This window comes from Dendropsophus ebraccatus, chromosome 5 (genome assembly GCF_027789765.1).
Source record: "Dendropsophus ebraccatus isolate aDenEbr1 chromosome 5, aDenEbr1.pat, whole genome shotgun sequence".
Taxonomy (NCBI): Eukaryota; Metazoa; Chordata; class Amphibia; order Anura; family Hylidae; genus Dendropsophus; species Dendropsophus ebraccatus.
The window spans coordinates 127,453,634-127,575,529 of record NC_091458.1 but is presented as its reverse complement, the minus strand read 5'-3'; the positions used below and the strand labels follow the sequence as shown (position 1 = coordinate 127,575,529).

At 44.5% G+C, this 121,896-nt stretch overlaps 2 protein-coding genes and 1 pseudogene across 3 annotated transcripts in view; 1 reads left to right on the top strand and 2 right to left on the bottom strand.

Annotated features, from left to right (window-relative positions):
- Positions 1-288: 288 nt before the first annotated feature.
- On the bottom strand, positions 289-28,949 carry LOC138793801 (multidrug and toxin extrusion protein 2-like; annotated as a pseudogene).
- Positions 28,950-33,331: 4,382 nt separating this feature from the next.
- On the bottom strand, positions 33,332-70,030 carry LOC138793800 (multidrug and toxin extrusion protein 2-like). Of its 2 annotated transcripts, XM_069972496.1 has the most exons (17): positions 69,899-70,030; positions 67,256-67,357; positions 65,856-65,924; positions 62,977-63,125; positions 49,141-49,183; positions 48,116-48,160; positions 47,207-47,304; positions 46,483-46,580; positions 45,132-45,245; positions 42,593-42,660; positions 40,616-40,724; positions 39,578-39,653; positions 39,019-39,088; positions 37,998-38,130; positions 37,459-37,553; positions 35,358-35,445; positions 33,332-34,687 (listed from the first exon to the last, which is right to left on the bottom strand). In XM_069972496.1, the coding sequence occupies exons 1-17, from the start codon at positions 70,004-70,006 to the stop codon at positions 34,425-34,427; spliced, it is 1,728 nt and encodes a 575-aa protein (XP_069828597.1). In that variant the 5' UTR covers positions 70,007-70,030; the 3' UTR covers positions 33,332-34,424. The 2 variants fall into 2 exon arrangements, with proteins under 2 accessions (XP_069828597.1, XP_069828598.1); XM_069972497.1 differs by lacking the exon at positions 67,256-67,357.
- Positions 70,031-94,657: 24,627 nt separating this feature from the next.
- NXN (nucleoredoxin) overlaps positions 94,658-121,896 on the top strand; it is a 114,600-nt gene continuing 87,361 nt past the window's right edge. Inside the window, exon 1 of the mRNA XM_069971206.1 lies at positions 94,658-95,107. Coding sequence (XP_069827307.1) covers positions 94,778-95,107 — 330 coding nt within the window. The 5' untranslated portion in view covers positions 94,658-94,777. The remainder of the gene's footprint in view (positions 95,108-121,896) is intronic.

The window sequence follows — 121,896 nt, the reverse complement described above, 5'->3', positions numbered from 1 at the left end:
GCACCTGAGTTTTCAAGGAAAAATGCTATTTTATAACTCTGCAAATAACCATGGGGAAAGACAAAGGTATCATTTGTTTTATCTTCCTATCACCTATCTACCTGTGTTTGCAGCTTTCTACCTGGCACAGACCGGACAGATTCCCTTTTAACATGTCAAAGTGTAAAGTGTAATTTTGATAACAAGCTACTTTGTACAAAGTCTCATAGTCTTCATAATATCATATTCAGCAGCTGTTCTATCAAATGACACTGTCACTAGTTTCTAAGAGGTCTTCTGAGTCCTCCACTAGTAGGATATCCACACTTTAACCAGAACTCCAGTTAAGAGAACAGCAATAGCCAATGCCAGAGTGACTCCACGTATGACTAACACTTTGCTAGTCAGTAAAAGCTTCTCGGAGACCCCTTGTACTTCTTGGAACAGCTGCTGCGGTGGACCAGTCTTCTGAGCAGGAAGCTCTGATAATTTAATGCCCGATTCATTATGTCCCACCACTGCGAACACAAGCAAGACTTTCAGTAAGAGCTTAATATAATATACCAGTGATAATATAATATAATATACCAGCAATTATATAATATACCAGTAATAATATAATATACCAGCGATAATATAATATACCAGTGTGAATATAATATAACATACAAGCGATAATATAACATACCACAGATAATATAATATACCAGTGATAATATAACATACCATCGATAATATAATATACCAGTAATAATATAATATACCAGTGTTAATATAATATAATATACCAGTGATAATATAATATACCAGTGAAAAACACTTAGAGCCCTATTATGGTCCTTTTACGCAGAGCGATTATCGTTCGAACTTTCACGATAACTATCGCATTTGAGCGATAATTGGTTCGTGTAAACACAGCGAACGATCCAGCGATGAGCGAGTAATCGTTCATCTTGGTCTTTCAACATGTTCTCAAATCATTGTTGGTCGTTCGCTGAAAATTCTCAGATCGCTTGGTGTAAACAGTCTTTCACCGATTTACCCTATGTGTGAGATGGACCTAAGCCATCTTAGAACGATCGCAATAATGATTTTTTCAAACGATTATCTTTTCATCTAAACGCTGATCGTTATAAAAATAAAATCGTTGCCTCAAAATCGTTAAAAGATCAATTGGCCGAATTATCGCTCCGTGTAAAAGGACCATTACACAGAGCGATAATCTGCCGAATTCAGGCCGTTTAATAAAGACAACGATCAACGACAGATCGCGCATCACTACGTGTAACAGCAATGCTCGGCCAACAGCTAATAAATTTGTAAAGAAAATATACTAAATTCATACATACCTCTCCATGCTCCCTGATGTCCTGGTAGCTTCGGCCCGCTCCCCGCCATGTCTGAAGTGACAGGCTGCTCAGCCAATAACTGGCCACGGCACTATCCCAGTGATTGGCTTTGCAGCCTGTCACTTCAGACACTGCTGGTAGTCGGATGAAGCCAGCAGGACATCAAGTAGCGTGGAGAGGTATGTACGCTTATTATTTTACAAGGGCTGCACAGACATCGCTAACAATGTCCACACAGTTACCAGGCCATATATGGGCTCAGTAAGCGAGAACCAATCTAGCTGATCGGCGCTCGCTTACACCAAGTCATTGGGCCGAGAAAAATGGCCCTTACAGTTCTTAGTAGTTTTATTGGCTAACTAAAGATGATAATAAAATGTAGGTTTTCGGGGCTACAGTACTGGTCTCTTCCTAAGGACATCAAAACCATCGACTAGACCTCTGTCAGGACAATAAAACTTTCTTGGAAGGTTTACCTCCAAGATATGAAATTTCCAGAAGTAAGCACCAGGGCGCAGAAGGCTTCAGCCATCTTCTTTTCTGTGTCGCGCTTTTGCACTGGCATTGTGGGAGATCAGGTGTTGGTATGTACTGTGCTCTAACTCTCACTGTAATCTAACCCATTACATGCCAACTTCAAACCATGACCATGGCATGTAACAGGTTCCGGTATTCTACAGCATACTGTCAGAAGTCTAGCAACAAGGTCAGGCTTCTGCTTGGTCTCTCTGGCAATCCTAGGAGCCTTCTAAATATTAATGCAATCTACGGTGCCCTGCTTAGAACTATATGGCTACAATATGGTTTTGCTTCTACAATGGAGAAATTCACAAATTCATGTACATGAGGCCATAGTTTATATTACAATGAAACAGTCATTAATGGTTAAAAAAAAAAAAAAGGTAAAAAATATTACCTGAACTATTATTGCAAGTCATTCCTGCACGTTTCTGAGCCTGAAAAATACAATCAAACTATAATAAATATGTTTATATTAAAGGAGAACTTCAGCAAAAAATCCACTGAAAGAATGTAGAGCCATAGGCCATAACTGTACCGAGCATTGCAGTGGAACATGTGAATCTAGCTTAATATAATATATATATTTTTTCAAAGCAATCTGTTAAAATCCACAAGAAAAAAAAAACATAAATAATCCATGCTGTTGTCTATCAGTATATTTATCAGGTTTTCTTTTTTTTTTTAGTAATGGACACTTACTTCAACTGCAATATCTTTCCAGCTCACCCGGAAGAGGTAGATAGTAAAAAACGCAGACAGAAACACTCCACACAGGATCATTCCATACCAAAGACCTTTAGGTGAAATGACATAGTTATCTATCTACGTGTTTTTAGAGTTTTCACATTGTAGCCAGTCAGAGGGTGATTTTACACCTTCTGTTTTGATGCAGGTTTTTACATAGATTTTTAAAATCTAGTGACCTCCCCAACCTTCCCATTGTCCCTAAGAGGTGTCCGTCTCTGATTTCACAGTTCTCTATATGCATAGAGGGGTTAACCAGGCTTAGAAAAACATGGCTGCCTTCTTCCAGAAACATCATCTCTCTTATCCTCTTTTTTTGTGTGGTATTGCAGCTTTGTTCCATTGTAGTGAATTGAGCTAAATTGTAATACCACACACAGCCTGGGGGCAGGGGAGGTGCTATTCTTGCAAGAAAGCACTTGTGGTTTTTTTTTTCCTAATCCTGAAAAAGCCCTTTAAAGGGATTTTCTCAGCGAATATAAAAGTTAAACTTATGCCTCTGAGGCGGCAGTTCAGACAAAGAGCGAATCTTTCCTGCCGGACTGAAGGGCAGCTCTCTCTGCTACCCGGTAGCACGGACACTGGGAACGGGTCAGAATCTGGCTGATAGAGTTGGGTGGTGTTGCTGAAGGCAGCTGGTAGGAGGGATAGTCTACAGAGAACACATGGCCAACTTTTTGCTGGTGCTATAAGTTACACATTAAGGGGGGAGGTTATCATATTATCATCCTAGTAAATAAGGGAAAAGGGGCGGGGCTTTATTTAAGACTGGCGTATTCGTACACCATTCTTGATAAATGTCCCCCATCTTTTGCTGGGTTCATAAGAAATAAACTATGTTAGTAACTATCGTAGTAACAATCGTAACTAACCACTATTATTCTGTGTGTTATGGCGAATGATTTCAGGTCGTTCCCAAAAGCTCTAGTTGACAATCGTATATCATTAGTCGTCGAAAATTTTAAAAAAATCGCAAGTAGAGAAACTACAAAGTTGGGCAGATGTTGCTTCTGGTTCAAATAAGGGGCCGTTCACACTACGGAATTCTCGCGCAATTTCAAGCAGAGACCCTATGGGTCCATTTACACAGAAAGATTATCTGACAGATTATCTGCCAAAGATTTGAAGCCAAAACCATGAATGGATTTGAAAAGAGGAGAAATCTCAGGCTTTCCTTTATGACCTGATCTCTGTTTATAGTCTGTTCCTGGTTTTGGCTTCAAATCTTTGGCAGATAATCTTTCTGTGTAAATGGACCCTTATGCTGCGTTTACACGGAACGATTATCGTTCGAATTTGCACGATAACGATCAAATTCAAACGATAATCGTACGTGTAAACGCAGCGAACGATTAAACGACGAGCGAGAAATCGTTCATTTTGATCTTACAACATGTTCTTAAATCGTCGTTCGTAAAAAATTCGCAGATCGTTCCGTGTAAACAGCCGCTCACCGATTTTACTTATGTGCGAGATAGGCTTAAGCGATCGCAAAACGATTTTTCCGTACGATATATCGTTCCGTCTAAACACTGATCGTTCTAAAAAAACATTATTCTTTCGATATCGTTAATCGTACGATCGGGCGAATTATCGATCCATGTAAACACAGCATTAGTTAGATCAGCTATAACACCTTTAATGCCTTGATTGGCTGCAAACATAAGAGCAACAGCAACTGGTAGTCCAAGCATGTAATAGCCAATGACAAAGATAATGGCGCCGATCTTCTGTCGTCCTATCCCTCTTAGTACACCACTGGATACACACTGCAGAGAGAGACTGTGTTATTGTGAATTTAGCAACTCATTCACATTATAGCAATTTTATAAATAAGATTAATTTTATTGGGAATTCTGGATGATTCTGGATGTTTACATAAAATGCAGTCTCTTCTTTTTTACTTTATAAAGGGGCTACTTCTCCTTATTTCACCTTTTTTTTTTAATTTTACTATCTTGTGGCCTTGTGCTAACAAAAAAAAAACAGCAGCATTAGCTATATGTAGCTGCTTGTGCTGCCCTGCAGTTCCTGACACAGCTGTAGGTGGCAGCAGAAGGACCATGGCATCCCTTGCCACTCCCATGGCTGCCACTCGAAATAAAAATGTAAAAAAAAAAAAAAAAATTTTTTTTTCCTTAATTTAATTACTTAAAGCAAGTTAAAGGGAACCAATCACGCCGAAATTGCCCCCATTGATAAGGAAGCGTGCTGGTACATCAGCCAGCACGCTTCCCAAACATCCCCCTGTCCCCTCCGTCCCCTCTTTTGTTAGCCCGTAATCTTACTTTTGTGATGTCCCGCGCCGTATGCTAATCAGCCCCAAGTAGTCAAGGTGGGCTGAACTAGTCAAGGTGGGCTGTACTAGTCACGGTCCTGGGCGCTGTAATCACGCCCAGAGGGGCGTGATTCAAAGACCTTCGCTCCGCCGACGTCATCTCTGGCCCGCGCTCACGTCGTCGGCGCGCCGCGTCTTTCGCATGCGCAGTCTGGTGGGAGAAGACGCTGACGTACTGCGCGTGCGGAAGACGTCTGCGTTGGAACGCAAGCGCCGCCGACGTCTTCCGCACGCCGCGCACGCGCAGTACGTCAGCGTCTTCTCCCGCCGTAGTGCGCATGCGCGGCATGCGAAAGACGCGGCGGGCCGCCGACATGAACGCGGGCCAGAGATGACGTCGGCGGAGCGAAGGTCTTTGAATCACGCCCCTCTGGGCGTGATTACAGCGCCCAGGACCGTGACTAGTACAGCCCACCTTGACTAGTTCAGCCCACCTTGACTACTTGGGGCTGATTAGCATACGGCGCGGGACATCACAAAAGTAAGATTACGGGCTAACAAAAGAGGGGACGGAGGGGACAGGGGGATGTTTGGGAAGCGTGTTGGCTGATGTACCAGCACGCTTCCTTATCAATGGGGGCAATTTCGGCGTGATTGGTTCCCTTTAATGTCTTAAAAAACATAAAAACTTGCAGCCTTGTGTCAAGTTGGCGGGGCTTCGAGTGTACCCTAGGCCTGTGACGCCTTTCCGTCCTTCCTACCTACCCTCCTCATCATTAGGAATGCCCCTAGAAGGATTTCTCCTATTCATCACTTGTCTGAACACTGCCCATGTGTCTTAACGATCCAGCACATGTGCAGTGTTCCGACAAGTGATGATTAGGAGAAATCCTGCCACTCCTACTGAACGGACCCCAGGACAGATCTTGGATTAAAAGCAGCTATCTGAAGGTACAAACGGTTTGAAGGGGCAGATTGTGGGTACAGAGTCGCTTTAAACTCCATGAATGTGACGAAGGGAAAGGAGTACTTTAAAAAATACATGGCATAGCATTCTGCCAAACAAAGTGAGATACTTTGGTCTGTAGTTTTTGTAAGCACTCCCATCAGGATGGGAAAAGGAAGTAATATAATACCTTGGGAAGCCACCTAATGTTTACTGCATGTATCACTTGGCCTCATTATAAGTATTGGGGCGGTGCTGCAGTGACGTAACTCCTTCACTGGATGTATACTCATTAGGAGGGCAGGCCAGTCACGGCAAATTGGTGCACTAAGGGTGGTAGTCCTGTCCCCAATGCACCAAACTGCCTCATTTACATATCTAATAAACTACAAAGTCCCTGAAAACTGTGCTAAGGATCAAGGTAAGAAAGGGAGCTGAAGGCCCTGCAGAAGTGTCATGATATCACAGTCATGTGATCAGCCACATGACTGGGAGGGGTGCGTGTGTTTTGATGTAGCAGAGCTAGAGTGTATGATAAAGCAGAACTGTGTGTGTATTGTGCATGCTGCAGTACTATGTATGTGTGGGTATACTGTACTGTCATGGAGAGTCTTCAAATGACCCTGTTATTTCAATAAACTTTGAACCCTTTCGCTGACTTAGACCACCAGGGAAGTTTACTTAGCAAGAAATATTTTTTCAAATTTTTGTCTGAACCAAGGGTGCGTCTTATGGCCGGGTGCATTTATAAATCTGAAAAATACCGTCACGCTAACAGTAACTATGCCAAGTGATTAATTAAAAACAAAAAGTGCCAAAATCACAAATGCTTATTGCCAAAAAAATCATAATTTAAAGAAGAGTCTAAATTTTACTTACAGCAATACATTCAAATAGGTGAAACACGAGATATACAGGTATAACGTCAGATACTAGAGCAGCTATTTCTCTACAAGAAAAAAAAGGGGGGGGGGGTATTAAACATGACTGTTTTATTCCCACTGTAGGAGTATGTGCATAGGGTGGACATGCTATGGAGTTTCCACCATGGATGTGTGTTAGGAAAATCTACAGTGTGTTACAGTAGCAGCAAAGCACATGAGAGTTTTAGAGATCTTGTGGACACTTTTCTTCTCCTTTTGCACATATCTAGACCACAGAAGTTGCACTGTGGCCCCCCAGCTGTTGCAAAACTACAATTCCCATCATGCCTGGACAGCTGGAACTCTACACATGATGGGAATTTTAGTTGCACAACAGCTGGACGGCTGCGTGTGTGACACCGCTAATCTAGACCTTACTGATCAAGTCTTTATTTCCCAGCAAAACAACTTCTTATTTTGCTGATATTCATTGTAATCTAATAAAACAAGTTAATATGCTTCATAACAATCATGACCTTTCACACTTACTCATCACTGGTGAATATGTATGAAAACACATTCTTCATGGCAGCAAGCAGGATTATGTCTATAATGATGAAAACAGCTGTAAAGAAGAAAGATATGGACATATTAATAGTGGTCTAGCATGAAGGTCTGCAGCATAAACCAACACTACTTGGTGACACAATGCAAAGGTATTTAAAGGGGTAGTGCGGCGGTAAAGAATTCTTCACAGAATAACACACATTACAAAGTTATACAACTTTGTAATGTATGTTATGTCTGTGAATGGCCCCCTTCCCCGTGTCCCACCACCCCCACCCGTGTACCCAGAGGTGTGGTGCGCTATACATACCTGTCACGTGCCGACTCGTCTCCTATCTTCAGTCAGTGATGTCATCTTCGGACGGCCGGGCCGAATCCCTCCGACCGTCCTGAGTGCCGGCCGCCCTCTGCCGCGTCATCAGCTGCTCAGCCGCGATTGGCTGAGCCAAACTGTGCTCAGCCAATCGCGGCTGAGCATCTGATGACGCTGAAGAGGGCGGCCGGCACTCAGGACAGTCGGAGGGATCCGTCCGAAGATGACATCACTGACTGAAGATAGGAGACGAGTCGGCACGTGACAGGTATGTATAGCGCACCACACCTCTGGGTACACGGGTGGGGGTGGTGGGACACGGGGAAGGGGGCCATTCACAGACATAACATACATTACAAAGTTGTATAACTTTGTAATGTGTGTTATTCTGTGAATAATTCTTTACCGCCGCACTACCCCTTTAAGAGGCTTGATTTCACTTGGCAGATTTCTGAGACATTTTTTTCCTTATTTGGCTATGTTCACACAACGTTTAAAATGACGTCCGTCGTTTTGAGTCTAAAATAACGGACGTTATTTAGCAGCCTGGCCTCCCCTTAGTGCAATGACTGGTGTTTGTACATTAGTCTAGTCTGGTGTTACTAACTGGACTTTGGGTGTGGCTTAATTAAAAAGTACATTGAATTTAATAGTATTAAAAGAACGGTGAGAAAAGAAAAACTGTGTGTAAACGGATAATAAAAAACGTCCGCTGTTTGCAAAAGACGTCAGAAATTAATGATCATGATCATTATTTTGACTTCCACAGTAAAAACGTCCGTTATTCAATGCATTGTGTGCATTGGACGTCCGTCTTCCATTGACTTTAAAGCGTAACTGTCATTTCATGGTCATTTTTCTGAAAACTTTAAATATCAACAGTTCAAGCGATTTTAAGAAACTCTTATAGGTTTTATGTACTAAAAGAGTTTCCTTCTGTAGTGAAAAAGCAATCTCCCAGCCTCCCCCCTCACATCAAATGAAGCAGGATTTCTGTCTCCATTATGTGGCTATGGAGAGGGGAGGGGCTGTTAGGAGTGACTGAGCACGGAGCAGTCCTGCACAGCACAACACCCTGCAATCTTCTCTCAGTAAGTTCATAGATAAGCACTGACCTTTCTGACACCTGAATTTAGCGTTTTAGGTGCCCAGAGAGTCTACAAACCGCTGATCTTCATGTCACCTCTTCCTGCTCCCTCATCTCCCTCAGCCCCTCCCCCTTCCATAAGGATAGAATGGAGAGAACAGAGCCCGTCTTCACTGGCTTCTCTGTAATGAAGACGTGTTTGCCTGATAATGCACAGATAAGAAGTCAGGGGGGGAGGCTGGGAGATTGCTTCTTGAGTACAGAAGGAGGCTTTTTTGGCTGATGAAACCTATTACAGAGTTTCTTAAAATCGCTTCTACTACTGATTTCTGCAATAAAAAAAAACATGACAGTTACTCTTTAATGCATTGCCATTGCAGTCAGTTCAATCGCCGCAAAAACTGATGTTTTTTTAATATCAAAATCGGACGCCTTTTCTTTTTTTGACGTGTGAACATAGCCTTATAATGTAAAATAAAATAGTCATTGGATTGCTTCTTTCTGCTTACATGTGAATTCTAGGGTAATTTTATTCCCAACTGGGGACCCATAGTTGGTTGCTGTCAATACCATAGCTAGTACCATGGAGGCAGACCACACTTCACTGGGACAGACCCCGGGCCCCCCTGCCACATGGGCTCTATAGCAGTTTAGTGGTCTACAGCCATAGTAGATACAACACTGGTTTTAGCACTTACATCATTTGTCTACACTAATTTATTTTTATATAAAAATACCTGTGATGAGAAAAGCAAGCATCATGGACTTCTTTGCTTGTTCTATATTCCCCGAACCAAGAGCATTGCCTACACGCACACTGGTAGCCATACCTATGCCATATGGAATCTGTAAAAATGTTTACAAGTAGCTTCCCAAAATTTTACATATAAAGAGAAACATAATTATAAACCAGAAGCATAAAAAAACTGTATCTAAAAAAAAACAATTTCTAAAAAGACTGAGAATATATTGTTGTCTGTGCATGGTTCCTAAGTTGTCTTTGGACAACAGGCAAAATCCCTGCATTCTGGTGGGAGAGGAATATCACATTGCATTGCGATACATTGCACCCCAATGTCTCGTGTACACTCAGTAAAATAAAATATAAATACGGCTGTTATTTTGAGTTACAAATACAAGGGTCTCTGAGGGTCTTTGCACTGGGCCCACCAGTTTATTTAAATGGCCCTGAATAAGAATCTGAATCGGATATAAACATTGTAAGGTCACAGTCACTAATTTAATTTCTAATTTTCACATGATGGATTCAATATTTCTGTGCTTAGAAAATTACCATGTATGCTATGGTGACTACTTGGTAGATGACAGACTGAGCACCAAGCTCCACCACACTTATCAGACCTGTAAAAAGACAATAGAGAAACTATGTGAGAAGGAAGAAAAGTATGTAAAACATAGACAACAATGGAATGTTTGAAAGTTGCCAGGATGTCATACACCCCAAGGCTATCTTCCTACTAGGTAAAAATAAGGGCAAATAACGGTCATTGTTGCAAAACAACAGCCATTGCTAATTTTCATGATCATTAAAGGGGTACTCCAGCGGGGGGGGGGCACTTTTTTGCTGGGATTGGGGAGGAGGTGACAGGGAAAAGACGTCCACTCACCTCCTCGGTTCCAGCGGCAGGTCCCGCATCGCGGCGCTCCGGTGCCCGGTTCCCGTCCGCTTCCTGGTGTCTGACGCGGGCCCTAGACGTGACGTTTCAGGTCCGCTCAGCCAGTCAGTGAAGGAGGCGGGATCCGTTTCAAGCCTGCTCAGATCCCACCTCTGTCACTGACTGGCTGAGCGGACCTGAGGCGTATCGTCTCGGGCCCACGTCAGACACCAGGAAGCAACCGGGCACCGGAGCGCCACGATGTGGGACCCGCCGCTGGAACTGGGGAGGTGAGTGGACGTCTTTTCCCTCAGCCACCTCCCTCAGCGCAAAAAAGTACACCCCCCCCCCCCCCCCCCCCCCGCTGGAGTCAGGGCCGCCATCAGGAATTTCGGGGCCCCATACAACCAAAGTGTCTGGGCCCCCCACATTAATAAAAAAAAAATTGTGTTTTGACCCACGCCTTGCTGGGAGGTATAATTTGGTTCAGATCAATTCTAGAGAACTGGCTCATATACCCCATTTTCCCCAGTGGCTTAAAATGTAACCTCTGTTATACAGTTATAAAATTGTAGAAATTAAATGTGAACAAGGTGCAATTCAAACAGACACTTACTTGTATAGCTGTCTCTTGTGCTCTGTATGCAGTGCATTATATTCACCCCTGCAACGTACAATTTATAGCGTGTCTACAAGCCCAGCGGGGCTCATTATGATGGAGACTAAAACTTATACAAGAGTGGGGTAGGGGTTCCCCTGTATTCAGAATGCTGTTGAGTACTAGGCAATGCCCCGTTTGGGGTTATTGAATTTCGAGGGTCTGGGGGGCTGTTTGATTTGTATATGTTCACCAATATCCCCCCCCCCCCCCCCCCGGTATGCTCACTAACATAGAATATGTTGATAAGGCTAATATAATGAGGCTGTTCCATGTTAGTGAGCATATACAAATCCCCCCCCCCCCCCCAGGCAGACTAGTTTAGCTCACCCAAGCCAGTGATAGCGAATACATGGCAGTGAGAACGCTTTCTAGGAGATCCTGTTTGTGCAGCAGAGGTGTCTTTATCCTGCTCTGCATAGACCCTCGTAATTCAATAATCCCAGACGGGGCATTGCCTAGCACTCAACAGCATTCTGAATACAGGGGAACCCCTACCCCACTCTTGTATAAGTTTTAGTCTCCATCATAATGAGCCCCGCTGGGCTTGTAGACACGCTATAAATTGTACGTTGCAAGGGTGAATATAATGCACTGCATACAGAGCACAAGAGGCAGCTATACAAGTAAGTGTCTATTTGAATTGCACCTTGTTCACATTTAGGTTCTACAATTTTATAACTGTATAACAGAGGTTACATTTTAAGCCACTGGGGAAAATGGGATATATGAGCCAGTTCTCTAGAATTGATCTCACACACAGACACCAGCACACATGTATACAGACACCAGCACACATGTATACAGACATACAGACACCAGCACACATGTATACAGACACCAGCACACATGTATACAGACATACAGACACCAGCACACATGTATACAGACATACAGACACCAGCACACCAGGGCACGATGAAGTTTGAACTTCTGCAACCTGGAGAAATCACCTGATATCACCTGCAGTCCTATGTAACACCACATAACACAGTGGTATCTCTGAGTACAGATAATGTAGTAGATTTCACCTGCAGTCCTATGTAACAGCACAGATAACACAGTGATATATCTGAGTATAGATCATGTAGTAGATGTCACCTGCAGTCCTATGTAACAGCACAGATAACACAGTGATATCCCTCTGAGTACAGATAATGTAGATGTCACCTGCAGTCCTATGTAACACCACAGATAACACAGTGATATCTCTGAGTACAGATAATGTAGTAGTCACCTGCAGTCCTATGTAACACAACAGATAACACAGTGATATCTCTAAATACAGATAATGTAGTAGCTGTCACCTCGGGGCGCCCCTACTAAATGATGTTCTACAAAATAAGAAAAGTGTCATACAGGGACTCACAGGTGACGTCTTCTTTGATCTGAGGCGTCACTTTCCCTTTTCCTCTCCATCCGGCCCAGACCTCCATGATGAGTCCTTCCAGATACGTTTCATCCCCTTAGAACCTGCGAGACAAACAATTTAGGCTCCGAACATTTCTAGCAACTTCCTTTCCTTTCCCCCCCCCGTAGGCTCCCATAGTAACTGCGCTGTGTGGGATGCCCCCTGTATGTAGGATCCCCTGCTGTGCCCCCTGTATGTAGGATTCCCAGCTGTGCCTCCATGAGCAAATAATGCCCCTAGAGGTGGACCCCATGAACTAATAATGCCCCCAGAGGTACCCCTATGCACTAATAATGCCCCCAGAGATGCCCCCATGAGTTAATAATGCCCCCAGAGGTGCCCCCATGAACTAATAATGCCCCCAGAGGTGCCCCCATATACTAATAATTCCCCCAGAGGTGCCCCCATGAGCTAATAATGCCCCCAGAGGTGCCCCCATATACTAATAATGCCCCCAGAGGTGCCCCCATATACTAATAATGCCCCCAGAGGTGCCCCCATATACTAATAATGCTTCCAGAGGTGCCCCCATACACTAATAATGCCCCCAGAGGTGCCCCCATGAACTAATAATGCCCCCAGAGGTGCCCCCATATACTAATAATGCCCCCAGAGGTGCCCCCATGAGCTAATAATGCCCCCAGAGGTGCCCCCATGAACTAATAATGCCCCCTGAGGTGCCCCCCATATACTAATAATGCCCCCAGAGGTGCGCCCAAACACTAATAATGCCCCCAGAGGTGCCCCCATATACTAATAATGCCCCCAGAGGTGCCCCCATATACTAATAATGCCCCCAGAGGTGCCCCCATACACTAATAATGCCCCCAGAGGTTCCCCCATATGCTAATAATGCCCCCAGAGGTGCCCACATACACTAATAATGCCCCCAGAGGTGCCCCCCATATACTAATAATGCCCCCAGAGGTGCCCCCATATACTAATAATGCCCCCAGAGGTGCCCCCATATACTAATAATGCCCCCAGAGGTGCCCCCATACACTAATAATGCCCCCAGAGGTGCCCCCATATACTAATAATGCCCCCTGAGGTGCCCCCATATACTAATAATGCCCCCAGAGGTGCCCCCATACACTAATAATGCCCCCAGAGGTGCCCCCATACACTAATAACGCCCCCAGAGGTGCCCCTAAAAAAAAAAAAACATCCTACTCACCTAATCCGCGCTGTGCAGGCAGCAGCTCTTCCTCCTCCTCTTCGGGCTCCATCTTGCGAGCCGCAGGGACGGGACTTCCGGCAGACGTGATGAAGTCACATCATCACGCCTGCCGGAGGGGCACATGATCACGGCCCGGCCTCCCATAGGCTGCTGGTATGAAGTGCCGGCAGCCTATGGGAGAGAATACAGGAGGAGGACGCTGACAGGTCCTTCTCCTGTATTCTGATCGCTTTAATGTTCCGCCCGCAGTGCGGGCGGAACATTAAAGCAATCAGTGCATCCCGAGAAGCTGCGTGGCCGCAGCTTCTCGGGATGCTCAAAAACAGGTGGCAAGGGGGGCCGTGCGGACCCCCCTAGCGTAGCGGGCGGGGGGCGGCGGGCCCGCCGGGCCCCCCCCCCCTGTGTCTCTTAGGGTCTGGGCCCCATACGGCAGTACCACTTGTACTGCCCTATCGGCGGCCCTGGCTGGAGTACCCCTTTAATAATGGCTGTTGTTTTGCAACAATGGATGTTATTTGCCCTCAGGGGCGTTGCTAGGGTTTTAAGACATCCGGGGCACGGGCCCCCTGAGTTGATTTCTGCAGTGACGTTACACACACACACACACGCTATATATATATATATATATATATATATATATGTGTGTGTGTGTGTGACTTTTTTTTAAACAGATGATCACATAGGCTAGTATTTGAAATTGTGACTCACAGTTGACGTCTTCTCAACATAGTTGTAGCCCCCCCTTCCCTCTGTGTCTGCATAAATTATAGGCCTCAACTGTGCCTCCAAATAGTATAGCCCCCTGCTCAGCATCCTCCCTATATAGAATAACCCCCCCTGCTGTGCAGCATCCCCATATAGAATACCCCTGCTGTGCATTATTCCCGTATAGAATACCCCCGCTGTGCACCCAAATATAGTAATAATGCTCCCTGCTGTGCCATCCCACATTGTTAAATGCCCCTACTGTGCCTCCATATAGTAATAATGTCCCCTGCTATGATCTCATATAGTAATAATGTCCCCTGCTGGGCTCCCATATAATAATAATGTCTCCTGCTTTGCCCTCCATATAGTAATAATGCCTCCTGCTGTAACCCCATTTAGTAATAATGTCTCCTGCTTTGCCTCTATATAGTAATAATGTCTCCTGCTGTGCCTCAATATAGTAATAATGCTTCCTGCTGTGCCCTAATATAGTAGTAATACTTCCTGCTGTGCCCCAATATAGTAGTAATGCTTCCTGCTGTGCCCCAATATAGTAGTAATGCTTCCTGCTGTGCCCCAATATAGTAGTAATGCTTCCTGCTGTGCCCCAATATAGTAGTAATGCTTCCTGCTGTGCCCCAATATAGTAGTAATGCTTCCTGCTGTGCCCCAATATAGTAGTAATGCCACCTGCTGTGCCCCTCATATAGTAATAATGTCCCCTGCTATGCCTCCATATAGTAATAGTGTCCATGCTGTGCACCCAAATATAGTAATAATGCTCCTGCTGTGTTCCCCATAGTAATAAAGTTCCCTCCTCTGCCTACAATAAACCTGCCCCCTACACACACACACACACACACACACTACCCTCACTTGACCCCACCTACAGACTACTACCCCCATCTGAGCCCCCCATACACACACTACTACCCCCATCTGAGCCCCCATACACACACTACTACCCCCATCTGACCTCCCCATACACACACTACTACCCCCATCTGACCGCCCCATACACACACTACTACCCCTATCTGACCTCCCCATACACACACTACTACCCCCATCTGACCCCCCATACACACACTACTATCCCCATCTGATCTCCCATACACACACTACTACCCCCATCTCAGCCCCCATACACACACTACTACCCCCATCTGACCTCCCCATACACACTCTACTACCCCCATCTGACTGCCCCATACAGACACTACTACTACCCCCATCTGACCTCCCCATACACACACTACTACCCGCATCTGACCCCCCATACACACACTACTACCCCCATGTGATCTCCCATACACACACTACTACCCCCATCTCAGCCCACATACATACACTACTACCCCCATCTGACCTCCCCATACACACACACTACTACCCCATCTGACCCACCATACACACACTACTACCCCCATCTAACCCCCCCATACACACACTACTACCCCCATCTGACCCCCCATACACACACTACTACCCCCATCTACCCCCCCATACACACACTACTACCCTCATCTGACCCCCCATACACACACTACTACCCCCATCTAACCCCCATACACACACTACTACCCCCATCTAACCCCCCCATACACACACTACTACCCCTTATCTGAGCCCCCCATACACACACTACTACCCCCCATCTGAGCCCCCATACACACACTACTACCCCCATCTGACCTCCCCATACACACACTACTACCCCATCTGACCGCCCCATACACACACTACTACCCCCATCTGACCTCCCCATACACACACTACTACCCCCATCTGACCCCCCATACACACACTACTACCCCCATGTGATCTCCCATACACACACTACTACCCCCCATCTGAGCCCCCCATACACACACTACTACCCCCATCTAACCCCCCCCATACACACACTACTACCCCCTATCTGAGCCCCCCATACACACACTACTAACCCCCATCTGAGCCCCCCATACACACACACAAAGTACTACCTGGTCACCATCCCCACACACTGCCAGCCCCCCGCCCCCCCGGGTGCCAATACTATTCCCCACACACTCCCCCACCTGATATCACACACACACACACACACACACACACACACACACACTACACTGCCAGCCCCCCCCCTCCCAACACGCACAGTTACCCCCCCAGGGGTTACAATACTCACCCCGAGCTGCAGCCTGAGGTGGCGGAGCGCGGCGGGGGAGAAGCTTGGCCCCGCTACAGCCGTCTGTGACGTCCCTGGAGCGCAGGCGGGCCAGAGCGTGCAGCGTCCACTGCGGCCCTCCGTCCAATAAAGAGTGGGGTGACGTCACGAGGTGTCCGGAAGTGATGCCGGCCGATCCCGCTCCCGCGGACCGCCAGCGCTGAAATAACAGCAGCCTGGGGCCTCTGATAGTGATCTATCACAGACCCCGGCGGCTGTTATTTCGGGATCAAAAAGACTTTTGGGGCTAGGCTGAAATCATTCGGGGCTTGGGCCCCGAATGATTAAGCTTAGCGACGCCACTGTTTGCCCTTATTTTTACTTATTGAGACACAGCCCAATGGTGCACTCACAAGTGGGGTCTGGACCCCCTCCTTCCATGCCCTGAATATTTTTAAAGTTTTAAATAGACCATTTCTAAAGGCCCTATTACACGGATCAAACTGGAGGAGGAAACAAGCGTAGACCTGTTAGATCAGCGCTCGCTTGATTCTACATGGGCCGACAGCAAGCAGGTAAGAACAGTGGGGCCGCAGGGAGCTGCGGGGGGGGGGCTCCCTGGGCGATAGGAGATAGCATTGGTCTTCTGCCTCCGCTCCTATTACATGTAGTGACAGCCAACATTGTGCATGTCGACTGATCATTGCCTTTTAACAGGTTCTATTACACCAAGTGATTATACAGCCAATAATAGCTTGGTGTAATAAGGCCTTTGGTGAACTGTATTTGTATGATGCAAGTCCAATAAAATAAATTACACTAACAGCTCCTTGTCTTTAAGTTCTTTTAACTTTTCTTTTATATATTTCTATTACTCACCTACAAGGAAGCTGCCAATTTCATACGTCCACCACTCTATGCATACCATGAGCATACTTGGTACTGCCAGTACTACAAAGGAGTTCCAATCTTGTAGACACTCTTTAGACCAACCTTAAAATGTAACACATGATTATATAGAAGATACATCATCCCTGCCTTTATCCAACTCCTTTATGTGACTGTAACTTACGGTATTATGCATGCAATACTAGTCGTTGCCGAATTCTCACCATCATGTGTAAACAATATCACCTGGTGCCAGACATTAAAATGTCTCTACCAGACTTCTCTAAGGCATTTTTATAAGGGTACAGATACAGGGTGATTAAAAAGGTGGTGCAAAATTATAGCCTTAATATTCATAGCCGACAGAACAAAAATTCTAGGATCGACTAGCAGAGCACTGATCTGACTGAACAAAGCTATGCAATATCATAGCATTGATCAGTATAAGCAATCTAATTATTGCTTATAATAGTCCCCTAGGGGCTTCATTAAAGTAAAAAAAGTACTTACATTTTTTTTAAAGCCACTCCCACATTTTTCTAATTAAAATAAATGTATTTGATATAGTAGTGAGCAGAAATATTCGGAATATTAAAATATAATATTGGTGATCTGACCCGGTGAAAACAACATCAGAATTGCTGATTCTTTTCACATCATATAGCAGAAAAAAAAGGTTATATGTGTGTGTGTGTGTTTAACTGTTTTAGAACTAGTATAATAATTATGTAAACATGGGAATCTTTGTCAAAGGAATGGCCTAGGATCCTAGGAGAATAAAAATATCATGTCAGTTTTGGAAAATTTGGCCAAAACCAGTTGTGTTAACTGCAGGCCTTTACTTTTGCACCATATTTTTTGAATTACCCCGTACATCTAGTGGCCATGGCAGCCATAACTATACTTTTTATCCATGAGCATAACATTTACAGTGGCACCAAGTCCTGATGATTAAGAGGGCCCCAGGGGTCTTCTGTAACATGAGCGGGCTCTTTGGCTCCCTCTGATTCTTTAGGCCAACCCCGCCTCCTCCAGATTGATTGAAAGCTGGCTCATGTTGAAACCTTAAGAAGTTGAAGATGAGCTGGCTGTCAACCATTCTGGGGGAGGCAGGGGTGACTTGAAGACAGAGCGTCAGCCAGAGAGAGGGGCAAGTGCAGACAGCCTCACAGACCTGCCTCTGTGACACTGTCAGCCTGAAATCGTATTTACTGAAGACACCGGATCACACAGCATTACTAAGAGTATGTATGCGATGCGGTAATTGGCATCTGAAAACAGGCAGCATGGATATATGCATATACTGTAAGGGTTTAAAGCGAATATACCATCAGGTACATTGGCTTTAACATGACCCACGGATAGATCGGCGCCGGCGCAGGGAAGCCGGTGCCGCGGTCAATTTTTTGAACCGTGTTCCGACTCCCATGTACGCGGCTCCATTGATTCTAACGGAGCCGCGAGAGCACCTGTGGATAGAACAGCGCCATACACGGGAAACGGGCCTCGATTAAAAAAATGGAACGCGGCTCCGGCTTCCCTGCATCGGCGGCGATCTATCCGTGGGTCATGTTAAAGCGAATGTACCTGATTGTGATCAAGTCTCCTGTAGATCATAAGCACAGCTGCACAGGGATGTTTAGTTACCAAGCCTGACAAAACATTTCTGTGCTTACAGATAGGAATACCATAGTTTATTTCATATTTATTACATGAATTAGTACATAAGTAAGCTTTAAAAATCCATACTACCTCCCCAGGTATTTACATGTAATCTCTTGACTCGAATATATAGAAATAAGATTGTGGCTTGAGAAAACTGTGCAATAGTATTTGCCCATGCCGATCCTCTGTATAAAAAAAAAAAGTAAATTATATAAATGTAATCATGTAATGCAATTTTACTTTTTAATTTGTATTTTTATTATACTATATACTGATGTTTGGCTACTAAATGCCTTGAGGTCTTGTAGGGACTGGAAACTGTAACTTTTTTTTAATAGTAGTCAAGCAGACTCTACATGCAGTGCTCCAATAACACTGATCAATGCTATGCAGTGATACAGCAATGAAGAGTAAATGCAATCTAATGACTGAATATAAAAGTCACCTAGGACTTTAAAAGTGTAAGAAACAAAAAAAGTAAATGTTTTTTAAAAATACTACAAAGACCCTTCCCCACCAATAAGGTTGTTTTCAGACTGACCTAAAGATTAACATGTCAGTTTTACCATAAAGTAAATTGCATAACAACAGAACGCCCATAATTTTTTTCCCAATTTCACCCCATATATAATATATTTAGGGTTTCATCATTTTATTTAATGGTAGATTGATAGGAGTCATTAAAAAGTACACTTGTTCCTAAAAAAAGCCTTTTGGCTCCTATAAAAAAAACAACTAAATCCACTCTAAAAGACAGCGAATATGTAACCAGAAGGCCAAGCTGACTTCTTATGAATTACATGGCAAATAATAATACATGTACTTACATGACACCAAGTTCCAGTTCAAAGAGGAAGATATAATTCACTAGTATATTTATGACATTTGATGTAAAGCTGGTAATGATCTGTGTTTTAACAATTCCCTGCAAAATATCAACGTTAGAAATGCATCTCTGATAATTCTCTATGTCCCATAGTTATTACATACAATAGCCCAGATAAGGGGTAGGTGTGTTCTTCTGCTTAAAGGAGTTACAATCTAGGAAAGCATACCCATTAATGTGTACTATATACATGATACAGTAGTCTCTGATCTAGAATACTTACTTGATTTTGTAAATATCGTGCCTCTAATTGGTATAGAAATGCAGCCTATAAAGGAATAACACAGAGATATAGTTAGGATACGCATATTTATACACAGCGCTATGGCTAGTTTTAGCTTTTCATAAAATTTTTTACATATGGCAGGATGACATAAAATGCCTGTCTGCTAAAAAAAAACAAAAAAAAAACTGTCAAGACTTAAAGTGATATTGTCACTCCCTTACTCTATGTGCGGTTCTCTGCACCTTCCACAAGCTTAGATGCTGTGCATTCTATATATACCCGTATAAAACTTGTCTGTGGTTCGGGGAGAAAGGACGGAGAGGCAGTGCAGGCCTAGGGGACACTCTAGGCCACGGCAGTTTGACACAGGGCTGCAAGTTTAAAAGTTGTTTTTTAGGACAATAACTACATCACCTGCCAAACGGCCCCCAGGACAGATCTTGGATTAAAAGCAGCTATCCGAAGGTACAAGTGGTTGCTTTAATTTCATTGTTTGACAGTGTCATCTAGTTGGGGCTTCAAAGTAGTTGGGTCATCTATCTCTTGGGAGAGGAGGCCCAATTACCACAAACCTCTAGGTGACACTGTCCACTGATGAAATGAAGCAATAAACCTAATAGCAGTGTTCTCACGTCAGGAACATTGCAGGTAAAGGCGGCTGTCTCATAATATTGACAGCTGCTAATAATGATCCGTCAAAATTTAATGAGCCGTCATTATTACAAGATGGCCACCTTTCCCCACTATGTTTCCAAAATTGGGAACATAGCCTAAATAAAAATCATGTTGTTGCAGCTGTTCATGAACTATGGCAAAAAGTTTAGATATATTAAGTTGTTTCTGTTACTCATTTTTGTTATGTTACTTGGAGAAACCTGTAACAGGACATTTATTTTTTTAGGTGAATGTACAGAAAAAAATACTTACTGGAAGAGCAGGAATAAAAACCAGAACATATTCTTCTGCTAGACTGTAACAGATTTAAACAGGAAAACTCTTATTCATCGCAGATAAATATATTACTGTAGAAACCACAGACTAACTCCTGTTATATATATGTATATAAAGGCTCTTTATTTATATTCCGCTTTCAATCTAAAAATCTGCTTTCCTACATACAGGGGGATGCCTAATAAAACCTATTAAAGAGTTTTCTAATTGATTTCTGCACAAATATTTTAAATGGCAGTTACACTTTAATTGGAGATGTATGAATATATATGTAATGATATGATATGTATATGATCATCCCTGTGACCAGTACCACATTAAAGGGAACCTGTCACCACAAAAATGCTACCTAAGCTATCAACATCAAGTTATAGAGCAGGAAGAACTGAGAAGATTGATATATATCTTTATGGGAAAAGATTCAGTATAACTTGTAATTTATTTTCCATGCTAAGGAGTCCAGTCCATTGAGTGACACCGCCCACTGGACTCCTTAGCATAAAATGAGCAGGTATTTTAATCAACAAATTACAAGTTATACTGAATCTTTTCCCACCTAGATATATAATAATCTGCTCAGTTCATTCTGCTCTATAACATGATGCTGATAGATTAGATAGCATTGTCTTGGTGACAGGTTCCCTTTAAAAAGTAGAAGCAGCTCATTTCCCACCATCTCCCACAAAAGGTCCCATAGAAGTCAAGTGCCATCAATGGTTTCTATAATCTCCACACCTTATTGTATGCTTAGAACATATGCTAATACATAATGGGCAGAGTCTCTGTCAATAATGGGACCAAAGGGATACTAATTCTCCTTGAAGAAAGCATCATAAAGATGTGTGAAGACATAAAGGCCATTCCTGCTCTACTGGGAATTCTGGGAAAAAAGGATATGAAAAAAAAAAGCTCTCTAACACCCCCAAAAGAAGGTGACTATCACTCCAACTAGAAGTCTTGACTATGGATATATGCCAAGCCAACAATTTGATATAGCTCCACTCTGTCCCAGAATCTTCACAAGTATCATTGGCGTTACACGCCTTTTTGCTGGTTGCCAAATGTTGTATCTTACAAAAATGGTTGCAACCTGCGCTCCCATCAATGATGGAAGTGTTGCTTGGAATGCGAGAGACTAAAGAAATGTAAGACTTGATGACACCATTTGTTGGCACAAAATGGTACTTAACGTCTGAGCTGGCAGTGTCACTGGGACGCTTGAAAATCACAGGAAATTAGGTGCTAACATAGACACATAGCTAACTGTTTTTTTTTTATTATTTAACTCTTATTTCTGCATCTGTGGAGGCGGAGGGGGGAGGGGATAGGGGGATCTTGTAGCTGTACAATTTATTGTACAACTGTTAATCAACCATTGATTGTTTTACCAATTTGGACTTATGATGTGAATATGTCCAAATGCTATTTAGTACAAATTTCTATGAAAAAAAAACTAATAAAAAAAAAATTATATACCGGGCCACCTTTGGGTCTTGTCTAAAAAGTAGTAGAATATTCTCTGTATTTATAAAGAGTGCCCAACAGGGAAAGCAAGCCAGTAGTAGTATAAGGATCCCACGCTGTAGTACAATACCAATTAACTTGAGATTTGTACCTCCAAATATCTGGGAGAAAAAAAAAGACGCCATAAACCAACAGGCAAATTATTTTCATTGTAAAAATATTTAATGTAATCCAATTTTAATTGATTCTCCTCAGTGGTTTTAATAGTATTATACTGTTAACATTGAATAAGGTTACAAATTGCAGTTTATGTACTAAGAAGTTTGCAAAATGCATGGTTCATCTAGGGTACACAACTAATTTAAAAGTCATATTGTCCAATATTTAGGTATTAGATCAAACCACCACCGCCTATGGGGTCAGAATCAGATACAGGATAGCAGATCAGGAACACACACCTTCTCTATGATAAATCCACAGTATTGCTTATACTACTGGTGTGTGGATGAGGCAGCCTAAGGCTATGTTCACACTACGTGAACACCCAGCCGTTCCGTGTCCCCAGCCGGGTCACGGAACAGTCGGTCTCAGCCCGGATCATCCCGGCCAGTACCCGTTACCGGCCAGGTGATCTTTTCCATCAGCGTGCACCCGCATCAGAGCTACCCATAGCCCACAGTGAAGAAAGCGGACAGAGCTTCACTGTGTTAACTGACAGGTCTTTCTGTGGCCAGAATTCACTGAATTCTGGCCGCAGAAAACTGGCATGTCAGTTTTTTCCGGCGCCGCACGGGAACCCGGCCGGAGCGCATACGATGTGTGTACACTCCGTCCAAGATCCCATTGAAAATAAGGCTATGTTCCACCCCTCAAAACTATGGCCGTAGTTCTGCAGCGAGAACTACGCCCGTAGTTTTACGTAGTGTGAACATAGCCTAAATAGGTAATGTCAGGCAGGGATAGGTAGAACATGCTTTAGAAGTGCGCATACTTGCCCTTAAAGGGGTTATCCAGCATGGCCACATTATTACAGAGACAGCAACACTTGTCTCCAGTTTGGGTGGGGTTTTTAACTCAGTTCCATTGAAGTGAATGGAGCTTAATTGCATACCAGACCTGAACTAGAGACAACAGTGGTGTTTTTGTAGCGCTGGATAACCTCTTTAAAGGTGCAGCAAGAGAATGTGTGCATATCATATGGGCCAGACTAAGAAGTGCACCCATTGTGGAAGAAGCAGTAAAAAGATTGGAGAAGAGAGCAATGACAGATCATGAGTCGGCAGGTACCGACAGTCGGCATTGTAATAACATTCTTTTATGGTCAAAACGTTGCATCACATCTACCTGCAAGCACAAGAGGTGCAATGTTGCTGTGATATTACACCCTTGTTTCAATGTGTTATACATTTTATATATGTCAAGCTAATTCAATAGGCTTCTTGTGGAAGAATTGTTACTTATGCCGAAGTGATAAGAAGCCAGTGACAGATATCACTATGTAGACCTTGACTGAAAGCTTGTATATCACCACCACGCCTCTGGCCCATCCATTGACATACCTGTGAAATGAGAGTATCACATGCTGAAGATAAGCCAAGTCCTAATGAAAGGCCAGTGACTGAAATAACCTAAAATCAAGGAACAGTAAAAAGTATACTTGTATGAAATGACATATAAAAGCTTTTACACAAATTTAAAAAAAATACTGCTTAAACCGGGTGAACCCAGCTATATAATCAACAAAAGTATACCTGCCTCAGCCTGACCAGTGGAATGAGTGGGGAGGTGGCCTTGCTTCTGCACACTTCTACCCCTGCTGTGTGTCAATGAGACCTGGATGGTCCCATAGACTTGCATTGAGAGTCTGTCTAGGTCACATGACACAAAGCTGAAGTGAAAGTGTATGTGCCAAGCGCATACTTCCCCCGTCTCGTTCTCCTGATCTGTCACAGTCTGAAAACTCAAACCCCAACCAATCAAAACTATTGATATGTCTCTCTGACGTATCAAAAGGTTTTATTTGTAAGACAGGCATGCTTTTTAATGATGCTTCAGAATAATGTAGGAGCTGGACTGCAGAGTCAGGGTGCATTAGTCTCTGCTGAAGGAACACCTTAAATGACCTGGCACCGTAAGCCAGCAATGACCACATGGTATTTTTTTTAACTGTGGTGATTCTACAATTTGGCAGCAGTTGTAAATAAAAAGGAAATTGTGTTCATTTAAAGGAGAAGTCTGGTCAATTTTAAAATCTGGCAGCCGGCAGAACTTACTTTTTCCTGTGCCTGCAGTGACCGGCCCCGGGACCCCCACCAGGCTCCGGGATCTCCGGCGCTGACACATCATGACCTGGCTGATGGACTGGCCACTCAGCCTGTCAGTGACTAGGGCGGAACTCTGCTCCAGTCACTGATTGGCTGAGCGGCCAGTCCATCAGCTGAGACAGGTATTTTCCCCTGAGTTGGCCGCTCCCGCAGGCACAGGTAGAGGTAAGTTCCTACTTCTGATCGAATCCCCTTCTTCCCTTGCTGACTGCTGATCCAGTGCAGTTAGTCGTGTGCTCTACGGTCGAGTGAGACCGTTAGGTGCACTGCCAGCCCTAATAGCGCCCACCTGTCCCCAGACGGCCCGCCCCTTTTTAATAATAACGAATGGAACGGGCTGGCAAGAGACGTACCTTCCCCATCGGCGTCTCCTGTGCCATAGGGACATATTAGCAGGTTAGATTCGTATGACCTGCTGATAGCTCCCATTTAACATATAAATCCCATTTTGTCATGGTATACCTACAACTATGCCTGGTCCTAGCTATAAAACATACACATACTCCCAAAAATGGAGCAATATTAATAAACTTTATTGGGCACAATCAGCATTAAAAACAGCGCACCTCCGCCTCACCCCACAGGGGATTTTTACAGGGCTGGAAATAAACATTTACCGTACATTGTTGCACATGCTACTTGGCAGCTAGATATATATGCACTTTTCACTTATTTCTTATAGCTGTTAGGATGTATATGTAACATTGTAGCAGTTTACATCTGTGACTGTTTTTACCATTTCCTGTGTATTTTTTTACAATTTTTTTGTTTTGTATTGTAGGGCCTATTCACACTGCCATTTTTTCACACCATCCACATTCAGTCTTTTTTTTATGCCCAATAAAGTTCATTAGTTTTGCGCTATTTTTGGGAGTAGTGCATGTTTAATAGATAGGATCAGGCATAGTTGCAGGTGTGGTCTGTATCCAATATATTTCCTGGTTGTAATATAATGTTATAGATGTCCATGGAGATTTATAGGTGTTTATTATCCCATTTTGTCATGGTGTTTGCTGTGCAGGAGTGGTATGGTAGTCTGCTGCATTAACATGGTTACCGCTTATTAATTTATTTACTAAAGCCCTTTTGAGGAGCAAACGAGCGCTGTCAGGTGCCTGGGTGATCGCTGGATCGTCCGGGCAGCCCATAGAGGATAGCGGCGGTCTGCTGCCATGGCTCCTATTTAACGGAGCGACGGCAGCAGATCGTTGCTATATGAGTCGTGTGTCTTTCAACATGTTGAAAGACAAACGACTACAACGGTCAGCCGGCATCAGATACGGCCGATAATCATTCCGTGTAATAGGGCTTTTACTTACCTTCCACAACTTAATAACATAATATTCTTTCTCACGTCTGTCTTATTGTTTCATAGTCTGAACTTACTGCATTAGCAAGTGTCACTGCATCAAGCTCTTCTTTGCCCAAATGACCACAGTATATGGAACTGACAATATTGATCATAAAACACAGCATCTGTGAGATAATCTGTTCCAAAGAAAAAGGAGTACATTGTCTTTCAGTTACAGTAAAAGCTCTTTGACATCATAGCACTTGCATAAACAATGATCTTCTATGGACTATATCAAGTTAAACCCCAAGTTTAAAGTGTCACTGTATTGTATTTTTTTTTTTTTTTTGCAGAAATCAGTAGTACAGGCGATATAAATATATATACACACACCAACCAGACCACTGGTTTTAGGGCAGAGTGGTGTTCTTTAACCTATACAACAAACTGCCAACAAGGGGATGGATAGGGTCAATTTACATGGAAAGATTATCTGACAGATTATCTGTCAAAAATTTGAAGCCAAAGCCAGGAATGGATTTGAAAAGAGGAGACATCTCAGGCTTTTCTTTATGACCAGATCTCTGTTTATAGTCTGTTTCTGGCTTTGGCTTCAAATCTTTGGCAGATAATCTGTCAGATAATCTTTCTGTGTAAATGGACCCATAGAGCAGCATATCAGAAGAAGGCAAGTTTGCTAAATAAATGTATTTGCAACATATTTAACTTGAGGAACCCTCCAACTATAACTACAGTAGGTCAATTGAGATGAGAATACCCCTTTAAGCACCATACCCAGAGAGTGTTGTTCATTGATTTCTTCTCTTAATGGTCCTCGGTTATAAGTGTTGTCCCACAAGGGTCAGTACTTGGTCGCCTTCTGTTTAACTTGTTTGTTAATGATATGCATGGAATTACCAGCACTGTTTCTATCTTTGCAGATGACACCAAGCTCTGTAGTACAGTACAGTCTATGGAACATGTACATAACTAAGAAGTGGATTTGGACACATTGAGTGTTTGGGCATTTACTTGGCAAATGAGGTCCAATGTGGATAAATGTAAAGTTATGTATCTGGGTACTAATAACTCCCATGCATCATATTGTCTGTCAATCAGCTGCTTCTATGACCAGCAGGATATTGTCATGTATTACAACAGGCATGGACCCTCAGGACAGGGATATAATATTACCGCTTTATAAAGCTGTGGTAGGGCCTCTGGAGTATGCGGCTCAATTTTGGGCCCCGATTCATTGAAGGGACGTCCAGGAAAAAGTACAAAGACGGCAGCTAAACTAATAAGGGACATGGGACGTGGAACATCTTAGTTATGAGGAAATACTAAAATAATCAAATTTATTTAGTCTTGAGAAGAGACATTTAAGGGTAGATATGATCAACCTATTTAAGTATATAAATGGCCAGTGCAAAAAATATTGTAGGTTCCAGGTAAAACCCCCATAAAAGACAAGGGGGCACTGCCTCCACCTGGAGAAAAAAAGGTTCAATCTCTATAAACAACAAGTCTTCTTTACTGTCTTTACCATGAGAACTGTGAATCTTAGAGATGCCTTATCCATCCATCTATACCACTTCCATCAATCCACCCCCTCCCATGGTTGAAATTGATGAACACGTGTCTTTGAATGAAGTTTTATGATATTCATTCAACATTACAGAGACTGAGCAGAGATATAGCACATGTACTGTCTCATAGAAATGCTTCTATGCTATAGGACTGGTTTCTTATAAACTGTCAATACATTTGCACTATTCCATATATACGAAATAGGTAAAAAAGAAGCATGACAAGACCAGCTGCTTTATACATATGGCTTAGACATTTTCATGCCACTTATGCAATACCTACCTTTGGCTGAGTGCAAAGAGGGACATAGACACAACCCAACCACCTAAGACATGCCCCCTAACCAAGCCAAAAAAAACTTCTCCCACAATTATAGGGCAGTGCAACACTAATTTTCTTACAGCATTTTCTTCCCACTGTGCCAGCCCTTCCCTCGATGCCCCCTCTCTGTCAGTCCTCTCCTCTCTGTGCCAATCCTCCCCTTCTTTGTGCCCCTCTCTGTACCCGCCTTCAAATCTTTATGCCAGTCCTCCCTTCTCTGTGCTAGCTTTTCCCTCTGTGCCCCCTCTCTGTGCCAGCCCTCCCCGTTGACCTCCTTAAGCAGCCAGGAGTCCATGGCTACCATGCGATCACAGATCCCCGATGGTGAACAGAGGGAGAATTCTCTGTCTGTAGCCCTATAGATGCTGACTGCACAGTTGCACTGCGCCGATAGCACAGTTGCGGCGGCCCAGCTATCACTGACAGCCAGGACCCGCTGCGGTGACACAGCCAAGTCATCCAGAGAACATGAATTAACATTGCTGCAGCATCGGGCATAGGCTGCAGTGAAATTAATTAACACAGGGCGGGGGGGGTGGGGGTGTTATTGCCTTTTCAAAGCTGTGGAACAACATTCTAAAATTGTGTCCTTTTCACCAGATCCGGGACAGTTGGGAGCTATGCATGTGTTCCAAAAGCAGTTTATGGCTTGGTTTACACTATGTAAAAATGACGGCCATCTTTTATAACAACATTTGCATATTGACAGCCATTGTTATGAAAGATGGACGTCATTTTTACATAGTGTGAACCTAGCCTATAAGTGCGCATCAATAGGTAAAAGCCTATAAAATCTGAAGTGACTTACCAAAGGTCCCGCTAATCCACATAGCTGCTTTACTTCAGCTGTAGAATCACCTGGGATAGTCTGGCGGATTCTTTGCAGAAAAGCACTACAGTCTTTGTGTAGATGCAGAGGAAATCTTTGAGTAACACCATTCTGTTGATCCTTGATGGTAATATTATGCTCCATCTGTAGACCTAAACTAAGTTAGGTAGTTCCTGTAACATTCACTTGAAATCACCGCCTGTACTCATTAACAAAAATCCTTTATCTATTGAAAGAAGCTGTTTAATAACCCACCTGACTTGCTTCTTCATGTACCAGACCTGGCATGAACAAAGAACATTTAACCTTTTATTTTGTTACACACTGTACCACAGCGTTATGCCAATGGAAAAACAGGATGGCGGCCATTGAACGGCAAATAATGGCTGTAATTTTAAAGCAATGGCGGCTGTTTTAAAATAACGGCAATTATTTACCATTAAATGGCGGCCATCCACTCAATTTCAACAGTGTGTAAACATGGCCTTTCTGTGTGTTCAATCCACTTTTGGTTTTGGTTGCAAAATACTGAGCAAAAATACTGTGTGTGAACATAGCCTAGGAGAGGCTTTCTATAGGAATCCCCATAGAAAACTTCTGCTCTGGACAGTTTCTGACATGGACAGAGATGTCAGCAGAGAGCACTGTGCCTAATAAATATGGGAAGACTTGAGATTTTTAAATAGAAGTAAATTACAAATCTATATAACTTTCTAAAACCAGTTGATTTGAAAGAAAAAGATTTTCACTGGACAACCCCTTTAATGAATTCCAATTTGAAACAATATGGATACTTTGGCTGTCACACTTGTCTACCCTAACCTAGCAGTATCTCCCTGGGGGTGTGGGAATCAAAGTTTTGAGGCTATTTACTCCCCTTTGTCTTCATGGTCTGGAAGTGCTATTTGTGCCTTGTATACTGGTATTATTAGTGTAGCATTCAGCAGATGTGGACCCGTTGTGCTATCAAACCAGTGTGGCTTTGGATCACACCTGGGACCGGAGTCTAAGTGCCCTTTAAGTCTTCATTCTTTATCCTGCTCCTGGACGTGGAATCTGGACTTCTGTGGCTGGAGGACACCAGGTTGCTCCACAAGCGTGGTCCCGGTGTAGGTAGCCACTGGGCCCAAGAATGAGACTTCACCCAAATAAGTGGAATTGGCAAGCCAGGGCTTTAAAGATAGAAACAGCATAATACCAGGGATGAGGTAGCTGTGTAGTCAATAAGGCCTAGGATCAGGCAGCTCAAGGTTCAACAAGGTCAGACAGTCTGAGTGGGTAAAAGGAAAAGCAATTGGTACCGACAGGAGGTAGGCAGGCAATCATAATCTGGCAGTGCGATTTTAAGTTGGTCCAAGTAAAGAGGACTGGTGGAGTCAGAAATAGGCAGAGACATGCTGACTAGAGCTGAGCGTTTGGCATTTGATTAGCGGTGGCTGCTGAAGTTGGATAAAGTGCTAAGGCTAAGTGGAAAACATGGATATAGTCATTGGCTGTATCCATGTTTTCCAGACATGCTTTATCCAACTTCAGCAGCCACCGCTTATCAAATACCGAACGCTCGGGTTTGGATGGACTCGAGCATGCTCGAGGTTTGCTCATCTCTAATGCTGACCCTTAAAATGCTTGGCAAGTAACTGCGTGCACCCAAGTGGACAGAGGGAGGCATTGCAGCAGCATCAGGAAAGAAGCAGCAGAGGCCAGCAGAACTGAGGACGCCATAGGAGCCAGAACCAATGCGGAGAGCAGCTGAGGAGCGGTCAGGATTTGGGTGGCGAGCAGTGCAAACAGGCGTGGGACCAGGATGATGCCACAAGGGATACAAGTTACAATTGTAATGTTGGTCTTATATACTGATTAGATATCAGTATATAATTTACAGATTTTTGTTCATGGACAGTATGGTGGTAATATTCAGTCACTGTGTGGCTATGTTGGCCTGGTTATATTTTTTGGCCCCTTGTTTACTGGTATTATTGGTCTCAGTATAAAGGATTTAGTCAGTAACAGTATGGTGGTAATATGTATTGTGATAATATTCCTTCCTTGTATACGGGTATTGTATAGTAGATGTATAACTATTATTTAAAAAGGTATATGGTATTACTACTGTAACAACCCAGCAGCGTCCCAGCACTAACTGTCTGCCCTGAAGCCACTGCCCAAGGCTTTAGGCTTGGTCCTGCCCGCATCTTTGCCATACTTCTGCATGTGATCTCCCTCCTAAATTAAAAGGGCCAATGTGCTCCTAATAATTCTTTTTCCACCTAACCTGTTTTCCCTGCATCTATTTAAACCTCTTGTACCACCGATACATTGTTTTTTTTGTTTTTTACTTGAATAGACCGGCACGGGGATGCAGGTGCCGTGTTTCTTTTTTTTAACTGGGTCTATTACCGAGCACCAGCTGGGCATAAGGTACTGGAGGCGGGCCAGCCGGACCTCAGTGTGATGATCTGCCCTCCCCTCTGTGACGCAATTCCAATTGGCTACTTTCCGGCATGGACACCATCAGGAAAAAGCATGCAGAGAATCCGTGCCCCATAGAACCCTATGAGCTGGAAATTTACTTGGATTTCCTGATAAGAAATACGAGTACATTTCACAAACGTTTGAAGGGGGCCTTAGGGTATGTTCATAGTTCATACAAAGTTAATCCAATGCTGGTAAGTAGTTAGGACAGAAAATAGTAGCACTCGCCACTGTAGTCTTCATAGGAACTTTATTCTTTGCTTCATAGAAACGCAAACATGGATACAGCGTGGACAAATGCCACAACAGGGTAGTATCAGCCTGTGAAACTGGCTGTTACTACCCTGTTGTGGCGTTTGCTCACATTTCTCTATGAAGCAAAGAATAAAGTTCCTATGAAGACTACAGTGGTGAGTGCTACTCTTCTTTATCTTTACTGCCTAACTGCTGGACTTTGAGTTAGCACAACCTGGTCTCGCCCAATGTTTGCTTATTATACCAAAGCCTGCATGAACTTAGGCCATTATACCTGTATCTGCCGCCGATATTCTCCATATGTCGCTTAATCCAAAGCTGACTTCTCTCTGTGAGGATTTGATAAACAATAAATAGCTACAATCCACAGTGTGGATAAATGATCTGATCTGATCTTTATTTCTTACTATATACTTTATATAACTACAGATGGAACAGAACACTATATTTACTAGATAATCACATAATTAATAATAACACGTTTGAGATTTTTAGGTATCAAACAAAACATTCTAATTTATTTGAGATCTCCTTCTTTGGCAATTTATGTCAAGCGTATGGGACACAAATCTCATTTACTTAATGGTACAAATTTTAGTGTTAGGTATAAGATAATTTAAATGTTAAAAATATTATTTATTTAAAAAAGGTGCAATGTTCAAATGCAGTTACATAATTACAAAATAAATCTTTAGAGAAAAAAAATATATAGGGGTTCACAAGTGGCCATTGTTGACCCATGAAGCTGCATGTTGTCTTTGTGCAGATACAACTCACAACACATCCAACAGGCCTAGTAACTGTCAGGAAAGTCATTACTGAAGCTGCTTTCATTGAGGGTATTAAGTTGAATTTTATGTCACCTCTCATGTCAAGAACAGTGCAGCATGCAGTGATGGAATCTTCAATGGAAACCTAACACTCTAGTTTAAATCAATGGGGTCCAAAGGTTACCTTAAAGGGCAAAATATTAGCTGCTATTTTATAATGACTGCCGCATATAATGATCATGAGCATTATCTGTGGCCATTATTTATCAAAAGTCAAACATCTTTCTCATTGTGTGAACATGCTTTAGGGTGCGTTCACATGTACAGGATCCACAGCAGATTTGAAGGCACAGATTAGATTCAAAGCAAATCTGCAACTTCAAATCTGCTGCGGATCCTGTACGTGTGAAGGCACCCTAAGGGTGCTTTTGAAGCTGCAGATTTGCTTTGAATCTAATTTGGGCCATCAAATCTGCGCCATCATATCTGCTGAGGATCCTGTATGTGTGAACGCGCCCTTAAAGAGGTTATACTTGATACGAGAATCATGGCCAAAAACAGTGTTAAACCTGTCCTCAGGTTATGTTATGTACAGCAGCTCAACCCAATCGCAGTGAATAAAGATGAGCTGTAATATTCTACACAGCCTAGGACTGTGTTCACACACTGCTGTTTCATTGCAGTACTTCATCATTTCATTGTAGTACTGCATTATTTTTGTAAAGATGCTGAAGTTCCACAATAGTATTGCAATGAAACTCTAATGTGTGTAAATACAGCCTAAGGGCCCTATTACACAATGCAATAATCTGCCGAATCAGGGCAATTCAGAAGATCGTCGCTCCGTATAATAAAGACATTTAGCTAAGGATAACTAAAATCATTGGCCATCGACTGCGCGCCTCTCCACGCTCCCCAGTGTCATCCTGAAATCTCCACACTTCCCGCAGCCACCAGTACAACTTCAAAACCAGTGTCTGAAGTGTAGGGCTGCTCAGCCAATCACTGGCTGGGACGGGTCCGCCACAGCCAATGATTGGCTGAGCAGCATGTCACTTCAGACACCAGCTCTGAAGTTATACAAGCGGCTGAGGGAAGCGTGGAGAACCCAGGAAGACACCAGGGAGCGTGTAGAGGTAACGTATACTGTTTATTACTAACTATATACAGCAAGGGCTGCATTGACATCACCAATGATGTCCGTGCAGCCTTTGTTGCATGATAATCAAGTCGTGTAATAGGCTCAGTAAACGAGCACCGATCTAGCAGATCAGCGCTTGTTTACTAAAGTGATCGGCCCTTTGTGGATTACAAGAGCAATGCTTTTCTAACTTCTAAATTCCGTTCAAAACAAAGCCATGACTGATTTCCGGTTTCTGAACAGATCCTAACAAAAACCCTATAGGATCTCAGCGACTCTATAGTGATCTTACTTCTAATTTTTGCTGCAGACTGAAAACAATGACAAAAAGAGCATAACAAATATGAGTAAATAAACACATGGATAAAAAAAACTGCATACATTTTCCGTTTTAAGTACTGTAAAGAAAGACTTACAAAGTGTAAAATATCGGCAAACGTATTTATCTGTAGTGAAGGTTTACCTTTACACATCATCTGACATCAATGGAAATGGGAATCTGGAAACCATGACTCTCACTGATCTGACCATAGGAATGTGGTTCAGAACCACCACCCCCTTTATCGAAACCTCTGTATCTCTAAATTGGGTCAAGTGGTCTCCAAATGAAAACAATGGTACTAAAAACCCCCAGCCACCCTTTCATACCATCAATCAGAGTCTCGACTAGTTTGCCAAACCAATGACATTAGACTTGTCACAGTGATACATCAGAAGATGTGTAACTATGAACCTTTAGTTTGAACATTGAAAACAAAATATCCACATCTACCAAAGAAACACTAGTTTCTTGGGAGAAGTTTTTACTGAAATGTGTATTCATTACATTGCATTCAGTATCAAGATGGAAAGGCTGAAATTATTTCAACTGCCGTTTCTGTATCATAGTAGCCTATCAGCACTTTGCTGAGCAAGGACTGCAGTGTAGACAGTGCATTGCCTGGACACTGGTTAAACTTAGTTTAACCAAACACGATCACCCTATCCATTACCAATAAAAACTTTAACTATGACCCCAGCCACCAGCACCATTACAGCTAAACAGACTACTAGACCCCGTCTGAGAATGAGCTGTTTTGTCGACAGGACGCCACCAACTACATTGCAAGCCTTCGAGGGATCCTCTTCAAGAACCAGATACTCTGAATAGTTTTCACTAAAGGGGGCATCTGGCAAGACGGCTGCACCTGTAATTACACCTTGTTCCACGGGCGAATATCCAATGTCAAAAGAATGAATATCTCCTAAAACACAATGAAAAAAACACACAAAACTGTTTATGGGATGCAACCAATTTTTTGTAACACTACATTAGAAACATAGCAACATACAACAAGACAAGGATTTTTCTTCATCTGCATAATACAATATGTATTTAAAGGGGAACACTGTTTGTAATAGGTTTCTAACACATGAATTGGGCTGTTTGTCTGCAGCACATCCTGACCCTGAAGCTGCTGAAAATCCTTACTTTCTGGTCCACTCTGTCTCCACTTCTCTGTCCTCCCCCTCCCTTCTGGGACAGAGGTCATATGATCTCGGTCTCTTCTGTTGCCAGGTAAATAGATTAGAATCAGGTGAGATGAATCAGATGACAATTACTTTATTGTAAATAAACTCCACACTGAGGAGATCTCAAGTGTTTAACTATCATTAAAAAGAAACAACTTTTGAAATGTGGTAGTGACATGTCAAAAGTTTTGATAGGTGGGCATCCTAGTGCAAAGACCCCCCCTGATTGCTAATATTAGGGAGCAGAAGCATTGAGCTGAGCCCGTGCCTCTTTGTTTCTGACTGGCTCTGCTTAGCTGCCCACAGAGAGTTAAGTGAGGGGTGTAAGGACTCTATAGACTTTCTATGAATCTGTACACTAGTAACAATAATAAATTATTACAATGTGAGCAATAAACTTACCATTTGTATCCACGCCAAATCCTGTGGTAGAAATGTCCACTTCTGAAATGGTGGGTACTTCTTTCTTTACTCCTGCTCGCATTTGAGCCTTAAAAAACACATACATCCCTTTATTAGTTTTGCTGATTTACAAAAAAAATTTGAAACTGTGTCACCATTCTGCCTTCGAGGTTGCAGAGTGTAAAGGATTACTACATGTGGGTGTACTTCATTTATGCTGGGTTCACACTATGTATATTTCAGGCTGTATTTGGTCCTCATGTCAGGTCCTCATAGCAACCAAAACCAGGAGTGGATTGAAAACCCAGAAAGGATCTGTTCACACAATGTTGAAATTGAGTGGATGGCCGCCATATAACGGTAAATAACTTCCATTATTTCAATATAACAGCCGTTGTTTTAAAATAACAGCAAATATTTGCCATTAAATGACGGCCATCCACTCAATTACAACATTATGTGAACATAACCTTTCTGTGTTTTCAATCCACTCCTTGTTTTGGTTGCTATACAGCCTCAAACATACAGCCTCAAATATACGTAGTGTGAACCCAGCCTTAAAGTGTAACTGTCATTTAGAAACAACTTTGCAGGAATCAATAGTTCAAGCGATTTTAATAAACTATGTAATAGGTTTTATTAGGCAAAAGAGTTTCCTTCTAAAGTCAAAAAGCTGTTTTCCAGATACACCCCCCCCCCCCCCCCCTCAGAAGAAGCAGGTTTTCTGTGTCCATTATGGTCTATGGAGAGGGGAGGGGTCGAGGGAGGGAGTGAGCAGGGAGAGGAGAGAAACAGACGTGTATAGGAGCCAGCACAGCACAACCTCCTGCAATATCATACATCTATAAGCTTTAGGCTATGTTCACACAACGTCCAAAAAAGTAATAAAAGCGTCGGCTTTTTGTGTTTACAAAGACGTCCGTTATTGCATCAATTTAATTGGCTTGACTAAAATGTATTGAAGTCTATGAAATAACAGACATCTTTTTCACACATTGTATTGAATGATGGACGTCTTTGTGTAAAAAAAAACGTCCGTTATTCCATAGACTTCAATGCAGTTTAGTCAAGCCAATTAAATTGATGCAATAACGGACGTCTTTTTAACCACAAAAAGCGGATGCATTTTTTTCTTTTTCGGACGTTGTGTGAACATAGCCTTATGCAGATTGTTTAAGAAGTTTTATATTTATACTCATGTGTCTTAGGTTTACAATGCGTTTTTGCAATCCATTTTTTTCAATCGTTTTACCCAATGACTTATTAAACATTATAAATATTAGACATTATTAAAAAAAATGCATCAAAACACGTCCTTTTTTCAGTGTACAGAAAAATGTGGCCGAACACGTTTTTGTGTATCCTAAAAAAAAAAAAGAGTGTTTTGATCTGTTTTTTTTTAATCTTTTTATTTATAATGGATCCAAATGGATGAACACAAATGCATCTGTTCTTTCATCCATTTTTTATACATTAAACAGATGAGAAAACGGATTGCAAAAACACAGTGTGGACTAAGGGCTTTATTACACGGGACGATTATCGTGCGAAAAATCGTTAAAGCGTTTGAATTTAAACGATAATCGTTCTGTGTAATTGCAGGCAACGATCGAAAAATCTTCGTATGTCGTTGATCGTTGATTTAGATCTGAACCTAAAATTAACAATAATCGTTCGCTGTAATTCCACGTTCCTTCGCTCAAGTTCCGCATTTTTTCACTAATCGTTCAGTGTAATTGCACATTGTTCATTGTTTTTCAGGGATCAGAAGGAATAAACGATCATAGTAACGATCGCAATAACGATCGTAGTAACGATCGAAACTAATGATTATCGTTCTGTGTAATATGGTGAATGATTTCAGGTTAACGATAAACAATCTCGTTTGCGATAGTTTATCGTTAGTCGTTAAAAATCGCTCAGTGTAATGGAACCCTTAGTCTTAGTTTAAGTTGAAGGCTTTTTCTACATTTTACTGGCCCTTTGTTTTTTTTCCATTGTGTTTACATATAACATGGCAAAAATCTAGGGCCAATTTAGTTACAAACCAGAGAATATTTCAAGCACAAATCACTATGGACTATAGCATCGTCATCATCACCTCTTGCATGGCTTTGTCCCAGTTCATCCGCAAAACATAGACCACGAAAAATGAGGCTTGTAGAAATACTGAGAATATCATTCCACACCACAGTCCTTTAAAAAGTAAACAATATGTAAGCATCCAAAGAACAAGTAGCTTTAACAAATGTAATACACCTTCATGTTAAGGCTATGGGGGAAATTTATCAAACATGGTGTAAAGTGAAACTGGCTCAGTTGCCCCTAGCAACCAATCAGATTTTCCACAGTCTGTGAGAAATGAAAGGTGAAATCTGATTGGTTGCTAGGGGCGACTGAGCCAGTTTCACTTTTCACCATGTTTGATAAATCTTCCCCTATGTGCCCACGACGTCTTTTTTTGGGGCCGTTTGAGGCCAAATAACATCTACTATACTATTGTACAAATAGTATGACATTACGGACGTTATTTGGCCTCAATTGGTCATTTTACTATTATTATTTCATTCTATCGACAGTGCAGCTGTCAAACAATTACTATGCAAATCACTCCTACAATACAGTAATAGCAGTGCTCACCTACTACTCCGAGTTTCGCTGCAAACATCAGTGAAATTCCTATGGGCAAACCCAAAACATAAAAACCAATAGCATTTGTAATTGCACCAATCTTCTGCTTCCCAGATCCTCGAAGTATTCCGGCACAAGTGCCCTGAAACAGCAGGTGTAAAGAATTATATTACATGCAAGCATTGGTTGGTGACTGGTTCACGCACCTCTTCCTGCACTGTCCTATTTATAAAGATGGCCGGACTATAGTAATAACGAACAGAGATGAGCGAACCTCGAGAATGCTCGAGTCCATCCGAACCCGAATGTTCGGCATTTGATTAGCGGTGGCTGCTGAAGTTGGATAAAGCCCTAAGGCTATGTGGAAAACATGGATATAGTCATTGGCTGTATCCATGTTTTCCAGACAACCTTAGAGCTTTATCAAAGTTCAGATGCCGAATAGAGATGAGCGAAACGGGTTTGGGTTCGAGTCGATCCGAACCCGAACGATCAGCATTTGATTAGCTGTGGCTGCTGAACTTGGATAAAGCTCTAAGGTTGTCTGGAAAACATGGATACAGCCAATGACTATATCCATGATTTCCACATAGCCTTAGGGCTTTATCCAAGTTCAGCAGCCACCGCTGATCAAATGGCAAAAGTTCGGGTTCAATTCGACTCGAGCATGCTCGAGGTTCGCTCATCTCTAATGCCGAACGTTTGGATTCGGATGGACTCGAACCCGCACCCGGTTCACTCATCTCTAATAACGAAGCAATTTTTCCCCTCTCTGTTGTCTCCATCCTCTCCTTATAGTCTGTAAGCTCTTGCGAGCCTGACCCTCACTCCTCATGCATGGTTTATAATTACATGTGTATTTCTGAAATCTCTAAGTTTTGTCGATGTTTGTACCCACAGAATTGTAAAGTGCTGCGGAATCTGTTGGCACTATATAAATAAAAAATATTATTATAAAAGGTTTTGCTAAATTATACGTACTATATGTAAACTACACATAGACAAATGACACGTATTTCTAAATACTTACAGCTGTAGCGTCACAAAGATGAAATGGTGCAAAAATGAGCATAAGGCGGGAAACCAGACTAATAATTTCCCTAAAAAAACAACAACAAAAAAAAAACTCAACATCATCAAATAAACTTAAATTTATATAAAATTTTAAATATATTTGCTAATCTGTCAGATGATTTCATAAAGTTTAACAATTAACAGTTCCAGGTAGGAAATAAAAGCACCTTTGCAGGCGTACCTTTAAATTTGTGACTTTATGTTATTTGACAAACTGACAAGGTTACTAGTTAGGGGTCGGAGCCATTGAAGCTGCTACTAAGGTCTGTATAGAGAACAGGTATGTGGTATTACAATTTAATTTTCCATATATTTTGTTGGAACTATTTTTTCAAAAATTTTTTTTATAGTTTTTGTGGTGTTGTAACATTGTGGATTTCTACCTTTCAAGCCAAATGTAAATGTATGATTACTCAGCTAAGTAATCATTGTATGAATATGAGGTTAATCATTGTTACAATAGGAGAGAATTACATTTTGGCAATATCCTAAATCCCATCATATTATTTACCAACCTGTCTGTAGTGAAAACATAAGCAACCACATCTTTTAGCCCGGCCAGCAAACTACCAGTGAGAACAGCACAGAACACTAAAACAGAGAAAGAAATCTTAAATATATACAAGAACATTCTGATCTGATATATTACAAATTATTGTAGTCCAGTAACCTGCTATTTCACCAAAGAAATATATATTTCTACATCTACTCTTCAGAGGAGAAAAAACATTGGAGTGTCCCAACATTAACCCTTTACGTCAGCAATCTATATATATACGTTTCTGTTACAAAAGCCCCATGTAGTAAAAATGTATTTATACGTTCCTGACTTTGAAATGGGTTTTAATGTGTCGTGGGACACTAGTTACATGTCCATCTACTGAGCACAGTACCGGTGGACAGTCTTACACCATCCCCCTAGTGTCTACATCAGCTCCTCTCTTCTTCAGCCTACCTTTTCCACCCAGTCTTAGGCCTTATTCCCACGTTCCGTGCATAAATACAGACAATGTGCTAGGAAACAGAGTAAGGAGCTCCCGGCATTATGATTCATTATGATGCCAAGAGCTCCGAATCAGTTTATATCTTCATGCTACTGTACTGACCATGCACTGAATGTGGGAATAAGGCATTAGGCCTGCATGCAAAGTAAATGCATGAAGTTGATATATTCTCTGAATACCATTTAAGGCTATGTTCCCACACAGTATATATGCTCTGTATTTTTCAACCAAAACCAGGAGTGGATTGAAAACAGAGAAAGGCTATGTTCACACACTGCTAAAATATAGTGGATGGCCGTCATTTAAAAGCAAATAACAGCCGTTGTTTTAAAATAACAGTAATTATTTGTCATTAAATGACGGTCATCCACTACATTTCAACAGTGTGTGAACATTTCTGTGTTTTCAATCCACTCCTGGTTTTAGTTGAAAAATACCGACCAACATACTGAGCAAAAATACTGTGTGGGAACATAGCCTAAACCTGCATAATAATACATCATTGAAATATTGAAATCTGCCGACAAATAGATTAAATCTCACTCTTACCGATGCATAAAAGGGACGCTTTACAGGATGTTTTGGCTTGTTCCACATCTCCTGCTCCTAAAGCATTTCCTATCCTCACACTTGCAGCCACACTGAATCCTACAGGAATCTGAGCAGATAAAAGTTTATATCTCGAAAAGCAGCAAGGCAAATATCAAACAACACAAATATTATATATAAGTATTGTAAATATAAATATTTCTATTTTCTAATTGTAATTTTTTTGTACATTATTATGGGGGCTGCCATCTTGCCTAATGGCGTTTAAACCAGGGCTGTGGAGTCGGTAAGTCGCAGCTCCGACTCCAACTCCTGCTTCTTCATAAATGGCTAGTCATATACCAGGGGAGTTATTTATCACACTGGCTCAGCAGCTTCTCCCTAATGTCCTACATGATCCTGGGGCGACTTCTGAGGGAATAAGGAAAGATATAAAGCAGCTTCTCCTGTGTGTGCAGTGGATGCAGCCAGTCTCCAGCCTCAATGTCCTGAACTACTCACAACTAAACTAGAAGGAGCAGGTGGTCTTTTCTGCTGACAATCTTCTATGTTTCTAACTAAATATTCACCATACACTAAGCAACACTGCTAACAATGCCAGATCCCTGTAATATAGAGGTCAACCATAGTGATATAGAGGAGTCACCGTGAGTGTTGGGGCACACCATAGCACACACTACACACACACAGCCTGCTTCAGCCATAGCATACACGCAGCCTGCTGCAGCCATAGCACACACACACACACACACAGCTGCAGCCATAGAACTCTGAAGAAAAACACCACATTGAGGAAACAGGTTACTGCTACACTACTTATGTCTTCTCCTCCTCTATATTACACAGGATATCTTCATATTACACTGCTGCTCATATACAGTCATCCAGCATTCAGGAAGAGAACAGCACAGATCTCCCCCCACACAATGGACTCTTCCAGATCAAAAACAAGCTGCCAAATAGTGACCGACAACTTTTCCCTGACCCCCCTTATGTAATAGGGCCAGTGTCCTATTGGAATGTTGCTCATAATATACATTGTTAAGCAAAATCAAATTCATATAAAAATTAAATTCTAAATTGTTGTAAGATTTTTTTTAAAGCTGGAGTCAGAGTCGGTACATTTTTTCCGACTCCAGCCAAAACTAGCTCCAACTCCACGACTCCGACTCCACAGCCCTGGTTTAAACAGCATTTAGAGATATGCTTTACAGGAAGCCCCATGGACCAATGGAACAACAGGGGAAACCATCAGATGAGAAATGCTTCTAGGTGTGCTCAGTAAGCTTTATAAAGGGGGGGGGGTTTGAGTTGTGAGCACCGGTTATTATGGGTTCCTCCATTATCTATATGCTGGTGTCATCTTTCACTGTGCACCTTTCACTTTTGATAAGAAGGATTATTTTAAAATATGGATAGTAAGATGAAAATAGAAAATGAGAAAAAAACATTACTGACAATTCTTAAAAAATTACCAGGAAAAAAAAAATCATAAATGGAGGACACATATAAAAGAAAGAATAGGGAGAAGTTTGGAAAGGAAAGAGGGGCACCAAGGCTTTGCGAAAAGGGGTGTGTGGCCTGCACTACAGCATAGATCCAGTATGCCAGTGCGCTGGCAAAGTGTATGAGACACTGATCTTATTATATATCCCCCCCAAGACTTCTCCTTTTATCAAATCCTGGTTTTGTATTCAATAACTGCAACTGAAAACCTGAATGTGCGAACACACCAGTAAGCTGTGGTCACAGGTGGCATTTTTTCAGCAATTTTCCCACACAATTTCGATAACAGTGTCATTTTGATGTGATTTAGGTGCTGCAAAACAGTGCTATTTTACGGCATTTGCACAATTTGAGGCAACATAGTGGTAAAATCGCAGCAGAAATGCAACAAAACACCACTTCTGAGCACAGTCTTATAATAGTACATTGATTAAATAATCACCTAGCCCTGTCTGAGCTCCTTTAACTCACCATGTAAGCAGCCGTCATCAGTTCCAGCATTATAGCCTGAGCCCCCAGCTCCACAACACTGATAAGACCTAAAGAAATAGAATAAATGTAACATATATAAATGTAGTTAGAAAGAAATTACACTATTTTTACATTTTTAAACTTTTAATATTTTTTATGTGACTATCCCTACAAAAAAAAAAATTGGCTGAGTGGGCAGTCACTGCAGAGACCAGTTTGGATGGGTCAGCAGCAGGTGAACCAGAGACAAGGCAGGAGGACACCAGGGGAGAGGTAAGCATTGCTTCTTTATAATTTTCTATATACTGACAGAGTACCCTATAAGTTACATTCATACAATGTCTTTTTATACAAAATAACAGCCATTAATGTACAATGACGACCGCCAATAATTCTCATCATTATTTAAGGCCATCATTATCAAACAACAGATGTTATTTTGCCTAAAAAGACGTGTGAACATAGCCATAAAGCAAGGGCTGCAGGGACATAGTGTCAGTAACCGGACAGCAGGACAAGACAAACAGTGAGCCCTAAGCTCAGCCCCGCCCACTGTCCTCTACCCATTTGCCACAATCCGCCCTAAAATGGCGGCGAGCAACTGGGCGGCAGTCCCTGCGCTGGCTAGGTGGGACACAAGGACAAGACAGACAGACAAAACACAATAACGAATGGTCAACAGTCCGGGTCACAACAAACAGGCAGCGAAAGTACAAAATCACAATCCGAAGGCAAAGTCAATATACAGGCAGTATGGTCAGGGGCAGGCAGCAAACAAGAATGGTCAGAAAGGCAAAGCAGGGTCAGAATCAACAGAGCAAGAATAGAAACACAGAACCAGGCAGAGACAAGCTCAATATCCGGCAAAGATATCCCAGACTGAGGTAGTTATATAGGAGGCCAGGGTTCTGATCCAGAACATAATTGGACCATTCCCCTGGACTCCAAGCACAGACAGCTGAGAACAAAACAGATCCACTGGCAGGAAGACCTGTCAGTCACAGCAGAACCAAAACACAGATTAACCCTGACATGGCCAGACAGAACTCAGCAGGTAAAGTCGGGTGTGTCTCTCAAGGTGAGCAAATAACCAGTGTTCACACACTACAAAACAAAACACAGAAACAGAATGCAAGAAAATCAGCACCTTCTCGGCCGCACAGCATGAGCAGAGGGACGCATGACGCTCCGCAAAGATACCATCCTGACACATAGCTAACGACATCCGTGCAGCCCTTGCCGCACAATCAGCGAGCCATCTAAAAGGCTGTGTAAGCAAGTGCCGATCTAGCAAATTGGTTAACCCGCTCATCAGGCCGTGTATTACAGCCCTAAAGCTTTGTTCACACACGGTAATGAAAAAGCCAAACATGACTATAAAACAAAGCCGTATTTTAAATTTGATAATGTGCTACATTAAAGTCTATGGAATAGTGTCAGTCTGTGCACTCATTGTAAAAGAAAAAAATATATATACGGTGGTACCTCAGTTCTTAAACTGCTTGGAACTCACTGTTTTATCAAAGCACCCACTCTTTTCGGGCACCCACTTTTGAAGTACTCGGTATCCGAACATTTTTGTGATCGTGGATGGTGAGTTGTATCTGGTGTGTTTAGCACTTCAAGCTTCACATACAGTACAGTACTGTATAAGACTGCTGGAGTGTATATACAGTAGTAGTACAGTCAGTGCACCACCATCTCCCATCTGTTACAGTACTGGGGTGGGGGGACTATATATAGTAAAGGATGAGTGAGGAGTAGTAGTGCGGCGGTAAACAATTATTCACTAAATAACACACATTGCAAAGTTATACAACTGTAATGTATGTTATGTATGTAAATGGCCCTCTTCCCCATGTCCCCCCCACGCCCGGAAGTGTAGTGCTCTATACTCACCTGATTTGTGTCGACCCCCGTCCGCCATCTTGTGACAATGATGTCATCTTCGGGAGGCAGGCTGAACCGCTCCGACCGTCCCTCGTGCCGGCCCCCTCTGCCGCGTCATCAGCTGCTCAGCCGCGATAACTGTGCTCAGCTAATCACGGCTGAGCAGCTGATGACGCCGCAGAGGGGGGCCGGCATGAAGGAGGGCTGGTGCGGTCCTCCCGAAGATGACGTCATTCTCCCTCCCGAAGATGACGTCATTGTCCCCAAGATGGCGGCCGGGGTCGACACGAATCAGGTGAGTATAGAACACTACACTTCCGGGGTGGGGGGGAACACGAGGAAGGGGGCCATTCACTAACATAACATACATTACAAAGTTGTATAACTTTGTAATGTGTGTTATTTAGTGAATAATTTTCTAAAGCCGCACCACCCCTTTAAGTTTGAGAACCGAGGTACCCCTGTAATTTTTCCATATAAATGATTTTATTGAGAATGTACAAGGTAACAAAAGGATTACATAAACAAGATTAAATATGAAGGTAAATGAGGAGAAGCCAGTACAATAGGTAGTAATAAATATGCAGTATTTGCATTTGCTTATGGCAAAAAACTATTAATGAACGTGAAGCAGTACGTGTGGTCTAACCTGCTAAAAAGCCTCCAATTTCAAAGCTCCACCATTCAATGCACACCATAAGCATGCTGGGTACAGCCAAGCGTATAAAGGGGCCCCATTCCTGCAAGCAATCTCTGGACCAACCTAAAACATAAATCAATAAAATCACAGTCTATAATGAGATCGAGAAGCCTAATTAGAACTAGAAGAAACTATAATAAAGGTAAGCTAACAATATGACCAAAAAAACACCCAAAAACTAAAATTCATGTAAATAACTGGACCTATAAAACTGTAAGGCAATGCAACAACACCAAGCGTCAGCTGTGTACGTATATATTTTTTTTATGTAATCAGGATTACTACTTTGTGCCAACCATAACTATTATATATATAAGAGAGCTGTAAGGCTATGTTGTTTACACACAGTAAAATAATACCAAAATGCGGCTGTATTTCTAGGGTAATAATGTGCTTTAGTGAACACATCAGTGCACATACGGTAGAGAAAAACATATGGGTTCATTGATAATAAACTTGCTCGCTATTTATGACCTGTTTTGGGGGGGAAAAAACTGCATTTTTTTTTACCTTGATCTATTTTCACTTATTTTCACTTATTATTTTACTGCCTGTAAACAGTAAAAAGTGGGCATGTCAGCAGGAAAACAGGTATGTAAAGAAGCACCTGGCTAGATGGGGCTAGTCTTTTTCAACACAGAAATATAAGCCTTTTTGTTAAGAAGTAAATAAGACTCAAAAACCCAGGTATGTTCCCTAAAATCGCAAAAACTCAGGCATGTCTAGTCTACGTCTTGGTTTTGGGTAAAACACAAACCAAAATGAGCAACAAATACTGACCAAAATACAGTACTACATTTGAGCCCAGCCCAACAAAGCACAGCTCGGATACTGCACCTTTTATTTCTAGTATAAGGCTATTTTCACATTACGTAAACAACCAGACGTTCTGTGACCCCGGCCGGGTCACGGAACGACCGGTCTTAGCCCGGATCATCCCGGCCTAAGTATCCCTAACCTAAGTACCGGCCGGGTGATCTTTCTGGCCGCGGAGCTCTGATGCGGGCGCATCAACGTGCGCCCGCATCAGAGCTTCCCATAGCACACAGTGAAGTGAGCGGCCGGAGCCTCTTGCTTCACTGTGTGAACTGTGACCTGTCAGTTTTTTCCGGTGCCGCATGGGATCCCGGACGGAGCTTATACGATGTGTGTACGCTCCGGCCGGGATCCCATTCAAAATGAAGCTATGTCCCACCCCGCAAAACTATGGCCGTAGTTCTGTGGCGAGAACTACGGCCGTAGTATTACATAGTGTGAACATAGCCTATCAATGATAGTAGCTTTATAAATATTCGCCTACCTCCCCATGTTAAATGATGTAGCTTTTTCCAAATAATATAAATAAAAAGCAGTCCACTCATTGCAAATTGTGACATTGTGTTTGCCCATGCTGATCCCCTAGAGGAAACAAACAAAAACAAAACAACAAAGACAAAACAACAAAGATAAATGAAAACAATGTTTGTTGCTTTACTCACCTAAGCTAGTCATACATGATAAACTATTGTTGACTGAACTCAAAGATTTTAACAATCCTGGGTGACATATAATGTGTATGGGGGACTTTAAAAGGAGAGAAGGATCAGGCTGTTGAATTTCAAAATGCCTGATCCTTCTGCTTTCAGGGGTAGTGTCTGAAAATGGCTTAATCCTTTGTAATATAAAATACACAGCCGAGCATGCATGTTTAAGGGGGTAGAAAAAGATAGCGGTCAGTTGGCGGCTATCTAATGGTCAGTTTTATTGTACTTGTTGCTCATGTTAATTTATATTATTTCATAAATTTATGTGACACTATAGAAGCATTCTTTTAATAGCCAAATAACACTCAAAAATGACCTGTTCTGTAAACTCAGTATTATATAAAGGAAACAAGTTTATAACACAATGGGGGGATTTATTATTGTTCCTGAGAACTCAAACTCTCTGCATTTGACTCCCCATGACTGGAGAAGACGGATGCAGCCCTAGGGCTGCCTAAAAAACATGGATACAGTATAATTATCATATGTAATAGGACTCACACCACTCCCAGCTTCAGTCCGTACATAAGGATGGCATTCACTGCTGCATTAATAAAGTTCACTGCAACGCCAGTAATAACCTGAGGCCAGATTATACCCTAGGTGACAAAAAAAATACTGTAAGCTTATTACAGACTTTTTGTTTACCAATCAGATGATGTAGGAATACCTCTATAAATGTATGTACTAGTGTTATCCATACAGTGGGGTATTAGAGTATTAGAGTGGTACTGCAATACCCCACATATCACTCCATATGGTCAATGAAGGACAATGGTCATTGAATTTCCCACCAATCGTGGGTCCCCGGAGCTCCAGTCAGCATCTTTAATCCTTCTTTTCCTGACAACTTGCTCAGCCAATCAGAGCTGATCAAGCTGTAAGTCATCTGACAACATAGCAGAGGGAGGCCGGCCCCCATCGACACAAGATGGCACCAGCCATGGTTGACAGGGATCATGGATGTATGAATTTTAATACTTCAGAGGGTGGGGGGGGGGTCGATGGGAAAGGGGGAAGAAGGGTAATTAAAACACATTACAAAGTTTTATAACTTGAAGTGTTTTTCCAACCATAAAATCTTGTGACCATTGTGTTTTTGGCCACCTCTATTACAGGGCCTTTCTCTCTCCTTACTAGGACTAGAAGAAGTCCTGTTTCTTCAAAATATCTTCCATCAGGTATTTTTTTCTTCTTCTTCTTTTTTCTTCTTTAATTGCCTCCCATTTCCCCCACTCAGCGACAGTCTTTTACCAAGCACCATCCCGTCCCAGAACAGTGGGGGCAGACCCGCCAGCCCCCAGTGTGGCAATGTCAATGGAGCCGCGTCATTGACACTTCATAGAGACAACCAATAAAAAAAAAAACTCAACTCAAATTTAGAGAGTCTACAAATATGATAACGTGTACCTGGTTTTGTAGATATCGTGTCTGAAGTTGATAAAGGAAGACTGCCTGTATTATAGAAAAAACAAAAACAAACAGAAGAGAGACCATTTCTAGAATCTGTAGTTGAATCAATATACCGTAAAGTACATTAATTCACAAAACAAAACAGTTGCCATAAAAATAAGAAAAAAAAAAAAAGATATATGGATGAGTGTAGCTCATAACATGGCCTCTATAGGCCCTATTACACCAAGCGAGTATCCGCCGTATCGGCTCATTCAGCTCTGTCAGCTTTTTTGACATTATATAACTGGTGCAATATTAAAACATAAAAAGTAAATTGTTTGTTTGTTTAGTGGCTGATTTTGTGTTTAGTGTGTGTTTAGTGGCTGATTTAGTGCTTATTGTGTGTTTATTGGCTGGTTTAGTGTGTTTTGTGTGTGTTTAGTGGCTGGTTTAGTGTGTTAAGTAACTGATTTAGTGTTGTGTGTTTAGTTGCTGATATAGTGCTTAGTGTGTGTTTAGTGGCTAATATAGTGCTTAGTGTGTGTTTAGTGACTGATTTAGTGTGTGTGTGTGTGTGTGTGTGTGTGTTTAGAGGCTGATATAGTGTGTGTGTGTGTTTAGTGTGTGTTTAGTGGCTGATTTAGTGCTTATTGTGTGTTTAGTGGCTGGTTTAGTGTGTTTTGTGTGTGTTTAGTGGCAGGTTTAAAGTATTAAGTAACTGATTTAGTGTTGTGTGTGTGTTTAGTGGCTGATATAGTGCTTAGTGTGTGTTTAGTGACTTATTTAGTGTTGTGTGTGTGTTTAGAGGCTGATATAGTGCTTAGTGTGTGTGTACTGTGTAGTGACTGATTTAGTGTTGTGTGTCTGTTTAGAGGCTGATATACTGCTTAGTGTGTGTTTAGTGGCTTATATAGTGCTTAGTGTGTGTTTAGTGACTGATTTAGTGTTGTGTGTGTTTAGTGTTGTGTGTTTTGTGTGTGTTTACTGACTGGTTGTCTACAATGTTAATGTTATAAATATTACCAAAAGGCAGCACTTACAGGGAGAGCAGGAACAAATATCATCACATATGTCTGTGTCAACCTAAATAAAATATAAAAAGAGAATCCTGCATTAAAACGCTAGGAACTGGATAATGAACTTAGATCAAAGTCAAAATGTTACTAAGGTCACCCATGTATTGTGTAAAGCGGATAGATGAGTAATCTGTGTGACGTTATATTGTAAAAATTAACTTTAATTGCTTCACCCATATAAAAGGGATTTTCCCCACAATACAGATTTTGAATACGTTATGTGGAGTTAATAGGAGAGAATTAACTTATTTTAACCAGGTCAGAGTTTTTAGTATTTTCCAGGCATTGCTTAATGTTCTTATGTGCATCTGGAAAACATGGATACAGCCAATGACTATATCCATGGTTTCCACACAGCCTTAGGGCTTTATATAACTTCAGCAGCCACCGCTAATCAAATGCCGAACGATCGGGTTCGGATGGACTCGAGCATGCTCGAGGTTCGCTCATCTCTAGTCATGTCACATGACTAAGATAGCTGCACAAAGTAAGTCTATGGAGCCATCTCACTTATATACACACAGAGCACGATAAAAAAAAAAGTTTGACTTTTGTTATTTCTATTACAGAGCGGGCTCTGAATTTCATTAGTTGATATATATGTTCATATATATATATATATATATATATATATATATATATATATATATATATATATATATATATATATATCTACTCAGAATCTTCCAACTGTGGAGGAGCAACTTAAGGATTATATAATCCCCCCAGTACTTACATAGCAACAAGTAGCTCACACAATGTAAAACAAGTGCTATACTGTTACCACTATTGAGTCCACATACAAAGCATACATGAGACACGCCTTAGGTGGTTTCATTAAAGGACAACTCCGGCGGGACCCCCCCCAAAAAAAAAAAAAACACAGACACACACAGACACCATACTCACCATCCCTCCGGTGACGATCGCCACTCCATTCGCCCGCCGTCCGCCTCACCGTCACCTGCGTCCGCCGTCCAGCGATGTCTCCTTCTTCCGGGTCCATGAGAGAGAAAAGGCTGCCAGCGCGCTTGCGCACCGGCAGCCTTTTCATTGGCTGGAGCGCATAACATGGCTTCCAGCAAGCTCAGCCAATCAGGGCTGAGTAAGCTGGAAGCCATGTGATGCGCTCCAGCCAATGAAAAGGCTGCTGGTGCGCATGTGCACCAGCAGCCTTTTCTCTCCCATTCACTCTCAATGAAGACGCCGAGGAGGAAGAAGACCCGGACCGCCCCCCAGGTCTGACATCACCCGACACCAGAGAAGAGGACCGTGACGACCGTAATAGGTAATGTATATATTCTTTAACTTCCAGGGTGGGGGGTCGGGGGTCGGAAAGTGGGGGAAGGGGGCCAGACCGGGTATTTAACCACATTACAAAGTTATATAACTTTGTAATGTGTGTTAAATAAGCCAAAAAAAATTTTCGCCGGAGTTGTCTTTTAATTATTTGTCCTGCATAGGTAATGTATAGGTGTTGATAATTATCTAATGAGTTCAAAGACACAATACAATATTAGGCTTTTTTTGGTTTCTTGAAAAAGACGTCAATAGAGACGTCAAAACGTCTCTTGTATGCTTAACTATTGAACAATAAACACCGTCTGATTCACAGATTATCGGAGTTCTACACGATCTCTGTATACTATTTGACTGGGGAACAAATCAGAATCTCCTAATGTTAACTCCTGCCTGACCCAACATAGCATTGATCAGTGTTATCGGCGCTCTACTCATTGAGCCTGCCTGTGGCAGACTCAATCAGCAGAGCACCGATCGGACCACACGGAGGAAGGTAAGAGACCTCCGTCGGTCTGTGAAAGCAATCGGGACCCCTGCAGTGTCACAATCGATGTATTTAAGCGGTTAATGACAGGCTGCAGCGCGATCGGTGCAGCCTGTCATTAACGTTGAGGGCCTGGCTGCTGACTGCAGTCGGCCCCCTCCTGCTATGAAGCGCACTCTGCTTTGGAGAATTCTTCATAGCTCCTTGGAGACCTATGGTCGTCTGGTGACAGACATCCATGACATAACTGTACATCCAGGGTCGTCTAGGGGTTAAGTAGTTAAGTAGTTAATTTTGCAAAGTACCACTACAGTACGCTACTACATTAAGAAAATAAATGGCCGACAGTAATCAGACTGGGATCTGTAGGGGACTGGAGTAGGTGAGCACAAATTTTTATTTTTAGCAATGTAAAAAAAAAATTAAATCTAGGAATAACACTTTAACCCCTTAAGGTCAAAGCCAATTTTCGTTTTTGCACTTTTGCTTTTTGCTTTTTATGTTTATGTGTAATCTGATTTTATTGGAAACCATGCAAAAATAACAGATACAGATCAAATAACATGCAGTAAATTGCGACCTGCAAGTCGCATGGCATCCGGTTTTCTAATATAATAAAAGAACATAAGTATAGAAGGCTAATAATTATAGCAAAATACCGCTAAAGTTGCCTGACGAACCAAAAGAGGCAATATCAGCAACAGCAATGTGGAAATGCAAGCATAAAAAACAAAGTAAAAGAAGAACAAGGGAGAGAAGAACCAGAAATAGAGAGGAGAGAGAGGCGGATGACAGGGGAAGGGGGGGGGGGGGGGGCGGACACCACAGCCAATCTGACTCGCTAGCCTAATATACTCAGTCTCCAGATGGTAGAGGCTCGCGGATAAGAGCGAGAAACTCCTCTGAATCCATGAACAAACGCCAAGGAAACCACACTTTCTCAAATTTGTCAGACCTATCGTGGGCCTCAGCCACTAGTTCCTCCATTCTACCAAGGTCCCTGAGTTCACCCATCCATTCTGCCAGGGTAGGTACCAGGGATGTTTTCCAATGCCGGGGGATGACCATGCGGGCGGCTGTCAGAAAGTGCCGCAAGATTCCCTTTTTGGTCTTAGAGAGGGAACCTGGTAATTTAGACAGCAAAGCTAATTGGGGAGAGTTGACGACAGCCTGTCCAGAATATGCATTGTAAATTCCTAAAACCTTATTCCAGAAATTACGAATTCCCGGGCAGGCCCACCAAATGTGTAGCATGTCACCAGCATCCGTCAGGCATCGCCAGCAGCGGTCAGAAGTTTTAGGAAACATTTTGTGCAAAGTGACCGGGCAGTAATACCACCTTGAGATGATTTTATAATTCTTTTCCTTAGCTTTAGCAGCCATGGAGATGCCGTGGGTTAGCTCGCATATCTTCTGGACAGACTGTGCGTCAAAGGAAGCATTAAGGTCTGCTTCCCACTTATCAAAAAAGAAGGCCCTGTCGGGGTTAGCAGTACTGACCAAAATCTGATAGATAACCGAGATGCAATGCGGGATGGCAGAGGCAGAGACAACCAGGTTATCAAAATCCATGAGCGCTGAGGAGTATGTGCCCCTTGGGAACAGAGCCCGGATAAAGGAGACCAACTGACCATGTTCCAGCCAGGACAACCGACCTCTTGTAGACTGGGCCTGGAGGGAAGCCAAGGAAGAGACAGTCCCGCCCGTCATGCAGTCTCTTATTCTGGGACAGGCAGATCGGTCCCACAACCGAAACGCGTGTGTCTGCCATCCGGGCTGGAAATTTGGATTCTGAAGTATCGGAGAGAGTGGCCCAGAGACAGCAGACAACCTTTGTTTGGTGACCCATTTGTCCCAAACACAGAGCGTGTCAGATATTAGAAAAGGGAGACTTGAAAGAACATGACGATCCCCCGGAGGTATCCAGGGAAGGACAGAGGGGCTAACCGGGCTCAAAGAGAACATTAGGTCGACCCATCTCTTTAGGCCTCTACAATGTACCCAGTCCAGGACCCCCACGCAGAACCGCCGCCTCATGATAGAAACGCAAGTCAGGGAGACCCATGCCATCCAGAGATCTGGACTGTGTGAGGGTGGTATATTTAATCCGTGGTTTGCTCTTGCCCCAAACAAAGTTTGAGACAGCATGGCGTAGAGTCCTGAAGAAGGCCACCGGCACAACGATAGGCACAGTCTGGAAGATGTACAACAGTTTGGGAAGGATGTCCATTTTTACAATAGCCATCCGCCCAAACCAGGAAGCTGGTTTCAGGAAATAAGAGGTCATTTCTGAGAGAACCTTGCTCAGCATGGGGGTATAATTCAAAGTGAAGAGAGAGCTAAGCGCAGAAGGGATTCTGACACCTAAGTAGACAATAGAATCCTCATGCCACTGAAAGGGGAAGGAGGCCCTGACCGTGCCAAACATCTCCTGCGGAATCGAAATGTTGAGACCCTCAGTTTTAGACAGGTTGACCTTAAAGTTACTGAGGTCACCAAACCGCTGGAATTCCTGAAGAATGGAAGGGAGAGAGGTGATGGGAGAGGATATGTACAGGAGAAGATCATCTGCATAGAGTGCCAATTTGTGATGGTCCTGCCCAAGTACCGCCCCCTTGATTGAAGGATTCTTCCGTAGGGCCACAGCCTGGTGTTCCATTGTGAGGATATACAGCATGGGAGACAAGGGACAACCCTGGCGTGTACCATTGTGGATCTCAAATGAGCTAGAGAGTATGCCATTGGCCTGTACACTGGCTGATGGGCAGGAGTACAATGCCATAATCCTATCCACGAACTGCGGGCCCAGCCCCACGCTAGCCAGGGCCGACCGCAGGAACCCCCAGTGCACTCTATCGAAAGCCTTTTCAGCGTCCACAGAAAGTAAGCACAAAGGGGATCCTGTGCGGGTAGCCCATGACAGCACCGAAAGTGTCCTAAGGGTATTGTCCCGTGCCTCCCTGCCAGGAACAAAACCAACCTGGTCAACGTGAATGATTTGGGGGATGAGGAGACTCAAACGGGTGGCCAACACCTTGGCATAGAGTTTAAGATCACAATTGATAAGGGAGATAGGGCGGTAATTCTTGCAGTATTTGGGGTCTTTACCGGGTTTGGGCAGGACCACCACATGTGCCTCCAGGGATTGGCGAGGGAAGGGACATGTTACTGAAACGCTATTGAAGCACTCGGTCATAAATGGTAATAGCAATTCCTTGAATGTTTTGAAGAATCCAGCGGTAAAGCCATCGGGCCCCGGACTTTTACCCCCCTTGGCATCCACGATGGCCGCCCGCAGGGACGGCAGGCAATGCCGTATCGAGCAGGTAAGCGGACACCCTAGTCTCCAGTTCCTCAGCCGGCAACTCTGAAAAACGACCTTTGGTGTTATATAGGGAGGAAAAATAGGAGCGAAAAAGAGCTGTGATCTCTTTAGGATTATATACATCTTTGCCTCGATGGTCCAGGAGACTAGGTATGTGCGTGACCTGCATTCTCGGATGTATCAAACGAGCCAAGGCTCTGCCACATTTATTAGCATGTTCATATAGAAATCTACGATACCGTTCCTGCTGAGAAGAGGAAGATTTAGCCAGAATATCCTTAAGCTGTTCCCTAGCCAGGGTCAGCTCAGTCAGAGTCTCATCAGTGGCATTACGTTTATGGGCCGTGGAAAGTGCCTCAACACGACTGAGTAAAGCAACAATTTTTGCGCTTTTCTCTCACTTGAGCCGGGCCCCATGCTGAATCAAGGTCCCTCTGACAACACACTTAAGAGCTTCCCACTTTAAAGGTAATGGAGTATCGTCAGAAGCATGGTCTTGCAAAAAGTCCTGTATTGTCTGGGACACAGCCTCCCTACACACCAAGTCCCGAAGAAGCGACTCATTCAGCCTCCACGACCATTCCCTGGGTACCAACCCCGGCAGCTGCAAGGACAAGAAGATAGGCGCGTGGACCGACCACAGGGCAGTACCTATACTTGCCGAAGGACTAAGTGTCAATGCAAACTGAGCCACCATAAACATATCCAGTCTACCATAAGTGCGGTGCGCGTCAGAATAGTGAGTAAAATCCTTATTTGCGGGATGAAGGATTCTCCAAACATCAACCAGATAGTGTAGCCTGAGGACCGATCGCGCCAGCGCACACTCGGAGCGCGGCACGGCGGTCTTGCCGGAGGAGGTATCAAGGGAAGGGTCCATGACCAGGTTAAAGTCACCCCCCAGAATCAGTAGACCGTCAATAAAGGTAGAGGCAGCCCGAAGTATAGTGCGCAATGTGCCACCCTGATTGGAATTGGGAAGATATATATTGCCAATGGTGTAGACCCGGGTATGTATTTCTACTTTAAGGAAGACATATCGTCCCTTAGGGCAAATCAGAGAGTCTAGCAATTTGTGCGGTAAGGATTTGTGCAGAGCGATAGAGACACCTTTGGACTTGGCAGTGGGATTAGTGCAGTGAGACCAGACATGATAATAGTTAAGGCGCATGCGAGGAACATGTGAGGTCCTAAAGTGTGTTTCTTGCAGTAGCAAGATATGTACTTTTTGTCTATGCATGGAATAGAGGACTTGTGATCGCTTCTGTGGGACGTTCAGGCCCCTGACATTGAGAGACGCCAGCTTTATGTCCATCCCCGCCCCCAAAGGAAGGTCCCTAGGAGAGGGAAAGAGAGGGAACTAAGACAGAGAGAAATAAGAAGAAGAGAGAAGAAGAGAAAAGATAGTTCACAGAGCAGAAGACTGAACCTGCAGTCAGAAATAGAAGGTTCCCCAAGAGGAGGACCTCCGTATCCAGGCAGTAGCTACACTACCAGGAAAAAACACAAATGGGTGTAATAACACCTAAGGCGTCTTGATCTAACGAGAGACGGACTAACAGAGGAAGGTCCGGGAGTCCGTGACAGGGCACCAAAAATGAAAAAACTAAAGAAGCAATACACCTTTCAAATAAACATACATAAAACGCAAAATTAATAGAGCAACCCCTGGCGGGCAACAATATATGCCCGCAGCCCCCCACCCCCACGCGGAGATAGCACCCGGAGTTGCAGATCAACTATCTAAAGTGACTACATACTGACAGCAATATAACAATGCAAACACAATAAACATAGTGAAATTGCAAGAAAAACTGCAAAATGCAGCAACCAGCAGGAAAAAGATACATCCCGGGAAGGGAAGGCAATGCAGAATCTGAAAGTGCAGGGCATGCACAGCGTCCTCAGTCATATGGGGCAGCCACTCCGGATGGGCGGACGGGCCTGCCAGCGGGAAGTGGCAGCATCGGGTCCCAGTCAGGCAAAGCTATCTGAGGGAGATCCAGTGACATCAGGAAAGCCGGTAAATCCTCTGGAGTGTGGAGCTCAAGTCTCTTGCCTTGTCGGCGAACCACTAGTTGGAATGGAAAGCCCCAGGAGTATGGTATGTCACGATCACGTAGCAGTTCCAGTAGAGGCTTAAGGGCGCGCCGCTGGGACAGAGTAGCCCTGGACAAATCCTGAAGAAAGATCAACTGGGCTCCATCAAAGTCGACAAAGTCCATGTTGCGTACCGCTTTCATGATCTCATCCTTAATTCTGTAATGATGGAGCCTACAGATGACATCGCGGGGCCCAGGGGCGTAGCTACAGTGGTCGCAAGGGTCGCAGTTGCGACCTGGCCCACCAGTCAGAGGGGCCCGGCCGCCCCCCCTTGCCACTTCACAATCTAACCAACCTTGTGCAGCTGCTCGCATCCCACAAACCCATGGATGCAGGCTGCTGCCGCTGCACAGGAAGCGCTGGAGCCGATAGGGGGCCTGAGGCCCTCCCCCCTGTATGCCTGACAGTCTCCAGCGGCAGGCTGCAGAGCTTAGGACCCTCACCAGGACGAATCAGGGATCGCACATCCCCCTCCTCTCTCCACTGTAGCAGGGGGCTGGTCATGTGCAGCACTCACCTCCTCATAAGCAGCTGTCGGGACTGGAGGGAGGAAGCATCACCAGAGTGAGTGGGTCGGGGGCTGGGGTGCTGTGTATCTGCTGTATCAGGCTGTCAGGTTTGTCTGGCTCCTGCACACTGTCCTTATCAGGCTTCCTCCCCCTGACTGGAGGGGACACACACAGGGGCAGGAGCTCTTAAGGGGGATTTATTGTGAGTTTCCTCAGTAGTAGCTACAAGTACTATACAGCTGCTAGTGAGTTCACAGAATGAATCCACTTTTTCCCTGTCCCCTCCAGTTCCCTCCCTGCTGCACACAATCTCCATGTAGCCCTAACTTATGATCTCTTATTCTCTATAAACAGCTGCATCGGGGGTTTATTGATCACCACTTGTCCAGCACCAGAAAACTTGGAGTTTCCTCTGTTCAATATTTCACACCACCTATACACAGCCAGGCAGGTGGAAGTCAGCCTGTAAAAAGTGTTTTCCTATCATACAAAATATTGCTAGGAAAGCAATCACTTTCTGGTTACTATGACTGGTTACTGGAGAGGACTTCTCACCCTGGCTCCTGAATATAAGGACAGGGCAGCAGTATACACTGACACTGCACACTGTAGCTGCCATACACATTACAGTAACAGTTCCCATCATAGTAATTTGTGTCTTTCATTACAATTTTTTCTTCTATGAGGTCTCTTTATTGTGGGAGAAATTATACTTTTTGCCCCCCGCCCTCTCAAAACTGCAGTGTGTGACAGAACTGTGTGTGGCAGCAGCCTAAAACAAAGACACAACTCTTTTGAAAGAAGCAATCACCTTACATCCCAATTCTCTGAGCCCTATAAATGTTGTATTCTACTGTGGACTGAGCTGTGTGAGGTGCATTTGTCGTGTGCTCATCTGTACTTATCTGTACTATTTTAGAGTATGTTCACACAGCGTATGAGAACAGCCGTTCCGTGATCCGGCCGGGTCACGGAATGGCCGGTCTCTGCACAGATCATCCTCATAGCACACAAAGAAGCAAGCATCCGGAGCCGGTCACTTCATTGTGTGAACTGACAGGTCTTTCTGAGGCCGCAATTCACTGAATTTTGGCCACAGAAAACTGACATGTCAGTTGTTTGCAGTGCCGTACAGGATCCCGGCCAGAGCGTATACTATGTGTGTACACTCTGGCCGGGATCCCATAGAAAATAGGCAGTGTTCCACCCATACAAAGTACGACCGTTGTTGCCGATGGCAACAACGGCCATACTTTAACAGTGTGTAAACATAGCCTTAGGGTAAAGGGGACTTTTTTAGGGGGGCCCCAAGTTGACCTCTTGCACCTGGGCCCATGAGACACTAGCTACGCCCCTGGCGGGGCCTATTCACATCAGTAGGGACCGGGCCCAATGTGCGGTGGGCTCTGTCAATTTCAAACTCCGCGCCTGGCGGGCGTTTAAGGATGGAAGCACATAAGTCTTGGAGAGACGGGATGAGATAGTTTGCTCTAGTCGCTTCGGGCAAGCCTCGGATACGGATATTATTCCGGCGACTCCGGTTCTCAGCATCGTCATGGAGCCTATAAAGGTGCCGGATCTGCCTCTCCTGAGTAGCAAGTACAGCCTGAACGTCATCAACAGTAGCAACTAGCGAGTGATGATCAGCAGTGACGTCAGAGACTTTCGCCTCCAGGGTATGGACTTCATACTTAAGAGAGTTCAGTTCTTGCTTATAAGAAGTTTCCAAGCGCTCCACAAACTTTTCCATATCCGAGCGCGTAGGCAGCAACTTCATGTATTCTTTCCAATCCCACTCCATGTTGTTATGCGCAGGGTCACTGGACGTGGCAGAGTACGCCGGGGTTAATAGATGCAGCAGTGCTCGTAGGGTTACTGGACGCACCAGCACTCACAGGGTTAATAGATGTAGCAGTGCATACAGGGTTAATGGATGCAGCAGAGCTGGCACTGTTCGACTCACTGCCCCTAGTGGTGGAAAATGGTATTGCAGTAGGGGACAGAGAGGACATGCTGAGACCTGAGGAGGGGCCTCCCTGCAGTGAACGGGCCCCCACAGCACCTGTAGCCAGAATGGTGGTGGCCTCCTCCTGTGTGGTTTCAGTACCAGGGGCCACAGATCGCACGGGAGTCAGCAGATGCCGTGCAGAGCGGAGCTCAGCAGGAGCGGCATCAGGGGACTGGCAGGAGGCTGCTGCGGCTCCGGTGTGAGTGGAGCAGCTGAAGTCCGGGGCAGCAAGTAATGGGATCTCCGGGGCCGGTACCCGTACCTCCTCCGCTGTCAGAGCTGGGCCTCTGTCCGGGCTGCAGGGACAGTAAATGCGGCAAGCACGAGCGGCGGCTGCCGCTGTCACGCGAGAGCTGTAGAGGCTGCAGGCTGGTCAGGTAGGCCTCGAGTTGCGGCGGGGAGATAACGCTCCAGACTACCGCGGGTGGACCGGGGACGGGCGGTACTGGTGCTGGACTTGGACCTGCGCCGGCCACCCACCATTTGGGGTGCCCTTTTGTCAGGTTGGGGTGGTTTCAGAGGCTGTTTGGTGCCCTGTCTCGGGAGCCCACAGATAGTGCGTCTTCACCCCTCCATAGCCAGGCCACGCCCCCCTGCACTTTGTTTAAAAGGCCATAGCGCTTGCATTTTTTCACCTAGAGACATATATGAGCGCTTATTTTTTGCGAAACCAATTGTACTTTGCAATGACAGGCATTATTTTTCCATAACATATGTTGCGAAACCGGAAAAAAATCATTGGCGCTGTCAAATTGAAAAAAAAAGGAATTTGTTTTGATTTCGGGGAGTTTTGCATTTACGCCGTTCGCCCTATGGTAAAACTGACTGGTTATGCATGTTCCTCAAGTCGTTACGATTACAACGATATGTAACATGTATAACTTTTATATTATCTGATGGCTTGTAAAAAATTCAACACATTGTTAACAGATATATGTTCCTTAAAATCGCTCCATTCCCAGGCTTATAGCGCTTTTATCCTTTGGTCTTTGGGGCTGTTTGAGGTGTCATTTTTTTGCGCCATGATGCGTTCTTTCTATCGGTACCTTGATTGCGCATATACGACTTTTTGATCACTTTTTATTAAATTTTTTCTGGATTTGATGCGACCAAAAATGCGCAATTTTGCACTTGGGAATTTTTTTTGCGCTTACGCCGTTTACCGTGCGAGATCAGGAATGTGATAAATTAATAGTTCGGGCGATTACGCACGCGGCGATACCAAACATGTTTGTTTATTTGTTTATTTACTTATTTATATTTATAAAATGGGAAAAGGGGGGTGATTTGGACTTTTAATAGGGGAGGGGATTTTTTATTAATAAAAAAAACATTTTTACTTTTATCTTTACTGTAACTAGAAGCCCCCCTGGGGAACTTGTATATAGACAGCACTGATCTCTCATAGAGATCAATGCTGTGTATATACACAGCAAAGATCGATGAGATCGGTCATAGATTGCTATGGCCTGCTGCAGGCCATAGCAATCTATTGCCGAGCCGGGATCAGCGTCATTCCGACATTGAAGCCTGGGCCGGCCAGAAGAACGGATCTCCCCTCTGCGATCGCAACGCTGGGGGGAGATCTGTCCCACTAGACACCAGGGACGTGAGGTCTGAAGCCTCTAAATGCAGCCGTCAGGTTTGACAGCTGCACTTAGAGGCTTAATTAGCAGTGCCTCTATTAGCAACGGGACCCGCGCCGGCTAATAGAGGCACTGCCCGGCTGCACATGTCAGCCGGGATCAGCGCCGCTTAGAGCGGGGTCCCAGCGGGACCCTGCTCTGAACACCCCCCACGGCACCATGACGTATCAGATACGTTATGGGTCGCTAAGGGGTTAATCAATATGTCCCAAGTATCCAAAATGGTATCAATGACCCCCCCCCCCCCCAAGCCCTCTCCTGAGCAGGGGCGGATTAACTTTAGCATAGACCCCGGGCTGTTCACCAAGCTTGGGCCCCCACTGTAACTATGGCGGCACTAGCAGGGTGTTCATAGTACAGGATAGATAATGTCATGATGCCTTGATTTCTGCAAAATAGAGGTAAAAAAGCAGCAATTTTTGCAAATCATGGCAGAGCTGTAGCCAGGAGACAATACATCACTGAAAGTATAAGTCAGGTTGGGTGGCCATGGGCCCCCCAGGAACTCAGGGCCCCGGGCTACCGCCCAAAAAGGACTTATAATCCGCTACTGCTCCTGAGCTACATTGATGGAACAATAAGAAAGGTATATGTCTTAGAATGCAGTGACACAAAAGCTGCTGTAACCGCAGCTAAATGGTAATAAACACAAAAACAACAGTGGTATTTTGTTTGTTTTTTTCTACTCTATCCAGGAAGAAGGAAAGTTAATCCATAACTTATATTTTCCCCAAAATGTTTTTTGCTGAAAAGTACAACTCATCTCTCAAAAAGTAAGATACACATGTACAACTACAGTAAAAATAAAAATGTTAGGTCTATTTGAATGTGAAAATAAGCAGATTTTTCTCTTAATTTAAAAATTCAGAACATGCATTCTTTTGTCCAATGTCCATGGGATTCATTTCTAAGTATAGAAAGGTGCTTTGGCAAAACAAAAATTTCTGGTGTATTCTGAGGTTAGAGGACATAAAGCATCTTACAGCTCCCTGGCCTGATCTCCTCCTCTAAGCATGGTGTAAGGGCCCTTGCACACTGAGGAATTCTTGAGGAATTGAAGCAGAAAGTTTTCAGGCAGAATTCAAGCAGAATGTAAGCCCCCCATTGACTTCTATACGATTCCTCTAGCAGATCTACAGCAGAAAATTCTGCTTGCAAATTCTGCAGTGTGAACAACAGAGCAGAAAACCCATTGAACACGATGGGACTTTGCTCTGTACATATTTTACAGGAGGAATTTCAAGCTGAATTTCAAGCAGAATTCCTCGCCTTTTCCTCAGTGTGCGCATAGCCTAAGAGAGCAGAGCACATATTAACCCCTTCTTGCTCTGATCATTGCCCCTGCCCTGTTTCTGTATCTAATAGTCATCCCTGTCCCCTGCTGCTGTAACCAATAGTGTCTCCTGTCCCTTGTTGCTGTATAGCTTGTTGCTATCTTGTGCAAGTCTCCATTGTCCTCCATTACTGTACCTATACCCGTACCTGTTACTGTAGCTGATTTTGTCCCTGTCCCCTGTTGCTACACCTGATCTTCACTCCTGATAGTGTACCTAATACTCACCCCAGTTAGTGTATGCAATTGCCATTTCTGTTACTATATCTCCAATTGTCGGCACTGTTAGCTGTGATAAAGGTGACTACGCAATGTCAATAGGTAACTAGAAACTGGCAGCACTGAGATATCCATCCATTCTGACAGTTTTCCTTTTAATCAACAGAAAATTTGTACCGCACTCAAAGATGATTAAGTTGGTGCATTGTGGTAATGTGCGTTCCTCAGAGATATAGATGGTGCTGTGGTTTCTTTGCTATCTAAGTTTCACTTTAAGTGTTACACTTCTTACAACATAAAGTGGGAGTGGTCAGATGTAATAATATATAATATAAATGGTATAATACAACATAAAGTGGGAGTGGTCAGATGTAATAATACATAATATAAATAATATAATACAACATAAAGTGAGAGTGGTCAGATGTAATAATACATAATATAAATAATATAATACAACATAAAGTGGGAGTGGTCAGATGTAATAATACATAATATAAATAATATAATACAACATAAAGTGGGAGTGGTCAGATGTAATAATACATAATATAAATAATATAATACAACATAAAGTGAGAGTGGTCAGATCTGAAAAATTTTGGTCCGGTCCTTAAGGCCAAAAGTGGCTTTGAAGGCAAGGGGTTAATGACACATAATAAGTTTATTTTTTTACTTTACAAAATACTGGCATCAGAAAAATAAAAAAAAGCAAATTGTGATAACTTAAATTTTACATTACAAGTCATTCTAAACTGCATTTTCAGCTTTGGAACAAAAGGTCTACACTTAGATTTTATTTCTAATATTTCTAAAATTTATTTCTAAAAGAAACATATAACAGCATTTCCAATGTAAGCACAATGCTTACCTGGCAACATCTGGGTCCTGTCTACACAGGAGCAGCACTTGTTCGGTGTTGATAAATATGGCCCAGCATGGGAAACAACAAAGAAATAAGATAACAATCCCTCTCTGTAGTATTGTCCCCACACGCTTTAGGTTTTTTCCGCCATAGGTCTAGAGATTAACAGAAAGAAAGAAAAGAACCATAGTTATGTTAAAGGGCAGAAAGAATAAAACCTTACCATACATTTTATTTTGTTTTCATATTTTCTTTACTTATTGACCCCAGACTGTAAAATCTGTCGTTATTCATGTAGGTGTCATTACAATTTTTTTGTTTGTTTTTTCTTTCTTTTTTTTTCACCTTTAAAAGGTTTTTCAACACCCTAAATCCTACTTTAAATAATAATTCTGCAATTTATCATCATTTCCAGGTATTATTATTATTAAAACAGGTATTTTCTCATTGTAACGCTGCCAGATAGAAGTTACCGCTGACCGTGCTGCCCTGTCTCCTCCTCTGCTGCTCTCCACACTGGTACCAATCCAGCTTTGGCAAAAGTGGCATGTTATATATGTTCCTAAAGTCAGTATGATTACAATGATACACAACTTATATAACTTTTATTTTATTTGACAGCTTTTAAAAAAAAGTTTTTGAAATTGTTCTATTACCATCCTTATAATGCTTTTCTTTGTTGGCTATGGTGTCATTTTTTGCGCCATGATCTGTACTTTCTATCAGAACCTTGCTTGCGTATATTTGACTTTTTGATCACTTTTTATTACATTTTTTCTAGATTTGATGTGACTACAATCAGCAATTTTGTGCTTTGGTATTTTTTTCATTTACGCTATTTACCATGCAAGATTAGGAATGTTATATTTTAACAGTTTGGGCGATTACACACACATCAATACCAAGTATGGCTATGTTCACACGACGTCAAAAATATTGAAAAGGCGGCCAAATTTCATATTTAAAAAAATGTCAGTTTTTGCTGAGATTTAACTGACTGCAATGGCAATGCATTAAAATCAATGGGAAAACAGACGTCCAATGCCCACAATGCATTGAATAACGGACGTTTTTGCCATGGTTGTCAAAATAATGAACATGATCATTATTTTCGGACGTCTTGTGCAAACAGCGGACGTTTTTATTAGTTGTTCACACACAGTTTTTTCGACGTTTTTACTATTAAATTCAATGGACTTTTCAATTAAGCCGCATCCAAAGGGCAATTAGTAATCCAAACTAGAATAATGTACAAACACCAGTCAGGCCCACTGCTAAATGACATCCATTATTTTAGGCTCAAAAAAACGTTGTGTAAACATAGCCTATGTCTATTTTATTTTTTTTATTTATAAAATGGGTGTGATTTAATTTTTTGTAAGGGGAGGGGATTTTTTTTATTAATGAAAGTTAAAAAAGAGCTCTATGCAGTATATACATACTGCTTAGATCAATGAGATCAGTGATCCATTGCTCTGGCCTACTGGAGCCCAGAGCAATGGATTGGCATGCCGGGATCGTCTCCATTACAAAGCAGAGCCCCAGGCCACCAACAAGCAGGGATCTCCCCTTTCAGGGGGGGGAGGGGGAGAACGACGGTACGGAGCAGGGTTACGGCAGTACAGATCAGGGTCATGACTGGAGCCGCCACTGAAGCTTCTACACCGTCTCTGAAGTGACAGGGAGCTCAGCCAATTGCTGGCCGTGCTGTTCCGCATTCTGTTATTAACTAGCATCATCGTCATATGATTACACATTATTATTAGAGATGAGCGAACCGGGTTCGGGTTCGAGTCGATTCGAACCCGATCGTTCGGTATTTGATTAGCGGGGGCTGCTGAACTTGGATAAAGCTCTAAGGTTGTAGGGAATTTACTGTGTTCTACAGAGAAATAATCTGACTATAAGAAAGTCAAAGCTATGTGTCATGGATCCTCACCAAGTAACGCAGATTTTGGGAGGGATTACTATTACTAGGGCAAAAAATTAACAACGCACCCGTCCCACGTTAGCACACCCCAAATATCATATGACACTTGCACTATTTTTAGCAATATGACTAATCTAATAAAACCATGTGCAAGTCATCTGAAAGACTGGCTAAACTGTGAGCTCTATAGCGGTTGTGTCTTCCTTAAAATGCAGTTGTATTCTTATCATGAAATGATGACGTTCAGTTTCAGATCCCCTGAGGACACAGGATTCCATGTGGTGGATACAAACACTACTATTGAGACTAGATGAATGCATTTGGAAGTATCTCATACTTCTAGTCATATGATGTTAGAGGCTAAAATACAGCCCTTCTCTGTGTGCAATGAAAAGATATTCCCAGAGATATAAAACAGTATAACAGAATGCCAGTCCTATGTGGTAAATGTAATTATGTGTATAAAAAAAATATCCTTTACAGCTAAAGAAAATTATTTTACGATTACGGTTTTAACTGCTAGAGGTACATTTTTGTTATCACTTTTTTTATCCATCTACAATTTATTGCAATTTCATTTTGAACACAGCCTAACACCCCTACCTGCTCCGGTCTGTATGAAATCTTACCTCTGCACTGCAGCCTTCAGTGATCATGTGACTGTCACAACAGGCTGCAGTGCAGCTGAAGACACAGCCAGGAGAGGGGAGCAGAAAGTATTGAGACAAAAATGTAGTGTAAACCAAGCCTACATAATGGTTTGTACATCCTGTGCCACAATGCAAAATCTGTTTCACAGATAGATAGATAGATAGATAGATAGATAGATAGATAGATAGATAGATAGATACTGTATATCTGCTATGTTCTTGTGTGACAGAAAGGCCACAAGGCTCAGAAACAACTGTTCTCCGTTCATCCTCTTAATTTAATGCTACAGATCTGTCACACATACCTGAGACATGAGGGTATCACAAGTAGAGGCTAAACCACTGCCCACAGATATACCGGTTACATTTATAACCTGTAAGGGATGATAAAGCTAGTTAGCTACAAATGCATTTTAAAGTTCTATGCTAATTCAAATTAACTCTGTACCCACAATCTGCCCACCTCAAACCACTTGTTCCTTCGGATAGCTGCTTTTAATCCAAGATCTGTAATGGGGTCCGTTCGGCAGGTGATGCAGTTATTGTCCTAAAAAAACAACTTTTAAACTTGCAGCCTTGAGCCAAACTGGCGTGGCCTAGAGTATCTGTGCCCTAACTATGCACCAGCCCTCTGTCCCCCCTCCCCACCCTCTTCAACACCCTCTTCATTAGGAATGCCACTGGCAGGATTTTTCCTATTCCTCTGCAGTGAACGCTGCACATGTGCCGTGTTCTCACAGCTGATGAATAGGAGAATACCTGCCTGGGGCATTCCTAATGATGAAGAGGGTGGGGAGGAGGGACAGAGAGGTTGTACCAGCCTAATGTACAGACACTCTAGGCCACACCAGTTTGGCACAGGGCTGCAAGTTTAAAAGTTGTTTTTAGGACAATAACTGCATCACCTGTCGAATGGACCCCAGGACAGATCTTGGATTAAAGGGGTACTCCAGTGTGGGGGCACTTTTTTACTGGGGAGGAGGTGGCCAAAGAAAAAGACGTCCACTCCCCTCCCCGGTTCCAGCGGCGGGTCCCACATCGTGACGCTCCTTCACTGAGTGGCTGAGCGGACCTGAGACGTCACATCTCGGGCCTGCGTCAGACACCCGGAAGCGGCCGGGCACCGGAGCGTCGCGATGCGGGACCCGCCGCTGGAACCGGGGAGGTGAGTGGACGTCTTTTTCCTCGGCCACCTCTTCCCCGGTCCCAGTAAAAAGGTGCCCCCACACTGGAGTACCCCTTTAAAAGCAGCTATCCGAAGGTACAAGTGGTTTGGGGGGTCAGATTGTGGGTACAGAGTCGCTTTAATACATATTGATAATAAAATTTGGAAATCTTAGGGGCTGATATCAGCAAGATCACAATGTGCCTAAGCCCAGTTTAAATTAAAGATAAATTTAGGAATTTAGAGGAAAGAAAAAAGTAATGATAAACAGATAAAAGGACTGAAAAACAAACGACCAAAGTGATCATGAAATGTCACAGCTACACATGAGAAGACCACAAGGTAGTTTTGTATAGTTTTGACCACTACCAATTTTAGGCCATGTTCACATGGTGTAAGACACCGGCCTTTCTGTGACTGGGAGAAAGAAGCAGTAACAGTAGCAGCACTTCAATGCTTAGTTCATTTTCTTTTACTGATAATTTATAAAAACTTTGCTGAAATAATAGTGACCATTTAGAATGTATTACTAATACTTACAGCCACAGCAAGTGTTACAGAGTCTAGTTCTATCTTGCCCAAATGACCACAGAATATGGAGCTTACAAAATTTATTAGGAAAACCATAATTTGTGAGAGGAACTAGAAAAGAGCAAAAACAAGAAAACAAAAGGAATATTAAAGTTTTATCATTATACAAATCCCCCCCCCTCCCCCAACGCAATGGGAGTAGGAATGGTCCGAACCTGCCGAGGTTCGAGTCCGTACGAACCCGAACTCTCGGCAATGATTCCCGCTGTCTGCCCACTCCGGGGAGAGGGTGGATACAGCCAGAGGACCGCCTGGAAAACTGGGATACAGCCATAGCCATAGGCTAAGTTTTCCAGGTGGTCCTCCCGCTATATCCACCCGGTGCACGGAGCGGGCAGACAGCAGGAATCTGATGCCGAGAGTTCAGGTTCATATGAACCCGAACCTCGGCAGGTTCGGACATCCCTAAATGGGAGCATCTGAGCTACTGTTTTTCTTGAAGGTGTCTCATGCTGACCAGTCTGGAAGCTAATTTCCTTATCATCACCAATCCCCTCCAAGTGGAATGAGTAGCAGGTGGGCAGCCCCAGTAGCATGTATACTAACGGTACGATTACACGGAACAATAATTCGCCAAATCGAACGATTAACGATGTCGAAGTAAAGATGTGTTTTTTATAACGATCAGCGTTTAGATGGAACGATATATTGTTTGAAAAAATCATTATTTCGATCGCTTTAAGATCGCTTAAGCCCATCTCACACATAGGGTGAATCGGTGAAAAACTGTTTACATGAAGCGATCTGCGAATTTTTAGCGAACGACCAACAATGATTTGAGAAAATGTTGAAAGATCACAATGAACGATTTCTCGCTCGTCACTTGATCGTTCACTGTGTTTACATGAGCCGATTATCGCTCAAATGCGATTGTTATAGCGTAAATTCGAACGATGATCATTCCATGTAAAAGCACCAAAGGGTGAGGGGATAGGACCCACACTAGAAATGCTCTAGACCAAGAGGGGCCCTAATCTGGTTGTGATCTCTTCTACTTCAAGGAGAATCTGAAACACACACACACATACGTCAAAGCTCAATATACAGAACTAGTATCTCACTGCATTGCTCTGTTCCATGTTAATAAATATCCTGTAGGACAGGCCTACAAGTTCAATAACCAGGAAAGAAGATATATACGTGTTATGCAATATACATACCTACAGATTTCTGAAAGTTTTTTTTAATTATCCTTGAAAATGAGATGACAATGCTATCTAAGGGAGCTCTGGTTGGCTGACTCACATCTATAATGTATTATACTGTACATGAGTGGAAAGAGTCATGCAGATATATGACCTGATAGTGCTGCTATGCAATACACAACTAAATGCAAACTCCAACAATGATTTATCTAGTGCAAACAAGTCCATATAGCTAGTGCAATATAATACGTCCATTAGGGCCTCATTCACACAGGGACATCATCCTACAAAAAGAGAAGTATTATATTTAATTCAACCCATGTATATGTAAATTTCGGTACTGTTGTTTGATAATTATTTGGATCTTTTTTGGAGATTAAAAAGAGCAACCCCATAAATTACAAAAAAAAAAAAAAAAAAGTCAATGTCCCTGCAATTGCCAGGAAACTGTTGTAGCTGAGGTAAGGGACCAGATGTGCTATACCCCAGTGGTCCAGGATCATGTGAAAAATGAAGATTGTAAAAAAAAAAAAAAAAAAAACACCTTTCATTCCTTCTTAGGTTTAGAGTGTAACGTAATAAGTGTAATAAATGTCTCTTTCCTGCTGGAGTTAAATTTTGCCAGATGCCCTACCAGAAAACCAGGAGACCCGACTAACTTGAAGAAGAATCCTGGAATTTTTTAAAATTTAACTCAGGTTTTTGGTGTAAAATTTAAGAACCGAACCTTGCCGAACCGCACTAAGGTTCCATATACACAGAAAGATTATCTGACAGATTATCTGCCAAAGATTTGAAGCCAAAGCCAGAAACAGACTATAAACAGATATCAGGTCATAAAGGAAAGCCTGAGATTTTTTTCTCTTTTCAAATCCATTCCTGGCTTTGGCTTCAAATCTTTGGAAGATAATCTGTCAGATAATCTTTCTGTGTAAATGGACACGAAGGGTCCATTTATACAGAAAGATTATCTGCCAAAGATTTGAAGCCAAAGCCAGGAATGGATTTAAAAAAGAGATATCTGTATATAGTCTGTTTCTGGCTTTGGCTTCAAATCTTTGGCAGATAATCTGTCAGATAATCTTTCTGTGTAAATGGACCCTAATACAGCTATACAATTATTTAGCTGATTTAGTGCTGTCTTGGTGCACAACTATCTATCTATGCTCCCCTCTTCCATGTTGCCACGCCTCCAGCCCGCAGGACAGGAGACAGGACAGCGCCACAGCCCGTGATTGGCTGAGCAGACTGTCATATATAATACACACACACATATATATATATATATATATATATATATATATATATATATATATATATATATATGTGTGTGTGTAATATACATATATATATAGTGACATTCTCTGTATATATCAGTGACATTCCCTATAGGAGATGTTGAGCACACATATAGTATCATGCATAGACAGTATGAGGCCCCTCTTACCACAGGCCCCGCCATCCGGCACTGCTCCTTCACCTCCAGCCAGTAGTGCGGCGGCAGCAGGCGGCCCGGCTTCTTGTCCGGTGTCATCTCCGCACCGGTCTCTGCCATCACTGCGGCCCGGCGCCCGGGGTCTGGAGCGCTATCAGTGACAGGAGACACGTGCTCCGCTAGCCACGCCCCCTCCACATACAGAACAGATAGAGGGAACCTACACTGTGCACAGGGATTACATGACACAGCACATGGGGGGATGACAGAACACGGCACATGGGGGGAGGGCATCATTATTCCATCATTATCACAGCACCATGCCATTAATAATCCTTTCCCAGCTATCCTACAACATTCCACTACACTTGTTATATTTCTCTTTCAGTACTGTCCTTTCTTTAATACTATAAGTATTGCAAATTTTCTTCTACCACTTGTTTGATATTGTTAAGGTTTGTTTTGTGAGGAAATAAAGAGTGGGGAAAAAAACGACAACATATATATATATATATATATATATATATATATATATATATATATATATATATATATATATACATACACAATTAACAACTGTAATACTGCAAAGTGACCACGAGATGTCACTGTGGCACTGTAATATTCAGCATAGCGCCAAGGAATGTGGGGGAAACGCAGCATCCAGGTTTAGCAATTAGCTTGTGGCAGCCAATCACATCTCAGCTTTTATTTTACCGGAGCAATTTGAGAAATGAACCCTGAGCTGTTATTGGTTGCCATTGGGCAAACAGTTTTATATAGTTGGGTCCCACATTCATATAGACATAAATAGCACCTATACTTGCTGTCCACATTTTATTTATGCCCGCTTGAAATTTATGAAATTTAAATAAAGTTAATAATAAAATTGCACCAAACCAACAGCGACTTTAGCTCCGAATTTTTATAATTTTTTAAAATATTACATTTTTAAATAAAACTTCCAAAATAAAGAAAGTCTGCACTTAGTACAGACCCTTAAAAAGTTGTACTTTTTTGTGTAAAGCCACGGCATGTGTAATAATTGTGCAATTTTTAACGGCCTTTCCTGCACTTGCCAAGGTGGTGGAAAGTGAGGGGTGTATCCTCCCTGTGTGCAGCTTTTATTTTTAAGGGGCTAGTTACTGGCTTTACTTATATATATATATATATATATACATATATAAAAATTCCAATCTTCCAGTACTTATCAGCTGCTGTATGTCCTGCAGGAAGTGGTGTATTCTCTCCAGTCTGACACAGTGCTCTCTGCTGCCACCTCTATCCATGTCAGGAACTATCCAGAGCAGTAGCAAATCCCCATACAAAACCTCTCCTGTTCTCCTGACTGGAAAGACTACACCACTTCCTGCAGGACATAAAGACTTGAGATTTTTTTTTTTTATAGAAGTAAATTACAAATCTCTTTCACTTTCTGCCACTAGTTGATTAGAATTTTTTTGTGAACTACCCCTTTAATTTATGGCGGTACCTAGATTTAAATTATAATTCAAATCTATGCCAGCTCAGAGCTGGAGTAGATATATGAGGCACCCTCGAATGTGCAGAATTTATTAGGAGGTATGTGCGTGGGAGAGTGGACAGCAGGGGCAGAACTACCACCGTAGCTGCCATAGCGGTTGGTACGGGGCCCACCACATCAGGGGCACAGTGGTCTGCTCAGCCCTGGTTAGCTGTTCAGGACCTTTGACCTTTGTGAAGGAAATAGGTATGGTTAGCCTTAATCAAGAATTCTATAATTCTACATTAGCATTTGGGTATGTTTTTTTTTTGTTTTTTTTTTTACCCTTCACTGTTTTTGCTGTGAGCAGCTCCTGAGGTAACTGTTCCACAGATTCACAGTTCACATGATATAGAAGGCTTGTCACACCTGGAAATGCAACCTTTTTTTCTCCAGGTGGAGGGAGTGCCCTATTGCCTTTTGGGTTGTTGTTGCTTTTTTAACTCAAAACATCTTTTAGGGTAGCTTCACACACTGCATTGCAGTGTATTTTCTGCTGCGATACGCAGCAGATATGCAGCAAATTAGATCTAAATAACTGAACACAGCATCAAATATGCACCATCAAATCTGCTGCAGATCTACTGCGTATCTGCTGCGTATACAGTGTGTGTTTGTACCTTTAATGCCCTTCTTTGTCACTTATTGCCTTTTTAGGGTAGCTTTACACGTTCAGGACCCGCAGCGGATTTCACGCTGCAAGTTTGCAGCGGAATTTTTATTCCGCTGCCAGTATGTGACCCAGCTCCTTTAACCCCCCCGCCGCCCGGAGCATACATAACCTGCTCAGCGCCGCGGCTGTGTGTGAGGCAGCGCCGAACAGGTAATGTATGCTCCAGGCCGCTGCAGATATGTAACCCCATAGACCCAGGGCCGCTTTAACCAGAGGGCACATGGTGCACGTGCACCGGGCCCACTGGTTAAAGGGGTCCACCCTGCGCAGGGCCGGCCTTTGCTCTGTGCGACCATTGCGGTCGCACAGGGCTCCGGCCACCAGCCTGCCAGGGGGGCGCCATCGGGATGGGTAAGTTACCCATCCATGGTGCCCCCTGCAGGGCCCCCCTGCCTGCTGCTGCGCTCTGCACTGTAGCTATGAGCGCTCGTAACGAGCGTTCATAGGTACAGGCAGCAGCAGCGGCACTGACAGGTCGGGAGCCATTGGCTCCCTCCCTGTCAGTCATCCTTGTGGCCGCAGGCAGTGCTTTGCCTGTGGTCACAAGAGGCCGCTCTTCCGTAGTGGTATCGCTGCTGAGTGACGTCACTCAGCGCCGACACCGCGAGTGGGGAGAGCGGCCTCTTGTGACTGCAGGCAAAGCACTGCCTGCAGCCACAAGGGTGAGGTGAAGAGAAGAGGAACGCGCGGACCCAGGTGAGCATAAAGTGTTTTTTTTTTATTATTTGCTATATGGGAGGGGCGAGCACAAAGGGAGGCTATATAACGGGGGGGGGGGGGGGGGGGGGGTTGTCAGCACACAGCGGGGGTGTATACTACTAGGGGTGCCACAGGGGGGCCTATATACTACTGGGGGGGCACACAGGGGGTATATATAACTCAGGGGGGGCACAGTGGGGCTATATACTACTGGGGGTGCAAAGGGGGTATATATAACTTGGGGAGTGCACAGGGGGGCTATATACTACTGGGGGGTGCACAGTGGGGTATATATAACTGGGGTGAGTGCACATGGGGATATATATAACTGGGGGAGCGCACAGGGGGTATATATATAACAGGGAGCGCACGGGAGTATATATAACAGGGAGCACAGAGGGGGGCTATATACTACTGGGGGGTGCACAGGGGGGTATATATAACTGGGGGGATGCACAGGGGGGTATATATAACAGGGAGCATAGAGGGGGGCTATATACTACTGGGGGGTGCACAGGGGGTATATATAACTGGGGAAGGGCACAGGAGGGTTTATATAACAGGGAGCACAGAGGGGGGCTATATACTACTGGGGGTGCACAGGGGGGTTTATATAACTGGGGGCGCACAGGGGGTATATATATAACTGGGGGAGCGCACAGGGGGGTATATATAACAGGGAGCATAGAGGGAGGCTATATACTACTGGGGGGGTGCACAGGGGGTATATATATAACTGGGGGAGCGCACAGGGGGGTATATATAACTGGGGGAGTGCAGAGGGGGCTATACACTACTGGGGCGCACAGGGGATATATATACAACTGGGAGGTGCACGGCGGGATATATATAACTGGGGGGCGCACAGGGGGTATATATAACTGGTATATATAATGGAGCGCACATGGGGGCTATATACTACTCGGGGCGCACAGGGGATATATATATATATATATATATAACTGGGGGATGCACAGGGTATATATATATATATATAAATGGGGGGGTGCACAGGGGTTATATATAACTGGGAAAGCGTACTGGGGGAGCACAGGGGATATATATACTACTGGGGGTGCACAGGCAGACTATATACTACTGGGGGGAGCACAGGGGATATATATACTACTGGAGGGTGCACAGGGGGGTATATATACTACTGGGGAATGCACAGGGGGACTATATACTACTGGGGGGAGCACAGGGGATATATATACTACTGGAGGGTGCACAGGGGGGTATATATACTACTTGGGAATGCACAGGGGGACTATATACTACTGGGGGAGCACAGGGGATATACATACTACTGTGGGTGCACAGGGGGAGTATATACTACTGGGGGAGCACAGGGGATATATATACTACTGGGGGCTGCACGGGGGTATATATACTACTGGGGTTTGCACGGGGGGGGGGTATATATAACTGGGGGAGCACAGATGGGGCTATATACTACTGGGGGCAGCATCTAGTGGTCTATAGTACTGGGGGCAGCACACAAGGCGTCTATATACTACTGGAGGCAGCACAATGGGGTCTATATACTACTGGGGGGTGCACAGGGGGTATATATACTTCTGGGAGCAGCACCTAGTGGTCTATAGTACTGGGGGCAGCACACAGCTGTGGGGGAGCTCAGAGGGGTGTAACTACTATATAGGGGGAAATAGGGGGTAACTACTATATAGGGGTACATAGGGGGGTAACTACTGTATAGGGGTACAGGGGACCTTACTACTGAATGTGTTGGAGCCTAAAATGTTTCTCTGGCAGATTCTGGAGAGAAGATTCACAGCCGGGGAAGACTTCAAGGTGGCCCATGCTGGATGGAGTGAAAGAAAAGGTGAAAGACTCTGATGAGAGAAGACGCTCCCTGTGAGTAAATGGATGTAACTGTTATAGGGCTGTAGTGATAGTGATCATGGTGTGGCGATATTATATAATGGTATCATTGGTGATATTGTTATGAGGTAACTAACATATGTATTGGGGCTCTTAATACAGTGTGGGGACATTTTCAGGGGATTATACTGTGTGTGGAGCTCCGATTCTGATAACGCTGGGTTGGGGGGTGCCCACTCTTGAGGCCTGTGCACTGGGCCCACCAATGTATTAAAACGGCCCTGCATAGACCTTCAAACTACATGGATCTGCAGCGGATTTCGCTGCAAACTCGCAGCGTGAGATCCGCTGCAGATCCGGTACGTGTGAAGCTACCCTTAAAGTGATACTGTTGCCCCTCTTGCTCTCCCTTTATTTTATCAGTGAACAGTGTCACCTAGGCTGGGGAGAGGGCCCGACTACCATGAAGCCCCGTCTAGGTGACACTGGCCACTGATGAAATGAAATTATTATAGAAAAGAAAGACACAGACAAGTGTTATACAGGTATATATTGAATGTGCAGCATCTAAACTTGTGGATGGTGGGAAGAACTGCATGTCAATAAGGGGGTGACAGTATGTGGGATTAATTTTTAGGCTGGGTTCACACTACATATATTTCAGTCAGTATTGTGGTCCTCATATTGCAACCAAAACCAGGAGTGGATTGAAAACACAGAAAGGATCTGTTCACACAATGTCAAAATTCAGTGGTTGGCCGCCATTTAATGGCAAATATTTGCTGTTATTTTAGAACAACGGCTGTTATATTGAAATAATGGCAGTTATTTACTGTTATATGGCGGCCATCCACTCAATTTCACCATTGTGTGAACAGAGCCTTTCTGTGTTTTTAATCCACTCCTGGTTTTGGTTGCAATATGAGGACCACAATACTGACTGAAATATATGTAGTGTGAACCCAGCCTTAAAGAGTAATTGTCTCGTCAGGTAAGTTTTTAGAATAATCCGACCTGTACATGTCCATGAGTAGCAGCGCTATTTCCTGCCATTATATCACTAGTATATTAAAAAGCAGCACTCCTGGAGCTCTCAGCAAGCAACAGAGGGTTTGATTTCCACGGCTCGGGCACAACCGATGTAACCAATAACATGTATATGGCCAAACCATAACAAATGTGGAAAATTCTATTTTTACTGTTATCGCAACGAGTTTCAGCTCCGATTTTAAGCAGAATCTTCATCAGGCATCGCTAGTATATGGTATTTCCCCCACCGGTTGCCACCCTGCAAACTTCATCTCTTTGTATGCTTTCCCTATGCTTAGCTGTAGTGCAGATGACTCTGTGCTGGCTCCTATATATTATAAGCACACTAATAACGTGATCCTGCAATTCTACCTTTTTGTAGAAAACTTTAAACCTTCCCAGTACCAGTACTGAGCAGTGTGACCTGGGAATCCGGAATTTTCTGAACCCAGAAACCCTGCACCCCCTTTGTGTGCTCTCAGTCTACCTGTCAGTTTTACCTTAAATGTTCTTGTTTTCTACACATTAGACCAGGGATGCAGGGCCGTATTAACAGCTGCTGCTGCCCTAGGCACTACATCTGGAGACGCCCCATCTTTACTCACCAATCAGCATCATGCGGTAACCAATAGGCTTATGGACAATAATCCTGGTAACAGCACATGACTACAAGGGAAGAAATGGAAGTGTGGTTTCGGCCACATGCATTTCTCTAGAAACATTGTCGGAATGACATTTTCCATGGTTTTTAACTGCTTTAAACATAAACAAATGGAATCAATGATTACAGCCGTCTGCATATTGTCTGAAGGAATTCTCCCCACAGGATTGGTAGATTGGTTGGTAATAGCTCCAGACTTCACATTTACCACCGCAACACCAGACCTGTCTAATACCGCCATACTGTAACTGGATTACACTGCCACACCAGACCTGACTAATACCACCATACTTGACTGGATAACACCGCCACACCAGATCTGACCAATACCGCCATACTGTGACTGGATAACTCCGCCACACCAGACCTGACTAATAGCGCCATACTGTGACTGGATAACACTGCCACACCAGACCTGACCAATACCACCATACTTGACTGGATAACACCGCCACACCAGACCTGACTAATACCGCCATACTGTGACTGGATAACACTGCCACACCAGATCTGACCAATACCGCCATACTGTGACTGGATAACACCGCCACACCAGACCTAACTAATAGCGCCATACTGTGACTGTATAACACTGCCACACCAGACCTGACCAATACCACCATACTGTGACTGGATAACACTGCCACACCAGATCTGACCAATACCGCCATACTGTGACTGGATAACACCGCCACACCAGACCTGACTAATACCGCCATACTGTGACTGGATAACACTGCCACACCAGAACTGACCAATATCACCATACTTGATTGGATAACACCACCACACCAGATCTGACCAATACCGCCATACTGTAACTGGATAATACTGCCACACCAGACCTGACCAATACCACCATACTGTGACTGGATAACACTGCCATACTAGACCTTAACAACACCGCCATACTGTGACTGGATAACACCGCCATACCAGACCTGACCAATACCGCCATACTGTGACTGGGTAACACCGCCACACCAGACCTGACCAATACCACCATACTGTAACTGGATAACAGTGCCACACCAGACCTGACCAATACCACCATACTGTGACAGGATAACACTGCCCTACTAGACCTTAACAACACCGCCATACTGTGACTGGATAACACCTTCACACCAGACTTGACCAATACCGCCATACTGTGACTGGATAACACCACCAGACCAGACCTGACCAATACCACCATACTGTGACAGGATAACACTGCCATACTAGACCTTAACAACACTGCCATACTGTGACTGGATAACACCTTCACACCAGACTTGACCAATACCGCCATACTGTGACTGGATAACACCACCAGACCAGACCTGACCAATACCACCATACTGTGACTGCCCCCCTGCAAGGTGCCTATGGGAAATACGGCCCTGTAGGGATGGGTAACCTTTGGCCCTCCAGCTGTTGCAAAACTACAATTCTCATCATGCCTGGGCAGCCAAAACTTTTACTTTTGCTGCTCAGGCATGATGGGAATTGTAGTTTTGAAACAGCTGGAGGGCCAAAGGTTACCCATCCCTGCGTTAGACAGAAAGCAAATATATTGTAGTCACTATTACTAAGGTTTTCATGCACCGATACATTCCGGATTTGCTCTGCATTGTTACAAATGACCAGATACAACAAACCATCACCATCTCTTGTTTGCACATAAAATGATCCAGCAATAAATGTTTTCCCATTAACAGTTGAAGCTGAACCCTGACCCCTATCAATATCTGGGTAGTTAACATCGGCACTGTATCCTCCCGGGCCGCCGCTCTGTTTGTTTATGCAGCTGACTCCCTGTTTTCTCAATAATGCTGGGGGGGTCTGTAGATTACACCAAAAATTATTTTTTTTAGTATTTGACTCCCTTTGTAATTCTACCCACAAGGATTCCACATCCATACAATCATCGCCCACTATTGCATCTTTCACACTCACTTTCATACCACTTCTAACATACAAACATCATTCTGTATGGGGCAGTGATCAGATTCTCACTGACCCGTGAATAGTGGATAAGTTTTGATACTCTGTTTTTTTCATACAATAGTAAGGACATGGGGCTATTTTTATATAATTGCTACTTTGTTGTAAGACAATTTACACAACTTGTTCATTGTATCACTTTACATTGTATTACACATAGTCACATAAATAATTTATGAAACAGCTAACACCAATAGTTGCCAAGGTTGAAGTGATGGCCTGCAACTATTACACATTGCGTGTGGGAAATCATGACTGTCATCTCAGAAAGTATACTTCTATAGGTGTGCAGAGGACTGAAGTGGAGCGCCCAAGAGAAGAGCAGAAAAGCAGCCCTCCCAACTGCTAAAAAAAATTCCCATAAAAATAATGAAGCTCTTGGTTACCATTTGCATATAGTGTAAACCACCTCATCAACGATACGGTGGCCTCATATTCGGCGCAGACCCTACACTGTACTATGGCCTCTCCATGGCATGTAATACGCCTATGCTCTGGGCATGCAAGATCCGTCTTATACCTGCAAAATTAATTACACCATCTGGGTGGGATGGGTGGAGTGCACGAACAAGTAGAGGCAGCCACTCCCCCATCTGAAACACAGAAAAAAATACAGATTTGGTCAGCTCTCCTAGAATACAATTCATACTAGGCAGGAGCACGTTGCTATGGCCGAAATTGCAAACACACAAAAACACAGAAAAATGCAACAGCTCACCGCAATGGCAAGACACAGATCCACTACATTAACCCCTTAGTGACCGCCATGCTGCCTTTTCACAGCGGTCACTAATGGGCTTTATTCCGATGCGTACGCCTTTTAATGGCGGGTGCATCAGAATAAATTACCGCCCGGCGTCGGGTGCAGGACGGGTGATCAGCGGTCAGTGTGACCGCTGACACCCTCCTGTAACTGCCCGGAGCGGAGGATTCTCCGCTCTGGGCAGTTTAACCCGTTAAATGCCGCTGTCAAACCATGACAGCGGCATCTAACGGGTCCCGGTGGATCCCGGACGGCGCCGTGGGTCACTTAAGCGATCGCGATGTCATGCAGCGCCGTCCGGAGTCCCCATGTCTCCATGGTGATCCCGGGGTCCTAATGAAGGTTCCCGGGGTCACCATGGAGATGCCTCATGCTGACAGGGGTGGCTGTGGCTATTGCCTGTCAGCATGCGGCATGATACAATACATTGCAGTACATCAGGTACTGCAATGTATTGTATCAGTGATCAGAGATGGATGATACAGGGGGTGATTGTGGGGAGATGGGGGGACACAGGAGATGGATGATACAGGGGGTGATTGTGGGGAGATGGGGGGACACAGGAGATGGATGATACAGGGGGTGATTGTGGGGAGATGGGGGCACAGGAGATGGATGATACAGGGGGTGATTGTGGGGAGATGGGGGGACACAGGAGATGGATGATACAGGGGGTGATTGTGGGGAGACACAGGAGATGGATGATACAGGGGGTGATTGTGGGGAGATGGGGGCACAGGAGATGGATGATACAGGGGGTGATTGTGGGGAGATGGGGGGACACAGGAGATGGATGATACAGGGGGTGATTGTGGGGGGACACAGGAGATGGATGATACAGGGGGTGATTGTGGGGAGATGGGGGGACACAGGAGATGGATGATACAGGGGGTGATTGTGGGGAGATGGGGGGACACAGGAGATGGATGATACGGGGGGTGATTGTGGGGAGATGGGGGCACAGGAGATGGATGATACAGGGGGTGATTGTGGGGAGATGGGGGAGACACAGGAGATGGATGATACAGGGGGTGATTGTGGGGACATGGGGGGACACAGGAGATGGATCATACAGGGGGTGATTGTGGGGAGACACAGGAGTTGGATGATACAGGGGGTGATTGTGGGGAGATGGGGGGACACAGGAGATGGATGATACAGGGGGTGATTGAGGGGAGACACAGGAGATGGATGATACAGGGGGTGATTGTGGGGGGACACAGGAGATGGATGATACAGGGGGTGATTGTGGGGGGACACAGGAGATGGATGATACAGGGGGTGATTGTGGGGAGATGGGGGGACACAGGAGATGGATGATACAGGGGGTGATTGTGGGGAGATGGAGGGACACAGGAGATGGATGATACAGGGGGTGATTGTGGGGAGATGGAGGGACACAGGAGATGGATGATACAGGGGGTGATTGTGGGGGAATGGAGGGACACAGGAGATGGATGATACAGGGGGTGATTGTGGGGAGACACAGGAGGAATATGAGGAGATGGATGATACAGGGGGTAATTGTGGGGGGACACAGGAGATGGATGATACAGGGGGTGATTGTGGGGAGATGGGGGGGACACAGGAGATGGATGATACAGGGGGTGATTGTGGGGAGATGGGGGGGACACAGGAGATGGATGATACAGGGGGTGATTGTGGGGAGACACAGGAGATGGATGATACAGGGGGTGATTGTGGGGAGATGGAGGGACACAGGAGATGGATGATACAGGGGGTGATTGTGGGGAGATGGAGGGACACAGGAGATGGATGATACAGGGGGTGATTGTGGGGAGACACAGGAGGAATATGAGGAGATGGATGATACAGGGGGTGATTGTGGGGAGATGGAGGGACACAGGAGATGGATGATACAGGGGGTGATTGTGGGGGAATGGAGGGACACAGGAGATGGATGATACAGGGGGTGATTGTGGGGAGACACAGGAGGAATATGAGGAGATGGATGATACAGGGGGTAATTGTGGGGAGATGGGGAGACACAGGAGGAATATGAGATGGATGATACAGGGGGTTATTATGGGGGGACACAGGAGGAATATGAGGAGATGGATGATACAGGGGGTGATTATGGGGGGCACAGGAGGAATATGAGGAGATGGGAGGATTATGGGGGGCACAGGAGGAATATGAGGAGATGGGAGGATTATGGGGGGCACAGGAGGAATATGAGGAGATGGTGAGACACAGGTGGGGGGGATTATGATGAGATTGGAGGATTATGAGGAGATGGGGGACACAGGGGATTATGACTACAGGAGGAGATGGGGGGATTATGTCTACATGAGGAGAATGGAGATTATAATAGTGTGAAGATGCAGAAGGGATCTTCTAAATTGTGGAGCCTAAAATATCTGTCCAATAGATGCTGCGGGGACAAGTCATGGCTAACAGAAGTCTTCATGATGGAGTCGGATCCGAATATAGAAGAAAAGAGAAAGTGAACAACTCTGATGATAGAAGACGTCACCTGTGAGTCACTGGATGTAACTGTACCCTGATCACTATACTGTCACTGTGTGGGGGTAATGCTGGACTCTATACAGTGTTTTTTATTCAGTAGCAGTACTGGTGGTATTGATCAGTCAGTGGTGGAATTTTTCCCTTGTAGTGGCAATATTGGTAATAGTATTAAGTCACTATGGAGTGCTGATATGCAGTCATTATGTGGTGGGATTATTTGGTGTTTATATGATGTTGATCTCAGTTGGGGGGGGGGCGCTATTTCAGTTCTCGCCTCAGGCAGCAGAAGAGCTAGAATCGGCCCTGATTACAGGGACACGGCAAACGCACCTGGCTCTCAGAAACTTCTTCAGAAAAATCATGCACTGAAAATGCTAATTGGCGCTCCCTTCCTTCTGAGGCCCGCAGTGTGCCCACACAGTGGTTTATGCCCACATATTTATATTTTATATATTTATATATTTTTTCATTTTTACTGTCTTCTTTTGAATACTTTCCTCTAATACCTGTGGGGTCAAAATGGTCACCAAACCCCAAGATAAATTCTTTGAGGGGTGCACTTTCCAAAATGGGGTGACTTTTGTTTTTTTTTTATTCTGCTGACACTACAGGGGCTCTGCAAACGCACCTTGCGCTCAGAAACTTCTTCAGAAAAATCATGCACTGAAAATGCTAATTGGCGCTTCCTTCCTTCCGAGGTCTGCTGTGTGCCCATGCAGTGGTTAATGCCCATGTATGGGGTACCGTTCTACTCAGGAGAACCTGCGTTACATATATTGGGGTGAGTTTTCTCCCCTGTTCCTCGTGAAATTGAGAAATTTTAAACTAAACAAACATGTTATTGGAAAAATTAAATTTTTTCATTTTTACTGCCTTTTTTGAATACTTTCCTCTAATACCTGTGGGGTTAAAATGGTCACCACACCCCAAGATGTATTCTTTGAGGGGTGACTTTTGGGGGGTTCTATTCTGCTGACACTACAGGGGCTCTGCAAACGCACCTGGCGCTCAGAAACTTCTTCAGCAAAATCTGAACTGGAAATGCTAATAGGCGCTCCTTCCCTTCTGAGCCCCGCTGTGTACCCATACAGTGGTTTACGCCCACATATGGGGTACCATTGTACTCAGGAGAACCTGCGGTACAAAATTTGGGGTGCATTTTCTCTCATGTTTATTATGAAAATGAGATACTTTAATCTTAACAAATATATTATTGGAAAATTTCTATTTTCCATTTTTTTCCGGCCTAATTGTGAATACTTTCCTCTAGCCCCTGTAGGGTTAAAATGCTCATTATACCCCTAGATTAATTCTTTAAGGTGTTCATAGTTTACAAAATGGGGTCACTTATGGGGGTTTCCAGTATACAAGCTTCCGAAATCAACTTAAAAAAAGAACTGGTCCCTAAAAAAATCAGTTTTGGAAATTTCATGAAAATTTGATAATTTGATAATTTCTAAGCCCCGTAACACCCTAAAAAAGTGAAATATGTTTACGAAATGAAGCCAGAATAAAGAGGACATATTGATAATGTGACTTACTAATACATTTTTGTCATGTGCCTTTTTTTTATAGAAGCAAAGAATTTCAAAGTTCATAAAGTGCAAAATTTTCAAATTTTTCATTATATTTTGATGTTTTTCACAAAAAACACACAAGACAGTGACCAAATGTTGCCACTAACATAAAGTAACATATGTTACGAAAAAACGATCTCAGAATCGCTAGCATACGTTAAAGCATCACTGAGCTATAAGCGCATAAAGTGAGACAGGTCAGATTTTGAAAAATGAGCCTGGTCATTAAGGCCCAAACAGGCTTGGTCCCTAAGGGGTTAAAGGAGAAGTCCGGCAAAACTTTTTATTAAAGTATTGTACTGCCCCCCAAATGTTATACAAATTACTGATATACAGGAAATGCCTATACACAGGACATACCTATACACAGGAAATGCATATAAAGTGCTTTTTTCCTGCACTTACTACTGCATCAAGGCTTCACTTCCTGGATAACATGGTGATGTCACTTCCTGGATAAAATGGTGATGTCACGACCCGACTCTGGCTGCTGGAGAGGATGATGGCAGGGGGACACTGAGGGACACAGGGCACTGGAGGGACACTGAGCACCCCTCTGCCATCAACCTCTTCAGCAGCCACAGCCCGCACAGCTCTGGGAGTTGGGTCGTGACATCACCATTTTATCCCGAAGTGAAGCCTTGATGCAGTAGTAAGTGCAGGGAAAAAAGCACTTTATAAGCATTTCCCGTAATAAGTGTAAATTGGTGATTTGTATAACTTTTGGGGCGGCAATACAATACTTTAATAAAATTTTCGCCGGACTTCTCCTTTAATCATTTTGGCCCAGAAAACCCCTTTATGGTCTTTATATTTAAAAAAAATATACAGGGCGTATTTAAAAAAAAAAAAAAAAGTATATGCTTATAAAGTACACCCTAAAAAAAACAACAACTCTGCCCCTAATAAACGACACCTCCTATAAACCACACCCTGTCACAGCTGAAATACGTCAAGAAATAATATTGCTTTAATACTTGGGTATTTGCCTAACCAAAAATTATAAGCATTTTTGTTTATACTATAACCCTTTACCAGAACTTTGTACAAAAGTGTTAAATGCACTCATTATATGCCGAGAGGGAAGCCACACATAGTCCATTTCTTGCCGAATAGCATCATTGGATTGGCTTAGACCTGTGTTTCGCCAACAAAGAGTAAAATTAAAGATGAAGAGAAGGTAGAAGAGTTTTGTTTTGTGCATCCTGCAGGCATAGCTTTGGTCGCTATGTAGGTTTTATTACCAGTTGTGGTCATGTAAAATAACAAGCATGTCTGTGTTTAGGATGAATGACCGTCTTTATGATGGTGGAGACCACCAGATGTTGTCTAGCCATTTGGTTGTTTTACTTGTTCTGCATTGGTACAACATGAATCTGCTATGTGTTAACCTATGACCATCCAACATATTTTTAGCGTATTAAATGTTTAGTGCAACGCTGTCAAATATGTCCTTAGCTTTAAACTGTTTCCATATAAAAGCAAAAATAATTGTAAACAACTGAACATTTTACTGAATTGATGCATGTTTATTTAAAGAGGACCTGTCAACAATTCTGACATATCCGGTTTAGTAAATACATGTATTCCTCATGAAATACCAATTCTGGAGCAACTTTTTCTAGCACTGTGCATTATGCTCTTCCTATGTTATTCATCCTGGCAATGTAAAATAAATTCTCAAATGGGTGGGTATCATTCCTCTTGTTGACATTATGTGTGTTTATACACAGGACACTATTAGGCAGAGTAATCAGCCTGTGTAATAGGGCCAGCGATTAGCTGTTTGTTGGCCGATTGGGTCCTTTTTGCCTGTATAGGATGTCCAACTACTGATTGCAACAAAGTGTTATCATATCAGTAGAAACAACCATAGAATAATCGGAAATTAATGCTCTGAAAAAAACTGTGGGGGGAATTTATTAAGACCCATACGCCAGTCTTTAATAAAGCCCCGCCTCCATGACCCACACTAGATTTATGTGGTGTCCCACCCCAGTCACTGATTGGCCGAGCAGGCAATCCATCAGCTGATTATGTGACATTGCAGCTGGAAGAGCTGCAGGATGCCGGCAGCGCTACAGGGCACGGGGATTGGTAAGTATACTTTGTTTATTATGTTCCTGTTATTGTTTAAATATCACGGGACTTCTTTAAGTATTACCACATTGTCACAATAGAGACTATAGAGACAATAAAATAACACATAAGCAACCTGCTTAAAGAGGACCTGTCACCCCCCATGCCGGAGTGACAGGCTCCCGACCCCCAGTTAGATCCCCTTATATGTACCGAGTCCCGCTGCCGGAGCCGGTCCCGGGACGGAGATATCCCGGTCAGAAGCCAGCGCGCGCGCTCTGGAGATAGGTTCGGCGTCCAGAGAATGAATGGAGCCGGACTCATCTCTGCAGTGCGCGCACGGCTTCATTCATTCTCTATGGACGCCGGACCTCTCTCCAGAGCGCGCGCGCCGGCTTCTGACCGGGATATCTCCGTCCCGGGACCGACTCCGGCAGCCGGACTTGGCGGTATGAGGTCAGTATAAGGGGATCTAACTGGGGGTCGGGAGCAGGTCTCCTTTAAATATGTATCATGACGCCTGACAGTAGGTTAAATTTCTAAATTGTTGCCAGCATGTGTATCACTTACCCTCTAAAATGACTTAATCCTATAGCCCAAACAATACATCTGGTGTCTAGCTGGTGGAACGCAGGCCAAAACGGAAGTGCGTGTCACTGAAACACATGTAAACCGCACATGCCTGTGAACTGGGGGTATCTGAAAGAAGGAATCATTCAATTGGATATACCAATGTTGGTTCAATATTTGCCATATGCGGGCATTAAACTGGTTATACATTTAAAAAGACTACAGCCATAATCCTCCTTTATTTGTTTAATGGTTTTAACACTCTTGCTGTTTCTGTCCTCCTGCCCTCCTATTGGCTTATTTTATAATACCTTTGGGATACCCCTTTTCCATAAACCTTTTGTATATGTACGATTTCTATGCAATGCGTAAACCCTCGGAGCGACGTTTCACACCCACTCTGTGCTTCTTCCTGCCAAGCCTGAAGCATCGGTGAGTGCCCCAGCGTCTTTCATCTTGTATTGCATAACTTTTGATATGTTGCTGCCCATGGTGAGACTTACAATTCATTTCATACTTGTTATTATCTATTTAGAGTAAACGAGATGGTTTATCCTTAACCTGAAATCGTTCACCATATTACACAGAACGATAGTCGTTAGTTACAACTGCGATCGTTTACTTCATCTGCTCTCAGCAAATGAAGGAACGATATGAAATTATGGTGCGTTTACACGGAACGATTGTAGTTTGAATTTTCGCGATAACAATTGCATTTGAGCGATAATCGGCTCGTGTAAACACAGCAAACGATCAAGCGACGAGCGAGAAATTGTTCATTTTGATCTTTCAACATGTGCTCAAATCGTCGTTGGTTGTTCGCTAAAAATTTGCAGATCGCTTAAAATGTAAACAGTCTTTCACAGATTCACCCTATTTGTGAAATGGGTTTAAGCGATCTTAGAACAATCGCAATAACAATTTTTTTTTTTTTACAATTTTTCACTTCATCTAAATGCTGATCGTTATAAAAACCAAATTGTGGCTTCAAAATCATTAAAAGATCGATTGGGCGAATTATTACTCCATGTAAACGTAGCATTACACTCAACAATCAGTGAATGATTAGCAGAATTACATTGAATGAATGAAAAGTTACAGCGAACAACGTTTTTGGTGTCAGCACCAAACAAAATATTTCTCGTTTAATCGTCACCTGCATTTACAAGAAACGATTATTGTTTAAATTCTAAAAATATAACGATAGGGCCCTTACCCAAAGGGTTGGTTCCCAAATGAAATCTTAAAACATAGATACTAAGTATCCTGATCTATTTAAAGATAGTATTCTTGATCAGACAGGATTTGGTGGGCCTGATGATATGGTCCGCAAAAATTGCAGATGTGTGAATGTGGCTTAAAGGGGTAGTCCACCCAAAAAAAATTTCTTTCAAATCAACTGGTGCCATAAAGTGCCAGAGATTTGTAATTCACTTCTATTAAAAAATCTTAAGTCTTCCAGTACTTATCAGCTGCTGTGTGTCCAGCAGGAAGTGGTGTTTTCTTTCCAGTCTGACACAGTGCTCTCTGCTGCCACCTCTGTCCATGTCAGGAACTGTCCAGAGCAGTAGCAAATCCCCATAGAAAACCTCTCCTGCTCTCTAGACTGGAAATGATACAACTTCCTGTTGGGCATACAGCAGCTGATAAGTACTGGAAGGCTTGAGATTTTTTAATAGAAGTAAATTACAAATCTCTGGCACTTCATGGCAGCAGTTGATTTGAAAGAAAATTTTTTTGGGTGGACTACCCCTTTAAGGCTTGCACGCTTTACAAAGAAAGACTTATAGCTGGCAAAGGGTTAACAGACTATGGAAGTATATATAGGGGGGGTCCGGTCTAGCACGTGATTGTACCAGAGGTCCAGAACCCAGCAATAGTAAGGGCCATATTACATGGCACAATCTAGAAGAAGAAGCGAACGCCGACCTGTCTGATCAGCCCTTGATTCCTCCTCATTCTCATCTCAGTGCCTCCTCATTCTCAGCGCGCTGTCGGCGCTATTACACACACAGACAGCGTTTGGAATAAGTGGGGGAAGGGGTGTGGGGAGCTGCGGGAGGGGCTGCCTGAACGATCCATAGAGGTCTATTGAGGTCTACTGCCATTGCTCCTTTTACATATTAGAAGACCGTCGCTGTGGTTATTGTGATTTTTTAACCTGTTGAAAGACCACGATCATTTGACATGTGCAGTCGGCTGATAGCGGTTCTTTAACAGGCTCTATTACACCAAATATCGTTGAGAACAACTGGTAATTGGCAATGTACAGATGATAATCATTTGGTTAAGAGGGTCTTTAGTGGAAATGTCAATCGCTAATGGTCCTTTTACACGGAACGATTGATCGTTCGTTTTTGCACGATAACGGTCGAATTCGAACGATAATCGTACATGTAAACGCAGCGAACGATCAAACGACGAGCGATAAATCGTTCATTTTGATCTTTCAACATGTTCTGAAATCATCGTTGATCGTTCGCAAAAAATTCGCAAATCATTCAGTGTAAACAGTCTTTCAACGATTTCACCTATGTGTGAGATAGGCTTAAACGATCGCATACCGAATTTTCCATACGATGTATCGGTCCGTCTAAACGCTGATCGTTATAAAAAAAAACATCATTCATTCAAAATCGTTCATCGTGCGATCAGGCGAATTATCGCTCCGTGTAAAAGTACCATTAGGCAAAACAGAGATTAATTGTGAAGTGGCCAGAAGTAACTCAGCAGGGAAGAGACGGGTGTGGCAGATAAATAAATCAGCAGAGCAGAAGGAGTAGGACAGTGTTCAGAAAGAGTTCAGACAAATGGAAATAAAACATATAATTCAAACACAAAATATGGCTACAGGTGCAGTCTCAGCTGTATACCAAGAGCTAAGGACAGTGCAGAGTTCTGAACAGGCAGAGGCATGACAGCCTGTTAACACATCTGAATTTTACAGGTCTGTGATTTGTTTGTAATCTGTGCCACAACAAATTCTATCACAGGCTGTAGTACGCCATTACAAGTCTATGGGAGCTTTTATAATTTGCAGATATTACTGAGGTAATGTCTGTAAAATTACGGATTCCTTCCCCCTTTTGCGGATACACAGAATTACAGATGAATACGGGCACATTGAGGTTCTCTTCATCCTCTTTTTCTTTGTGAAAAATTCTTGTGCAGCTTTTATTAATGCTGAAAATTACAAATACCAATCCAGTCCACTATGACTGATTTTGTCTGTTATGGTGTCAGTGTGGTTCTTAATGTTACAGAGACCAATAAATGACATTGTTATGGGGGTACTATCACTGACTCTGACAAAGGATAAGTAATACATACACATTTATAGTTTCTTCACATCGTTGTATTTGCAACTTGTTCCCCCGTATATATTTTGCCAAAAACAAGAAGAGATCTTGGCAGAGAAAAAAAAATAAACATTTGTTTTGGAAAAGGTTTTCCTTACTTCCAGTGTCGGGATCCAGTCATGATGCGGACTAAGAAATAAGAGGTTTGGAGGGACACACTACATTACTGGTATTGAAAACAAGCCCTATATGTGTGTGTTCTACACCTATACCTTTTTCTGGTTATATTTGAAAGGGATTAAATCAAAGCCCACATTTAAGGCCATCAGGCAAGTTGCCAAAGATCTTGTCAGTGCTTAATATTATTAACACACTTTAGTGCAGGGATGTGGAAAGTATGTGTATGTGTGGCAAACATGAGTCTCCTTCGGCACGTCTAGCAGGTGCACAAAGCTCAGAGACTCTGAATGACCCAGCAATTTTCCAGGAGTACAGTGGTACCTCGGTTCTCGAACTTAATTGATTCAGGAAGGCAGTTTGAGAACTGAGCAGTGTCTTCCCATAGGAAATAATGTAAATGTTTTTAATTGGTTCCAGCACCCACCAATAATTACCTACAGTACCCATATATTACATTGAAAAGTGCCAAGTTTAATCACTGGACTCCAGTACAGAACAGCACTATACAGTATAGTACATTACAGAACAGCACTATACTGTCCATCCCGTTGCGAGTATGTCTTCCCATGGCTGTTTCTAATGGAGGGCGGGCCGGGCGACCACGCAGGGCGGCTACAGCTAGAGGGCACTGGTTGCACCCCTGGACATCACCTAGTGGCGCACGCCTGGCCGCCCACTCCATTACCTGTCCAGATCACCGCCACCGCACCAACCTTCGCCAGGGACTGCGCTCAGCCACTTAACATCTGCCAGGCCACCGCCCCCGCACACATCTTCTTCCTCCAGCAGGTGCAATGACGTCATCTCACTGCGCCTGCAGGAGGGAGAAGATGTGTGCAGGGGTGGCGGCGGCCTGCTCCTTGCAGGCTGGAGAAGAGGAGAGAGGGACCCCCTGTATGCTGTAACAAGGTGAGTATACAGGTTTTTTTTGTGTGTGTGTGGGCAAAGCATGGGGGGCCTAATACTATGGGTGGGGGCACAGGGGGGCTTATTACTATGGGGGGGGGAGCACAGGGGGGCTTATTATTATGGGGGGAGCACTATCCAGGGGAGCACAGAAGGGTGTATTACTATTAGGGAGCACAGGGGAGATTATTACTATGGGGGGAGCACAGAGGGGCTTATTACTATGGGGGGGGGAGCACAGGGGGGCTAATTACTATCCAGGGGAGCACAGTAGGGTGTATTACTAATGGGGAACACAGTGGAGCTTATTACTATGGGGGGAGCACAGGGGGGCTTATTACTATGGGGGAGCACAGGGGGGCTTATTACTATGGGGGAGCACAGGGGGGCTTATTACCATCCAGGGGAGCACAGGGGGACTTATTACCATCCAGGGGAGCGCACAGGGGGACTTATTACTATGGGGGGAGCACAGGGGGGCTTATTATTATGGGCGGGAGCACAGGGGGCCTTATTACTATGGGGGAGCACAGGGGGGCTTATTACTATGGGGGGAGCACAGAGTGGCTTATTACTATGGGAGGAGCACAGGGGGGGGTTATTACTATGGGGGAAGAGCACAGGGGGTCTTATTACTATAGGGACTGCACAGGTGGGATTATTACTATGGAGACTACACAGGGGGGATTATTACTATATGTGGACAAACCATGGGGGGATTATTACTATGGGGGGAGCACAGTGGGGATTATTAATATGGGGGGAGCACAGGAGGGGATTATTACTATAGGGGAGAGCACAGGGGGGATTATTACTATGTGGGGAGCACAGGGGGATTATTAATATGGGGGAAGAGCACAGGGGGGGATTATTACTATATGTGTACAAACCATGGGGGGATTATAACTATGGCAATTACACTGGGAATTATTACTATGGAGGAAGAGCATAGGGGGGATTATTACTATGGGGACTGCACAGGTGGGATTATTACTATCGGGACTAAACAGGGGGGATTATTACTATATGTGGACAAACTATGGGGGGATTATTACTAAGGGGGGAGCACAGGGAGGATTATTACTATGGGGGAGCACAGGGGGGATTATTACTATGGGGGAAGAGCACAGGAGTCATTATTACTATATGGGGGCACAGTAGGGGATCCTATATACAGGGGGCAACCAACATACCTACTGACTTTACTGCACAAGACATAAAAGAAAAAATTTTGTAAGTTGTAAAAGTGCGGCGCCTAAAATGTTTGTCTGGCAGGTTCACAAGAGATGAATTGTGGCTGCAAGAAATCATCATGGAGGTCTGGGGGGGGGCACTTTTAGCAGGATTCACCCTGTAGTTAAAATTTCCTAGAAATGGCCCTGTGTCTTCCATTGACATTACAGGCCATGGATCTGTAGCAGAAATCCGCTGTGGATCCGCCCTGTGTGTTGGCAGCCTAAACAATTAAATAAAAAAGGAAATATGGCTCAGCCTGGCAAAGGAAATATTATCCAAATAGACTAACCAAAGCTCCCAGCCTTCCACTAGCAAACAGTTGTTTGTTTATTTTTTATTTACAAACCTGTTTATGAAATGATGCCTGTCATTGGGGGCAACTTTGCTTTTTTTCAACAGGACAGTTGTTTCTGAACTTATTTGCAATACTGGAATTAAAAAGAAAATCTGAGAAAATATATATATTTTTTTACTTTAAAGGTTTACTCCAGCCAAACACTTTTTTGAGAAGACACCCGCAAACCAAAGTTATATAACATTGTAAATCCTTTCTATTACATCTTATACCATCTTACATTTCTTTCCATTCATGCTGCGTCCGCTGGAAGTCCATGATAAAAAAAAGTTTTCATCACTTCCTGCTGACCTTTTCTGCTGCGCCATTTTGTGACGTTTTCTTTCCGCATCACTGGAGTAAGCACTGCACCACCGTGACGTCATGATATAGCTGATATGATATACAGGGCATGGGTGCTGGATAGAGATGAGCAAACCGGGTTCGGGTTCGAGTCCATCCGAACCCAAATGATCGGCATTTGATTAGCCGTGGCTGCTGAACTTGGATAAAGCTCTAAGGTTGTCTGGAAAACATGGATACAGCCAATGACTATATCCATGTTTTCCACATAGCCTTAGGGCTTTATCCAAGTTCAGCAGCCACCGCTAATCAAATGCCGAAAGTTCGGGTTCGGATCGACTCGAGCATGCTCCAGGTTGGCTCATCTCTAATGCTGGAATAATAAGTTACTGGAGCGCTAAGCCAATCTGCACATGCTGGGAAAGGTGCAAACTGTCCACTGCCTGCCTGCATTTCATGTATCATTTGTGCAATAATTTTTGCGCTTGTACATTTTTCATGTGCCATGCAAAAATCTCTGATCCTTGCGCAAAATTTATCATTAGGAGCACAGGTCTTGATAAATTTTGCACAATTCTGTTTTTGGCTTTTTTTTCAGTTACCAGTCTGGCGAGAAAAAAATAGAGGTACTAGAGGACCTCTGTGCAATTATTTTTGCGGTAGACAAAAAAAAACGCACATGAGAAATCTGGCCTAAAAAGTAGCTAACATAAAACCACGCCCCTACCAGCAAAAAAAAATAAAGAATGGCACATCCGCTGTAAACTGCCCGTAAGTAGATCAAACGCCTTCATAAATGATGCCCCATATTCAGCACATGGCCGGCACTGAAAGGGAGCGCATCACAGCTGTCAGTGTCACATCCTGCTGTCAGATCCATCATCAAATTCAACAGCAGCACAGAGGATGCTGCAAAGAGACAAGATAGTGTTACAAAGAGTTAAATAGAGATGGCAGCTTGCGCTGTGGATCTGATGCTGACAATTTAATCAATACAGATAAATATATTTTATATATCTGCAGCATCAAATAGAGATCAGATTAAGTATATGTGAACGTACACTAACCATGTGCCAGTGCTGTTTGCTTGCCCCCCAGGTGCACATATTCGGGAACTTTGCAGTTTATGGCCATGTTCACACAACGTATGTTTAGTATAAATCAGCAATTTTCCACAACGGCCGTAATTTATACTAAACATACGTTGTATTGGAATAAATGGAATCCTGGCCGGAGTGTATACACATTGGGGGACATTTATTAAGTCCGGCGTTTTCTGCGCCGGACTTAAAAATGCCCCTGCAGCTCCGGCGCTACGGAGATTTATGTAGAGTGCGCGCCGCTGTGCACAGCCAAAAACCTACGCCAGCTGAGGACTGGAGTAGGTTTTCGGCGTAACTTTAAGAGAAAAAAATAATCAATCGCGCGGACTATGAGTCCGTGCCCCCGTTCCGCCCCCACACCCCCACACCCCCCCAGCGGAAAGTGCCGTTTTGCGAATATTTTATTTGCAAAACGGCCATTTTGCAAATAAAATATTCGCAAATCGCCACTTTCCGCCAAAAATCAAAGATACGCCAAATGATACATGTCCCCCATAGTATATGCTCAGCCAGGATTCCATCTGGCCGCACGAAAAACTGTCATTTCACACAATGGAGCGTGTGGCTCTGGCCGCACGCTCCATTGTGTGCAGTGGTGAATTTACATTTAGACACTGATGCACCCGCTTCTGAATTCACCAAAAATGAAGATCATCTCTGCAGTACAGGCCGGAATGATCTTCAGTAACACCGGCCGTTCTGTGTTTTACAATTTGTGAACATGGCCTATTAGATACGTAAATGAAGCGGCTTGGTACACTGGGCACAAGACTACCACCTTAGTACACCAATCCGCCCTGGCTGGCCCGCCACTTCTATAGACTCCAAATATTGTCAGTTTTATTCTAAAGTGCAATACGTAAACATGTGCCCCCCCAAAAAAAAGTTACTCCACCCCATAAATAAGAATGTTGGGGTTCTGTCATACATTTTATGGTAGATTGAATGGTGCCATTACAAAGTACACATGTTCCTAAAAAAAAAAAAAAGAAAACAAGCTCTTACATGACCCTGTTGATGGAGAATAAAAGGCGAGGGTGAGGAGGAGAAAATGAAAACCATTTTGGTGCTGGGTCATGAAAGGGTTAAAGAGAACCCTGCTTATTTCCGCCACTGTATGAGGGAACCCTTACATTCAGCCATTTTCTGTTCTGTGCCCATAGGGAGATGGTGGGTGGGTGAGTCCTGACCCCATCCCCAGTGACCCCCTTTGGGGTGACTGTAGGACAGCCAGGCCCCCTCCTCCTGTGTCACCTCTGACATCACAAATGCTCTTGTGGATGAAAGGACGAATGTTCTCACAGACACATTCCAAAAACCTTCCAAGGGCGCACCAGCCCCATATTAAAGGGGCACTCCGGGCACACAGCCCCTCTGCCTGCGGAGTGAGCGGGGAATGTCCATGCATGGCACCCAGGTGGCACTCGCACACAGCGGTCGGCTCTCCTCCCCCGCCCTGTCTCTGCCCCCATACAGCCGGCTCCCTCCGTCGCAGCCAATCGGCGCAGTGCAGCCCGGACTCCGGCGCAGCTCGTGTGGCGCACACGGCTCATCCCCTCCCGGCCGCCGGGGAGCGCGTCTCTGAAGCCCGCAGAGCAGAGCACAGGACGCGGGGCTCCTCTCCGAGCGCAGCATGTCGGGCCCCAGACTACAGGGGGAGAAGCGGGCGGAGGAGTGCGGGGCGCTGCTGGAGCTGCTGGGGGACAAGCTGGTGACGGCGGAGCGGGAGGAGGTGGACGTGCAGGCGCTCGGCTCCCGGGTCTCCCTGCTCGGGCTGCTCTTCGGCTGCGGGATGAGCGCTCCGTGCCTGCAGCTCGTGCCCAGCCTCAGCGACTTCTACTGCAAGACCCGGGAGCGGCTGGAGATCGTCTTCATCTCCTCGGACCCCGACCAGAAGAAATGGCAGCTCTTCCTCAAGGACATGCCCTGGCTGGCACTGCCCTACCAGGAGAAGCACAAGAAGGTGAGGGGGAGGGCTGCCCCGGGCATTGTTACCGCCGAAGGAACGCAGACCCTGTCTACACTTGTAGCCATGGGAAACCGCAGCGGCTGTGCAGGTACTGTGTGCGGCTGTGCCGGTACTGTGTGCGGCTCCCACCCATCTGTATACTGGGAGCCAGGGCTGTGCAGGTACTGTGTGCGGCTCCCACCCATCTCTATACTGGGAGCCAGGGCTGTGCAGGTACTGTGTGCGGCTCCCACCCATCTCTATACTGGGAGCCAGGGCGGTGCAGGTACTGTGTGCGGCTCCCACCCATCTCTATACTGGGAGCCAGGGCTGTGCAGGTACTGTGTGTGGCTCCCACCCATCTCTATACTGGGAGCCAGGGCTGTGCAGGTACTGTGTGCGGCTCCCACCTATCTCTATACTGGGAGCCAGGGCTGTGCAGGTACTGTGTGCGGCTCCCACCCATCTCTATACTGGGAGCCAGGGCTGTGCAGGTACTGTGTGCGGCTCCCACCCATCTCTATACTGGGAGCCAGGGCTGTGCAGGTACTGTGTGCGGCTCCCACCCATCTCTATACTGGGAGCCAGGGCTGTGCAGGTACTGTGTGTGTCTCCCACCCATCTCTATACTGGGAGCCAGGGCTGTGCAGGTACTGTGTGCGGCTCCCACCTATCTCTATACTGGGAGCCGCGGCTGTGCCGGTACTGTGTGCGGCTCCCACGCATCTCTATACTGGGAGCCAGGGCTGTGCCGGTACTGTGTGCGGCTCCCACCCATCTCTATACTGGGAGCCAGGGCTGTGCCGGTACTGTGTGTGGCTCCCACCTATCTGTATACTGGGAGCCAGGGCTGTGCAGGTACTGTGTGCGGCTCCCACCCATCTCTATACTGGGAGCCAGGGCTGTGCAGGTACTGTGTGCGGCTCCCACCCATCTCTATACTGGGAGCCAGGGCTGTGCAGGTACTGTGTGCGGCTCCCACCTATCTCTATACTGGGAGCCAGGGCTGTGCAGGTACTGTGTGCGGCTCCCACCCATCTCTATACTGGGAGCCAGGGCTGTGCCGGTACTGTGTGCGGCTCCCACCTATCTCTATACTGGGAGCCAGGGCTGTGCAGGTACTGTGTGCGGCTCCCACCTATCTCTATACTGGGAGCCGCGGCTGTGCCGGTACTGTGTGCGGCTCCCACCCATCTCTATACTGGGAGCCAGGGCTGTGCAGGTACTGTGTGCGGCTCCCACCTATCTCTATACTGGGAGCCAGGGCTGTGCCGGTACTGTGTGCGGCTCCCACCCATCTCTATACTGGGAGCCAGGGCTGTGCCGGTACTGTGTGCGGCTCCCACCTATCTCTATACTGGGAGCCAGGGCTGTGCAGGTACTGTGTGCGGCTCCCACCTATCTCTATACTGGGAGCCGCGGCTGTGCCGGTACTGTGTGTGTCTTCCACCCATCTCTATACTGGGAGCCAGGGCTGTGCAGATACTGTGTGTGGCTATGCAGGTACTGTGTGCGGCTCCCACCCATCTGTATACTGGGAGCCAGGGCTGTGTCCTCATGAATCATGACTGTGACAGATGGCTGATGCTCTGCAGATTTGGCTTGTATGTGATGTATTGCTGCACTGTGCTTATTTTGTGTATATGGGAGCCCTGGTAGCTAATCCTTCAGGTGGGTCAGTCCAGTGGGCACCGCTCCTCTATGGCATGACTGCTGCCTGGACGGCACTGTGCACTAGTTGGCAATAATGGGCATATCAGGCCAGCGGATACCTTATACCAAGGCTGTCACATCACTTGTTGTTTAGCTACTCATGTTACTGTCTGGACATGGACCAATAGCAGTGACACATGAAGTAGGTGTTACCAGGCCTGTGGGAGAATAGCGCCAGTGGTTGGTATAGAGGGGTGATAGCATGGCTTACCACTGTCACCTCTCCCACTCGTACATCACATCACGATGGGTGGTGGCATCATGTAACCCTTATGCACTAAGCATATTCATTAAGGATACACAATGAGTTATAATGTCTCCAACAGGCTGCTTGTTTCTTCTTGACTGAATTGGATCGACCATGGAAGTCTGATGGAAAGAAACTTCCTGAAGTTGTCAATGGTTCAGGAGTCTATCATGACAGGTGCCACTTGTTATATCTTTATATTGGTTGTCTCCTGCTGATATCTCCCTATAGCACAGGGGGTGCTGAGGATGAAGGTGAGTTTCTTACCTTCATACTCAGCACTGTTTGTGGACATTGTACTCTAATCCATATGCTAATGAGGCAGTTTGGTGCACTGGGGGCCGGGCTACTGCCCTCCATACACTGATCTGCCCCTCTGAATATTTATCTGGTGCTCTGTAGTAATGAGTGCGCCCCCTGGCCCATCATTAGGTCGGCCGGGGCAGATCGGTGCAGTGATGGTGGTGGCCCCGTCCCCTGTGCACCAAACCGCCTTATTAGCATATGGATTAAACTACAACGTACACAAAAAACAAGGCCAAGACTGAAGGTAAGAAAATGATCTTTCTCCTCAGGGAGATGCCAGCAGGTTAGATGCTTTAAACTAGTGTAGAGCGAACCTGTCAATGTTCGAGTTTCCATGACTCCCTATAGCAGTATAAAACTTCTGCAGCCGCAGGGAACCAAACACTGAGGGTTCAGATGATGTTGCTGAACCCAAACATTTTGACAGGTTCTTTCAGCACTGTTTCTATTTAAAGAGACTCTGCCCACAATCTGACCCCCCTCCCCTCCCCCCAAACCACTTGTACCTTCAGATAGCTGCTTTTCATCCAAAATCTGTCCTGGGGTCCGTTTGGCAGGTGATGCAGTTATTGTCCTAAAAAACAACTTTTAAACTTGCAGCCCTGTGCCCAACGGCCGTGGCCTAGATTGTGTATGCATTAGGCTGGCACACCCTCTCTGTCCCTCCTCCCCACCCTCCTCATCATTAGGAATGCTCCAGGCAGATTGTCTCCTATTCCCCACCTGTGGCAGCCTGGCACATGGGCTGGATTGTTAAGGCACCTGTGCAATGTTCAGCATGTAGAAAATGTTCCAGTGCCATTCCTAATGATGAAGAGGGTGGGAAGGAGGGGTGGTGCAAAGTTAGAGCACAGATATTCTAAGCCATGGCCATTAGGCACGTGGCTGCAAGTTTAAAGGTTGTTTTTTAGGACAATAACTGCATCACCTGCTGGACCCCAGGACAGATCTTGGATTAAAAGCAGCTATCTGAAGGTACAAGTGGTTTGGGGGGAGATAAGATTTTGGGTACAGAGTCGCTATAAGCCCTTGAACGTACTGCAGTATTACCATTGAAGTGTATAAGGGAACTATAAATTATTGATTAAAGCGAGACTGTACCCACAATCTTATCTCCCCCCAAACCACTTGTACCTTCAGATAGCTGCTTTTAATCCAAGATCTGTCCTGGGGTCCATTCGGCAGGTGATGCAGTTATTGTCCTTAAAAACAACTTTTAAACATGCAGCCCCGTGCCCAAATGGCATGGCTTGGAATATCTGTGCCCTAACTTTGAACCACCCCTCCGTCCCTCCTCCCCACCCTCTTCATCATTAGGAATGCCACTGGAACATTTTCTACATGCTGAACATTGCACAGGTGCCTTAACAATCCAGCCCATGTGCCGGGCTGACACAGGTGGGGAATAGGAGACAATCTGCAGGAGCATTCCTAATGATGAAGAGGGTGGGGAGGAGGGACAGAGAGGGTGTGCCAGCCTAATGCATACTCAATCTAGGCCACGGCCGTTGGGCACAGGGCTGCAAGTTTAAAAGTTGTTTTTAAGAACAATAACTGCATCCCCTGCTGAACAGACTCCAGGACAGATCTTGGATTAAAAGCAGCTATCCGAAGGTACAAGCGGTTTGGGGGGGGGGAGGGGGGTTCAGATTGTGGGTACAGAGTCGCTTTAAAACATTTTTTCTAATAGCTCCTGTACATATCCTTTAAGCCCCTCTACCTCCTGCCCAGTCTGACATTGAGTGTATATGCAGCTGACTAAAGACAGGTGCTGATTTGACTCTCTGATGCTTCGAAAGTATCAGACGTGTCCTATTTATTAGAGTAGGCCATACACGATACTTGCTGGACATCGGATGGTTGTGACAGTCTTGCCTGACACCCTGCATGCTCCGTGTCATATTGAGTATGTACCACCTTTGATGCCATAATATTTAAAGCACCTGCATTAGGACTTTATGTTCAGTGCTGTCATAGTGAAGACCCAGACGCTTAATATACAGTAAGCTGTGACTGAAGCCGCCAACAATGGGGCAATCTGTAATCCTGGCTATTCCCACAGGAGCCCGCTATGTCTTACAGATGGCTTTCAATATACTTTGAAATTCTTACCATTTTCTGTTTAACCTCTAAGATGCTCTGGTTAATGCTTGTTGTGGGATCTGGGAAACATGGATACAGCCTATGTTTTTCAGGCAACTTTTTCACCCATTGGTATTCAGATGCCGAAAGATCAGATTTGAGCGTTCTTAAGTTGCGCTCATCTCTATGAGCTTAATTGGTGTTGCACAGTAAACCTCATTAAAGAAAAAAAAAATTACAATGCCAATGCCAGAATTGTTTTTTTTTTTTTTTTTTTTTTTTTAACTGCCCTATTAAAGGAGAAGTCTGGCAAATTTTTTTTTATTAAAGTATTGTATTGCCCCCTAAAAGTTATACAAATCACCAATATGCACTTATTACGGGAAATGCTTATAACTTGCTTTTTTCCCTGCACTGCTTTACTACTGCATCAAGGCTTCACTTCCTGGATAAAATGGTGATGTCACTTCCTGGATAAAATGGTGATGTCACTTCCTGGATAACATGGTGATGTTACTTCCTGGATAAAATGGTGATGTCACGACTTGACTCCCTGAGCTGTGTGGCTGTGGCTGCTGGAGAGGATGATGGCAGGGGGATGCTCAGTGTGCCTCCAGTGCCCTGTGTCCCTCAGTGTCTCCCTGCCATCATCCTCTCCAGCAGCCACAGCCCGCACAGCTCTGGGAGTCGGCTCGTGACATCATCATTTTATCCAGGAAGTGAAGCCTTGATGCAGTAGTAAGTGCAGGGAAAAAAGCACTTTATAAGCATTTGCTGTAATAAGTGTATATTGGTGATTTGTATAACTTACAATACAATACTTTAATAAAATTTTTTACCAGACTTCTCCTTTAAAGGGGTAGTGCGGCGCTAATAAATTATTCACACAATAACACATATTACAAAGTTATACAACTTTGTAATGTATGTTATGTCTGTGAATCGCCCCCTTCCCTGTGTCCCCCCGCATGTGTGCTCGAAAGTGTTGGTGCATTATACATTACCTGATCCGTGTCGCGCCCCTCCCGCCATCTGGTGCCGAAACGTCATCTACGGCCCGCCGGCCGAAGCTCTCCGATCTTCGCGAATGCTGGCCGCCCTCTGCCGCGTCATCAGATGCTCACTCGCGATTGGCTGAGCATAACTGTGCTTGGCCAATCACGGCTGAGTGGCTGATGACGCGGCAGAGGGCGGCCGGCACTAGGGGAGATCGGAGAACTTCGGCCGGCGGGCCGAAGATGACGTTGTGGCACAAGATGGCGGACGGGCGCGACACTGATCATGTAATGTATAATGCACCAAAACGTCCGGGTACACGTGCGGGGGTGGGGGGACACAGGGAAGGGGGTGATTCACAGACATAACATACATTAAAAAGTTGCATACCTTTTGTAATGTGTGTTATTCTGTGAATAATTTATTAGCGCCGCACTACCCCTTTAAAGAAAAAAAGAAATTACTAAGTGGTACAGTGTATTGTATGGTTTCTTGTCCGTCAACTAAATTTGGCTCATTTGTTTCATTACAGTCTATGAAGTGTACTCATCAGATGTTCTGCTGGCCACAGAGTGGAGTGCAGTGTCCCCAGCTGTATCTTGAGATTGCAGCAGGTCTCACTCATGAGCCCCTGTGCATTCAGTAACTTTTGACATGTTAAAAGTTACTGCAAATGACTGGGACGCTTAAACTAAATGTATACTTTGTGGTATAAAAAGATCCCGCTTATTATTATGAATAGAGCCCAGGGTCAGCGTGTGACCCGCGGCTCTATTCATTCCTATGGAGCAACGGAAAGAGCCAACTATGCTGGAAGAGCGCTTTACTCGGCTCTTTCCATCGTTCCATAGAAATGAATAGAGCCGCAGGTCACGTGCTGACCCGGGCTGTATTCATAACAGAGCCGGCAGGGTCTGATACGGAGATCGCCGGGGGGTTCAGGGGTTGGACCCCTCATGATCTCCTAATTTTTCCTGGAATACCCCTTTAAAGGGAAAAAAATTATCACCTATTCTCAGAATAGGAAGTAACCAACTCAGTGGTTCCCATTGAGAATGAATGGAGTTGCGGTGAGGCAGGATCCCATTCTAGAGATCACAGAGGTTACCAGTATTCTCTATCCTGAGGACAGGATATTAATAGACTGAGTTTAGTCTTCTAGTAATAAAATTCAGTCTGTTTTCAGTAAATATCATTTTTTTTGTGGGAACCAATTGCATTCTACAGGTTACAGCAGCCTTTATTCTGCTGAGGGGCCATATTTTCTGCAGTGTTTTGTATTTTTCCTGCCGGAAATGCGGGCACTTCCGATCGTATTTAGCAGTCGCCAGTTCTGCAGTTTTTTTTAATATGATAATTAAAGAGGCTCCAAGCCGGAGCGTCGGTGTAATAGAAGTCTCTGCAGCTTGGCACACGGGGAGGTGTGTAATTTTGCTTACAGAGGTTTTCCATTCTCTGACAGAAAGGGAAGCTGCTTTTCCCTGTGTGCCCTTAGAAAAACATTACTTTTATTCAGATTTCACTTCTTCACTAAGAATGAGGGAGTTTCTCCTACATCTTCCAAAACTGCAGCGCTGTGATTTTTCCCTCTGGAATATGTAATGCATTTTGTTAATAGAGCCGCCCTTTTTTCCCACCATACATGATTCAGAATGGCGATCATTGGTAGTATATAAATGCATATATACTGTAGGTTTCCAGTGGTGGGAATAAAAAAAACAGGGCAGCGTGGATTGTGGTGATGTTTTGTGGGATGTTTTGCTTAGTTTATCGTTAGGGATTAGAACAAGAAGTATATACATCTCAGGACTCACTCACTACTGATAGTTATCATACACAGAAGGTTGCATTAAGCTGTTTAGATTCTTCTTGGGATAGATGGGGATTCTTTGTAGAGATGACGTTGTGGTTGTAATCACATACTTAAGAGTAGGGAATAATTATTGATCCATGGAGGTCTGACTAATGGGACCCCCAACAATCATGAGAACAGAGGTCAGCTCTCCCCAGAGTGAATGGAGCAGCAGTGCACATGCTTGGTCACCTCTCTATGGAACATTGGCGTAGCCCCATAGTATTAACCTTTGATTTCCCATACCCATACTGATCGTGAGAATGAGCTGGGGGAAGCAATTGCTAAGTGCGGTCTTCTCCTTGCTCTGTTTCATTTGATGTAAGTTTATGGACCTGACTCTTTCATTGACACAGTGTAGGGAGTGGACCGCACTGCAGCACGGTCCTTTCCTCCTCGTTCTCACAATTGATACGGGTCTGAACATTGAGACCCAGACTGATAAAAACTTTTGACGTGTCTCTCTCTATGACATGTCAAAAATTTTTCAAACAACATTGACACTTTAAGATGCAGAGCCCATTTTTCAAATCTGACCTGAATCGCAAGTGATTCTGGGATGACAAAGTGACCAAAATAAATGTCCTCGATTGTGAAGTGATACTGGATCCACCACCACTTTTAAACCAATAGTATCGCCACTTGATGTGAGTAAGGGTCCATTTACACAGAGATTATCTGACAGATTATCTGCCAAAGATTTGAATCCAGGAATGGATTTGAAAAGAGGAGAAATCTCAGTCTTTCCTTTATGACCTGATCTCTGTTTATAGTCTGTTCCTGTTTTTGGTTTCAAATCTTTGGCAGATAATCTGTGAGATAATCTTTCTGTGTTAATGGACCCTAAGGGTACTATTACACCAACAGATCTGACGAAAGATTATCTGCCAAAGATTTGAAGCCAAACCCAGGAACAGACTATAGACAGAGATCAGGTCATAAAGGAAAGACTGGATTTCTCCTCTTTTCAAATCCACTCCTGGTTTTGGCTTTAAATCTTTGGCAGATAATCTGTCGTCAGATCTGTTGGTGTAATAGTACCCTAAGGGTCCATTTACACAGAGATTATCTGACAGATTATCTGCCAAAGATTTGAATCCAGGAATGGATTTGAAAAGAGGAGAAATCTCAGTCTTTCCTTTATGACCTGATCTCTGTTTATAGTCTGTTCCTGTTTTTGGTTTCAAATCTTTGGCAGATAATCTGTGAGATAATCTTTCTGTGTTAATGGACCCTAAGTCTGTCCTGGTTGTCTTTTAAAATGTGCCTGGTGCCCTGGTAAGGGTAAAAAATGATCTTTTAGGTTACAAACCCACTTGGCGGGTCTGCAGCGAGTCTCCATGCTGCGTTTTTGCAGCGAGACTCGCTGCAGATCCCGGCCCTATACTTTTAATGGCAGACAAACACGCAGCAGGGATGTACATCCCTGCTGCGAGTTTGTCTGCAGCCCACCCCATTAACCCCCCGGCCGCCGGAGCTGATACTTCACCTGATCCCGGCTCCGGCGGTTCCCGATGTCTTCAGCAAGCCGGAGCGGGGACCAGGTGAAGTATATGCTCCAGCCAGCCGCCCGCAGCCCCGGCCGCCCGATCGCCCCCCCGCAGCCCCGGCCGCCCGCAGCCCCGGCCGCCCGATCGCCCCCCCCGCAGCCCCGGCCGCCCGATCGCCCCCCCCCCCGCAGCCCCGGCCGCCCGATGGCCCCCCCCCCCCCGCAGCCCCGGCCGCCCGATCGCCCCCCCCGCAGCCCCGGCCCCCCGCAGGCCGCAGCCAGCCGCCCGCAGCCCCGACCGCCCGCAGCCCCGGCCGCCCGATCGCCTCCCCCGCAGCCCCGGCCGCCCGATCGCCCCCCCCCCGCAGCCCCGGCCGCCCGATCGCCCCGGCCGCCCGATCGCCCCCCCCCCCCCGCAGCCCCGGCCGCCCGATCGCCCCCCCCCCCGCAGCCCCGGCCGCCCGATCGCCCCCCCCCGCAGCCCCGGCCGCCCGATCGCCCCCCCCCCCGCAGCACCGATCGCACGCCCCCCCCCCCCCCCCGAAGCACCGATTGCACGCCCCCCCCCCGATCGAGCGGCCGGGGCTGCAGGGGGGCGTGTAAGCGATCGGTGCTGCGGGGGGGCGATCGGGCGGCCGGGGCTGCAGGGGGGCGTGTAAGCGATCGCTGCTGCGGGGGGGGGGGGCGATCGGGCGGCCGGGGCTGCGGGGGGGCGATCGGGCGGCCGGGGCTGCGGGCGGCTGGCTGGAGCATATACTTCACCTGGTCCCCGCTCCGGCTTGCTGAAGACATCGGGAACCGCCGGGATCAGGTGAAGTATCAGCTCCGGCGGCCGGGGGGTTAATGGGGCGGGCTGCAGACAAACTCGCAGCAGGGATGTACATCCCTGCTGCGTGTTTGTCTGCCATTAAAAGTATAGGGCCGGGATCTGCAGCGAGTCTCGCTGCAGAAACGCAGCATGGAGACTCGCTGCAGACCCGCCAAGTGGGTTTGTAACCTTAATCTGCAGCATCTGAGTCAATGAGGCGTGGCCTTTATCCGAACCAAGGCATCAACCAACAAAGACAGACTTATGCCCCTATTCCTCGAGTCGTTTGGAGGAGCAAACGAGCGCCATTAGCGCTCGTTTGCTCCTCGTTCCCCGCTCGCTGCCGCCGCTATTCAACGCGGCTGCAGCGAGCGGGTGAGTGCGGGAGGGGCGGCGGGGAGCTGCTGGGGGGGCTGCCCGGGGGATCGCTGATCGTCCGGACAGCCCATAGGATATAGCAGCGCCTGCTGCCGATGCTCCTATTCAACGGAGCGACGGCAGCAGATCGTGCTATATCAGTCGTTTGTTTTTCAACATGTTGAAAAACAAGCGACTGCAACGATCAGCCGACATGAACGATGTCGGCTGATCATTGCACTCTATTCCACGGGACGAATATCGTTCGTAGCGGACGATATCGGCCGAATACGAACGATATTGCTCCTCTAAACGACCCGTGGAATAGGGCCTTTAGGGCCCTATTACACCAAAAGATGACTGACAGATTATCTGACAGATTTTTTTTCAGCCAAAGCCAGGAACGGACTATAAACAGAGAACAGGTCATAGAGGAAAGACTGAGATTTCTCCTCTTTTCAAATCCATTCCTGGCTTTGGCTGAAAAAAATCTGTCAGACATCTTTTGGTGTAATAGGGCCCTTACTGTCATCAAGTGGATGATAACAGAGGCGTGGGAGGGTGGGTTGGTGGATACAGAATCTCTTTAAAGATCAATATGTATTCTGCATCACAGCAGACTTAAGGTTTGAATGCTAAGCCAAACAGGTACTGGGTTTATACAGCGTCATGAAGGTTACCTTTAAGTGAGCCAAATAACCTGCGGTTTTCCTTCAGTATGCTGTCAGTGACACATGTGGCTACTGGGCCAAAATGTATTGTTTATACAGGGGAGGTTTGTTAGCTGGTGTTTCTGACATGTGTTATGCAGTGTAAAACAAAGTTTACTTTTTGCTCCGCTATACCCCCATAGTTTACCATCAGCTGGTGTCCTTAGACATGTGTGGTCAGTAAATACTGGCGTGTCTACTGCAATAACTTGGTGACACTGGCAGGACAGTGCTTGTCACAGGTGTCTGTTTAACAAAGGTTACACAGATTTAAAAAAGGTTACATATTAGGGTTGAAAAAAGACTCATGTCCATCAATTTTAACTAAGGGGTATAAACAACATACACAAAATCGCCTAATTTACATTAAACCATGAAAACAAAGGCATCAGGCATGTTGAAATCCAACAACCCCATCCTTCTTTCCAAAACATCTGCCATTATGGGATAACGGAAATACCCCTATATGCATTAGGTTAGTCATTTGGCGGGCTTGGCTGACATTAATGTGTATGGCTACCTTAAAGGGGTATTCCAATTTTATTAAAAATATTCTAAGTACAACATACAAAAAAAACCAAATTGAACATACTTCTTGAAGTCCAGCACCAGTGTTCCAGTCTGTCCCCCTGATCATGTGATCTCCCCACTCTGCTCCTGACTTCTCGCTCTAGGTTCACTCATCTCTAATGCTAATGTATATGCTCTGTTGCAAAGGCCTGGGGCATCAATTGAACCTGGAAATGATGCGAGTAGCACCTAAGCTAACCTTGATGGCAGACTAGTCTTAAAATTTTAATGTAATATTCGGTTTCTGTGGTAGATGGTTAGGCCCTATTCACCTGTCCTCATTTGCGGCCCCATACACACATCCCATGATCCCTACTGCAAAAAATTCCTCCAGGGATCCCTATGGGATCTCTATTTTTGTGAATGTGACCTGCAAAATACGGATTCCACACTTTTTCATTTTTGCAGATCATCAAAAAATACGGATGCAATACTGATTTTAATACGGATGGAAATTTGCAGATTGCTAATGGGAAATATACTGATGTGCGAATAGACCCTTAGATCGTAGACATATAGTACAAAAGTAATGTTAAAGGGGTACTCCAGTGTGGGTGCACTTTTTTACTGGGACCGGGGAGGAGGTGGCTTAGGAAAAAGACGTCCACTAACCTCCCCGGTTCCAGCGGCGAGTCGCGCATCACGGCGCTACGGTGCCCGGTTCCCGGCCGCTTCCGGGTGTCTGACGCGGGCCAGAGACTTCTCAGGTCCGCTCAGCCACTCAGTGAAAGAGGTGGGATCCGTTTCAAGTCCCATCAGATCCCACCACCTTCACTGACTGGCTGAGCGGACCTGATTTGCCACGTCTCGGGCCGAGGAAACGGCCGGGCACTGGAGCGCCGCAATGCGGGACCCGCCGCTGGAGCTGGGGAGGTGAGTGGACATCTTTTTCCTCGGCCACCTTCTCCCCGGCCCCAGTAAAAAAGTGCCCCCACACTGGAGTACCCCTTTAATAGAGGTAACAGAAGTTACGGCCGATAATTGTCTTGTGTAATACAATACAACGATCAGCCGCCATCATTGTCGTTTGTCTTTCATGCTGAAAGACAAACGACTATGATAGCAGCAAACTGCTGAGGTCACTCTGTGGAATAGGACTACCGCCATCTTCCATGGGCTGCACAAACGATCTAGCGATCGCCTGGGCAGCCCTGTCCGCATGACGCATGTAATAGTCGGCAGCGAGTGGGCAACAAGGAGCAAAGAAGTGCTGACTGCACTTGTTTGCTCCTCTCCATCGCCCTGTGTAATAGGGGCTTTACTGAATGTATTTATGCAAGCTTGAATTAAAAGGTCTTGCCCTTTTGCCCTTATAGACATTATGACATAGGTCACGTGACCAATGAATCTTTGCCAGGCATGTGGAGTTTATATATATATATATATATATATATATATATATATATATATATATATATATATAAAAATCTGTGCATCACATTTTTTTTTATATTTAATCTTGAAGTAGATTTCCATTTAGTGTTGTGCGGGATGTGTAGATTATTATGCATCATTGCTTACAGCTCTTCTGCAGAATGACACCATCACCATGCCACTGTGCTAAAATATGTGAAATATGCAAAATGCCTATTTATCTTGGCAAATGCGTTGCCTTTTAAGATGACAGAATTGACAGTATCATTAGTAAAACAAGGAAAGTCAATGAATTATTTAGCCACAGATGGAAATAACATTCCCGGTTAGTTGGTATGTAAGAGTGGATGCTAACTGATATTTATCATGGTTTAGAAGCAGTATGGGATTTTACAACCAATTTTTATTATTTATTTATTATAAGCAAATAGTCTGGATGAAAATGCAATATCTATTTGTTTCTACAGCTCCTATGCAGACCTTTGTGTTCCATAGAATATAGACAATATAAAGTTATCCCCTATCCACAGGACTGTGGTTTAGTGAACGGTGGGGTTTGGAATCACCTTAGGGGGCATTCACACGTCCGCAAATTTGCGGACGTTATGGACAGGGAAGGAATGTCAAGGATTCATTCCCCGCATGGCATGATGTGTCAGTATCATACTGGCAGCGCATAATCTCCTTGAATCGCCGCTGCACTATAGCGACAGAGCCGTAGTGTTTCAAAGAGTTTCCCTGCTGCCCGCTTAATGCTGACACATCATGCCGGGCAGGGAATGAATCCTTGACATTTCTTCCCCGTCCGTAACATACACAAATTTGCAGACCCGTGAATGCCCCCTTAAAGCAGTGCTTCAGTGATGTCTGGGCCTCACCAGACTGACCAGGAGGATGCCGGGGCCTAACCATCTGTGGTGGAAGTCCATGCAAAAAAAAAAAACATTGCTCAGCCTACCCTTAAAGCGACTCTACCAGTACCTTGCTTCCCCCTAACTGCTGTCACCGCGTTTCAGAGGTACTCACGCTGTTCCTGGTTTGGGGGTAGGCCCATCTCCCAGTGCCGGTATTTAGAAGAAAAATTATTTATTTCTGTGCGGCAGGGCAGGTAGTCAAACTTTTGTGGCCCAGACCATCAATGACCTAGGCCTGCGAGCCCAGGGGCGTTCTGAAAGTGAAGGGAGGCAGGGAGAGAGACGCCACAGGCCTAGGGCATGAATGCTCTAGGCCACACCTGTTTGACTGCCCGCCCCACAGCATTGATAAAAGTTGTTTTTTTTAATCTAAATACCAACACCGGGAGACAGGCCGACCCCCCGCGGTAAGGTGCCGGTACAGAGTCGTTTTAAATTGTTGCCTAAACTGTATAAAACATTAAAAAGTCACTGTCGTATTTTTTATTTTTTTGCAGAGATCAATAGTCCAGGCGATTTTAAGAAACTTTGTAATTGGGTTTATAGCCAAATATGCCATTATCTCCATTTAAAAGGCCCTTTCCCAGGTCCTCCCCTCCCTCCTCTTTTCCATCCACTGCAAAAAATCAATTGTGACTTGTTGCATCAGACGTACCCAGTCTGTTCTAGGGAGGAGGGAGGAGGGAGTTAGCCGACAGCAGAAAGCAGATAACAGAGGATTACAGGCACAGAGCTAGGTGAACACGCTGTAATCATAGCTCAGAGAGGTCAATGCTGACTGTCAGAGGAGATAAAGGGTGAGGTATTTATGTAATCATAGCTCAGAGAGGTCAATGCTGACTGTCAGAGGAGATAAAGGGTGAGGTATTTGTAGATTAACTCTTTGTTGTCCTGTTTTGGTGTTTTATTTAGCTCTCTCCATAGAACAATGAAGACAGGGGGGAGAGCTTCAAACTGCTTTTTCATGATAAAAATACATTTTTCGGCTAATAAACCCAATTACAAAGTTTCTTAAAATCGCCTGGACTATTGATTTCTGCAAAAAATTTTCATGACAGTGACACTTTAAAATTACTTCAAAATGAGTCAATAATATTCCTAAACCAGAGATTGTTGCAACCAAGGACCGGAATGTGCAGTTTATAGTTACTTTAGTAAAATCTGCCCCTATCTGTGCCTTACCAGCAACTAGGGGGCGCCTCACAGTTTTAGAAGCACTACCCTAGAGAATGAGTGGGTAGATAGCTGCGCATGCTTGGTGCTCTTAATTTATTCAGGGGGCAATTTTCTTCTGTTCTCATATGTATAATGTCAGTAAGTAGGAGGTGAAGGGAAAGGGTATAACTAACACCAGTACACAGGCTTTGTATACTGTAATCATATAGCCCATCATACGTGCTGTAGACCCATAGTGATAGAACTGCTTTTTCTTTCTGTAGACGTAGCTCCAGTGATGCAGATGACATTGTAGCTATAGCATTGTGAAATGTGCTTCACCATGGCTACTGTACACGGCCTTTGTTTACACTGGAGAGGCCTTCTAGACACGAAGGAAATTCCAAATATGTGACAGAATATGTGAACACGGAATTCTAGTTCCCAAACGTTAAGACAGGAGGTAATCCCAATGCATGGTTTCTTTTTGTTCCTATAGAAGTACGGCAAAATAAGAATGAAGAGATCTGGCTATCTGTGTAACATAAATCTTTCTTGTACAGATAGCCATTCTGTAATTTCCGTCAATCGTTCTTTTATGTAGACAAGTCAGTGTAACACTTAGAGATGAGCGAACCGGGTTCGGGTTCGAGTTGATCCGAACCCGAACTTTCGGCATCTGATTAGCGGTGGCTGCTGAACTTGGATAAAGCCCTAAGGCTATGTGGAAATCATGGATATAGTCATTGGCTGTATCCATGTGTTCCAGGCAACCTTAGAGCTTTATCCAAGTTCAGCAGCCCCCGCTAATCAAATGCCGAAAGTTCGGGTTCGGATGGACTCGAACCCGAACCCGGTTCGCTCATCTCTACACTTAAAGGGAACCTGTCACCCCCCCGTGCCGGGGTGACAGGCTCCCGACCCTGTTAGAGCCCCCTATACTCACCTAATCCCGCCGGGTCCCGCTTCTGGAGGTGGTCGGGTGATGAAGATCTCAGCCGCTGCAGCCCGGCGCGCGCGCTGAGAGATGAGTCCTACACCCATAGAGAATGACAGGAGAGTCCAGCGCTCCGTCATTCTCTATGAGCGTTGGACTCATCTTTCAGCGCACGCGCGCCGGGCTGCAGCAGCTGAGATCTTCATCACCCGACCGCCTCCAGAAGCGGGACCCGGCGGGATTAGGTGAGTATAGGGGGCTCTAACGGGGGGTCGGGAGCCTGTCACCCCGGCACGGGGGGTGACAGGTTCCCTTTAATGGGTTGTTGTTAAATAGATGTAACAGATTGTGGTTGAATTCTGTTGCCACATCACGGTTTCTATGCTGCTGCATTGTAAGTGCTTCCAAAGGCCTCATTCACACTTTGCAGTAATGTTTTAATGTTTTCCAGAACTCCCTAGGGCTGCATCTTCATCTGCATCTGCTTCTTCAGCCATCAGTAATCAAATACAGAGCGTTCAGATTTGGACATGTGTCTCGAGGTTTGCTGGACATGTGAATAGGGCCTAACACTGTAGAAAAGGCTTAGTAGCTGTTTTTACATTAGGTTTTTACAAGCTTCTGGATTGTGATGATTTTTTTTTTGTCTCCGTTACAGCAAAACCAACTCTTTTCTTGCTAAAGATTGATATAGATTATACATTCAAATAGGTATGCAGCCTGATCCCAAGCTGAGAATACTCATTGGTAACTGTAAGAATTTGTGCCTGGTTTATAATGAAATTTTCTAAGTCTACAGCAAATGTGAAGGTGGTATTTTGCTGCGGCAAGGTGCTGGATAAGCTTAATAATAATATATACTTTTTTTTTTGAGAATTCTTTTTAGCTTGCATATGACTATAGAAAAGTGATAATAAAGAATGAAAAACTTTATTTTTTATAGTATCACTCTAAGCTCATCATCTGTCAACAGGGTAACTGCTGAGTGTCTGATGTACCCTCTAGCTGGGAACTATACAGATCATGAATGGAGCTGTGGTTGGTCACGCACGCCTGCTGCTCTGTTCAGCTTTGTAGAACTGTGGTTATGTTCTGCTTTCCGCCAGAGTTTAAATGTAGTAACAATATGCAAAATACCTTAGACCACTCATCTTGGCTCCACCATAATGCACAATATACAGGCAATCCAGCTCCAAAAAACACCATTCTAGGCTTGACTGATGCCCTCTTAAAGGAGAATTCCAGCGAATATGTTTCTAAAAGTATTGTATTACCCCCCAAAAGTTATACAAATGACCATTATACACTTTACGGGAAATGCTTATAAAGTGCTTTTTCCTTGCACTTACTACTGCATCAAGGCTTCACTTCCTGGATAAAACGGTGAGGTCATAACCCAGAGCTGCTGAGGATGATGGCAAGAGGGATGCTCAGTGTCCCTCCAGTGCCCTGTGTCCCCCTGCCATCATCCTCTCCAGCAGCCACAGCCCGCACAGCTCTGGGAGTCGGGTCGTGACATCACCATAAGTAAAAGCAAGGAAAAAAGCACTTTGTGCATTTCCCGTAATAATTGTATATTGGTGATTTGTATAACTTTTGTGGGTCAATACATTACTTTGATAAACATTTTCGCCGGACTTCTCCCTTAAGTCTGTTTCGTATGTCCTGCATTGAATCACGCTCTCTCCATACTTTTACACGCCCCCATAATGCTATGCCCCCCCCAATTACCCATTTGCCTACAGATTAGGCTTCCATCACCAGAAAGTTGCCCAGGAACTGCAACATTTTGCAGATGCACATTGGGAGCAACAATGATAAATCTCTCCCCCCCCCCCCCCCTCCTTGTTTTTTTACATTTTTTAAGTGACAAGAGTTGCAATGTACACACTAATAAAAATCCAGAGTCATGCAATTTCACTTTAAAATGCACTTACCTATTGTTAGGAATTGCCATTAGGCAGAGAGGAGCTGTAAATTCTTGTTCCATCAGCTCCACCATTCTGTGACTAAGGCCTTTTTACTGTCAGCCTGGTAACACAAGCCTGTTGGTGTCGTATAATTAGGCCAGTACTGTCCACACCTAGGAAATTGTCTGGCAGTGTGCACATACAGTGGTGCCACCTTCAGATGTTCCTCTGTTTACTGAAGAGTCCTCTGGATATTTTGGAAAAGTAATGTTTTAAAAATTAAAAGTAGTTTTCCACGTGACTTCATGATGCGCAGTAAATATGCAGAATTAAACTCACACTTCTTCATGCTTCTGCCAGGCAGCTCTTTTCTGTGCGGGAAAGCCTGGGAGCTCCCCTGAGATTCCTGTAGACCAGTCATGTGGGAGAATTGTAGGGTACAGTCACACGTTGGATAATAATCAGACATGTGTTTTTGTGGCAGAAATCCAAGTCTTTATGCAACAGATCTGCAGTTTAAACATCTCTGGAACCCTCACTTATTTGCTGTGCTTTTTTATGCAGTATCCATGAATCAGTCAATAAGCACTGAAAATTTTTAGTGCATGTGAACCAGACTGCAGAAATCCCATTCAATGGCCAAGTCACATTGTCATCAGATTGATTTCAATGCCGAATCTGTGACAAGTCAAATCTAATGCTGCGTTTACACGGAACGATTATCGTTCGAATTTTCGCAATAACGATCGCATTAGAGCGATAATCGTTCCGTGTAAACACAGCAAATGATCAAGCGATGAGCGAGAAATTGTTCATTTTGATCTTTCAACATGTTATCAAATCGTCATTCGTCGTTCCCAAAATATTTGCAGATCGCTTCGTGTAAATAGTCTTTCAAAGATTCACCCTATGTAAAAGATGGGCTTAAGCGATCTTAAAAACGATCGCAATAACAATTTTCTAACTTTTTCTAACGACTTATCCGTCTAAACGCTGATCGGTATAAAAACCAAATTCTTGCTTTAAAATCGTTAAATGATCGATTGGACGGATTATCACTTCGTGCCCTATTACACGGGACGATTATCATGCGAAAAATCGTTATATCGTTTGAATCTAAAGGATAATCGTTCTGCGTAATTGCAGGCATTAATCGAAAAATCGTTTGTATGTCGTTGATCTTTGATTTAAATCTGAACCTAAAATTATCGTTAATTGTTCGTTGTAATTCCACATTCGTTTGCTCAAGTTCCGCATTTTTTCACTACTTGTTCAGTGTAATTGCACATTGTTCATTGTTTTGCTAGAATCAGACTGAAGAAACGATCGTAGTAATGATTGCAATAACGATCATAGTAACGATCGTAACTAACGACCATCGTTCTGTGTAATATGGTGAACGATCTTAGGTTAACGATAAACAATTTCGTTTGCGATCGTTTATCGTTAGTCGTGAAAAATCGATCTGTGTAATAGGACCCTTACCCATGTAAATTTAGCCTTAAAGTGTATTTTTAAATATGATTAGGCTTTTTAGAGATAAAATCAGGTGCAGATAGAGCTACAGTATATACAATGCTTTTTGAACATGATAAAAGATAAATTGTACATAGGACAGTGATGCCTCAATAACCTTTAAAGTTGTCATCTTTGGACTTCACAGTTCCCTCTAGCGTCTCTTCCTTCTCACACATAGTTGACTTTGGAATCCACAGATCAGCTTTTAGTTCTCGTACTGTTAGTCACCTTCTTTGTTGCTTGCAGCATGTACAAGTTCAACACTCTCGGTTGTTCAGCTTCTTGCCGGCCGTCCAGAAGGTGGATCATATTCTCAGCTCTCTTAAAAGGGTTTGTGCACTTATTGCATAGTTATTGAAAGCCTTCTGCATCGCCTTAATAATTTTCACAGCGGAATGTTCAAGCTTAAAGGGATTATTTGGAAAGCAGAAAAAGTCCTAGCTGTTCTGTTTTCCGGTGGTCTACTTCCTCACATTGGCTTTCTGTAGCATACCGTGTACCTGCCCCTCTCTTGTCTGCCAAGGTACACTTTCAAGACCATGAGTAAAAGGAATTCAAGCATCAGGGAGCAGAACAGGGTACACAATTTCTGCTCCCTGGATATCTTCTTTAACAAAAAGTGGAAAGGCAGTGTTTTAAAGGGCAACTAATAAATAAAAATTCACAAAAAACATAAAGGTGCACTCACCAATCCTCCACTGATTGTTTTACATCTTCCTTGCTTTTTTTACGCTGCTCCTAGCCCCAGGTTAAAACTTTTACAAATGATCACAGTTTTACATCATGGCACCCAGACGGAAAACTGCATCTCCCAGCATGCATTGCACCTCAGAGCTAACTGCCACGTACCTGTCTTGTAGTATCTGCCCACCACTGGTTCGATCTGTTTCTGCTTTGCACTGTAAACACAGGATCTACCTATCTATTCATCTACATAGTTAAATGAGAACAAGCGGAGAAACATCAGTGTCTCCTTTCCCCTATACTACTCAGGAGAGGCTTAGGTTTCCCTACCCTTAGCCAGGTGGTTACTGTGTCGCCGAATGGCTGAACTGCCTGGAGACGTCACGTCTCGTGCGGCAGCTCAGACCAGGAAGCTGACGGGGGTACGGGTGCTGTGATCTAGGACCCGGCGCTGGAACCGGGGAGGTAAGTGACCTCCGACATCCATAACCACCCCCTCCCCGGCCATATCTGAAAAATACGGCAGGGTTGGAGTACCTCTTTATGTAGCTCACACTGTTCTTGGTATATAAACTGTGGCTGGATAGACACTTTGTATACCTCCTGTCACATATATTGAGTTTACACCATGAGATGTGGTGGCCAGAAGGTGGCTAGACGTAAGCAGTAACGTTTAAAAAATAAAATCCAACATCCTTGAAAAATGAAAAAGCAAATCTGTTCTTAAAATCTCAAAATTAATTATTTAGTTTTATTTCTTTTTAAAGACAAATATTACTACTTGAAATAATAACATGTTATGCTACACCACAAGTAGCTTGCATGTTCTTTCTGATGTCAAATGAAGAGAAAATGGCTGCAATTTGTACTTGTGGTTAAAAATTGCACATAAATATATTTTTATTTCAGATTCCTGGGAATCTAAAAAAGAGCTCATGTCTTGTTTCATTTCACTTAACCTAACCCCTTGATTTCTGAGACACATGTCTGAGGTGGATGGTAAAAGGATTACAAGCAGACAGTAACCATTTGTTAAGTAATAGCTGAAGAATTCATCTTTGCTCCTGTAAGGTACATATACGCGTTCCTTTTAGCTTTTGTTCTATGAGAGAAAACGATACGGAGTAAATACATTTTTAATAAAACCCTTTCTCTTCGACATTAGTAGATGCTTTGGACACTAAAAAAAATATATATATTTTTTATATTTGTGCATAGCGCTAAAAGCACTTCATTTAAAAGTTTGCTTAGTTTCTCCTCTACAGCCTCTATAGTTTTGCTGTGTGAGTTTTGCTCTTTACATTTATACACAGCCCAGTCATTTGCAGACTGTCTTTTATCTGCTATTCTCTCTCAGCAGCCTGTGTAAGCTGTCCTCCAAGGATTCTTTACTCTGTCTACAGTCTAGGCTAGTTAGCAAGTCATTGGAAAGTCCATCTAAATTATGTTTCTCCAAAAAGAGCTGCATGGTAGAAAATCTTTAAAGTGAACGTACTTCTCCAACCCCTCAGACAAAACGTATACGTTTTATTCTCCGGTCCATTCTACGCATACGCGTATTGATTACCTTTTTAGTAATATCTTGGGTCTACGGGTGTTGGACTCCTCCGAGATCTTGGGGATTACTTGGTCGGATCACTCCCCGGTCACTCTTACCTTTAAAACCCTACTTACCCCTCGTAGAGTATGTCATTGGAGACTAAATGAATTCCTAGTAAAAAATCTCAGCTGAAGGATATGATGGTCCTTCATGTAGACAAACTACTGGTTTATACCAGACATAAATATTATGATAGGGCTAACAAGGCCCATAGCTTACTCGCCTCCCAACTTCGAGACGCCAAAGTTCAGGCCTCTCCCCAGGCGGTTAAAGACTCTACAGGGAGTCTCCAATATGCCCCTGATCGGATAGCGGCTATATTTGCTGACTACTACACCAAATTGTATTCCCTGCCCTCTGGGTTGCCGTCAGATCCTTCAGCTAGACAGCAAAGTCTTACCCAGTTCCTAGAGTCCTGTCAGCTACCGACTCTTGCGGATACTGACAGAGAGGAACTTAACTCCCCTGTAACCCACGAGGAACTTTCGGAGGTTATAAAGGACCTACCGAATGGTAAAGCCCCTGGGCCTGATGGCCTGCCATACATGTACTACAAGAACCTTGTGACTGAACTGTCTCCTTATATGCTGCCCCTTTATAATTCCTTTTTGTCTGGTTCTCCTATCCCCCGTACAATGCTGGAATCTTTTCTGACTGTTGTCCCGAAACCAGGGAAGGACCCGGCAGATTGTAGTAGCTATAGACCCATATCTTTGCTTAATGCAGATTTGAAGATTTTTACTAAATTACTGGCAAATAGACTGGGGTCCCTCCTGCCGACTCTCATTCATAAAGACCAAGTGGGCTTCGTGTCCTCGAGGCAAGCTGGAGATAACACTAGACGCACCATCGATCTTGTAGAGGTCCTTCACAAAACTAGCTCATCAGGTCTCCTTTTGGGTCTCGATGCGGAAAAAGCCTTTGACAGGCTGAGTTGGCCTTTTCTTCGAGCCACGTTGACTGCCTTTGGTATCACGGGGTGGTTTTTTACGGCCGTTACGGCATTATACTCTGACCCTGAGACGATGGTGCGTCTCCCGCATGCGACCTCTCATAGATTACCCATTGGAAATGGGACTCGGCAGGGGTGCCCCCTCTCTCCCCTCCTTTTTGATTTATGTATAGAGCCCTTGGCAGCTCAGATTAGGTTGTGTGCGGATATACAGGGCATCCTAGTGCAAGATAGGGAATTTAAACTATCCCTCTTTGCTGATGACATACTCTTGACCCTGCGCAACCCCCATGTTTCCCTTCCCAACCTCTATAGAATTCTTGATAGTTATGGGAAATTGTCGGGATATAAGGTTAACCAGACAAAGACTGAAGCCCTCCCTATTAATTTGCCTACATCAGTTGTTGAGACTCTTAAGCGAACGTACCCCTTCACGTGGCGGGATAAGTCGCTTAGGTACCTGGGGACAAACATCACACCTTCCTTTTCTACGCTATTCAAGGCCAACTTCCTCCCTCTTTTTAAGGAAATTACAGGCCTTGTGACTAAATGGGCATCCTTACCCCTCTCTTTCTTTGGTAGGATTACAGCGGTGAAGATGTCCATTTTACCCAAAATACTATATCTCATGGAGACCCTCCCGATCCCTATTGCTAGATCTGCCCTTAGGAGCGTCCAGTCCACCCTGTTTAGATTTATATGGAATAAAGGCCGACATAGAATCCCCAACTCAGTCATGCTCTCTAAAACCACTAGGGGAGGTCTGGGAGTCCCTGACCTGTACCGATACGATTTGGCTACTCATTTGCGTAGAATCCCGTTCTGGACGACCCTTCAGGCCTTCTCGAGGTGGTTTGAAATAGAAAAACTCTGGATCGCTCCCACCCACCCTTGCATGTTGCTTTGGTCTCCCCTGACAGGGGGACCTGGTCCTGCTCTTTTAGGCCCTATGAAACACACTAGAGATGTGTGGGTTTCTGCTGGACGGCTTTTCCCGTTGAGATCCCCCAGGACGCCATTAGTCCCCATATTATATAATCCTAACATCCCCGAAAGTATGCAGGGGGAGATGATTAGACCCTGGCAATCGGCTAAGCTTTTCCATCTGGCGGATGTCGTGGATATATTTCAAAGAAAGCTGTTACCCTTTGCTAAGCTGTGTGATAGATACCTTCTTCCACCACAGGCCTACCCCTATTATGTCGTACTGGCTCGATGGCTGGGGGATCTCCACGGAACGGAGCCGGTCTCTAAGCCTACCCCGTTTGAATGGTTATGTAAATGTACGAAGACTACTAGGGGTTTGATCTCAGACATATATGATCTTTTGACACCCTCGGCAGACGATCCCGCTTCTAAGCATGCATATATGACTAAGTGGGAAACCTATCTGAATAGGGAGCTGTCTCCTGAGCTCTGGAGTATTATTTGGTCTCGTGCGGCCAAATCATCCTCCTGTGTGTCCTATAAGGAGAATCAATACAAAATCTTAATGTACTGGTACCATACCCCAGACTTATTGCACCGCATCTTCCCTCAGGTGTCCATGATGTGCTGGCGTTGCTCTTGGGGCCGGGGGACCTTGCCCCATATATTTTGGGAATGTGCTCTCCTACAGAATTACTGGAGATCAGTAAAAGAGATTGTTCACTCGGTCTTATCTATAGATTTGCCGCTTGACCCCCTCCATTATATTCTTAACCCCTTAGTGACCGCCGATACGGCTTTCTACGGCGGTCACTAATGGGCCTTATTCTGCTGCCATCAGCTTTTTACGGCGATGGCAGAGAATAAGGCTGCGGGGCCGGGACGGCCCCCACCCCATCCCCCCGGCTACCGGAGGTAGCTGAGGGGTTGGGGCAGTGTGTGAGGTCCGTCCCGGCCCCCCCCCTTACCGACGATCGCCGCTATTAACGTTATAGCGGCGACCGTCGGTAAATGAGAGTACCGGTGCCGCCGCCACCTTTCATCTCCCCCCGCCGTGAATCTACGGCGGGGGGAGATGAAATAAGTATCCCCCAGACCTCAGATCAGCCCCCCCTAGTGCCCCGATAACTAACCCCCCTCCCCCGGCGGCCATCATTTCCAAGATGGCCGCCGCTATCGCTGTGAACCGACTAACGTCGGTTCACAGCGATTAAAAGGTTAAAATGAATGAAAGCCCCATGCTCTCCGCCACCGGAGGTAGCGGAGAGCATGGGGCAGTCATCGGGGACCCCCCTGTGGGGTCCCGGTACAAGCGATCAGCGGTATATACTATATACCGCTGATCGCTTGTGCCATGTGCTCCCGGCACTTTTTATCCCCTGTCACCATGAATGATTGGTGACAGGGGATAAAAAGTGATGTCCCCCCACCCCCCCGTCACCCCCGTCCCCCAGTCACCCCCCCCTTCCCCATATACTCACCGGATCGACGGAGCTCCTTCCTCCTCGACGTCCTGGCTGGTTATGAAGTGCGCATGCGCTTCACAACCAGCCAACTCTGAAAATTTAAAGTGACAGAGACCAATTTGGTCTCTGTCACTGAACTATGATTACTGAGATAGAAAATATCACAGTAATCATAGTAATACAGTGAAAATGAATATGTAAAGTACAAAAAGTGACAAACATACAAAAAAATAAAACACACACTTTTTATTATAGTAATAATTGCAGTTTACTCCCAAATTACCCCTAACCCCTCCCCAGATTACCCGTAACCACCGCACGTTGCCCGTAACCACCGCACGTTGTCCGTAACCACCGCACGTTGCCCGTAACCACCGCACGTTGCCCGTAACCACCGCACGTTGTCCGTAACCACCGCACGTTGCCCGTAACCACCGCACGTTGCCCGTAACCACCCCAAATTGCCAGTGACCCCCTCCAGATTGCCCGTAACCACCCCAAATTACATGTACCCACCCCAGATTACCTATAAGCACTTCAGTTTATCAGTAACAATCCCAGATTGTCTGTAACCCTTCCAGGTTGCACATAACCCCCCCAGGTTCCCCGTAATCATGCCAGATTACATGTAACCCCCCCAGATTGCACGTAACCACTGCGCGTTGCCTCTGACCACGCCACAATGCCTCTGACCACGCCACGATGCCTCTGACCACGCCACAATGCCTCTGACAACGCCACAATGCCTCTGACCACCGCACGTCGCCTCTGACCACCGCACGTCGCCTCTGACCACCGCACGTCGCCTCTGACCACCGCACCTTGCCTCTGACCACCCCAAATTGCCAATGACCCCCTCCAGATTGCGGTGCCCATGTCAGATTACAGGTACCCACCCCAGATTGCCTATAAGAACTTCAGTTTATCCGTAACCACCCCACATTGCCCGTAACCACCCCACGTTGCCCGTAACCACCCCAGATTGTCAGTAAGGACTGCAGGTTGCGCGTAACCACCCCACGTTGCCCGTATCCACCTCAGATTGTCTGTAAGCACTGCAGGTTGCCCGTAACCAGCCAACGTTGCCTGTAACCACCCCAGATTGTCTGTAAGCATTGCAGGTTGCCCGTAACCACCCCACGTTGCCCGTATCCACCCCAGATTGTCTGTAAGCACAGCAGGTTGCCCGTAACCAGCCCACGTTGCCCGTTACCAGCCCACGTTGCCTGTAACCAGCCCACGTTGCCTGTAACCACCCCACGTTGCCTGTAACCACCCCACGTTGCCGTAACCACAGCAGGTTGCCCGTGACCACCACACGTTGCCCATAACCACCACACATTGCCCGTAACCACCCTGCGTTGCCTGTAACCACCCCACGTTGCCTGTAACCACCCCAGGTTGCCGTAATCACAGCAGGTTGCCCGTGACCACCCCATGTTGTCCGTAACCACCCCAGATTACCTGTAACCACCTCAGGTTGCCCATAACCACCCCTGGTTGCCCGTAACCACCCCACATTACCTGTAATCTAATTTTTTTTATCTTATTTTAGTAACTGCGCTATTCTAATAACCATTACTAGCTGCGGTTTTGCTCCTGTAAATCGGCGCTCCTTCCCTTCTGAGCCCTGCTGTGTGCCCATACAGTGGTTTATACCCACATATGGGGTACCGTTGTACTCAGGAGAACCTGCGTTACAGATTTTGGGGTACGTTTTCTCTCCTGTTCCTCGTCAAATTGAGAAATTTCAAACTAAACCAACATATTATTGGAAAAATTCGAGTTTTTCATTTTTACTGGCCAATTTTGAATACTTTCCTCTAATACCTGTGGGGTAAAAATGGTCACCACACCCCAAGATGAATTCTTTGAGGGGTGCTCTTTCCAAGATGTGGTGACTTTTGGGGGGAATCTATTCTGCTGACACTACAGGGGCTCAGCAAACGCACCTGGCGCTCAGAAACTTCTTCAGAAAAATCTGCACTGAAAATGCTAATTGGCACTCCTTCCCTTCTGAGCCCGGCTGTGTGCCCATGCAGTGGTTTATGCCCACATATGGGGTACCGTTCTACTCAGGAGAACCTGTGTTACATATATTGGGGTGACATTTCTCTCCTGTTCCTCGTGAAATTGAGAAATTTCAAACTAAAGGAACATATTATTGGAAAAATTCGAGTTTTTCATTTTTACTGTCTACTTTTGAATACTTTCCTCAAATACCTGTGGGGTCAAAA

Bases quoted from the DNA above. Each gene is read 5' to 3' on its own strand.
- LOC138793800 (XM_069972496.1), bottom strand. From the start codon at position 70,006: ATGGCAGAGACCGGTGCGGAGATGACACCGGACAAGAAGCCGGGCCGC. The intron at 40,725-42,592 runs GTGAGTTAAAGG...TTATCTGCTCAG, and splicing joins TGATGACGGCTGCTTACATG to ATTCCTGTAGGATTCAGTGT. The intron at 37,554-37,997 runs GTGAGCACTGCT...TACTTTTTAAAG, and splicing joins AGCGAAACTCGGAGTAGTAG to GACTGTGGTGTGGAATGATA.